Raw genomic sequence first — 144,179 nt, 5'->3', positions numbered from 1 at the left:
GTCACACTCTGCAAGCTACTGTAACCTATGCCTTCTCTTGCAGTGGGATCAACTTCGAGTGAACGTTTCAGGGATAATTGACTCTGGTGCTTCTGCCTCTTACATTGATGTGTGTTTTGCCACAAAAAATAAAATTCCACTTATAAAAAAAAAGGCTCCTGTACCTTTAAGGGGAATTGATGGGGAGGTTCTGTCCTCTGGACCGGTAATTTATGAAACAATACCATTACTTCTATCCACACCAGACCACCATAGGGAGTACATTTCCTTTGATGTCATTACATCCCCCGTCTTCCCTCTCATTTTAGGCCTACAATGGTTAAAATTACATAACCCTCTGATATCATGGTCAAATCTCACTGTAAAGCTTAATTCTGATTACTGCTTATCCACTTGCTACCCTACTCTGCTTTTACAACCACCTCAAATCTCCACTGATATAGAGATACCTAATGTTTATGCCGACTTTATTGATGTTTTCAGTAAAAAAGAATCCCAAAACCTACCGCCGCATCGTATCTATGACTGCCCTATTGATTTACTACCAGGTGCAGTCATACCTTGCGGTCATGTGTTCCCGTTGTCCAAACCTGAACTGGAACACTTAAAATCATATATTGAGGAGAATCTAGAGAAGGGATTCATCAGACCATCTACTTCCCCCGCTGCGGCCGGTATGTTTTTTGTAAAAAATAAAGATGGCAGTTTAAGACCCATAGTGGACTACCGGCAGCTGAACAAGGTTACTGTTAAAAACCGGTATCCTTTGCCCCTTATCCCAGAGCTAATTGAGCGTTTGGAAGGTGCCAAGGTCTTCACTAAACTTGACCTCCGAGGTGCCTATAATCTCGTTCGTATGAGGGCTGGAGACAAATGGCTGACGGCGTTCCGTACTCGCTATGGCTTGTACGAATACACCGTCATGCCATTCGGTCTCTGCAACGCCCCGGCAACCTTCCAACACTTTATTAATGATATCTTTAAAGATATTCTTGACACCTATATTGTAATCTATCTTGATGATATTTTGATCTATTCAAAAACACTAGAAGAACACACAAAACACGTCAGACAGGTATTATCACGCTTACGCTCACATTCTTTATATGCTAAAGCCGAGAAATGTATATTTCATACAAACCAGATCACCTTTCTTGGTTATCAGATTTCGGAATTTGGCATACAGATGGACGACTCTAAAATCACCACCATTCGACAGTGGCCAGAGCCAAGTAATAAGAAACAGGTACAAAGCTTTCTAGGCTTTGCAAATTTTTACCGAAAATTTATAAACAATTTCGCAGCAATTGCCAAACCACTTACCAACCTCACAAAATCAAACATTAAGTTCATCTGGACTGTTGAATCCCAAAAGGCTTTCGATCTCCTAAAACAAAAATTCACCTCTGCACCTATATTACGCTACCCTAATAACCAACTCCAATATGTATTGGAGGTCGATGCCTCCGATTACGCTATTGGAGCTGTTCTTTCACAAAGAGAACACCTAAAAAAAACTCTACATCCCGTAGCTTTTTATTCAAGATGTTTGACGGCTCCTGAGTTGCATTACCCTGTGGGTGATAAAGAGTTACTGGCTATCAAGGTTGCTTTTGAACAGTGGCGTCATCTCCTTGAAGGAGTGACATACCCAACCATAGTGTATACTGATCATAGGAATTTACAGTACCTTAAATGTACGAAAACCCTCACTGCACGACATGTTCGTTGGAATCTGTATTTCTCCAGATTTGATTTCCTTATCACTTACAGACCGGCTAGTAAGAACAAGAAGGCAGACGCCCTCTCACGCCTGCCTACTCCCTCGGATCTCTCTCTTCCAAAAGAATCTGTAATCCCAGAGAATAAATACCTGTTGTTTCTCATTGATTCTATTCCATTCCTAAGAGATGAACAACATAAAGATTAAACTAAGCCTCTTCAACAGTTACAAATGAAACAGGATTCCCTTTATTACTTTGATGAGAAGTTATATGTACCCCCTTCTATCAGAGATTTGATTTTACATTCAGCTCATGAATCCTTATTTGCTGGACACACCGGAATCCACAAAACACAAGAGCTTATTAAAAGGAGTTATTGGTGGCCTGATATGAATACCGACATAATGAAGTACATTAACACCTGTTCAGTATGTGCTACCACTAAAAGATCAAAACATAGGCCCTATGGGTTACTCATGCCTTTACCTACTCCAACACGACCTTGGGCCGACATAGCCTTGGATTATGTCGTTGATCTCCCCAGATCCTCCAATAATACTACTATCCTTGTCGTGGTGGACTTATTCAGTAAGATGATACATCTCATACCGTACCACAAGCTACCTACCGCTGCCGAAACTATACATTTGCTCTTACTACACGTCTTCAGACTTCACGGTCTCCCTCGACGGATCTTAACAGACCGTGGCTCGCAGTTTACTAGTTCTCTCTGGACTGAATTTTGCAAGATTTTCAGTATTGACAAAAGACTTTCAACCTCTTATCACCCTCAGACTAATGGTCAGACTGAAAGGTCTAACCAAAGCATTGAACAATTCCTAAGGTCTTATTGTCATTTCGACCAACACTCTTGGTCTCAACACCTGCCCTATGCTGAATTTACCTTCAACAACACAGTACATTCCACAACCAACCAGACTCCATTCTTCATTAACTATGGATTCCATCCAACATTTCAACTACTACCCCAAATCAGTTCACTACCATATATCGCTGATTTAACAAGTTCCATCACTTCTAATTTTACAAAAGTCAGGACCGCTATTGAACAAGCTAAAACCAAACAGAAACATTATTACGACTTAAGAAGGATGGCTCCACCACAGTACTCCCTTGGAGATCTAGTTTGGCTGTCAACCAAAAACTTACATCTTAATACTCCTAGCAAGAAACTTTCACCATTATTCATTGGTCCTTTTCAGATAATCAAAATCATAAATGAGAATGCAGTTCGTTTACAGTTACCTAGCACTCTGAAAATACACCCTACTTTCCATGTTTCCCTACTGAAACCCTACCGTTCTGTACGAGATGCCACTTCACGCCAAAGTTTACCTCCTATCTCCATTGATCCCAACATTGAATATGAGGTTAAATCCATACTTGACTCTAGAATGTATAGGGGTAACTTACAGTATCTGATAAGTTGGAAAGGCTACACTTCAGAACATGACTCTTGGGAGCCAGCTGTTAATATTTCTGCCCCCAGACTCATCTCGCGCTTCCATCAGCAGAATCCGGATCGTCCTCATCCCTGATCCACGGAGTGGATCATTTAGGGGAGCATCCTGTCACGATTACATATTGCCTAATAACAACCTGTTACTTTTACTGAGAATATGCCTTTAATTGTCTGATCTATCCACCTGCTATGCTATTTAAGCCTCCTCCCCCCTCTCCACTTTGCTTGTTATTGTTTTCCACTAACCATAGTGTGATTCAAACTGAGCTCTAGTATTTAGTTACCTCTTTGGATTTCATCCTAATATCTACCATTCTGGATTCACCAACTTCTCCTGCTGAAACCAGCCTACATCTCTTGTTACCGGATTGACACTTTTCCCAGCCGTTGCTGTCAGCTTACTCCATTCAGCCGAATCTTCCGCCCTGCATCGTGGAGCTGTGACGTCACACGCCAACTTCTTCGGCATCAGCGCTGCAACCGCTTCTCCGATTCAAGCTGTGAGATTTCTCTTCAACTTTCTAAAAACTTTGTTTTACCTTCCAGGTACAGTCTGTAACCGCTTACCTATTTTCAAGCTACTACCTTTGATACAATATCTGCTACGCATATTTACTCATATTTCCTGATATATTGTGGCAGAGCTCTATTTTGACATAGTAGCTATTTTTTGTGTTAACACTGTTTAATTTTTTCTCTGGTTATATACACGGTTTTTCTGTTGTTCCTCCAGTATTCATTTACTCGAGACAGCTATAGAAATATCTAATGCTATTTATCCATATAACAAATTGCAAAGTTTACACTCGGATTCTGACATTACTTCATTTAGTAATCCATGTTATTATCCAGTTTAAACCTTGCTACAAATCCTATGATCTCAGCAGTTGTGATTCATCTAAATTATTTCATACTACAACATAGTATCTTTGACATTACACAGTCAGGGATTTGATTTGGCATGTGACTGATAGAGGACTGTACAGTCAGGGGTTTGATGTGGCATGTGACTGATAGAGGACTGTACAGTCAGGGGTTTGATTTAGCATGTGGTTGATAGAGGACTGTAAAGTCAGGGGTTTGATGTGGCATGTGACTGATAGAGGACTGTACAGTCAGGGGTTTTATTTGGCATGTGACTGATAGCGGACTGTACAGTCAGGGGTTTGATGTGGCATGTGTCTGATAGAGGACTGTACAGTCAGGGGTTTGATTTGGCATGTGACTGATAGAGGACTGTACAGTCAGGGGTTTGATGTGGCATGTGACTGATAGAGGACTGTACAGTCAGGGGTTTGATTTAGCATGTAATTGATAGAGGACTGTACAGTCAGGGGTTTGATGTGGCATGTGACTGATAGAGGACTGTACAGTCAGGGGGTTTGATGTGGCCTGTGGCTGATAGAACACTGTACAGTCAGGGGGTTGATGTGGCATGTGACTGATAGAGGACTTTACAGACAGGGGTTTGATGTGGTCTGTGACTAATAGAGGTTTGTACAGTCAGGGGGTTTGATGTGGTCTGTGGCTGATAGAGGACTGTACAGTCAGGGGCTTGATGTGGTCTGTGACTAATAGAGGACTGTACAATCAGGGGTTTTATGTGGCATGTGACTGATAGAGGACTGTACAGTCACGGATTTGATGTGGCATGTGGCTGATAGAGGACTGTACAGTCAGGGGGTTTGATGTGGCCTGTGACTGATAGAGGACTGTACAGTCAGGGGTTTGATTTGGCATGTGACTGATAGAGGACTGTACAGTCAGGGTTATGATCTGGCATGTGACTTATAGAGGACTGTACAGTCAAGAGTTTGATGTGGCAAGTGATTGATAGAGGATTGTACAGTAAGGGGTTTGATGTGGCATGTGACTGATAGAGGACTGTTCAGTTAGGGGTTTAATGGGGCATGTGACTGATAGAGGACTGTACAGTCAGGTGGTTTGATGTGGCATGTGATCAATAGAGGACTGTACAGTCAAGGGTTTGATGCGGTCTGTGACTAATAGAGGACTGTACAATCAGGGGTTTCATGTGGCATTTGACTGATATATGACTGTACAGTCAGGGGTTTGATGTGGCATGTGACTGATAGAGGACTGTACAGTCAGGGGTTTTTACGTGGCATTTGACTTATAGAGGTTTGTACAGTCAGGGGGTTTGATGTGGCCTCTGGCTGACAGAGGACTGCACAGTCAGGGGTTTGATGTGGTCTGTCACTAATAGAGGACTGCACAGTCAGGGGTTTGATGTGGTATTTGACTGATAGAGGACTGTACAGTCAGGGGTTTGATGTGGCATGTGACTGATATATGACTGTACAGTCAGGGGTTTGATGTGGCATGTGACTGATAGAGGACTGTACAGTCATGGTTTTGATGTGGCATTTGACTGATAGAGGACTGTAATCAGGGGTTTGATGTAGCATGTGACTGATAGTGGACTGTACAGTCAGGGATTTGATTTGCCATTTGACTGATAGAGGACTGTACACACAGGGGTTTGATATGGCCTGTGACTGATAGAGGACTGTACAGTCAGGAGTTTGATGTGGTATGTGACTGATAGAGGACTGTACAGTCAGGGGGTTTGATGTGGCATGTGACTGATAGACGACTGTACAGTCAGGGGGTTGATGTGGCATGTGACTGATAGAGGACTTTACAGACAGGGGTTTGATGTGGTCTGTGACTAATAGAGGTTTGTACAGTCAGGGGGTTTGATGTGGCCTGTGGCTGATAGAGGACTGTACAGTCAGGGGCTTGATGTGGTCTGTGACTAATAGAGGACTGTACAGTCAGGGGTTTTATGTGGCATGTGACTGATAGAGGACTGTACAGTCATGGATTTGATGTGGCATGTGGCTGATAGAGGACTGTACAGTCAGGGGGTTTGATGTGGCCTGTGACTGATAGAGGACTGTACAGTCAGGGGTTTGATTTGGCATGTGACTGATAGAGGACTGTACAGTCAGGGTTATGATCTGGCATGTGACTTATAGAGGACTGTACAGTCAAGAGTTTGATGTGGCAAGTGATTGATAGAGGATTGTACAGTAAGGGGTTTGATGTGGCATGTGACTGATAGAGGACTGTTCAGTTAGGGGTTTAATGGGGCATGTGACTGATAGAGGACTGTACAGTCAGGTGGTTTGATGTGGCATGTGATCAATAGAGGACTGTACAGTCAGGGGGTTTGATTTGGTCTGTGGCTGACAGAGGACTGTACAGTCAAGGGTTTGATGCGGTCTGTGACTAATAGAGGACTGTACAATCAGGGGTTTCATGTGGCATTTGACTGATATATGACTGTACAGTCAGGGGTTTGATGTGGCATGTGACTGATAGAGGACTGTACAGTCAGGGGTTTTTACGTGGCATTTGACTTATAGAGGTTTGTACAGTCAGGGGGTTTGATGTGGCCTCTGGCTGACAGAGGACTGCACAGTCAGGGGTTTGATGTGGTCTGTCACTAATAGAGGACTGAACAGTCAGGGGTTTGATGTGGTATTTGACTGATAGAGGACTGTACAGTCAGGGGTTTGATGTGGCATGTGACTGATATATGACTGTACAGTCAGGGGTTTGATGTGGCATGTGACTGATAGAGGACTGTACAGTCATGGTTTTGATGTGGCATTTGACTGATAGAGGACTGTAATCAGGGGTTTGATGTAGCATGTGACTGATAGTGGACTGTACAGTCAGGGATTTGATTTGCCATTTGACTGATAGAGGACTGTACACACAGGGGTTTGATATGGCCTGTGACTGATAGAGGACTGTACAGTCAGGAGTTTGATGTGGTATGTGACTGATAGAGGACTGTACAGTCAGGGGGTTTGATGTGGCATGTGACTGATAGAGGACTGTACAGTCAGGGGTTTGATGTGGCATGTGACTGATAGAGGACTGTACAGTCAGGGGTTTCATGTGGCATGTGACTGATAAAGGACTGTACACTCAGGGGTTTGATTTGGCATTTGACTGATAGAGCACTGTACAGTCAGGGGTTTGATGTGGCCTGTGACTGATAGAGGACTGTACAGTCTTGGGGTTTGATGTGGCATGTGACTGATAGAGGACTGTACAGTCAGGGGTTTGATGTGGCATGTGAGTGATAGAGGACTGTACAGTCAGGGGTTTGATTTGGCATGTGACTCATAGAGGGCTGTACAGTATGGGGTTTGATGTGGCCTGTGGCTGATAGGGGACTGTACAGACAGGGGTTTGATGTGGTCTGTGACTAATAGAGGTTTGTACAGTCAAGGGGTTTGATGTGGCCTGTGGCTGATAGACGACTGTACAGTCAGGGGCTTGATGTGGTCTGTGACTAATAGAGGACTGTACAGTCAGGGGTATGATGTGGAATGTGACTCATAGAGGACTGTACAGTCAGGGGTTTGATGTGGCATGTGACTCTTAGAGGACTGTACTGTCAGGGGGTTTGATGTGGCATGTGACTGATAGAGGACTGTACAGTCAGGGGTTTGATGGGGCATGTGACTAATAGACGTTTGTACAGTCAGGGGGTTTGATGTGGCATTTGACTGATAGAGGACTGTACAGTAAGGGGTTTGATGTGGCATGTGACTGATAGAGGTCTGTACAGTCAGGGGTTTGATGTGGCATGTGACTGTTAGAGGACTGTACAGTAAGGGGTTTGATAAGGAATGTGAGTGATAGAGGACTGTAAAGCCAGGGGTTTGATGTGGCATGTGACTGATAGAGGACTGAACAGTCAGGGGTTTGATGTGAACATGTGACTGATAGAGGAGTGTACAGCCAGGGATTTGATGTTGCATGTAAATGATAAGAGGACTCTACAGAAAGGGGTTTGATGTGGCATGTGACCGATAGAGGACTGTACAGTAAAGGGTTTGATGTGGCATGTGATTGATAGAGGACTGTAGGGGTTTGATGTGGCATGAGACTGATGGAGGACTGTACAGTCAGGGGGTTTGATGTGTCATGTGACTGATAGAGGACTGTACAGTCAGGGGTTTGATGTGGCATGTGACTGATAGAGGATTATATAGTCAGTGGTTTGATTTGGCATGTGACTGATAGAGGACTGTACAGTCAGGGGTTTGATGTGGCATGTGACTGATAGAAGACTGTGCAGTCAGTAGGTTTGATTTGGCATGTGACTAATAGAGGACTGTACAGTCAGGGGTTTGATTTGGCATGTGACTCATAGAGGGCGGTACAGTCAGGGGTTTGATGTGGTCTGTGACTTATAGAGGTTTGTACAGTCAGGGGGTTTGATGTGGCCTGTGGCTGATAGAGGACTGTACAGTAAGGGGTTTTATGTGGCATGTGACTGATAGAGGACTGTACAGTCAGGGGGTTTGATGTGGCATGTGACTGATAGAGGACTGTACAGTCAGGGGTTTGATGTGGCATGTGACTGATAGAGGACTATACAGTCAGGGGTTTGATGTGGCATGTGACTGATAGAGGACTGTACAGTCAGGGGTTTGATGTGGCATGTGAGTGATAGAGGACTGTACAGTCAGGGGTTTGATTTGGCATGTGACTCATAGAGGGCTGTACAGTATGGGGTTTGATGTGGCCTGTGGCTGATAGGGGACTGTACAGACAGGGGTTTGATGTGGTCTGTGACTAATAGAGGTTTGTACAGTCAAGGGGTTTGATGTGGCCTGTGGCTGATAGAGGACTGTACAGTCAGGGGCTTGATGTGTTCTGTGACTAATAGAGGACTGTACAGTCAGGGGTATTTTGTGGAATGTGACTCATAGAGGACTGTACAGTCAGGGGTTTGATGTGGCATGTGACTCTTAGAGGACTGTACTTTCAGGGGGTTTGATGTGGCATGTGACTGATAGAGGACTGTACAGTCAGGGGTTTGATGGGGCATGTGACTAATAGACGTTTATACAGTCAGGGGGTTTGATGTGGCATTTGACTGATAGAGGACTGTACAGTAAGGGGTTTGATGTGGCATGTGACTGATAGAGGTCTGTACAGTCAGGGGTTTGATGTGGCATGTGACTGTTAGAGGACTGTACAGTAAGGGGTTTGATAAGGAATGTGAGTGATAGAGGACTGTAAAGCCAGGGGTTTGATGTGGCATGTGACTGATAGAGGACTGAACAGTCAGGGGTTTGATGTGAACATGTGACTGATAGAGGAGTGTACAGCCAGGGGTTTGATGTTGCATGTAAATGATAAGAGGACTCTACAGTAAGGGGTTTGATGTGGCATGTGACTGATAGAGGACTGTACAGTCAGGGGGTTTGATGTGACATGTGACTGATAGAGGACTGTACAGTCAGGGGTTTGATGTGGCAAGTGACTGATAGAGGACTATACAGTCAGTGGTTTGATTTGGCATGTGACTGATTGAGGACTGTACAGTCAGGGGTTTGATGTGGCATGTGACTGATAGAAGACTGTACAGTCAGTAGGTTTGATTTGGCATGTGACTAATAGAGGACTGTACAGCCAGGGGTTTGATTTGGCATGTGACTCATAGAGGGCGGTACAGTCAGGGGTTTGATGTGGTCTGTGACTTATAGAGGTTTGTACAGTCAGGGGGTTTGATGTGGCCTGTGGCTGATAGAGGACTGTACAGTCAGGGGCTTGATGTGGTCTGTGACTAATAGAGGACTGTACAGTCAGGGTTTTGATGTGGCATGTGACTCATAGAGGACTGTACAGTCAGGGGTTTGATGTGGCATGTGACTGATAGAAGACTGTACAGACAGGGGTTTGATGTGGCATGTGACTGATAGAGGACTATAAGTCAGGAGATTGATGTGGCATGTCACTGATAGAGGACTGTACAGACAGGGGTTGGATGTGGCATGTGACTGATAGAGGACTGTACAGTCAGGGGGTTTGATGTGGCATGTGACTGATAGCGGACTGTACAGTCAGGGGTTTAATGTGGTCTGTGACTAATAGAGGTTTGTAGAGTCAGGGGTTTGAAGTGGCATGTGATTGATAGAGGACTGTACAATCAGGGGTTTAATGTGGCATGTGATTAATAGAGGACTGTAAAGCCAAGGGTTTGATGTGGCATGTGACTGATAGAGGACTGTACAGTCAGGGGTTTGATATGAACATGTGACTGATAGAGGAGTGTACAGCCAGGGGTTTGATGTGGCATGTGAATGATAGAGGACTGTACAGTTAGTGGTTTGATGTGGCATGTGACTGATAGAGGACTGTACAGTCAGGGGGTTTGATGTGGCATGTGACTGTTAGAGGACTTTACAGTCAGAGGTTTGATGTGGCATGTGACTGATAGAAGACTGTACAGGCAGGGGGTTTGATGTGGCATGTGACTAATAGAGGACTATACAGTCAGGGGTTTGATTTAGCATGTGATTCATAGAGGGCTGTACATTCAGCGGTTTGATGCTGCCTGTGGCTGATAGGGGATTGTACAGTCCGAGGTTTGATGTGGCATGTGACTGACAGAAGACTGTAAAGACAGGGGTTTGATGTGGTGTGTGACTGATTGATGACTGTAAGTCAGGAGTTTGATGTGGCATGTGACTGATATAAGACTGCACAGACAGGGGTTTGATGTGGCATGTGACTGATGGAAGACTGTACAGTAAGGGGGTTTGATGTGGCATGTGAATGAAAGAGGACTGTACAGTCAGGGGTTTGATGTGGTCTGTGACTAATAGAGGTTTGTATAGTCAGGGGTTTGATGTGGCATGTGATTGACAGAGGACTGTACAATCAGGGGTTTAATGTGGCATGTGATTAATAGAGGACTGTACAGTCAGGGGGTTTGATGTGGCATGTGACTGATAGAGGACTGTAAAGTCAGGGATTTGATGTGGCATGTGACTGATAGAGGACTTTACAGTCAGGGGTTTGATGTGGCATGTGACTAATAGAGGTTTGTACAGTCAGGGGGTTTGATGTGGCATTTGACTGATAGAGGACTGTACAGTAAGGGGTTTGATGTGGCATGTGACTGATAGAGGGCTGTACATTCAGGGGTTTGATGTGGCATGTGACTAATAGAGGTTTGTACAGTCAGGGGGTTTGATGTGGCATTTGACTGATAGAGGACTGTACAGTAAGGGGTTTGATGTGGCATGTGACTGATAGAAGACTGTACAGTAAGGGGTTTGATGTGGCATGTGACTGATAGAGGACTATAGAGGACTGTAAAGCCAAGGGTTTGATGTGGCATGTGACTGATAAAGGACTGTACAGTCAGGGGTTTGATGTGAACATGTGACTGATAGAGGAGTGTACAGCCAGGGGTTTGATGTGGTCTTTGACTAATAGGGGTTTGTACAGTCAGGGGGTTTGATGTGGCCTGTGGCTGATAGAGGACTGTACAGTCAGGGGCTTGATGTGGTCTGTGACTAATAGAGGACTGTACAGTCAGGGGCTTGATGTGGCATGTGACTAATAGAAGACTGTAAAGATAGGGGTTTGATGTGGTGTGTGACTGATAGAGGACTGTACAGACAGGGGTTGGATGTGGCATGTGACTGTTAGAGGACTGTACAGTAAGGGGTTTGATGTGGCATGTGATTGATAGAGGACTGTACAGTCAGGGGGTTTGATGTGACATGTGGCTGATAGAGGATTGTACAGTCAGGGGTTTGATGTGGCATGTGACTGATAGAGAACTGTACAGTCAGGGGTTTAATGTGGCATGTGACTGATAGAGGACTGTACAGTCAGGGGTTTGATGTGGCATGTGACTGATAGAGGACTGTACAGACAGGGGTTTGATGTGGTTTGTGACTGATAGAGGACTGTACAGTCAGGGGTTTGATGTGGCATGTGACTGATAGAGGACTGTACAGTCAGGAGGTTTGATGTGACATGTGACTTATAGAGGACTGTACAGAGTCAGGGGGTTTGATGTGACATGTGACTGACAGAGGACTGTACAGCCAGGGGTTTGATGTGGCATGTGACTGACAGAGGACTGTACAGTCAGGGGGTTTGATGTGGTCTGTGACTGATAGAGGACTGTACAGTCGGGGGTTTGATGTGACATGTGGTTGACAGAGGACTGTACAGTTAGGGGTTTGATGTGGCATGTGACTGACAGAGGACTGTACAGCCAGGGGTTTGATGAGGCATGTGACTAATAGAGGACTATACAGTCAGGGGTTTGATTTGGCATGTGACTCATAGAGGGCTGTACATTCAGCGGTTTGATGTTGCCTGTGGCTGATAGGGGATTGTACAGTCAGAGGTTTGATGTGGTCTGTGACTAATAGAGGTTTGTAGAGTCAGGGGTTTGAAGTGGCATGTGATTGATAGAGGACTGTACAATCAGGGGTTTAATGTGGCATGTGATTAATAGAGGACTGTAAAGCCAAGGGTTTGATGTGGCATGTGACTGATAGAGGACTGTACAGTCAGGGGTTTGATATGAACATGTGACTGATAGAGGAGTGTACAGCCAGGGGTTTGATGTGGCATGTGAATGATAGAGGACTGTACAGTTAGTGGTTTGATGTGGCATGTGACTGATAGAGGACTGTACAGTCAGGGGGTTTGATGTGGCATGTGACTGTTAGAGGACTTTACAGTCAGAGGTTTGATGTGGCATGTGACTGATAGAAGACTGTACAGGCAGGGGGTTTGATGTGGCATGTGACTAATAGAGGACTATACAGTCAGGGGTTTGATTTAGCATGTGATTCATAGAGGGCTGTACATTCAGCGGTTTGATGCTGCCTGTGGCTGATAGGGGATTGTACAGTCCGAGGTTTGATGTGGCATGTGACTGACAGAAGACTGTAAAGACAGGGGTTTGATGTGGTGTGTGACTGATTGATGACTGTAAGTCAGGAGTTTGATGTGGCATGTGACTGATATAAGACTGCACAGACAGGGGTTTGATGTGGCATGTGACTGATGGAAGACTGTACAGTAAGGGGGTTTGATGTGGCATGTGAATGAAAGAGGACTGTACAGTCAGGGGTTTGATGTGGTCTGTGACTAATAGAGGTTTGTATAGTCAGGGGTTTGATGTGGCATGTGATTGACAGAGGACTGTACAATCAGGGGTTTAATGTGGCATGTGATTAATAGAGGACTGTACAGTCAGGGGGTTTGATGTGGCATGTGACTGATAGAGGACTGTAAAGTCAGGGATTTGATGTGGCATGTGACTGATAGAGGACTTTACAGTCAGGGGTTTGATGTGGCATGTGACTAATAGAGGTTTGTACAGTCAGGGGGTTTGATGTGGCATTTGACTGATAGAGGACTGTACAGTAAGGGGTTTGATGTGGCATGTGACTGATAGAGGGCTGTACATTCAGGGGTTTGATGTGGCATGTGACTAATAGAGGTTTGTACAGTCAGGGGGTTTGATGTGGCATTTGACTGATAGAGGACTGTACAGTAAGGGGTTTGATGTGGCATGTGACTGATAGAAGACTGTACAGTAAGGGGTTTGATGTGGCATGTGACTGATAGAGGACTATAGAGGACTGTAAAGCCAAGGGTTTGATGTGGCATGTGACTGATAAAGGACTGTACAGTTAGGGGTTTGATGTGAACATGTGACTGATAGAGGAGTGTACAGCCAGGGGTTTGATGTGGTCTTTGACTAATAGGGGTTTGTACAGTCAGGGGGTTTGATGTGGCCTGTGGCTGATAGAGGACTGTACAGTCAGGGGCTTGATGTGGTCTGTGACTAATAGAGGACTGTACAGTCAGGGGCTTGATGTGGCATGTGACTAATAGAAGACTGTAAAGATAGGGGTTTGATGTGGTGTGTGACTGATAGAGGACTGTACAGACAGGGGTTGGATGTGGCATGTGACTGTTAGAGGACTGTACAGTAAGGGGTTTGATGTGGCATGTGATTGATAGAGGACTGTACAGTCAGGGGGTTTGATGTGACATGTGGCTGATAGAGGATTGTACAGTCAGGGGTTTGATGTGGCATGTGACTGATAGAGAACTGTACAGTCAGGGGTTTAATGTGGCATGTGACTGATAGAGGACTGTACAGTCAGGGGTTTGATGTGGCATGTGACTGATAGAGGACTGTACAGACAGGGGTTTGATGTGGTTTGTGACTGATAGAGGACTGTACAGTCAGGGGTTTGATGTGGCATGTGACTGATAGAGGACTGTACAGTCAGGGGTTTGATGTGGCATGTGACTTATAGAGGACGGCACAGTCAGGAGTTTTGATGTGGCATGTGACTGATAGAGGACTGTACAGTCAGGAGGTTTGATGTGACATGTGACTTATAGAGGACTGTACAGAGTCAGGGGGTTTGATGTGACATGTGACTGACAGAGGACTGTACAGCCAGGGGTTTGATGTGGCATGTGACTGACAGAGGACTGTACAGTCAGGGGGTTTGATGTGGTCTGTGACTGATAGAGGACTGTACAGTCGGGGGTTTGATGTGACATGTGGTTGACAGAGGACTGTACAGTTAGGGGTTTGATGTGGCATGTGACTGACAGAGGACTGTACAGCCAGGGGTTTGATGAGGCATGTGACTAATAGAGGACTATACAGTCAGGGGTTTGATTTGGCATGTGACTCATAGAGGGCTGTACATTCAGCGGTTTGATGTTGCCTGTGGCTGATAGGGGATTGTACAGTCAGAGGTTTGATGTGGCATGTGACTGACAGAAGACTGTAAAGACAGGGGTTTGATGTGGTGTGTGACTGATTGAGGACTGTAAGTCAGGAGTTTGATGTGGCATGTGACTGATATAAGACTGTACAGACAGGGGTTTGATGTGGCATGTGACTGATGGAAGACTGTACAGTAAGGGGGTTTGATGTGGCATGTGACTGAAAGAGGACTGTACAGTCAGGGGTTTGATGTGGTCTGTGACTAATAGAGGTTTGTATAGTCAGGGGTTTGATGTGGCATGTGATTGACAGAGGACTGTACAATCAGTGGTTTAATGTGGCATGTGATTAATAGAGGACTGTACAGTCAGGGGGTTTGATGTGGCATGTGACTGATAGAGGACTGTACAGTCAGGGGTTTGATGTGGCATGTGACTAATAGAGGTTTGTACAGTCAGGGGGTTTGATGTGGCATTTGACTGATAGAGGACTGTACAGTAAGGGGTTTGATGTGGCATGTGACTGATGGAAGACTGTACAGTAAGGGGGTTTGATGTGGCATGTGACTGATAGAAGACTGTACAGTAAGGGGTTTGATGTGGCATGTGACTGATAGAGGACTATAGAGGACTGTAAAGCCAGGGGTTTGATGTGGCATGTGACTGATAAAGGACTGTACAGTCAGGGGTTTGATGTGAACATGTGACTGATAGAGGAGTGTACAGCCAGGGGTTTGATGTGGTCTGTGACTAATAGGGGTTTGTACAGTCAGGGGGTTTGATGTGGCTTGTGGCTGATAGAGGACTGTACAGTCAGGGGCTTGATGTGGTCTGTGTCTAATAGAGGACTGTACAGCCAGGGGCTTGATGTGGCATGTGACTAATAGAAGACTGTAAAGATAGGGGTTTGATGTGGTGTGTGACAGATAGAGGACTGTACAGACAGGGGTTGGATGTGGCATGTGACTGTTAGAGGACTGTACAGTAAGGAGTTTGATGTGGCATGTGATTGATAGAGGACTGTACAGTCAGGGGGTTTGATGTGAAATGTGGCTGATAGAGGATTGTACAGTCAGGGGTTTGATGTGGCATGTGACTGATAGAGGACTGTACTGTCAGGGGTTTGATGTGGCATGTGACTGATAGAGGACTGTACAGTCAGGGGTTTGATGTGGCATGTGACTGATAGAGGACTGTACAGACAGGGGTTTGATGTGGTTTGTGACTGATAGAGGACTGTACAGTCAGGGGTTTGATGTGGCATGTGACTGATAGAGGACTGTACAGTCAGGGGTTTGATGTGGCATGTGACTGATAGAGGACTGTACAGTCAGTTGTTTGATGTGGCATGTGACTGATAGAGGACTGTACAGCCAGGGGTTTGATGTGGCATGTGACTGACAGAGGACTGTACAGCCAGGGGTTTGATGTGGCATGTGACTGACAGAGGACTGTACAGTCAGGGAGTTTGATGTGGTCTGTGACTGATAGAGGACTGTACAGTCGGGGTTTTGATGTGACATGTGGTTGACAGAGGACTGTACAGTCAGGGGTTTGATGTGGCATGTGATTGACAGAGGACTGTACAGCCAGGGGTTTGATGTGGCACGTGACTGATAGAGAACTGTACAGTCAGGGGGTTTGATGTGGCATGTGACTGATAGAGGACTGTACAGTCAGGGGTTTGATGTGGCATGTGACTGATAGAGGACTGTAGAGTCAGGAGGTTTGATGTGACATGTGACTGATAGAGGACTGTACAGGGTAAGGGGGTTTGATGAGACATGTGGCTGACAGAGGACTGTACAGCCAAGGGTTTGATGTGGCATGTAACTGACAGAGGACTGTACAGTCAAGGGGTTTGATGTGGTATGTGACTGATAGAGGACTGTACAGTCGGGGGTTTGATGTGACATGTGGCTGACAGAGGACTGTACAGTCAGGGGGTTTGATGTGGTCTGTGACTGACAGAGGTCTGTACAGTCAGGGGGTTTGATGTGGTCTTTGACTGACAGAGGACTGTACAGTCAGGGGGTTTGATGTGACATGTGGCTGACAGAGGGATGCAAGGTCACAAAAAAGTAGCACACACAATAGCAGCCTCCTTATATACCCGATTAAAAGGGACTGCAAATGTTCTGCTTTGTCAGTGAGGGGGTGAGAGGGTTCTTTTGTAGGTCCATAGGCTGTTTCCTGCCAGCGCAAAGATGCTGCTGCTTTGTATATTAATTTATAGCAGAATTAAGAATCTTAAAAGGGACAGAAAATGCCTTGAGATTTTAACATAAAGGGCTAGATTATAATTGGAGAGCTAATTTATTGCACGCCCGCAAACGGGAAAATTCACCCGTTTATGGGTGCACGATAAATAACCAGCCATTACAAGTGGCTGACTATTGCTACCGCAAGCTCACGGTAGCAATTATCGCTTCAAACATTAACCTATGGTTAATTTTCTAAATGTCCCCCAAAATAAAGTGTTTGTTTTCCTTTTTGTTAAAAAAAAATATGAACAGCTTTCTTTTCTTTTCTTTAAAAAAACTTCACAAAGCAATTTTATGGGGTTAAAGTCAGCGGCTGGGGGGTTGTTAGAAAAGAAATGGCCCTAGAATGTCCCTTAACATAGCGATCTATGGGGACTGTGTGTTCCCTGTAAATATATATCATATACATATTTATTTAAGTGTTAATGTGTGTATACTTAGTATACTTAGTTGAAAGCATATCTACAGTAGGTAGGATCAAGAGCAGCAATGTATTACTTGGAACTAGCTGCTGATGGGTGGCTGCACACAAATGCCTCTTCTGATTGGCTCACCAGAAGGGTTCAGCTAGCTTCCAGTAGTGCATTGCCGCTGCTTCAGCAAAGGATACCAAGAGAATGAAGCAAATTAGATAATAGAAGTAAATTGGAAAGTTGTTTAACCCCTTAATGACCGAGGACGTGCAGGGTACGTCCTCAAAAAAAAGGCAGTTAACGCCTGAGGACGTACCCTGCACGTCCTCGGTGTGGAAAGCAGCTGGAAGCGATCCTGCTCGCTTCCAGCTGCTTTCCGGTTATTGCAGTGATGCCTCGATATGGAGGCATCCTGCAATAACCTCACATGGCCATCCGATGCAGAGAGAGCCACTCTGTGGCCCTCTCTGCACCGGACATCGATGGCCGGTATCGTTGGTGGGTGGGAGCCGAATTGGGAGGCGGGTGGGCGGCCATCGGTGTGCCACGTGATGTCACGGGGGCGGGATCGGGGGCGGGACCGTCGGGGGCGCGCACGGGCGCGCGCGCGTGCACGGAGGGTGTCGGGCGGGCGCGTGCACGGGGCGGGAGCGGGTGGGAACCGCTACACTACGGAAAATCATTTCATAAAACCTGCCTAATCTTGTTTGTGCAAAAGCACAAAAAGCGATCGTGGAGGGGTGGGGGGGTTGGTTTGTGTGTGGGGAAGCTACACTACAGAAAATTTCAACAAATTAAAAAAACAAACCATTTTTTTCTTCTAAACTGGGTACTGGTAGACAGCTGCCAGTACCCAAGATGGCGCCCATTAAGTTAGAGTGGGAGGGGATAGAGCTGTTTGGGGGGGGGGGATCAGTGAGGTTGGGGGCTAAGGGGGGATAGTACACAGCAGCATATGTAAATATGCTTTAAAAAAATCATTAAAAAAAAATATATATAGCTTTTATTTTAGTACTGGCAGACTTTCTGCCAGTACTTAAGATGGCGGGGACAATTGTGGGGTGGGGGAGGGAAGAGAGCTGTTTGGGAGGGATCAGGGGGTCTGATGTTTTAGGTGGGAGGCTGAGCTCTACACTAAATCTAATATTAACCTTGCAAGCTCCCTACAAGCTACCTAATTAACCCCTTCACTGCTAGCCATAATACACGAGTGATGCGCAGCGGCATTTAGCGGCCTTCTAAATACCAAAAAGCAACGCCAAAGCCATATATGTCTGCTATTTCTGAACAAAGGGGATCCCAGAGAAGCATTTACAACCATTTGTGCCATAACTGCACAAGCTGTTTGTAAATGATTTCAGTGAGAAACCTAAAATTGTGAAAAATTTTACGTTTTTTTTAATTTGATCGCATTTGGCGGTGAAATGGTGGCATGAAATATACCAAAATGGGCCTAGATCAATACTTGGGGTTGTCTACTACACTACACTAAAGCTAAAATTAACCCTACACACTACACTAAAGCTAAAATTAACCCTACAAGCTCCCTACATGCTCCCTAATTAACCCCTTCACTGCTGGGCATAATACACGTGTGGTGCGCAGTGGCATTTAGTGGCATTCTAATTACCAAAAAGCAACACCAAAGCCATATAAGTCTGCTATTTCTGAACAAAGGGGATCACAGAGAAGAATTTACAACCATTTGTGCCATAATTGCACAAACTATTTGTAAAGAATTTCAGTGAGAAACCTAAAGTTTGTGAAAAAAATTGTGAAAAAGTGAACGATTTTTTTTATTTGATCGCATTTGGCGGTGAAATGGTGGCATGAAATATACCAAAATTGGCCTAGATCAATACTTTGGGTTGTCTACTAAAAAAAAATATATACATGTCAATGGATATTCAGGGATTCCTGAAAGATATTAGTGTTTTAATGTAACTAGCGCTAATTTTGAAAAAAAAGTGGTTTGCAAATAGCAAAGTGCTACTTGTATTTATGGCCCTATAACTTACAAAAAAAGCAAAGAAGATGTAAACATTGGGTATTTCTAAACTCAGGACAAAATTTAGAAACTATTTAGCATAGGTGTTTTTTGGTGGTTGTAGATGTGTAACAGATTTTGGGGGTCAAAGTTAAAAAAAGTTTTTTTTTTTTCAATTTTTCCTCATATTTTATAATTTTTTTATAGTAAATTATAAGATATGATGAAAATAATGGTATCTTTTGAAAGTCCATTTAATGGCGAGAAAAACGCTATATAATATGTGTGGGTACAGTAAATGAGTAAGAGGAAAATTACAGCTAAACACAAACACCGCAAAAATGTAAAAATAGCCTTGGTCCCAAACGGACAGAAAATGGAAAAGTGCTGCGGTCATTAAGGGGTTAAAAGGACCTGTATCTGAATCATGAAAGAAAAACTTTTGTGAACGTTGCTCTGTGTCCCTTAGACTTTTGTTCCCTGTTTAAATGCCTTTATTTAGCTTTTTCTCCATAGAGTCACTTGTCCTTGCTTCTTAAAGCTGCTTAGCACAAACAGAAGCACAAGTGTCTGGAGTGCTTTAAGCAGATTTAACATTAGACTAAGCTGTCTGTGAAGAGATTTCATCTGATACTTTTCACTGTATTTCCCTTAATTACAAACACATATTAAAAATATAGCTGCAAGCAGCAATAGAGGTGGCCAGCGCTTTATTTTTGCAATGCCATATAAGTAGTTATGTCACAAAATAAAGCTATATAACTACTGTTTACAGTTCTAACATAAGCATTTGGAAAAAAAACACATTTTCAAAATGTTTGTGTTTTTTTAAAATGGCTGCCACACCATATGACCTATACTTTCAACATGAACAAATCTAACTAGGTGACAATATATGGTTATACAGCAAATTTCACAGTTTTAACATAAGCGGTTGGAAAGAAAACACAGTTTCAAAAGTTTTGCGTAAACCAATATGGCTGCCACAGCTTGTGACTAATTCCTTCAACATGAACAACTGTGATTCTAGGTCACAATATAAGACTGTACAGCAAATTTCACAGTTCTTACATAAGCGGTTGCAGAGAAAATAGACTTTTGAAATTTTCGCGTAAACCAAGATGGCTGCCCGATCGTAAGATATACAGCCTCTATATTATGCACAATAGTGCTCACTATAGATGTCAATAAACATGGCAAAAATAAAGCATTTTTGTAAAACGTTTTTGTTTTATTATTAATTTAAATATATTGTTAAGCAATTTTGAACAATTCAAATGGCTGCCAAACCACATGACGTATCAACTTCTCTTGAACAAATCTGAATGTTAGTCATAAGATAACTCTATAAACAAAATGTCAAGTCTGTCCCATAAGCGGTTTCTGAGAAGATTTTTATAGTTTTTAAAAATGGCGCATACGAAACAAAATGGCCACCAAGCTATGCAATGTATGGCTTTCAAATTGCACATACTAATGCTCACTATAGACCTCTACAATTTGCAGAAGTTTCATGAAAATTTGCAAATGTTTTATTTCACGAAGGCGATTGCGCAATGCGAATTTTAACTGCAATATTGTCTTTAAGGGTTATGACTATGTCTAATCATGTGTCTATTACACTGTAATAGTGTGAAATATTGTAAAACTAATGTATAAAGTGCAAAATTACGCAATTAAATGGCGATAAAAAGGTTAATGTCTCACAGCAGCCATGTTGATTATGGAAAAATCGCAGTTTGAACAAACTTGGTAGAGGACCTTGCAAGGAGCATATGTGCAAAATTGCGCGTCATTGCACTAAGCGGTTTAGGAGAAGAAGATGTTTGAATATTTTTGCAAAATGCAAGATGGCTGCCACATCATGTGACCAAGGCACTTCTCTTGAGCAATAGCAATTTCAGGTCATAGTAGCACTAAGCACAGCGAGTTTCAAAGTTGTAACATAAGCAGTTTCAGAGCTAAAGATTTTTAAGCGTTTGACGAAATTTGTCTAATGTCTCACAGCAGCCATGTTGATTATGGAAAAATCGCAATTTTACCAATCTTGGTAGAGGACCTTGCAAGGAGCATACGTGCAAAATTGCGCTTTATTGCACTAAGCTGTTTAAGAGAAGAAGATGTTTAAAGATTTTCGCAAAATGCAAGATGGTTGCTACATCATGTGACCAAGTTACTTCTGTTGAGCAATGGAAAATCTAGGTCATAGCATCACTAAGCACATCAAGTTTCAAAATTGCAACATAAGCAGTTCCAGAGCTAAAGATTATTAAGCAGTTCTCGAAATTTGTCGCAAAAAACAATATGGCTGCGTAACCTTATGACCTATGAGTTCAATATTGCATGAGATGTAGCATTGCAATAGGCTGTACCAGCATACCTGATTTCAAGAGTTTAGCATAAGTAATTTGTGTTTTGTGAGCAATTGACTCAAAAGAGGAAGTATTGAATTACAAATAATTACGATAAACATAAAACCGATATTGCTGCCGCATCATGTGACTGATTCTCTCCTAATGAGCAATTATGAATCTAGGTAACAATATAAGACTGTATAGCAAATTTCACAGTTCTTACATAAGCGGTTGCAGAGAAAATAGACTTTCGAAATTTTTGCGTAAACCAAGATGGCTGCCCGATCGTAAGATATACAGCCTCCATATTACGCACAATAATAATACATGACTATGTGTAATCATGTGTCTATTACATTGTAATATTGTTAAATATTGTAAAACTAATGTATAAAGTGCAAAATTACGCAATTAAATGGCGATAAAAAGGTTAATGTCTCACAGCAGCCATGTTGATTATGGAAAAATCGCAGTTTGAACAAACTTGGTAGAGGACCTTGCAAGGAGCATATGTGCAAAATTGCGCGTCATTGCACTAAGCGGTTTAGGAGAAGATGTTTGACTATTTTCGCAAAATGCAAGATGGCTGCCACATCATGTGACAAGGCACTTCTCTTGAGCAATAGCAATTTCAGGTCATAGTAGCACTAAGCACAGCGAGTTTCAAAGTTGTAACATAAAGTTTAAAGTTGTAACATAAGCAGTTTCAGAGCTAAAGATTTTTAAGCGTTTGACGAAATTTGTTGCAAAAAGCAATATGGCTGCCAGAGCATGTGACCTATGAGTTCAATTTTGCATGAGATGTAGCACAGCAATAGGCTGTACCAGCATACCTGATTTTAAGAGCTTTGCAAAAACAGTTAAGCAATTATGGGCAATTGAATACAAAGCTTGGCGGAATAAAAAGAATAATAATAAAACTAATAATAATAATAATAATCCGAACAATAACAATAGGTTGTCCTGCAACTTTGTTGCTGGCCAACTAAAAATAGCTGCGTCCCCAAATATAGTTATATGGCTACTTGTTCTGGTAGTAGTTTTTTTCAGCAGGAAAATCAGAGGCTTACAGGGACAGTAAATAATTAGCTACGACTCTGAGTTTATTTGGACTTTTCTTATATTTAATTTATTTTTATTGTGCCAAAAATATATATTTTATGCTTTAGGGATGTGTTATTGTCAATCAATAAAGTTGCGTGTGTAACTGATACGCTAATATGCACAAACATCCATATACTGTATGTTGGAATTTACATTTATACAGCTACAATTTAAACTTTATTCGTGCAAAAAAAAATCTATTTTTTTAATTGAATCTGTTTTATTGAGTTTTAAACAAACAATACAATCAGCAACAAATAGAGACAACAGTAAACATGGTTTGGCATCAAGTAATGCAATACTGCTGTGGGGTCAACAACATTCGGCAGAATAATTCAGACAAAAAGATACATAACTATGCCAGTCATTAGGGAGGATAGAGCAAAAAATACGTGGGTACACAAGAAAGAACAGGAAGGAAGAAAAGACATTTCTTTATAAGATGGTGAGAGTACACCAGCCATCATGCATGGGAATATTCCCCTCCTGACCACTAGGAGGTGGAAATAGACACCCCAACACACCAGAGCTTTAGATCTTTCCCACTTCCCATGATCCTCAGTCATTATCTTTTGCCTCCTTGATAAGGAGTGAGGTGCAAGATCAGATGAGTAAGGCAGCTACATGGTCTTCTTTGCACACTTTTTCTGAGATTTATTACTTAGATGTAAATGCTATTTCTGAGGCTGCCTTTGGCAGGAAAGTTCTGGGGGCCACAATGCCTGAATAGTGACAACCTGCCTTCACTATTTGCCCCCTACATTTACTGTGATCTCGAGGACTCCATGGTTTGGGTATTGATTCCCACACATGATGGCTCATGGACTCTGAAGAAATTAAGAGTCCTTACCTTTTTTTTTGTTCAGTTGGTGGCAGTACTTGTTTTGTACTTTTTTGCCCCACTTTATCTTTCCTGCTTTTCTTTTTCCTCATTTTCTTGGCTACATTTATGACTCAGTGTCAAGGAAAGTGGGGTGGGGGATTTAAAGCTCTGGTGTGTTGGGTGTCTTTTGCCTCCTTCCAATGGCCAGGATGGGAATATTACCACACGTGATGACTCCTGGACTCTCACCATCATGAGAGAAATTAATTTATCACGTAAGCTTAAATTTTGTTTTTGTATCCGTGACTCCACTACCTATAAAAGGAGAAAAAGGCTAATATTCCTAGCGTAGACTTAAAAATTAACTGAGAAAGAAAGAAAAAAAATAAAGTAAGTAGTGACAAAATAAACATCAAGCAGACTATCAGAAGAGACAGAGAGAACAAATGTTTGGGTGTGTGGGAATAATTAATTGTAAGAGGTCTCCCATGTCTATCCCCAGCACAATTGGCTATCTTGATGAATATATTCATACAAATAAAAGTGTAGCAATATGACCGGCTTATTCACTTCCATAAAGGAGTATTCCTCAAAAGTCAAACGTGTGGCTTAGTAAAATAATAAGTAAAACAAGTCAGTTTTAAAATAATATTAGAATCATATAAAATAACTATTTGGTATACTTTTGTGTTGCATTCAAATATTGTAGAATGCTGCATAATCAGCATCCCAATCAATCTACCAAATCCCTAACCCATGAAACAGAGGAGAGTGCTGCACCTTCAGATCCTTGTACAGGAAGCATGCGTATGCATTATCTAGTAGAGAAGCATGTTTGCTTTTAGTTATTGCGTATGTAGGATGTGTGTTTTGTTTACAGAACAGAAAAATACATGACAAAATGTAAAGTTTGCTTCTGTTATCTGTGTCAGTCCCACTAAATATTCCTTTTACACTTACAGTATCATGGAATAGAACATACACGAGCCTACTGTGGCAGACATGAAGTGCTGCTCTAAACTTATAGCAATGCTTCATTAAAAGTCAGTTTTCATAAGTAATTATATCCCTATCTATCTATATTTATCTATCTATATATCTCTATCTATCTATATATCTCTATCTATCCATCCATCTATCTATATGTATCTATCTATATACTGTATCTCTATCTATCTATGTATATATATCTATCTATATATCTATGTATATATCGCTAACTATGTATCTATCCATCCATCTATTTTTATTTATCTATCTATATACTGTATCTCTATCTATGTATATATCTCTATCTATCTATGTGTATATCTCTATCTATCTATCTATCTATCCATCTATATTTATCTATCTATATATCTCTATCTATCTATGTATATATCTCTATCTATGTATAAATCCATCTATCTATATGTATCTATCTATATACTGTATCTATATCTATCTATGTATGTATATATCTCTATCTATCCATCTATCTATATTTATCTATCTATATATCTCTATCTATCTATGTATATATCTCTATCTATCTCTCTATCTATATCTATCTATATTTATCTATGTATATATCTCTATCAATCTATCTATCTATCTATGTATACATCTCTATCTATGTATATATCTCTATCTATGTATATATCTCTATCTATCTATCTTTGTATATATATATATATATATATATATATATTTATATATATTTATCTATCTATGTATATATCTCTATCTATCTATCTATATATCTCTATCTATCTATCTATCTATCTAAATTTATCATTCTATATATCTCTATCTATCTATATTTATCTATCTATATATCTCTATCTCTATCTATGTATATATCTCTATCTATGTATATATCTCTATCTATCTATGTATATATCTCTATTTATCTATTTATATCTATCTATGTATATATCTCTATCATCTATCTATCTATCTATCTATATCTATATATGTATATATCTCTATCATATATCTATCTATCTATATCTATCTATGTATATATCTCTATCTATCATCTATCCATCTATCTATCTATCATCTATCTATCTATCTATCTCTCTATCTATGTATATATCTCTATCTATCATATATCTATCTATCTATCTATCTATCTATCTATCTATCTATCTATCTATCTATCTATCATGAATTGGACAGAAATAAAAAGAATCATTAGCAAACCATAAAAATGTAAAGCTAATTCATTCATTACTTTTGCTATAGTTCAAAGAGCATTAAAGTGCATTAAGGAAGTCATCTGATGCTTTATAGCAACAACATCTCATTTTATTGTCACATGTATCTCTTGCCTTTGGTGTCTTTTGTTCACAAAGAGAGCTTCAGACTGAGTGCCAACACACTTCCTCTCTTGACCTTGACATGGGCTAATGATTGGAGGCTATGTACATATGACACTTGTGATTGGTTTACTGGCTGTGTTACTCCATTAGTTATTTGAAACTAATTTTATGTGCAGGGGTCATGTCATACAGGACATTAAAGTCATTTTCAATTCCATTGCTAATGCACAGAGAATGTAAAGGCAAATATTTCTTCAATAAGCAACAATTTTCTGTTTTGTACAGTTTAATAGGTAATCATAGTATAAAATATACTAATTCCACTGCCCCACATAAAGAGTAATGATAATACTCTCCAATAAAACATAGAGTATGCAAGACTTACCTGTATTCCTACACACATGCACTTCAGCTAGCCCCCCCCCCCCACTCAGAAAGTGTGCACATTTCACTGTTCATGAACTTCCAATCAAACTGAGCCATCCTCTCTATGTGACTGCATGGCTCAGTGGTAGCTATGACAACCGGGAAAGCTTCTTTCCCATGCTGATAGCAGGCGATATATCAGCAACTGTACAATTAGAAGACTATTTGTATAAATAGTTATAGTAGTATTGCCTGCTCCAGAAATACACTGTAAATGTAAACTATTATTGGAATAGAGAGAGAGAGCGAGAGAGAGAATACATGGATATATCTATACTTATTTATTGTGTATCAGTATATTAAAAATGTATAATGCTGTGCGTAATTAATATTGTTAAATACTATTACTCCCCCATATAAACTGTACAGTGTGTACTACTGCAACTGTGCCCTAGAGGACAGATTAGCAGAGTTGGTATACTGGTTTCTATTGGATGCTTGGTTACCATGTCACAGCACTTCTAAATGGGAAATAGTTGGTGTGAAGCTTACTCTACTGTCTAAGCAGCAAGTCAATTCTGATTAGTCTAGGTAGTAAGAGGAATAAAACATAAAAATATGAATACAGAAAAGATAAATAGAGACTTTATAGCAGCACTCTTCCTTTAAACACTGACCACTTATCTATCAGTCCACATAGTAAGAAAGTCTAAGTACAGTAGAAAAGTAACTATCCTACTATGTGGACTGACAGATAAGTGTATTATAGAACAGTATAAAGTGCTGCTCATTAGTATCTAATATACTTTTTGTGTGTCTTTGCTATTTTGTAGTAAATATCAGTGCATTGTCATTTAAGATTACTTTCTCATTGGATATTTAATAAAAAGAGAACGCACAAAGTGTTAAACAACAATCTGGAGAAAAAGTAAACAATACCATTTTTTTCATATTACTTAATAAGTTTATTGTGTTCAGATTTCTTTTGCCTGTCTCTTTTGTGAACATTTATGTTCAGCACCTCACACATGGACAGTTCCCTAAACCTCCATCTTTCTGCTGTACAGTTGCTGTGGCTGTGCTGGTTTAGACCACACATTGTTGTTCAGAGCAACAGCTATTGACTGAGTGCCTTATTGCTTAACAGCAATGACTTATTACTGAGTTATAGGCTGTAGTGGTGCTGCAGACAGAGGAATGTATTAGTCCTTTTAGATAGAGCACAAATATTTGTTCTAAATTTGTTTAATTTGAAAACATATAGACAAATATATATATACATATTATGTGTCTATTAAATCCATTTTATTATATTGTGTATCTTATGTGTATACACATATTTCTGTTTCATAACTATAATTAAAATATTGTTTACTATCTCTGTTTAAACTCTGGAGAGAGATAGGTGAGAGGTATGAGACAATCTGGGGATGGGAAAAAGGTGATGATTGACACAACAAGATGCTGGAACCATAGATACAGGGTATTTCCATTGCTTTATTTTTCCCTCACTTCATCACTGCAAGTTCCTTATCTAAATAATACAAAAATGACATTTTTTTTACATTTATTCCACATCTGTTCATTGTACTCTGGGTTAACAAGTACATTCAATACATTTTTGTAATAAATATGTTATGATGAATACAATAGCACCTACTGCAGAAATACTATAAGAAAATACATCAACATTAATCCATAAATAAATGTAAGTAATACAAACGATGTCAAATTCAGACGGTATACAATATATACATCTGTTTGTTCCTACACAGACACACAATGAAGGTTTCTTTCATTTGTTTTTTTTGCTCAGAAATAAAAGCCTCACAATTTATTTGATAACATTGTTTTTGACGTTGGTGACTACTAATGAGCACTGGTAATGCCATCTTTGACGCTGATGTTTTTTTTCCATTTGGTTTGGGAAGAGATTACGAGTGATGATCACTGCCCCCTCCAACACCTGTGAGCATAAATAGCTGGTGCAGACAGCAGTGTGATCTTAAGCACCCAGCCTCTGTACAGTGGTGAAGCAAGTACCCATCAGGTCACAACACGATCAGCTAGACACACAGAGGCATGTACTCCAGCAGAGCTGATAGACCCAGAAGAGTGAAGTCATTTGACTCTGTGAATACAAATATTGATGAGAATCAGCTCAATAATGAGGTAAAACAATACCCTGTACTTGCTTGCCAGTACTTATTGCTGATATATAATGTAGTATGAAGAGTTTTCTCAATTTTGATAATAAAAAGGTAATTAAAATTATTATATATTCTTATTGAATTGAAATAAAAACACAATAGACAATAGATTAAATAGGTTTAATAAACGTGTTAGATTGGAAATCAAAAATCTCTCTCTCTCTTTGTCTCTCTCTCTTTCTCTCTCTCTTTCTCTCTCTCTCTTTCTCTCTCTCTTTCTCTCTCTCTTTCTCTCTCTCTCTCTTTCTCTCTCTCTTTCTCTCTCTCTCTTTCTCTCTCTCTGTTTCTCTCTCTCTCTTTCTCTCTCTCTCTCTTTCTCTCTCTCTCTTTCTCTCTCTCTTTTATTTTTATATATTCTTTCTTACCAGTCCAGCTAAGAAATGGTTTAATAAATCTACTATGTATTAAGCAGGACTTTAAACTTTTCTTGAAGGTTTGATATGAATGTTAAAAAAAAAAAAAAAAAAGTTGTGAAAAAACTACTGTACTTGTTTTTGCATTATTTATTCTCGTGCTATGTTTATATTCTGTATTTTGTTATTTATATATTATTATTTTCTAAATATAGTTCATTATACAAAGTGAGATTTTTTAATGTTGAAAACTAGTACATTTTTCAGGTAGAAATAAATATATTTAAGGAAATTAAAGTGAGGCTCTTAAGGTTATTTACCCCAAAAAAGTATAGTTTTATTACATTGGATACTTGTTCTGTGGAGCCAATAAAATACCAAATGTATCAGGTAATTTGTGGAATTGAATTGAATTGTATTGTGTAATTAGACTAGTTGCATTTAGTGACATGGAGCTGTCTAGTTGTTGTGTAGTGCTTTCCTGTTTATCATATTGCCTTTGCTGTGCCATTTACTCCGGCACCAATCATCTTTATTAATTTATTGTAGCATGTTGCAAGGTCATTGTTTAAGATCCTGTAAGATACACAACAGAATCTCTTAGGGCAGTAGAAATACACAATAGTTATAAATGGAAAAGTGGGCAAAATAATTAATAGAATTTCATTACAATTTTTAGCTGTGCATAGTTAAACATTTTATAGGAAATTCAATGTGAGTTTTATGTTCCTTTAAACCACAAACTACTTGCTTTCCTGTACTTTATTCTACCCATAGAATATATTACAGAAACTTCTGTTCCTTCATTGTTTTACAACAGCCCATTGTGCAGTGTTTTTAAGAGCTTTATTTCTTGCTCAGTAATATCAGTATAATTTAATTAGCCACTATGCACAGAGTATGTCTGGTATACAATACCTATCAAGTTACCAACATCAAACAGATCCGTAATGGCTTCATTGTAAATCTATCATATTTTTACGTCAATGTTTTTATCTTCTAAAAGACATGTTTTGTAGTGAAAGATAGATAGATTTATAGATAGATTGATTTATAGATAGATAGATTTATAGATATATAGATAGATATATAGATAGATAGTTTTATAGATAGAGATATATAGATAGATTTATAGATAGATATATAGATGTATAGATAGATGTATGTATAGATAGATAGATAGATTTATAGATAGATCGATTTATAGATAAATAGATAGATGTATAGGTAGATACATTTATAGATAGAAATAGATAGATTTATAGATTCACATACATTGAAAGATGAGATATAGATAGATAGATAGATAGACAGACAGACAGACAGACGCAGAGAAATTGATAGATTCACAGACATAGATAGAAACAAATACAGATAAATACAGAGAGATAGATTATACATATATATTTATATATAGAATTATATATATATATATAGATAGATAGACAGACATACAGAGATAGATACATTCAGAAACATAGATAGATACAGAGAAAGATAGATATGAAAATAGATAGGTAGACAATACAATAGATAGATGATACAATAGATATACAAATAAGTAAAGGATACAATAGATAGATAGATAGAAACATGATACAGTAGATAGATACAGAGATAGATAGATAGATAGATAGATAGATAGATACATAGATAGATACAGAGATACATAGATAAATAGATAGATACATACATAGATAGATAGATAGTTAGATAAATTATACAGTAGATAGGTAGGTAGATAGATAGTTAGAAAAATGATACAGAAAATAGATAGGTAGATAGATGATAGATAGACAGATAGATAGATAGTTATTTAGATAAATTATAGAGAGATAGATAGATAGATAGATAGATAGATAGATAGACAGGTAGATAGAAAACAAGTCACAATGGAGTCAATCACAATACTGTGGAAAATTATTTATCTACAAGACTCCCCAAAGACTTTCATAGAGATTTTTGTAAAATAACAATTAGATACACTTGTGTGATCAGCCCCAATATGAGTCATATTGTTAAATGCACCATGTGAGCTGTAATCCAGTGCTAGTTGTACAGAACTATACTAATCTTATGCTGTTATAGGTTTTAACATGAATAAGCATAAAGATTATTCTAGTGCCCAGTCATTTATATCACTGTTCCTACTCCTACAAAGGCTGCAATTATTATTATCGTTTATTTGTAGAGCGCCAACAGATTCTACAGCGCTAATCATTTTACACTATCTTATCTGTCTAGATTTGGGTATAATTCATCATCTTTATTAATTGCACTGCCCCAAATGGATCAATTAGTTTCAAAAACATTCTTGTATGATTGAATCATGATGATGAGAGAAACTAGCTCAGGATCTAGTAGGTGTCCTCTTCTCTATATATCTGTAACAAAAGGTATTCAGTACAAATACTGATAGCTTTGCCTCAACCTTAGCTTTATTTTCTCCTGTGAAACAGCAGTATTCTATTGTAATCCCATACAGTAACATAGCAGAACAGACTTTTATTAAACATCTTAAAAAGCAGCTGACAGACTGACCAGGATACAGGATATTTTGACAGAAATAAACATATAAAATATATTAAACCTATTTTTTCTTATTTACAATTACAGTAACAAGTGTATGTTTAGAATTGTATTTCTTTAGCACAATATATTATCTAATTACTATGGTTCAGGCTAAGAAATAGAACTCTTCATACGTTTGTTCCAGCCCACAATGTTTACAACAATGTTCCCAAACGTAAAGGGACAGTCAACTCCAAAATTGTTATTGTTTAAAAAAATAGATAACGCCAGGGCCGTCTTTAACACAGGGCAAAAGGGGCAGCTGCCCAGGGCCCAGTCTCTGTTGAGGGGCCCAAGAGTCCTAAAAAAAAAATTGGAACTGGGGAACACACACATTCAGTCCTAAAACTGTCACAGTCAAAAGTACTCTGCTTATATTTAAAAAAAAAAAAACTGTGCCAGACCGTGCCGGTGTCATGTGACATGCCAAGCTATTGCCATGTGCTGTTTTAGATGTGCACTGCGCAGCACTGAATGCAAAGCCCTAACTCGGCATCCAGCCATTCTCACTGCATCAGAAAATGTCCTACTGGGGTTACCACTGTTACCAGGTAACTGTTCTGGTGGTGGGGATTGTTTCTGGGTAGGGCTGACTGTAGGTGCCTGCGGCAGAAAGCTGGAGCGGCAGGCACATGAGGATTTGATCATCTGTGCAGCTGCATACACTGCTCTCTTCAGTCTTGAGGCTGTGTGACTCATCTCACACTGTATCCATGCAGCCTTGGGCAGACAGCATCCAGTCTGCTGGTCCCTTTAGCCCTGCTCTTTCTGCTGTGGCCCTAAGATCAACTAACAGAAGTTTGTTTGGGGAACAGTGCTTTGTAGAAAGGTGTCAGTGGGAAGAATAAGTGAGTGCCCACACGCCCCTCCCCATGCAGCATTGTCTAGTGCAGGGTGAGAGAGAACTTGTTCCTAGCAAAGAAAGTGTGCTACTGTGGTTGATGTATAGTGTCAGGCTGATACTTCACACATTAATGTAAGGTTTATTTTTTATAGCTTTTGTTTTCTCTCTGTCTCAGATTTTACAGCTTCCCATAGTAGTTCTGCTGTTCCAGTCAGTAAACATATATTTGTCTGCACCTCCATGCTTCCTCTTCAGTCTTTACCTTGCTTTGCTCCTGTTGGCTGCCCTAAATCTCTTTAACCAGCTAACCTCACACCAGAATCACATTCAAAAGAATATTAAATGAATCCACAGTGGAGGAATGTATATATTTATTTACTTATTAGTACTGCTTAGGTCCAGTTTCACAAATTGCAATTTATTTCATTTTTTTTTAAATGATTAGTCCAGCAGTGGATGATCCACTGCTGGGCTAATATTTTTTTTTTTTATATAAAATAAATTGATTTGGTTGTTTTCTGGGATGTTGGGGTGGAGAGCGAAATTGTATGGGGGCCAAGAACATTTTTGCCCAGGGTCCAGTCAATATTAAATATTAAAGACGGCCCTGGATAACGCCTTTACTACCCATTCCCCAGCTTTGCACAACCAACATTGTTATATTAATATACTTTTTTAACATTCAAACCTCTACATTTCTGCCTGTTTCTAAGCCACTATAGACAGCCTCTTATCACATGTTTTTTTTATTAGGTTTTCACAACAAGAGACTGACTGCTAATCCATGTGGGCCACATAGATAACATTGTGCTCACGTCCAGGAGTTGTGGCTAACACTGCACTAATTGGCTAAAATGCAAGTCAATAGATAATAAATAAAAATTCATGTGATAAGGGGGTTGTCAAAAGCGGCTTAGATACAAGGTAATCACAGAGGTAAAAAGTATATTAATATTACTGTGTTGTTTATGCAAAACTGGGGATTGGGTAATAAAGGGATTATCTATATTTTTAAACAATAACAATTTGGAGTTGACTGTCCCTTTTATACACAGCAATTGCCAGAAGCTTATATATACACATGCAATTGGCAGAAGCTTATATACACATGCAATTGGCAGAAGCTTATATATACACATGCAATTGGCAGAAGCTTATATATACATGCAATTGCCAGAAGCTCATATATACACATGCAATTGGCAGAAGCTTATATATACACATGCAATTGCCAGAATCTTATATACACATGCAATTGGCAGAAGCTTATATTTACACATGCAATTGGCAGAAGCTTATATATACAGGCAATTGGCAGAAGCTTATATATACACATGCAATTGCCAGAAGCTTATATATACACAGGCAATTCCCAGAAGCTCATATATACACATGCAATTGGCAGAAGCTTATATAGACATATGCAATTGCCAGAAGCTTATATATACACAGGCAATTCCCAGAAGCTCATATATACACATGCAATTGGCAGAAGCTTATATATACACATGCAATTGGCAGAAGCTTATATATACACATGCAATTAGCAGAAGCTCATATATACACATGCAATTGGCATAAGCTTATATATACACATACAATTGGCAGAAGCTTATATATACACATACAATTGCCTTTATTTCATTTTCTGCTGCATTTCTACTTCTCCAAACCATAACCCTCAACTGAACTAAAAGATGAGACGGACAAATAAAGTAAAAAACTGTAAAAACTTACGTAAAGGGACAATAAAGCCAAAATAAAGTTTCAAGGTTCAGATAGAGCAGCAGTTTTAAGACACTTTGCAATTTACATCCATTATAACATTTTGCACAGTCTTTTTATATTCACACTTTCTGGGGAACAAGATACTACTGAGCATGTGCACAAGCTCACAGGGTTTATGTATGCTAGTCTGTGATTGGCTGATGTATGTCACATGGTACAGGGGGCCAGAAAATGGAAGAAAAATAAATTTGTCAGAAAAAAATCTGCTGCTTATTTTAAATTCAGAGTAAGTGTAATTGTCTTGTTTTTTTATTATGCCCTTGTTAATTATGTAATTCTACTGCATTGAGTGGTCCTTTAATAAATGAAATTGACACATGCATGTCTCAATATACTGTCATGTAAAGGAGCTACTGTATCTTTCAACAAAAAATACAAAGAGAAGGAATAAATTTCACAATACAAGTAAATTGGAACATTTTCAATGTCCTGCTCTATCTGAATTGGGAAATTTTAATTGTCTTCCATGCCACAATTTTGTCATTCAAGTTTTAAACATAGACTTGCTTATTAAAATTGTGAGTCACTAAATGACAACTCTTTTTATATATTGTCAAATCATTTTAAAATTATGCAATGTACAAATTAATAACATCTAAACAATGTGATAAGAATTCTTTTTTTGCTTAACATAAAACAACATGAAGGGAAGTTTAAGTTAGAATCTACAGAAGTGGTTGTTGCAGTGCCTGGGATCTCTGCTGCGTCCCTCTGGGTGACCGGTTATTTGCATTACGTCTAGCAGTTGCAGTGCCTGGGATCTCTGCTGTGTCCCTCTGGGTGACCGGTTATTTGCATTACGTCTAGCAGTTGCAGTGCCTGGGATCTCTGCTGTGTCCCTCTGGGTGACCGGTTATTTGCATTACGTCTAGCAGTTGCAGTGCCTGGGATCTCTGCTGTGTCCCTCTGGGTTACCAGTTATTTGCATTATGTCTAGCGGTTGCAGTGCCTGGGATCTCTGCTGCGTCCCTCTGGGTGACCGGTTATTTGTATTACGTCTAGCGGTTGCAGTGCCTGGGATCTCTGCTGTGTCCCTCTGGGTGACCGGTTATTTGCATTATGTCTAGCGGTTGCAGTGCCTGGGATCTCTGCTGTGTCCCTCTGGGTGACCGGTTATTTGCATTAAGTCGAGCGGTCGCAGTGCCTGGGATCTCTGCTGTGTCCCTCTGGGTGACCGGTTATTTGCATTACATCTAGCGGTCGCAGTGCCTGGGATCTCTGCTGTGTCCCTCTGGGTGACCGGTTATTTGCATTATGTCTAGCGGTTGCAGTGCCTGGGATCTCTGCTGTGTCCCTCTGGGTGACCGGTTATTTCCATTATGTCTAGCGGTTGCAGTGCCTGGGATCTCTGCTGTGTCCCTCTGGGTGACCGGTTATTTGCATTACGCCTAGCAGTTGCAGTGCCTGGGATCTCTGCTGTGTCCCTCTGGGTGACCGGTTATTTGCATTATGTCTAGAGGTTGCAGTGCCTGGGATCTCTGCTGTGTCCCTCTGGGTGACCGGTTATTTGCATTATGTCTAGCGGTTGCAGTGCCTGAGATCTCTGCTGTGTCCCTCTAGGTGACCGGTTATTTGCATTATGTCTAGCGGTTGCAGTGCCTGGGATCTCTGCTGTGTCCCTCTGGGTGACCGGTTATTTGCATTATGTCTAGCGGTTGCAGTGCCTGGGATCTCTGCTGTGTCCCTCTGGGTGACCGGTTATTTGCATTATGTCTAGCGGTTGCAGTGCCTGGGATCTCTGCTGTGTCCCTCTGGGTGACCGGTTATTTGCATTACATCTAGCGGTCGCAGTGCCTGGGATCTCTGCTGTGTCCCTCTGGGTGACCGGTTATTTGCATTACGTCTAGCGGTCGCAGTGCCTGGGATCTCTGCGGTGTCCCTCTGGGTGACCGGTTATTTGCATTACGTCTAGCGGTTGCAGTGCCTGGGATCTCTGCTGTGTCCCTCTGGGTGACCGGTTATTTGCATTACGTCTAGCGGTTGCAGTGCCTGGGATCTCTGCTTTGTCCCTTTGGGTGACCGGTTATTTGCATCACGTCTAGCGGTTGCAGTGCCTGGGATCTCTGCTGTGTCCCTCTGGGTGACCGGTTATTTGCATTATATCTAGCGGTTGCAGTGCCTGGGATCTCTGCTGTGTCCCTCTGGGTGACCGGTTATTTGCATTATATCTAGCGGTTGCAGTGCCTGGGATCTTTGCTGTGTCCCTCTGGGTGACCGGTTATTTGCATTATGTCTAGCGGTTGCAGTGCCTGGGATCTCTGTTGTGTCCCTCTGGGTGACCGGTTATTTGCATTACGCGTAGCAGAGGGATTATTTGCGATCTCTTTGTAAGACAATGTAAGAAGGTCACCTATTACTGTATACACTTTACATGTTGTTTTTAATCACTCAATAACATTACAAAATTGACTTTGAAGGGATATGAAAACCACATTTTTCTTTCATGACTCAGACAGAGCAGCAATTTTAAACAACTCTCTAATTTGCTTCTATTATAAAATTTTCTTTGTACTCTTAATTTCCTTTGTTGAAAAGCAGGGATGTAAGCTCAGGAGTGTGTGTCTTGAGCACTATATGGCAGCAGTTTGTGAGAATTGTATCCATTTGCAAGAGCACTAGATGGCAGCACTCATTTTCCTGCTATATAGTGCTTCAGACACCTACCTAGGCATCTGTTCAACAAAAATCCCATAGGAACAAAGCAAATTTGATAACAGAAGTAAAATGGAAACTTTTTTTAAAATTGTCTTAATCACAAAAGAAACATTTTGAATTTCATATCCATTTAAATACCTCTTGTTTTTATGTAAAAATGTTCCACACTGTCTAGAGGAGCCAAAAAACTAAATGTGTTACCTATGTACTCAAAATGATGCAAATGACCTATACCAGTATTTAATGTGCAGTCTTTGCAGGTTACAGAATTTCTTTTTGGCTTGTCTAGCGAGTGTGAGATAAACACAATTTGTATTTGTTTGTGATCGGTCCCCAGAACTGCACTCCATACTCAAGGTGAGGTCTTACCAGGGATTTATATAGTGACAGAATGATACTTTCCTCCTTTGCACCTCTTTTAACCCCTTAAGGACCAGCGACGTACTCTGTATGTCACTGGCCATTTTTTTGGACTTGATTGTTTTATAGCGCGGTCTTGCCACCAGCGTTGAGACTGCTCTATTCCACAAAGCCTGCTGGAGGGAGTGCATTAATAGCATGTTCTTGTTAGACTTGTGCTATTATGTCCTGAAAAAAACCTTAATGACCAGTGACATACAGGGTACATTGTGGTCATTAAGGGGTTAATACATAGCTAGTACCTTATTAGCCTTAGAAGCCGCTGGCCTGTTTTTATACTGAGCACGTGTATGAGCAGGTCACACTGGCAAACTTTACAAAATGTATACTCCATCTCACTGAAGTATGAGCTCACCTTTGCTAGGATAATCTGTCAGTAAATATTAAATATGTTTAAATACACAAGTTAAATATTTTCAGATATTTCCCATACCTAATTTTTGCTTCTATAAAGATGTGTGTGAAATTAGAATTATACACTATAGCGCTGCGGAATCTGTTGGCGCTCTACAAATAACGGATAATAATAATAATAATACACTATAAAATAAAGAATAAAAAAATAATGATGATAATACTAATAATAAAGGAATTATTTTAACCATAACAGACTTCACTATCGTGTTCATTTTTCTTTGGAGATTTGTTTCTCAAAGACACTGCCCTATAGGTTAACCCTTTCCTATCTGGGGGCATATTTATCAAGCTCCGTATGGAGCTTGATGCCCCTTGTTTCCAGCAAACCTGAAGGCTTGCCAGAAACAGAAGTTATGAACTTGTCCGCCTGCTCTGAGTCCGCGAACAGAAATCAACCCGATCGAATACGATCGGGTTGATTGGCCGCGAATCAGCAGGGGCAGCATTGCACCAGCAGTTCACAAGAACTGCTGGTGCAATGATAAATGCCGACAGCTTATGCTGTCGGCATTTATCAATGTGCGGTGGACATGATACTATACTTTCGTATCATGTCCGCTCGCACATTGATAAATATACCCCCTACTTTGGACTATATCATTATTTTTATGCATTTACTGATTATTATTATTTTTCATTTAGTATATGTTTTAGCAGGTTTAACCAGCTTTTCTTTTGATTTTGTAAGTTTAGTATATGTAAGTCACGTAGTTTTACCGTTTCAAACAGGGGCACAATGGATTGGAATAGAATCCCTTATTTTTAAATAAATAGCTAATAAGCCTAGTCCTGCAATAGTATAAATAAAAACATTTTATATTTATCATCATGGTGAAAAAAACCATTATGGGTTAGATTTCAAGTGGAGCGCTAAATTATTGCGCTACCGCAAACGGGAAAATTTATAATTTTTTTAAATAAAAAAACAAACTGCACTAGGCAGTTATAAGGTGCTAAATTTGGCCGGTGGGGGGTGTTAGAAAAAAAAAACGACACTGAAAAGTGCCTTTACATTGTGGTCACTGGGAACTGTGTGTTCCCAGTAAATATATATGTATATATATATTCATGTGTTAATATGTCTATATACACATAATAACACATACATATATTTGTATATAAGCATATACATATATATTTACTAACTGCTGCCCATCGCTGTGCTACTTACCTCCTTCGCTGTGCGAGGAGCCTATGGAAGCGCACTCTCATGAGCGCAATGTGAACACGAGCTCGCATACGCATTGGTGTAAACTTATAATACCTGCGCACATTAGCATGCGCTGGTATTACAAAGTGGAGCGCAAACATTGCTTTAGCTAAAGCGATATTTTGCGCTCCACTTGTAATTTGACCCTCTATTTGATGCACTAATCAGCCCATACAGGGCTATACCTAGCTGATGATTTTTGTTTGAGCAGGTCATGTTTGCCTTATTTAATGGAGCCCTGTATCATTGTCTACATTTGCTCCTCTGTCATCAAACCAATCACAAATCTAATATTTATTTACTGATTCACCCCTGAACCGAAAAGATAGTGCAGAGCTGCAGAGCAATACAAAAACTGTATGTAGTTTAAATGCTTAAAAACATATTGCAAGTGTAATGTAGTGGACTGCGCCTGGTTGAGCATACACGCTCACTATAAAAGATACCCTAACAAGATGTAGGGCAGATAGTAAAATAAAAACACATAAAATAGGAGCGCCAAAGGCTGAAGTATGCGATCAGGAAATAAAAACAGTCTCAATAGACCTAAAGAATAGACTTACAAGTTGAATTTATTAAAACATATTGGTATATAACCTGATTAAAACATATTTATTAAACATAAAAAAACAAGTGTCTATGTAAGGACGTTGGGGAAGCCAAAATGCAGGTACAACTGGATGTGGCTAATCTTAATCAATGAAGTGCAAAAATAGTGCAAATGTTAAACTAAAAGAGTTATCCTCAAAAATAAATGTCTTTAATCCCCTAGGTGTGAAAAAATAACGCGTACACATGAAGGTTAAAAAATAGAAAAAGAATATACAGTATATATATGTGTGTGTCCAAATGAATAAAAAATATATATAAGCCAATCCTAGTGACCAGTGGGTTAAGAGAACTTTTCATTCAGAATCCACTGGTCACTAGGATTGGCTTATATATATTTTTTCTTCATTTGGACACACACACATATATATACTGTGGCCTCTAGTTATCAAGGTCTGTCGGACCTGATCCGACAGTGCGGATCAGGTCCGACAGACCTCGCTGAATACGGCGAGCAATACGCTCCCCGTATTCATCATTGCACCAGAAGCTCACAAGAGCTGCTGGTGCAACGCCGCTCCCTGCAGACTCGCGGCCGCCAGCAGGGGGTGTCAATCAACCCGATCGTACTCGATTGGGTTGATTTCCGGCGATGTCTGTCCGCCTGCTCAGAGCAGGCGGACAGGTTATGGAGCAGCGGTCTTTGTGACCGCTGCTTCATAATTGCTGTTTCTGGCTAGTCTTCACTTCACCTTACGGCGCTTGATAACTAGAGGCCTGTATATTCTTTTTCTATTTTTTAACCTTCACGTGTACGCGTTATTTTTTCACACCTAGGTGATTAAAGACATTTATTTTTGAGGATAACTCTTTTAGTTTAACATTTGCACTATTTTTGCACTCCATTGATTAAGATTAGCCACATCCAGTTGTACCTGCATTTTGGCTTCCCCAACGTCCTTACATAGATACTTGTTTTTTTATGTTTAATAAATATGTTTTAATCAGGTTATATACCAAAATGTTTTAATAAATTCAACTTGTAAGTCTATTCTTTAGGTCTATTCTTTAGGTCTATTTAGCTTAAAAGTGTATTGCACTAGTTGTTTGGTGAATGATGTTGTATATAAAGATCTCATGAAAGTTTGTTACTGATTTGCCTGTTTTATGTTATAAGATATTAAACAGGTTTAGCATAATGATAAATTGTTGCTAAGTGTTATTTGGTATAAGTTACCTACAGTATTTTTATTTCTACTTCCACCTGTAAGTACAGAAGAGAAGGGAAAAAAAAGATGTTGTAAGATTTCTTATTAAATGTAAAATACAAGTTATGTTGCTGTTTCTTTTCATAATAATAATAATTTACACTGAGAGATTTGTTTATCCATTGATCCAGGTCACTTTAAATTTCTCACATAAACAGAGACCACTGCAATCAATTTGAAATGAAAATATCTTCAAAGTATTTTTTAATTGTTATAGAAATTATTTTTTCAATGCATATAAATAAAAATAAATAAATAAAAAGAATAAAATATATGTGCAGGGGTTAAACAATTGTAGAGTAATAAATGTTCTAACATATTACAGCATTTACTTTTTACAATTTAATATCCTTTTAATGCTTTTAGACTCCACAAAGTGATTTTTACTAGTTTGTGACTTTCTGGGCAAAGCCCCCCACAAAGGATTGTTAAAGACTGAGAGTGAGTTAACAAAACTCCTATATTTAAATGGATACTCTCATGATTCAGATAGATCAGCAATTTTAAACAACTTTCTAATTTACTTCTATTATCAATTGTTCTTCATTCTCTTGGTATCTTTATTTGAAAAAGCAGAAATGTAAGCTTACGAGCCGGCCTATTTTTGGTTCAGCACCCTGGGTAGTGCTTGCTGATTGGTGGATACATTTAGCTCCTAAGCTTACATTCCTGAGAAAAATTGATAATAGGAGTAAATTAGAAAGTTACTTAAAATTGCTGATCTATCTGAATCATGAAAGAAAACATTTGGGTTCAGTGTCCCTCACTGCGTCTCTTTCAACTTCCATTGACATCTGAAAATAATGGTTTCATGTGCGTCATATAATTTAATGAGACAAGAGAGAAAGATGAGTACAGGTTACAAGGTGAAGCACAAACTCAGTACATCTCCTTTCTTTAACTTTTTAACTTAGGGAGCTAGGAAGTGAAAATAACTGGTGCCTTGGATTCAGCCAGTATGAAATTGTGATGAAGTTCACTAAAACATCCTTTATTATGTTTCTCAGAAATCAAAGAATAAAAAAAAAAAAAATCAAACCTTAATTTCTTATGTTTAATTTGCATGTTTTGAAAAAATAAATAAAAATAATGTATCTTATTATTATTATTATTATTATCGGTTATTTGTAGAGATTCTGCAGCGCTATAAACAAAGGCAGAGTACAACAAAACAAATTATATGGATCAAATGGATAGAGGGCCCTGCCAAGAGTCGCACTGTTGTAGTCAGCTCTAAAGAAGGTGATCTACAAACAGCTGTACTCTTAAGCTTGCATGCTAAGGGGGTTCAGGAGATAGCAATGGAGGACAGGAACTGGTATAAAGTAAGGTTAGCGTAGGTTGTATGCGTCCCTGAATAGCAGAGTCTTTAGGGAGCGCTTGAAGCTTTCAGAACTAGGGGAGAGTCTTGTGGAGCGAGGCAGAGAGTTCCACAAGATAGGAGCCAGTCTGGAGAAGTCCTGTAAACGGGAGTGTGAGGAGGTAACAAGAGAGGAGGAGAGTAGGAGGTCATGAGCAGAGCGAAGGGGACAGGAGGGAGAGTATCTGGAGACAAGGTCTGAGATATAAGGGGGAGCAGTGCAGTTGAGGGCTTTGTATGTTGAAATTTGTGTTTAAGCCTGAAGGCAAAAGGAAGACAATGAAGGGATTGGCAGAGAGGTGCAGCAGATGAAGAGCGACGTGTAAGGAAGATGAACCTGGCAGAGGCATTCATTATGGATTGTAAAGGAGCTAGGCGGCAGCTGGGGAGACCAGAGAGGACAGAGTTGCAGTAATTGAGGTGGGAAAGGATGAGAGAGTGGATTAAAATCTTAGCTGTGTCTTGTGTAAGGAAATGTCTAATTTTAGAGATGTTTTTAAGGTGGAAACGGCAGGATTTAGCCAAGGACTGAATGTGAGGCGTGAAAGAAAGATCTAATTCAAATGTGACCCCAAGACATTGGGCATGCGGGGTAGGAGTAATGATGGAGTTCTCGACAGTTATAGAGAGATTGGGGGTGGAGATTTTGGATGAAGGGGGTAAAATAAGGAGCTCAGTTTTGGAGAGATTTAGCTTGAGGTAGTGAGAGGACATCCAGGAAGATTTGTGAGAAAGACAGTTAGTGACACGGGTTAGCAAGGAAGGAGATAGGTCTGGTGCAGAGAAGTAGATCTGGGTGTCGTTGACATACAAATGATAATGGAAACCGTGGGACTTTATTAGGGAACCTAATGATGACGTGTAGATTGAGAAGAGAAGGGGACAGAGCCTTGCGGTACTCCTACAAAGTGGTGACTGGGCAGAGGAGGCCCCAGAGAAGGCTACACTAAAGTTACAGTTTGACAGGTAGGAAGAGAGCTACGAGAGGGCTGTGTCACAGATGCCGGAGGGTTTGGAGCAAAAGAGGGTGGTCAACAGTGTCAAAGGCTGCGGACAGATCAAGGAGGATAAGCAGAGAGAAGTGGCCTTTTGATTTTGCTGTAAGTAGGTTGTTGGTAACCTTAACAATTGCTGTCCCTGTGGAGTGATGGGGACGAAATCCAGATTGCAGTGGGTCAAGGAGGAAGTTTAATGTAAGGAAATGAAATAGGCATGCATATACTAGTTTTTCGAGAAGCTTTGAGGCAAGAGGGAGTAGGGAAATAGGGTGGTAGTTGGATGGGGAGGTTGGATCGAGGGAAGGTTTTTTGAGGATTGGTGTGACCAGTGCATGTTTCAGAGATGAGCGAAATATACCAGTGCTGAGGGAGAGGTTGAAAATATGTGTGAGTATAGGGGTAAGGGTAGATGAGAGGAAGGGGAGCAGCTGTGAGGGGATAGGGTCAAGGGGACAGGTAGTGAGGTGAGAGCGCAGTATAAGTGCCGAAACTTCTTCCTCAGTAACAGGGGAGAAAGAGCTAAGTTTAAGGTTATGTGGGTTGTGGTTGATTGCGAGCATTTGAGGGGGTGAGAGAATGGAAGTATGTTGAGAACTGATTTCGTTTCTGATGGAGTCGATTTTGTTATTGAAGTGGCTGGCAAAGTCTTGAGCTGACAGAGAAGTTGTATTAGGAGGTAGGGGAGGGCGGAGGAGAGTATTGAATGTGGAGAACAGACGTTTTGGGTTTAAAGAAAGAGTAGAAATAAGAGTAGAGAAGTAATGTTTCTTATAGAGATTAAGGGCAGAATAGTAGGAGCTCAAGATGAATTAGTAATGAAGAAAATCAGCTGAAGATTTTCTCCAGTGCCGCTCAGCAGTATGGAAACATCTGCGTAGGTACCGTGTCAGAGGAGTATGCCAGGGCTGAGGATGAGTATGTGATTTCTGAGCTATGGTAAGCTATCCTATTCTAATCTCTAAGATACTTTTCCAAAACACCCAAAAAGGACTAAAATGCTTCATTTTATTTTTAATTCTTCAGGATATTTTTTATTTACTTTAAGTAGCACAAACAAGAAACAAATTATGATGATAATAAACAAACAAGTGATGTTTTTTTTAATTAGTGCAAGGATCGTAGTTCTGTATTTGAAAGGGTCATAAAATACTTTGAGATTGCAATATAAAATGATTATGTGTAGTTAATAAAAAATATAATAAATACCATCATTTTTTTGTCCTCTTTTACGGTTATTAAAAAAAAAAAGTTGTGGGGTTTCCAAATCTGAGAACTGGAAGTTCACAAACCTAATCTTGCTACATATAGGTCCCTAACAGTAGGGGTGATAAGATATTAGAAAATAATACCAGGTTTGCTAACAAAATGACAGTGGGTAGCCTTGTCCTCTTCAGTAACAATCCTGGATTGGCTACTCTAAATAAGTGGGGGGAGGCTAAACAGTGCATAAAACAATGAGTAATGTATTCATAAAGTTTTCACACTCAGCATGTATGTTAATTTATTGCAAATCTACAGAAATGCTAATTATTACAAAGTGTTTATGTCCCTTTAATGAAAGGCAGGGTTTAAGTTATGTGAGGTGCTTGAGGAACCTTCTTAGTAATAATATATGTTTAAGGAATATCCAAAGATGTTTTATTTATTTTTTGCAAGATTTATTCCATCAACGCAAACACTGACATAGAGCAGATGGAATTTTTCACTACACGGCTTATGTTGCCCTCTAGTGGGAAAAAAAGCAAAACATTGCTTTAGATAATAGACAGTATTGAGAAAAAGGTAGTAATATAACATTTTGAACTTATGTATGAACTCAGCATATCTTTTTGCATGTGCACTTATCAGTCAGTAAAATGAACTGGACCACTATTTGCTTGTATATATTTATGCATTTAACTCCTGTAAAGGTGTGAAAAACATAGTCAAAGTTGGCTTTAAAAGAAGCAGAGCACTATTGTGAGCTAGCTGAAGACTGTGAGCAAATGATTAGAGGTATATTAGAGTAATGCACTACTGTGAGCATATCAGAGGCTCATAGTAGTGTATTACTGTTCCTGAACATACATAGGTATGCTTTTTCAACAAAGGATAACAAGTAGAACAAAGACAATTTGATAATAGAATTAAATTGAATAGTCTCTTAAAACTGCTATAGAAAAAAAGGAAAGTGGGGGTAGGGCGTAGTATAATGTACGCAGGAAGTCTGTAGTTATAGGCTGATAGCCAAATTTGAGTATTATAATCTCCTAACTACTTAGACTACATGCCACAGATAATGAGTTAGAGAACAGTGTACAACTAACAAGTAATTGTAAATAGACTTACAAGTTTGAATAGATAACTCAGATCTGTGAAAGAATTAGTCAACTTAGCCCATTCATGATCAGAAAATTATGGTTATTTATAAAATTTATTTACCAACATTCATACACTAAAGTTTATTAGATGGATAATATGTTAACCACACATACATCAGCATACGGTGAAAAAAAATAAAAACACTACACCCTGGTGTGACTGGCTTTCTAAATTATTTAGATTTTAATTGTTAAAGAAATCTAGGCAGCATAACTAAAAATATCAGCTAAGCCCGTACAATCCGAGGGCTAAATTACAGTTAATTTTTACAATTATATTATGCTGCTGCAAGTGTCAAGACACCAAGGGTGAGCAAATTAAAAAAGAGGGAAAGACAAAGCTTATCCCAGAGGACCCCTGAAGTACGTTTCACAAAAAACGCTTCCTCAGAGGGGCACTAATGACCCTCTGTGTGATCACAATATAAGTGACGACACAGCCCTACATCAGCGCTTGTCTGACTGCGCGTGCACTAATGACGCTCTGTGTGATCACAATATAAGTGACGACACAGCCCTACATCAGCGCTTGTCTGACTGCGCGTGCACTATTGACGCTCTGTGTGATCACAATATAAGTGACGACACAGCCCTACATCAGCGCTTGTCTGACTGCGCGTGCACTATTGACGCTCTGTGTGATCACAATATAAGTGACGACACAGTCCTACATCAGCGCTTGTCTGACTGCGCGTGCACTTAATGACGCTCTGTGTGATCACAATATAAGTGACGACACAGCCCTACATCAGCGCTTGTCTGACTGCGCGTGCACTAATGACGCTCTGTGTGATCACAATATAAGTGACGACACAGCCCTACATCAGCGCTTGTCTAACTGCGCGTGCACTAATGACGCTCTGCGTGATCACTATATAAGTGACGACACAGCCCTACATCAGCGCTTGTCTGACTGCGCGTGCACTAATGACGCTCTGTGTGATCACAATATAAGTGACAACACAGCCCTTCATCAGCGCTTGTCTAACTGCGCGTGCACTAATGACGCTCTGTGTGATCACAATATAAGTGACGACACAGCCCTACATCAGCGCTTGTCTGACTGCGCGTGCACTAATGACGCTCTGTGTAATCACAATATAAGTGACGACACAGCCCTACATCAGCGCTTGTCTGAATGCGCGTGCACTAATGACGCTCTGTGTGATCACAATATAAGTGACGTCACAGCCCTACATCAGCGCTTGTCTGACTGCGCGTGCACTAATGACGCTCTGTGTGATCACAATATAAGTGACGTCACAGCCCTACATCAGCGCTTGTCTGACTGCGCGTGCACTAATGACGCTCTGTGTGATCACAATATAAGTGACGTCACAGTCCTACATCAGCGCTTGTTTGACTGCGCGTGCACTAATGACGCTCTGCGTGATCACAATATAAGTGACGACACAGCCCTACATCAGCACTTGTCTGACTGCGCGTGCACTAATGATGCTCTGTGTGATCACAATATAAGTGACGACACAGCCCTACATCAGCGCTTGTCTGAATGCGCGTGCACTAATGACGCTCTGTGTGATCACAATATAAGTGACGACACAGCCCTACATCAGCGCTTGTCTGACTGCGTGTGCACTAATGATGCTCTGTGTGATCACAATATAAGTGACGACACAGCCCTACATCAGCGCTTGTCTGACTGCGCGTGCACTAATGACGCTCTGTGTGATCACAATATAAGTGACGACACAGCCCTACATCAGCGCTTGTCTGACTGCGCATGCACTAATGATGCTCTGTGTGATCACAATATAAGTGACAACACAGCCCTATATCAGCGCTTGTCTGACTGCGCGTGCACTAATGACGCTCTGTGTGATCACAATATAAGTGACGACACAGCCCTACATCAGCGCTTGTCTAACTGCCCGTGCACTAATGATGCTCTGTGTGATCACAATATAAGTGATGACACAGCCCTACATCAGCGCCTGTCTGACTGCGCGTGCACTAATGACGCTCTGTGTGATCACAATATAAGTGACGACACAGCCCTACATCAGCGCTTGTCTGACTGCGCGTGCACTTAATGACGCTCTGTGTGATCACAATATAAGTGACGACACAGCCCTACATCAGCGCTTGTCTGACTGCGCGTGCACTAATGATGCTCTGTGTGATCACAATATAAGTGACGACACAGCCCTACATCAGCGCTTGTCTGACTGCGCGTGCACTAATGACGCTCTGTGTGATCACAATATAAGTGACGACACAGCCCTACATCAGCGCTTGTCTGACTGCGCGTGCACTAATGATGCTCTGTGTGATCACAATATAAGTGACGACACAGCCCTACATCAGCGCTTGTCTGACTGCACCTAAGCGTTTTCTGTATCACATAAAGCTATTGTGTTACTAATTACTTACATGTATTTATCCTTTTGCAGTTTATTAAAGCAAGTTATATGAAGACGGAAGACAATAAAGAAAATAATGATAGTCTGTCAGAAAAAAACAGAGCTTCTGTCATTTTTTCATTAAAAGATGAAGTCGGTGGGCTTGTGAAGGCGTTAAAACTCTTTCAGGTATGTTAAGGACATTTCAGTGGGGTATTTAGTTTGTGTCAGGTATAAATGATTTATGGAGGTTTTCTCTGCAGCCTGTTGGTTTATAGTGCAATGAATACCTTTATGGTTTACTGCTGAAATGCCATTATGCACACTCTCTGAGCTACCTGCGCCTACACAGTATATACAATCTGTGATTGGCTAATGGCTGTCACATGAAACAGTTATATGCACACTCTCTGAGGTTCCTGCGCCTACACAGTATATACAGTCTGTGATTGGATAATGGCTGTCACATGATACAGTTATATGCACACTCTCTGAGCTACCAGCACCTACACAGTTTATACAGTTTGTGATTGGCTAATGGCTGTCACATGATACAGTTATATGCACACTCTCTGAGCTACCAGCGCCTACACAGTTTATACAGTTTGTGATTGGCTAATGGTTGTCACATGATACAGTTATATGCACACTCTCTGAGCTACCAGCGCCTACACAGTTTATACAGTTTGTGATTGGCTAATGGCTGTGACATGATACAGTTATATGGACACACTCTGAGGTACCAGCGCCTACTGAGCATGTGCAAGAGATCACAGTGTATACGTATATATGTCTGTGATTGGCTGATAGCTGTCACATGGTACAGTTATATGCACACTGTCTGAGGTACCAGTTACTACTGAGCATGTGCAAGACTACACAGTTTATACATTTTGTGATTGGCTAATGGCTGTCACGTGATGCAGGGAAAATAAAATGTAACTAATTTTGAAATTTGTCAGAAAAAACGACTCATTTTATTTGGTATTCCGTTGTCTTTTTATTATGCATTTGTTGGTTATGCAATTGTACTGCATTTAGTGGTCCTATAACATTCATACTGTTACCCTCACCTACACCTTTTACCTAACCCAATCCCAACACTAATTCCCATGACTAGTTCATCCTATAGTGATATATAAACAGATAGGCCTTTAGTCAATAGGTTGATTTGATTGTTAGAATTAGAGTAACAGATTTCTTTGATTTCATGTCTCTTCTTTGATATGGACCTATGACACATTAATAGAAACCTTTTTTTGACAGGAGAAACATGTAAATCTAATTCACATTGAATCTCGAAAGTCGAAGAGGAGGAATTCGGAGTTTGAGATATTTCTGGATTGTGACATTGATGGAGAACAGCTAAACGAGATCTTCCAGTTGTTGAAACCGCATGTCAATTTGATAACCATGAATCCACCAGACAATTTCAGTGTAGAAGAAGACGGTACGGATTCAAACTATGTAACGTTCATGACGCAAGTACTGAATTTAATCTAAAGTGAAACACACAGAAGCTGGGAACCCAGAACTTACTGCAGAGGAGCTTCCATTGTGTAGTTAAAGGGACATGAAACCCAAAATGTTTCTTTCATGGTTCAGATAAAGCATACAAACCCCTTTCCAATTCCCTTTTATTACCTAATTTGTTCTTTTTTCATTGTTGAAAAGCATGCTTAGGTAGGCTCAGGAGCTGAGAGCTAGCTGCTGATTGGTGTCTGCACATATATGCCTCTTGTGATTGGTTTACCAATGTGTCCTGCTTGTTCCCAGTAGTGCATTGCTGCACAGTCATCAAAGGATACAAAGAGAATGAAGCAAAGTTGATAATAGAAATAAATTAGAAATGTGTTTACAAATGTATGCTTCGTATGAATCATAAAATAACATTTTGGGTTTCATGTCCCTTTAAAGATACTACATGGTTTAATAAATGTTATCAGTTGCAGTATTGATCATATAACATTATCAATGATATACGTGGTGAAGAGCATCCCATTTTAACAACTTTCCAATTTACTTCTATCATCAAATTTGCTTTGTACTCATGATATCCTTTGTTGAAGAGCCTACCTGGGTAGGGTCAGAAGCAACAATGCACAGCTGGTGATTGGTGGCTTCACATATATATCTCTTGTCATTGACTCACCGGATGTGTTCAGCTAGGTCCTATAAGTGCAACCAGTAGTGCAATGCTGTTCCTTCAGCAAAAGGATAACAAGAGAATGAAGCAAATTTGATAATAGAAATAAATTGGAAAGTTGTTAAAATTGTATGTTCTATCAAAATCATGAAAGAAAATTTTGGGGTTTCTGGTCCCTTTTATTTAGAACATAATCCTAATATAAAAACATAATTTATGCTTACCTGATAAATGTATTTCTTTCCGGATATGGTGAGTCCACAGAATAATCAATTACTAGTGGGAATATCACCCCTGGCCAACAGGAGGAGGCAAAGAGCACCAAAGCAAAGCCTCTATATATGTCACTTCCCTTACCCATAACCTTCAGTCATTCAGCCGAAGGGAAAATGGAAAAAGAAGGTAACACAAAGGTGTAGAGGTGCCTGAGGTTTTAGTTAAAAATAACTGTCTTAAAATAAAGGGTGGGCCGTGGACTCACCATATCCGGAAATTAATAAATTTATCAGTTAAGCATAAATTATGTTTTCTTTCCTAAGATTTGGTGAGTCCACAGAATCATCAATTACTTGTGGGAACCAATACCCAAGCTAGAGGACACAGATGATTAGGGAGGGACAAGACAGGTAAACTAAACAGAAGGCACCACTGCATGAAGAACCTTTCTCCCAAAAGAAGCTTAAGCTGAGACAAAAATATCAAATTTGGAAAAAGTATGCAGAGAGGACCAAGCTGCAGCCTTGCAAATCTGTTCTACAGAAACTTCCTTACTGAAAGCCCAAGAAGAAGGGACAGCCCTAGTGAAATGAGCTGGAATTCTCTCAGAAGGCTGCTGTCCAGCAGTCTCATAAACCAAACGCATTATACTACTCAACCAAAGAGAAAGAGAAGTAGCTGAAGTTCTCTGAACTTTATGTTTCCCAGAGAAACAAACAGCAAACTGGTGACAATCCTTAGTCGCCTGTAGATAGAAAATAAAAGCACGCACAACATCAAAGTTGTGCAACAAATGTTCCTTATGAGAAGAAAGATAAGAACACAGAGAAGGAACAACAATTTTCTGATTAATATATCTATCCGAAACCACTTAGGAAGAAAACCTAACTAGTACGAATAACAGCCTTAACTGCATGAAAGATAAGATAAGGCGAATCACACTGCAAAACTGAGAGCTCCAAGACTCTCCAAGCAGAAAAGATAGTAATGAGAAACAAAACCTTCCAAAATAACTTAATATCTATGGAAAGTAAAAGCTCAAACAGAGCCTACTGCAAAACGTTAAGAACAAGAGCAAAACCCTAAGGGGGGGGGGGGGCAACCGACTTAAACACAGGCCTGATGTAAACCAGTGCCTGACAAAAAAATTGCACATCCACCAGATGCTTATGTAGCAAAAAAGACAATGCAGAAAACTGACCCTTCAGGGTACTGACTGACAAACCCTTCTCCAGACCACCCTGGAGAAAGGATAAAAAAATTCAGAAAACACCCCGCTTAGACAAAACTAAGCATCCAATCTTCAAGTAGTCAGCTTCAGAGATTTAGATGAAGGAAAAGACCAAGAATCAGAAGTCCTTCCTCAGAGGTAGTCTCCAAGGTGGAGAGACGACATTTCCACTAGGTCTGCAAACCAGATCCTGCGAGGCCACACACGGGCTATTAAAATCACTGTCGCTCTCATCTGAAAATACGAGTAGTGACTTGTGGAAAGAGAACAAACAGAGGAAAAAGGTATGCAAGACTGAAGTCCAAGAAAAACGTCAGAACATCTATCAGGACAGTCTGCGGATCATATGACCATAAACCGTACCTTTGAAACTTGGCGTTCTGTCAAAATGCCCACAGAAGCAAACTCCTGAAACCCCCCATGTGAGGGTCTACCTAGAGAACACTTCCGGATGGAAATGCTCACTCCCCGGGATGAATTATCAGTCAGTTTAGAAGTCTGACTCCCATTGTCCACCCCTGGAAAGTGGATGACAGCAAATGTGAGCTTCCTCCCACTGAACAATCCAAGTCACTTCCTACATGGCTAAGGAACCCCTATTTCCTCCCTAATGGTTGATATAAACCTTAGAGGTGATATTGTCTGACTGGAGCCAAGCTAGGGACAACTGAGGTCAAGTCATCAGAGCATTGTGAATTGCTCTCAACTCCAAGATGTTTAAAGAGGAGAGCAGACATTTCCGAGTCCCTAATCCTTAAAGACCCAGACAGCTTACCAGCCCAGCAGGTTGGCATCCGTGTTCACATCACCCAGGAGTATCTCCAGAAACACGCACCCAGAGATAGATACCCCTGAAAAAATACTAAGGAAGAAAGTCTATTGTCATCTGATCTAAATTTATCCTTTAAGACAGATTCGAAAGTTCTTCATGTCATGGAAAATAGCAAAAGGAATGATGTCCATGGAATACCATCAGACCAATTCCCTACATACACAGTGTCACAGAAAAGTAAAGAAAAATCAACTGCATCTAAATCTAAACTCCCAACCTCCTGGTTGCAAGATAACTAAGCTATCCACCGGCCACTAAAACTTACTGTTGGCCGGACAGAAGACTGCAGAGTGGGGAAAAGGAATAAATCCTTGATTTTCTGACCTCTAAAAGACATCTCCTAGATAAAGAATCAAATAAAGGTCCAAGCATACCGCACCTGGTGTTTCCAGACGGTCTCCCTTCCAGGTACTGACCAGACTTGACCCTGCATAACTTCCGAGATCAAACGAAATCGGGTGAATTCAGGGTATTGTGGCGGTAGTCCCAAATAAATTACCCTTGTGGATAGAACAAGGGAACTTTTCTCCAGATTCATTTCCCATCCCTGGAAAAGAAGATTGGACAAGATCTCTTAAAAGAGAGTTAGCTCGAAGTCAGGATGATACCTGAACTATATATTGTCCAGAAAAACACACTTGCAATATCCCAAGACCTAAAGGTCTGACTGGGAAGGCGCAAACTAAGAAAACTAGAGAAGATTCCGATTAAGGAAACAATAAATCTCTCAGGTCTAAGTGCGTTATGAACAGGCCCACTAGAACCAAAAGAGAAAGGATACTACTTTGAAGGACAGAATCTGAAATATATGAGGTAAATACCTATATCACGTTCCCAAACTGGGACTGGAACTGTCACTCCCAGAGATGAAGACCCTGAATCCAGTTCAAGGAATGCCTCTCATCCTACTTGGATTGCAGATACTCTAGAAAGAGAAACCTGCCCCTGGGAGGAAAACTTAGATTGGATTGAAAAGGCATGACCCAAACAAAGTCTCATCCTTAAAAGGAGACACTAGAAGCATGTAGTTGGAGTAAACAGAAATAATTGAATCTGCAACTGCAGAACTCTAAAGCCTAGTCTGTACCACTTAACCACAGGTAGGCTTCTCAGCTGACCATAAATTTCAGCCACAATGCCCGGCGGCTAGTACAGCAAGTCTAATAAGACAAGACATTGCTCTAAATGAACAATTAAACCTCCAGCTTCTTACCTATATCAGAAAGAACACTAGATGATCTCCGCAGAGATCTAAGTTCTCTGATAAAAAGTAGAAAGTTCCCTTCTACTAAAGACACCGTGCATTTCAAGAGAGATAGCGACAGGAATCCTAAAAAGGACGTGAGACAGGGAGAAATCTCCCCAGATTCTCTATAACAATCCTGTGACCATCTCACAGCACGTCTAGAACTCTTCCAGATGTCAAGGTTTTTTCCCTGTTGTGTTTGCCATGTGCTGCTGGCAGCCATTTTACTCACCTCACTTCCTGACTTTGGTGCATTGTGGGGGATGCTGCTCAATTCCTGCACTTCCTTTTATGGCCAGACTGGTGTGCATCATCCATGTGAGACAGGATGCAGTCTCAGAATTGTGATGTCATCACTAATTATTTAAAGGGCCTCTGTTCAGTATGCTTTGCCTTTGCGTTGTCTCAGACCTGTTTGTGAGAGTTCCTGTGCATTACCTAGCTGCCTGACGTCCTTCCTGGTTCCTGATCCCTGGCTTGTTCCTGACTCTGTTTTCCTTGTTCCTGATTCTGGCTCGTCTGACTATTCGCTTTGGCTCCTGACTCGGCTCGTCTGACTACCAGCTCTGGTTTTGATTCCTGGCTTGTTATTTGACTTGTGGACTTTTTATTATTTTTTGCTATTAATAAAGGTGTGATTATTTTTGCACTTCTCGTCTCAGTCTGATTCCTGGAACCCTGACACCAGAGAGGAAAGAAAAATAAAGATCTGATAAAGTTCACAAAACTCCAAAGGAAAGACAACAATAGGGATCAGTGTCATCCAGTCAGCCAAGACCTCCTGACAATATAAGAAGCTTTGAAGCAAACAACTGAAGGATTCCACTTCAGTAACAGATGAAGGAATTATACTGTCCAGATCTGAGATTTCAGCCTCAGAAACTACTGACGAATCCTCCTCACTAACTTGGAATAAGACAAACCTACATAGCAGCATGTGGAGCACAAACCCTCTTATCTGAGACTTAAAATGTCCTCTTGCCTTTTTCCTGAAGTAAACGAAAACAGACCAAGCCACAGATACCACAGAAAATACCTGAGCTTGCAACTTCTGTAAGCAAATACACTCCTCCAGGAGATTGAGAGAAACCACAGGGAATGCCGTATAGGCTTGGGACATACAAGGAGAAAGCTGTGGCAGTGCCTTAACAGCAACATCCTTGGAGACATAAAGTTTAAACCAATCTGTATATTTAATAGCATTTGCGAAATCAGAGGTACAGAAAAAAATAAATGTTTAAACCAACCTTAGTTGAGCAAGCCTTCCACACAACTTCAGCATCAGTAGAAGGAATTATACTTCCTGAATCCGAAAATTTCACCCTCAGATGCACCCGAAGAATCTTCATCCTCAGACTTCTGAGAGGAAATACTTTGATTAGCTACTTCAGGATCAGAAACCTTACTTACTGTTCCTTTAAATTTCCTTTTGCGTTTTCCCTGCAACATAGGAAAAAGCAGACAGCGCCTCAGATACCACAGAAGATACCTGGGCAGCAATATCTTACAAAATAACTCCAGACGGAGCATGAGAGGAAACGCAGGGCACTGCATGTGTAGATGAATAGGATTGGGACGCTTAAGAAGAAAGCTGCGGCACATCTGAAACAGGAGGCTCCTGAACAGCATCCACCTTAGCTAATGATGGCTCAGGGTCAAAAAGTCTATTCTATAAGCTAAAGATCTTTCAATATATGAACAAACAGGTACTGGGGGTTTCACCTGGGCATCAAAACATAAGCTACAGGTAACATCCTGCACAGCCTCCTGATCCATAATACAAAAGGAAGCAAATAATAAAAAAAAACCCTGAACTTTATTTTTTTAACAAAGGATATAATACAGAACCAAAAAAAATGTTCTTAAATAAATGTTCCCCTTAAATGTACCAAATCAAGAAAACATACCCCAGGCAACGCGCTACACCTCAGTAATTATGAGGTGCCCTACCTGTCCTGCAACCCGCAGCAAACTGAGGAAATAAACGATCCTGTTTACAATCCGGATTTCCAGAGAAGCAAAAACAGCAGAGCCATCTGAAATATGCACACCTCACTCTTACAGGAAGTGAAAAAAGTGCCCAAAATTACTGACATTACAGAATCAGAACCTCCTTAAAAGGGGCGGTCCTACAGCTGACAAAAAAGCTATTTTTTTTTTATATTTTTTTTTTTAAACAACTTTCTTGAAAACAGGCTTAAAAACAAACAATAAAACCCCCCCAAAAAGTACATAATATGTTACTAAAAACGGATCCTCACTGAGCCATCAATAAAATAAATAACTCCTCACACTAACAGTGCCTGCAAAAACTGCCATAAAAACCTGCACCCTGACAGGAATAATAAAAAACGTCCCCTGCAGCGTTTCAGCTGAATAAAGTGCCAAATTTTTCCCTGCTACATAGAAAAATAAAACTGGCACTTACCTTAACATTTATCTGTCCGGCAGCAGGATACATAGTTTGAGAGGATGCCATTCCTCACATGGACATGTGGAAATACAGAAAGACGAACGGCTAGATTACGAGTTGTGCGTTAAGGTAAAAAAGCAGCGTTAACAGGTCCTAACGCTGCTTTTTTATGCCCGCTGCTATTACGAGTCTTGCACATTTAGGGGCACCACACACTTCTTTGGCCTTACCGCAAAACGACTTACGTAAACGTTGTAAAATCTTTTTTCTATGGGACTTCCATAGCGCCGGTAAAATACAAACAACCCCCCCAACAGTACAACCCACCATCCACACAACCAACCCTCCAAATAAAATACTAACTAAAAAAAACCTAAGCTCCCCATTGCCCTGAAAAGGGCATTTGGATGGGCATTGCCCTTAAAAGGGCAGTTAGCTCTATTGCAGGCCCAAACCCTAACCTAAAAATAAAACCCACCCAATACACCCTTAAAAAACCCTAACACTAACCCCCTGAAGATCGACTTACTGTTCTGAAGACCGGACATCCATCCTCAAGGAAGCGGCAGAAGTCTTCATCTAAGACGGGTGAAGTGGTCCTCCAGACGGGCAGAAGTCTTCATCCAGACGGCTTCTTCTATCTTCATCCATCCGACGCGGAGTGGGTCCATCTTCAAGACATCCGACGCAGAGCATCCTCTTCATTCAGAGTCTTCTTACTGAACGAAGGTACCTTTAAGTGATGTCATCCAAGATGACTTCCCTTAGATTCCGATTGGCTGATAGAATTCTATCAGCCAATCGGAATTAAGGTAGAAAAATCCTATTGGCTAATGCAATCAATCTATTGATTGGAACAGGAAATATGATTGAACTTCAATCCTATTGGCTGATTGCATCAGCCAATAGGATTTTTTTCTACCGTAATTCCGATTGGCTGATAGAATTCTATCAGCCAATCGGAATCTAAGGGACACCATCTTGGATGACATCATTTAAAGGAACCGTCATTCAGTAAGAAGACTCCGGATGAAGAGGATGCTCTGCATCGGATGTCTTGAAGATGGACCCGCTCCGCGTCGGATGGATGAAGATAGAAGATGCCGTCTGGATGAAGACTTCTGCCCGTCTGGAGGACCACTTCACCCGGCTTAGATGAAGACTTCTCACGGCTTCGTTGAGGACTTCGGGCCGGTTGGATGAAGACTTCTGCCGCTTCCTTGAGGATGGATGTACGGGGTTAGTGTTAGGTTTTTTTAAGGGTGTATTGGGTGGGTTTTATTTTTAGGTTAGGGTTTGGGCCTGCAATAGAGCTAACTGCCCTTTTAAGGGCAATGCCCATCCAAATGCCCTTTTCAGGGCAATAAGGAGCTTAGGTTTTTTTAGTTAGTATTTTATTTGGGGGGTTGGTTGTGTGGGTGGTGGGTTTTACTGTTGGCGGGGGTTGTTTGTATTTTTTTTTTACAGGTAAAAGAGCTGATTACTTTGGGGCAATGCCCCGCAAAAGGCCCTTTTAAGGGCTATTGATAGTTTAGGCTATTTTTTTTTTATTTTGATAGGGCTATTAGATTAGGTGTAATTAGTTTAAATATCTTGTAATTTGTTTATTATTTTCTGTAATTTAGTGTTATTTTGTACTTTAGCTAATTGTATGTAATTTATTTAATTGTATTTAATTTAGGTAAGTTATTTAATTGTAGTGTAGTGTTAGGTGTTAGTGTAACTTAGGTAAGGTTTAATTTTACAGATACTTTTGTATTTATTTTAGCTAGGTAGTTATTAAATAGTTAATAACTATTTAGTAACTATTCTACCTAGTTAAAATAAATACAAACTTGCTTGTAAAATAAAAATAAACCCTAAGCTAGCTACAATGTAACTATTAGTTATATTGTAGCTAGCTAAGGGTTTATTTTACAGGTAAGTATTTAGTTTTAAATAGGAATTATTTAGGTAATAATATTATTTTTTATTTAGATTTATTATAATTATATTTAAGTTAGGGGGTGTTAGGGTTAGACTTAGGTTTAGGGGTTAATACATTTAGTATAGTGGTGGCGACGTTGGGGCGGCAGATTAGGGGTTAATAAATGTAGGTAGGTGGCGGCGATGTTAGGGACGGCAGAATAGGGGTTAATAATATTTAACTAATGTTTGCGAGGCGGGAGTGCGGCGGTTTAGGGGTTAATATGTTTATTATAGTGGATTAGGGGTTAATAAGTGTACTTAGGTTGCGGCAACATTGGGGGAGGGAGATTAGGGGTTAATAAATATAATGTAGGTGTCGGCGATGTTGGGGGCAGCAGATTAGGGGTTAATAAGTATAATATAGATGGCGGTGATGTCCGGAGAGGTAGATTAGGGGTTAATAAATATAATGTAGGTGGCGACGATGTCGGGTGCGGCAGATTAGGGGTTAATAAGTGTAAGATTAGGGGTGTTTAGTCTCGGGGTTCATGTTAGGTGTAAACATAACTTTTATTTCCCCATAGGAATCAATGGGGCTGCGTTACTGAGTTTTACGCTGCTTTTGGCACGTGTTAGACTTTTTCTCAGCCGGCTCTCCCTGTTGATTCCTATGGGGAAATCATACACGAGCATGTACGACCAGCTCACCGCTGACTTAAGCAGCACTGGTATTGGAGTGCGGTAAGGAGCTCAATTTTGCTCAACGCTCACTTCTTGCCTTTTAATGCCGGGTTTGTAAAAACCTGTAATACCAGCACTGCAGGTAAGTGAGCGGTGAGAGAAAACTGCACGTTAGTACCGCATAGCTCCTAACGCAAAACTCGTAATCTGGCCGTTAGTAAACTTACTCAGGCTATCTAAATAGGGCAGCAAAATGTTTTGGGAAAACACAGTGAGGATTGTACCCCACAAGTTCCCAATTGCTTAAAAGCCACCATTGCCCTACATGGGCTAAGGCTAGACCCTTTAGAAAGATCAGAGCAAACCTACTCTACTTTAAAATAAAAAAATCTTGATTGTAGATCAGACACCAAAACTTCACCTCCTCCTTGCACCGCAGGCAAAGAGAATGATTTGAGATTATGCGTAAGGGAAGTGACATATATAGCAGCTTTGCTGTAGTGCTCTTTGCCTCCTCCTTCTGGCCAGGAGTGATATTCCCACTAGTAATTGATGATTCCGTGGACTCACCATATCTTAGGAAAGAAATGTATGTTTATAACTATATTTCTTTCAATAGTGACGTATAAAGGTCTATATAGGTCAATACCAGTTTATATGTTAGTTGTCTGTCATTTTAATACAATCTATTGTATTATGCTTTTAGTTAAAAATCATAGAATATTAGATCTGCTGATATTAAATCAATTGTTTAAAGCATTTTGATATTACAGACAATTTATAAAAGTACATTCATAATGATGAGTAATTAAATGTATGTTTGTGTCATTGCCTTTAATTAGATATGGAAAGTGTCACATGGTTCCCGACAAAAATCTCAGAACTGGATAAATGTGCCAACCGCGTCCTTATGTATGGCTCTGATCTGGATGCTGATCACCCTGTAAGTAGCAGCGTATTAGTAAAATAAGCTAATGGCACATTTTGAGATAGACCATTTACCAGTAGATTGATTTCATTTAACACCACATATGGGTTTTTTTGTTGTTGGGGGGAGCTGTACAGAGAATACATTTCAGGTTTTTATTAAGATATTAAGTGAGAGCAGAAAATGGGAATTTACTTGCTAAAATAAACGTTTTTTGCGTTGGAATCTAACTAATCTTGAAATAAAAATGTTGTTCCAACCCAGTGTTTAAGGACATTTTTAAATATAATCATAATCTTGGCAGTCATAGGCATCTGGAAAGGGGGGGGGGCAAATGCCCCTTGAAATCTTGTTCTTTATATCCCAGCCTAAGCCTGAGTCACTGTGCTGATGCCAATGAGTTGTCATTAGTTTTCTTTGCACGTGTTGGCTACTTATGTATGAGATCTTATTCATGGGTATTAAAAACAACATATAAAACTACATTGACTGTGATTTGAATCTGTGAACATCAATATGCAATTTAGGTACCAGTCAATGCCATGAAGAATCTTGTCCTGTAGTCCTGTAATCAAGTCATGTAGTTAAAACCTTGTATTACCCCAAGGTAAGCACCTGCTAAATGTCTAAACCGATGTCTGTTCTTTAGCAGTTTTTAGAAATCTCAATCATATCACACAGAGAAGGCGACAGTCTATTACAGACACACGTTTATTATGGGGATTAGGTGTAATTAGTTTAAAAAAATTGTAATTATTTTATTATTTTTTGTAATTTAGTCTTTTTTTTTTTCTTCGTATTTTAGTTTATATAATTTAATTGTATCTAATTGTAGTTAGTTTAGGTAATTAATTTAATGATAGTGTAGTGTTAGGTGTAATTGTAAATTAGGTTAGGGTTTATTTTGCAGGTATATTTGTCTTTATTTTAACTAGGTAGTTATTAAATAGTTAATAACTATTTAATAACTATTGTACCTAGTTAAAATAAATACAAACTTGCCTGTAAAATAAAAATAAACCCTAAGATAGCTACACTGTAACTATTAGTTATATTGTAGCTAACTTAGGGTTTATTTTATAGGTATTTAGTTTTAAATAGGAATAATTTATTTAATTGTAGTTATTTTGTTTAGATTTATTTAAATTATATTTAAGTTAGGGGGGGTGTTAGGGTTAGACTTAGGTTTAGGGGTTAATAACTTTATTATAGTGGCGGCGACGTTTGCGGCGGCAGATTAGGGGTAAATACATTTAAAATAGTTGCGGCGACGTTGGGGGGGGGCAGATAAGGGGTTAATAACTATAATGTAGGTGGCGGCGATGTTGGGGGCAGCAGATTAGGGGTTCATAAGTATAATGTAGGTGGCGGCGGTGTCCGGAGCGGCAGATTAGGGGTTAATAATATAATGCAGGTGTCGGCGATGACGGGGACAGCAGATTAGGGGTTAATAAGTGTAAGATTAGGAGTGTTTAGACTCGGGTTCATGTTAGGGTGTTAGGTGTAGACATAAAATGTATTTTCCCATAGGAATCAATTGGGCTGCGTTAGGAGCAGAATGCTGCTTTTTTGCAGGTGTTAGGTTTTTTTTCCAGCTGAATCAGCCCCATTGTTTCCTATGGGGAAATCGTGCACAAGCACGTTTAGCCAGCTCACCGCTACCGTAAGCAGCGCTGGTATTGAGGTGAGATGTGGAGCTAAATTTTGCTCTTCGCTCACTTTTTAGAGGCTAACGCCAGGTTGAAAAAAACCTGTAATACCAGCGTTGTTTGTAGGTGAGCGGTGAGCTGAAACTGAGCGTTAGCCCCGCACGGCTTTACCGACAAAACTCGTAATCTAGGTGTTAATGTTTAAACTCCTGCAATCCTTATTTTAATATAATTGATTTTATTAAATAAACTCTGCTCTGCGTTCTCTAGAGTAAAATAATTCCATTAGGGACTAAATGCTGTCAGTCTTGACAGCCTAAGGTGCTAAGTTGTACTATCTGGTAAATACACAATTTGTTAATTGCTGACATGAGGCAAGCCCCACTGGTGCTCTGAGCAGCTGCAATAGTTAAAATGCTGATGCACTGAGAATATCTAGCTATGCTCCACATGCACGTGCAGAGAAAAATGTTAACACTAAAACAGCAATAACTTTAACTAGAAGCATTTTTGCTAATACATGTATATTGTAAATATGTTTCTATTCAAAGATGTAATTCATCTATGCGCATTTAAGTTTTGACCGTAATGACCCTTTAACAGTTAACACAGAACTTTTATTTCAATGTAATTTTGCCGTCTAATTTTGTATGTGGTCAGTGTTGTAATTGTGTTGCAGAGGTACTTAGAATATTATTATTTTTCCTCTTTCAGGGCTTTAAAGACAATGTTTATCGTAAGCGGAGGAAACATTTTGCAGATATTGCTATGAACTACAGATAGTAAGTAGGATCAAAATACATTACTTTGCTTCTTGCCTAACAATCTTTGGAAACTATATATCTACATTTAGCAATACTAATTAGTCACTGACGGCTAGATTTGGAGTTTGGCGGTAAAAGGGCTGTTAACGCTCCGCGGGTTTTTTTCTGGCCGCACCATAAATTTAACTCTGGTATCGAGAGTTCAAACAAATGCTGCGTTAGGCTCCAAAAAAGGAGCGTAGAGCATTTTTACCGCAAATGCAACTCTCGATACCAGAGTTGCTTACGGACGCGGCCGGCCTCAAAAACGTGCTCGTGCACGATTCTCCCATAGGAAACAATGGGGCTGTTTGAGCTGAAAAAAAACCTAACACCTGCAAAAAAGCAGCGTTCAGCTCCTAACGCAGCCCCATTGTTTCCTATGGGGAAACACTTCCTACGTCTGCACCTAACACTCTAACATGTACCCCGAGTCTAAACACCCCTAGCCTTACACTTATTAACCCCTAATCTGCCGCCCCCGCTATCGCTGACCCCTGCATTACACTTTTAACCCCTAATCTGCCGCTCCGTAAACCGCCGCCACCTACGTTATCCCTATGTACCCCTAATCTGCTGCCCTAACATCGCCGACCCCTATGTTATATTTATTAACCCCTAATCTGCCCCCCACAACGTCGCCGACACCTACCTACACTTATTAACCCCTAATCTGCCGAGCGGACCTGAGCGCTACTATAATAAAGTTATTAACCCCTAATCCGCCTCACTAACCCTATCATAAATAGTATTAACCCCTAATCTGCCCTCCCTAACATCGCCGACACCTACCTTCAATTATTAACCCCTAATCTGCCGACCGGAGCTCAAAGCTATTCTAATAAATGTATTAACCCCTAAAGCTAAGTCTAACCCTAACACTAACACCCCCCTAAGTTAAATATAATTTTTATCTAACGAAATAAATTAACTCTTATTAAATAAATGATTCCTATTTAAAGCTAAATACTTACCTGTAAAATAAATCCTAATATAGCTACAATATAAATTACATTTATATTATAGCTATTTTAGGATTAATATTTATTTTACAGGTAACTTTGTATTTATTTTAACCAGGTACAATAGCTATTAAATAGTTAAGAACTATTTAATAGTTACCTAGTTAAAATAATTACAAATTTACCTGTAAAATAAATCCTAACCTAAGATATAATTAAACCTAACACTACCCTATCAATAAAATAATTAAATAAACTACCTACAATTACCTACAATTAACCTAACACTACACTATCAATAAATTAATTAAACACAATTGCTACAAATAAATACAATTAAATAAACTAGCTAAAGTACAAAAAATAAAAAAGAACTAAGTTACAGAAAATAAAAAAATATTTACAAACATAAGAAAAATATTACAACAATTTTAAACTAATTACACCTACTCTAAGCCCCCTAATAAAATAACAAAGACCCCCAAAATAAAAAATTCCCTACCCTATTCTAAAATACAAAAATTACAAGCTCTTTTACCTTACCAGCCCTGAACAGGGCCCTTTGCGGGGCATGCCCCAAGAATTTCAGCTCTTTTGCCTGTAAAAAAAAACATACAATACCCCCCCCCCAACATTACAACCCACCACCCACATACCCCTAATCTAACCCAAACCCCCTTAAATAAACCTAACACTAATCCCCTGAAGATCTTCCTACCTTGTCTTCACCATCCAGGTATCACCGATCCGTCCTGGCTCCAAGATCTTCATCCAACCCAAGCGGGGGTTGGCGATCCATAATCCGGTGCTCCAAAGTCTTCCTCCTATCCGGCAAGAAGAGGACATCCGGACCGGCAAACATCTTCTCCAAGCGGCATCTTCTATGTTCTTCCATCCGATGACGACCGGCTCCATCTTGAAGACCTCCAGCGCGGATCCATCCTCTTCTTCCGACGACTAGACGACGAATGACGGTTCCTTTAAGGGACGTCATCCAAGATGGCGTCCCTCGAATTCCGATTGGCTGATAGGATTCTATCAGCCAATCGGAATTAAGGTAGGAATATTCTGATTGGCTGATGGAATCAGCCAATCAGAATCAAGTTCAATCCGATTGGCTGATCCAATCAGCCAATCAGATTGAGCTCGCATTCTATTGGCTGTTCCGGTTAATAAATATAACATAGGGGTCGGCGATGTTAGGGGCAGAAGATTAGGGGTACATAGGGATAACGTAGGTGGCGGCGATTTGCGGTCGGAAGATTAGGGGTTAATTATTTTAAGTAGCTTGCGGCGACGTTGTGGGGGGCAAGTTAGGGGTTAATAAATATAATATAGGGGTCGGCGGGGTTAGGGGCAGCAGATTAGGGGTACATAAGTATAACGTAGGTGGCGGTCGGCAGATTAGGGGTTAAAAATTTTAATCGAGTGGCGGCGATGTGGGGGGACCTCGGTTTAGGGGTACATAGGTAGTTTATGGGTGTTAGTGTACTTTAGGGCACAGTAGTTAAGAGCTTTATAAACCGGCGTTAGCCAGAAAGCTATTAACTCCTGCTTTTTTCAGGCGGCTGGAATCTTGTCGTTAGAGCTCTAACGCTCACTGCAGAAACGACTCTAAATACCGGCGTTAGAAAGATCCCATTGAAAAGATAGGCTACGCAAATGGCGTAGGGGGATCTGCGGTATGGAAAAGTCGCGGCTGTAAAGTGAGCGTTAGACCCTTTAATCACTGACTCCAAATACCAGCGGGCGGCCAAAACCAGCGTTAGGAGCCTCTAACGCTGGTTTTGACGGCTACCGCCGAACTCTAAATCTAGGCCTAAAAGTACTTGGCTAGTCCCCCTGGAATTAATTATAAAAGGGGGGTTGAACCATTAGTTCCTTGCAAGTGGCCAGATGCTTCCTATAGAAACTAATGGAATTCACTGGAAATAAATGATATACAAGCACTACTGCAATAACAACAGCACTTGTATATCTCTTTAATTAGCAAATCCTTGTAACTTGTGCTACAAAATAACAGTGTTTAAAAGGGAAAGTAAAGTAAAAAATGATTCAGACAGACTGCACGATATTAACCAACTTTTCAATTTACTTCTATTATCTAACTTGCTTGGTTCTATTGGTATCCTGTGTTGGAAAGCATATCTAGGTAGGCTTAAAGGGACAGTCTAGTCCAAAATAAACTTACATGATTCAGATAGGGCATGTCATTTTAAACAATTTTCCAATTTACTTTTATCACCAATTTTGCTTTGTTCTCGATATTCTTAGTTGAAAGCTTAACCTAGGAGGTTCATATGCTAATTTCTTAGACCTTGAAGGCCACCTCTTTTCTGAATGCATTTTAACAGTTTTTCACCACTAGAGGGTGTTAGTTCATGTTTTTCATATAGATAACACTGTGCTTATGCACGTGAAGTTATCTGGGAGCCAGCACTGATTGGCTAAACTGCAAGTCTGTCAAAAGAACTGAAATAAGGGGGCAGTTTGCAGAGGCTTAGATACAAAATAATCACAGAGGTAAAAAGTATACAAATATAACTGTGTTGGTTATGCAAAACTGGGGAATGGGTAATAAAGGGATTATCTATCTTTTAAAACAATAAAAATTCTGGTGTAGACTGTCCCTTTAAGAGCAGCAATGCACTGCTCACAGCTAGATGCGGGTTGGTGGCTGCATATATATATATATATACATACCTCTTGTAATTAGTTCTTACAATGTGGTTAACTGGCTACCATGCTGATCTTTCAACAATAACAGGAGAATGACGCAAATTTAATAATATAAGGAAATTAGAAAGTTGTTTACAATTGTATGCTCTACTTGAATCATGAATGGAAATCATTTTTATTTCATATCCCTTTAGCTGCTGTTTTTTTACCCAGAGATCTCTGTTATCTGTCAAAGTAATCAATGTTTGACTTGTTTATTGGATTTTGCATATGGACAGTAATATTGGTAATACTGAAGGTGTTTAAGTGTTTTGTGCATTTGTTCCTGGACTTCATGTGATATTAACCACAAATGATAACCTAAATAACAACATTTGCTTTTGCTTGTAGTGGAGATCCAATTCCTCGCATTGAATTCACAGAAGAAGAAATAAAGACCTGGGGAACTGTGTTCCGAGAGCTTAACAAGTTATACCCAACACACGCGTGTAAGGAGTATATGAAGAACCTGCCACTTCTGTCCAAATACTGTGGTTGCAGAGAGGACAACATCCCGCAGCTAGAAGATGTATCGCGCTTTCTCAAAGGTAACATACAGGGCGAGATAATATATGAGGCGTCACCCGCAAAAGCCGTTTTTTACACGGTTTTGGTGCCGCATATAAATGGAGAGTGTATATTTCACCTGTAAATGTTACTCTAATAAGCTTACATAGAACTGCGTTGCAAATCGGTATCACATATTAAGCGCAAGGACTTACGCGCGAAAATGGAGAAATTTTACTCCATTTTCACCTCGCCACACATAGGCAGGCGCAGCAAGCCTTACGTTAAAAATGTGAGTACAGTAACTCCTGTAACTGAGTGAAAATATTAACTAACACCTAACACATGTGCAATATCTATCTACCTGTCAACCCCCACCGCAATAACTAATAAACTATATTTACACATAATCTGCCATTAACCCATATCACAATAAACCTAATAAATGTATTGACCCATAATCCGCCATTAACCCACAACGCAATAAACCTAATAAAACTATTAACCCCTAATCCGCCAAACCCACACAATGCAATAATAGTAATAAATCTATTAACCCCTAATCCGCCAAGCCCCCACAACGCAAATAACTAATTCAATTACTAAGTCCCCTAACCTAACACCCCCTAAATTAAGCCCAATGACCTAAATTAAAAAATACTAAGTTACAATTAAAATAAAAAAGCTAACATTACTTAAAAATGAAAAAAAAAACTTAAAATTAAATTAATCTAAGATTACAAAAAATTTAAAAAAAGTCTAACATTACAGAAAATATTAAACCAAATTATCAAAAATAAAATAATAAAAAAGCCTCCCCAAAATAAAAATGCCCTCTAATCTAATACTAAACTTCCAACAGCCCTTATAATGGCTCTTTTACCTTAAAAAAAAGTCCCCCCTCTAAAAGTAAACTGCCCACCCACCAAACCCCCCAAAATAAATAGGTACTCACTGTTCCTGAAGTCCGGCAGAGAAGGTCCTGTTCCAGGCGGTGAAGTCTTCTTCCAAGTGGGAACCTCTTCCTTCTTCATCCAGGACCAAGACGTTGCGGAGCAGAGATGAGCGCGGAGCAGGACCGGCAACCGCAGAGACATGGAGGATCCTCTTCGTACGATTTCCGCAGTACACTAAGGATTGAATTCAAGGTACGCGTTTAAATATGGCTTCCCTTACATTCCTATTGGCTGATTTGAGTCTTCAAATTCAAATCAGCCAATAGGATTTCAGTAGCTCTCATCCTATTGGATAATTTGAATTTGAAGAATCAAATCAGCCAATAGGAATGCAAGGGACGCCATATTTAAATGCGTACCTTGAATTCACTATTCAGTGTATGGCGGTGATCGTACAAAGAAAATCCTCCACGCTCCATGGCTCCACAGTCAGCTGTCATGCTCCATGCTCATCTCCGCTCCAGCTTCGTCCTTGATGTGCAAGGAGAAATTACGGATGACGCGGATTTCAGCAGTTACGCTGAAGTCTGTGCTGCATATGTAATCTCTAAGGCCTAGATTTGGAGTTTGGCGTTAGCCGTGAAAACCAGCGTTAGAGGCTCCTAACGCTGGTTTTGGCCGCCCGCTGGTATTTGGAGTCAGTGATTAAAGGGTCTAACGCTCACTTTTCAGCCGCGACTTTTCCATACCGCAGATCCCCTTACGTCAATTGCGTATCCTATCTTTTCAATGGGATCTTCCTAACGCCGGTATTTAGAGTCGTTTCTGAAGTGAGCGTTAGAGCTCTAACGACAAAATTCCAGCCGCAGGAAAATAGCAGTAGTTAAGAGCTTTCTGGGCTAACGCCGGTTCATAAAGCTCTTAACTACTGTACCCTAAAGTACACTAACACCCATAAACTACCTATGTACCCCTAAACCGAGCTCCCCCCACATCGCCGCCACTCGATTAAAATTTTTTAACCCCTAATCTGCCGAACGCCACCTACGTTATACTTATGTACCCCTAATCTGCTGCCCCTAACCCCGCCGACCCCTGTATTATATTTATTAACCCCTAACCTGCCCCCCACAACGTCGCCGCCAGCTACTTAAAATAATTAACCCCTAATCTTCCGACCGCAAAGCGCCGCCACCTACGTTATCCCTATGTACACCTAATCTGCTGCCCCTAACACCGCCGACCCCTATATTATATTTATTAACCCCTAATCTGCCCCCCTCAACATCGCCGACACCTGCCTACACTTATTAACCCCTAATCTGCCGAGCGGACCTGAGCGCTACTATAATAAAGTTATTAACCCCTAATCCGCCTCACTAACCCTATAATAAATAGTATTAACCCCTAATCTGCCCTCCCTAACATCGTCGACACCTAACTTCAATTATTAACCCCTAATCTGACGACCGGAGCTCACCGCTACTATAATAAATGGATTAACCCCTAAAGCTAAGTCTAACCCTAACTCTAACACCCCCCTAAGTTAAATATAATTTAAATCTAACGAAATAAATTAACTCTTATTAAATAAATTATTCCTATTTAAAGCTAAATACTTACCTGTAAAATACATCCTAATATAGCTACAATATAAATTATAATTATATTATAGCTATTTTAGGATTTATATTTATTTTACAGGCAACTTGGTAATTATTTTAACCAGGTACAATAGCTATTTAATAGTTACCTAGTTAAAATAATAACAAATTTACCTGTAAAATAAATCCTAACCTAAGATATAATTAAACCTAACACTACCCTATCAATAAATTAATTAAATAAACTACCTACAATTACCTACAATTAACCTAACACTACACTATCAATAAATTAATTAAACACAATTCCTACAAATAAATACAATTAAATAAACTAGCTAAAGTACAAAAAATAAAAAAGAACTAAGTTACAAAAAATAAAAAAATATTTACAAACATAAGAAAAATATTACAACAATTTTAAACTAATTACACCTACTCTAAGCCCCCTAATAAAATAACAAAGCCCCCCAAAATAAAAAATTCCCTACCCTATTCTAAATTAAAAAAGGTAAAAGCTCTTTTACCTTACCAGCCCTGAACAGGGCCCTTTGCGGGGCATGCCCCAAGAATTTCAGCTCTTTTGCCTGTAAAAAAAACATACAATACCCCCCCCCAACATTACAACCCACCACCCACATACCCCTAATCTAACCCAAACCCCCCTTAAATAAACCTAACACTAAGCCCCTGAAGATCTTCCTACCTTGTCTTCACCATCCAGGTTCACCGATCCGTCCTGAAGAGCTCCTCCGATGTCCTGATCCAAGCCCAAGCGGGGGGCTGAAGAGGTCCATGATCCGGTCAAAGTCTTCATCCAAGCGGGGCAGAAGAGGATCTTCCATCCGATTGAAGTCTTCATCCAAGCAGCATCCATCCGGAGCGAAGCGGCAGGATCCTGAAGACCTCCAGCGCGGAACATCCATCCGGCCCGACGACTGAACGACGAATGACTGTTCCTTTAAGGGACGTCATCCAAGATGGCGTCCCTCGAATTCCGATTGGCTGATAGGATTCTATCAGCCAATCGGAATTAAGGTAGGAATTTTCTGATTGGCTGATGGAATCAGCCAATCAGAATCAAGTTCAATCCGATTGGCTGATCCAATCAGCCAATCAGATTGAGCTCGCATTCTATTGGCTGTTCCGATAAGCCAATAGAATGCGAGCTCAATCTGATTGGCTGATCGGATCAGCCAATCGGATTGAACTTGATTCTGATTGGCTGATTCCATCAGCCAATCAGAAAATTCCTACCTTAATTCCGATTGGCTGATAGAATCCTATCAGCCAATCGGAATTCGAGGGACGCCAACTTGGATGACGTCCCTTAAAGGAACAGTCATTCGTCGTTCAGTCGTCGGGCCGGATGGATGTTCCGCGCTGGAGGTCTTCAGGATCCTGCCGCTTCGCTCCGGATGGATGCTGCTTGGATGAAGACTTCAATCGGATGGAAGATCCTCTTCTGCCCCGCTTGGATGAAGACTTTGACCGGATCATGGACCTCTTCAGCCCCCCGCTTGGGCTTGGATCAGGACATCGGAGGAGCTCTTCAGGACGGATCGGTGAACCTGGATGGTGAAGACAAGGTAGGAAGATCTTCAGGGGCTTAGTGTTAGGTTTATTTAAGGGGGGTTTGGGTTAGATTAGGGGTATGTGGGTGGTGGGTTGTAATGTTGGGGGGGGGTATTGTATGTTTTTTTTTACAGGCAAAAGAGCTGAAATTCTTGGGGCATGCCCCGCAAAGGGCCCTGTTCAGGGCTGGTAAGGTAAAAGAGCTTTTACCTTTTTTAATTTAGAATAGGGTAGGGAATTTTTTATTTTGGGGGGCTTTGTTATTTTATTAGGGGGCTTAGAGTAGGTGTAATTAGTTTAAAATTGTTGTAATATTTTTCTTATGTTTGTAAATATTTTTTTATTTTTTGTAACTTTAGCTAGTTTATGTAATTGTATTTATTTGTAGCAATTGTGTTTAATTAATTTATTGATAGTGTAGTGTTAGGTTAATTGTAGGTAATTGTAGGTAGTTTATTTAATTAATTTATTGATAGGGTAGTGTTAGGTTTAATTATATCTTAGGTTAGGACTTATTTTACAGGTAAATTTGTTATTATTTTAACTAGGTAACTATTAAATAGCTATTGTACCTGGTTAAAATAATTACCAAGTTGCCTGTAAAATAAATATAAATCCTAAAATAGCTATAATATAATTATAATTTATATTGTAGCTATATTAGGATGTATTTTACAGGTAAGTATTTAGCTTTAAATAGGAATAATTTATTTAATAAGAGTTAATTAATTTCGTTAGATTTAAATTATATTTAACTTAGGGGGGTGTTAGTGTTAGGGTTAGACTTAGCTTTAGGGGTTAATCCATTTATTATAGTAGCGGTGAGCTCCGGTCGTCAGATTAAGGGTTAATAATTGAAGTTAGGTGTCGGCGATGTTAGGGAGGGCAGATTAGGGGTTAATACTATTTATGATAGGGTTAGTGAGGCGGATTAGGGGTTAATAACTTTATTATAGTAGCGCTCAGGTCCGCTCAGCAGATTAGGGGTTAATAAGTGTAGGCAGGTGTCGGCGACGTTGTGGGGGGCAGATTAGGGGTTAATAAATATAATATAGGGGTCGGCGATGTTAGGGCAGCAGATTAGGGGTACATAGGGATAACGTAGGTTAAGGCGGTTTACGGAGCGGCAGATTAGGGGTTAAAAATAATATGCAGGGGTCAGCGATAGCGGGGGCGGCAGATTAGGGGTTAATAAGTGTAAGGTTAGGGGTGTTTAGACTCGGGGTACATGTTAGAGTGTTAGGTGCAGACGTAGGAAGTGTTTCCCCATAGGAAACAATGGGGCTGCGTTAGGAGCTGAACGCTGCTTTTTTGCAGGTGTTAGGTTTTTTTTCAGCTCAAACAGCCCCATTGTTTCCTATGGGGATATCGTGCACGAGCACGTTTTTGAGGCTGGCCGCGTCCGTAAGCAACTCTGGTATCGAGAGTTGCATTTGCGGTAAAAATGCTCTACGCTCCTTTTTTGGAGCCTAACGCAGCATTTGTTTGAACTCTCGATACCAGAGTTAAATTTATGGTGCGGCCAGAAAAAAGCCAGCGGAGCGTTAACAGCCCTTCTACCGCCGAACTCCAAATCTAGGCCACAGTGTTTAATTGCTTCTAAAGCGCAATGTAAAATCATGTGTTGAATCGATAGAAAATATTCTGCTGCCTGTATCTTTCTCTATCCAAGGCAGCCCCTCATCTATTTGCCTAAGCCCGTCCCCCTGCGCTTACCCATCTCTTGCCAATACTGCACGCATTCAAGGGAGATAGGAGTAAAACTTGATTGTTCATGTGTATTGAGCAATAGACCACTATAAGTCAGTAGTGTTTGCAACATTATAAAACATATGACACGTGCACACTACTAAGCCTATCTAGGTAAGTTCCCATAGAAAGGAACTATCTTTCAATTTCAAATTGGGGTAACAAAATTGCAAATTGGAAAACATTTTTAATGGTACATTGTATCTAAATCAGAAAAGTGTCATTGTCCTTACCCAGGTCTCTATATTTTGTAGGCAGAACATTAGTGAGTATCTAAACACAGAAGAAAGCAGCGGCTTGCGGTGTTCGGCTCTTTTCCGATTTCTTTTTGTGAAAGTGCAAATTCAGATCTTAGTGTGTTGCATTCTCACAATGGTTCTTTCATGACTCAAATAGAACTTTCTGATTTACTTCTATTATCAAATTTCTCTTTTTGTTAAAGAGCAGGGATGTAAGCTCAGGAGTGTGCATGTGTTTGGAGCACTATATAGCAGCAGTTGTGCAATCATTTTGTCCATTTGCAAGAGCACAAGATGGCAGCACTATTTCCTGCTATATAGTGCTCCAGACACTTACCTAGGTATCTCTTCACCAAAAATATCATGGGAATTAAGTAAATTTGATAATAGAAGTAAATTGGAAAGTTTTTTTAAACGACTTGCCCTGCCTGATTCACAAAAGAAACGTTTTGGGTTTCATATCCCATTATATCATTTAATAATAATAAAAACAACCACTGTGCAAACTCATACCATCTGTCAGGTGAAACCTTTCAGCTGCATTGAAATATTTCCGGTGAGGGTATTTGATACATTTTCTGATGAATTGGAATGTTATTGAATTTGAAAGCATTGCCGAACATGTGATCAACTTCTTGATGCTTTTCAAACAGAAAGGGATAGACCCCCAAATGTTTATCTTTCCTTTCATTGGTGCGGTAGTGAGAGTAAAAATTCTAGTAAAAAAAGTCCTTGAATGATAGGCAGAAAACCTTCCAAAAAATAAAAACAAATATGCATTAAAAACCCTTGAACACATGCAGCCACCATTCAGAATGACACATTGGCCCCAAGTTATCAAGGTCTGTCGGACCTGATCCGACAGTGCGGATCAGGTCCGACAGACCTCGCTGAATACGGCGAGCAATACGCTCGCCGTATTCAGCATTGCACCAGCAGCTCACAAGAGCTGCTGGTGCAATGCCGCCCCTGCAGACTCGCGGCCAATGGGCCGCCAGCAGGGGGTGTCAATCAGTCCGATCGTACTCGATCGGGTTGATTTCCGGCGATGTCTGTCCGCCTGCTCAGAGCAGGCGGACAGGTTATGGAGCAGTGGTCTTTGTGACCGCTGCTTCATAACTGCTGTTTCTGGCGAGTCTGCAGGCTTGCCAGAAACACTGGGCATCAAGTTCCATTCAGAGCTTGATAAATATGCCCCATTATGTCTGGAATAACAAGAATATGGTGTCAGATGTGTTTCATTTTTGTGGAAAGTAATATGGATTTCAAATGTTTGACACCTCAAGCCATCATGTTGTCCAAATTGGGCTTGAAAGGAGGTTCTTCATCTGGTTGCTGGACCCGTATAAGGAAAGGACTGATGGAGTGTTTCATAAAAGCTCCAATAGGACTTTAGGTTTTTACATTTGATGTGTTTAATAAAACCCATTTTGTGTTTGTATCTTGTGTAGAGCGATCAGGATTTACAATCCGTCCTGTTGCTGGATATTTGTCCCCTAGAGACTTCCTTGCAGGATTGGCATTCCGGGTTTTCCACTGCACTCAGTATGTCAGACACAGCTCCGATCCACTTTACACTCCGGAACCGTAAGTACTTATATTAGCAAACGTACCTTATCCCTGTATGAGGGTTTGCAATTTATTATGTGCATAAGAAATAAGCAGCTTTTACTCTACACTGTATTTAATAAAAACACGTCTATAATGAACACTTGCTGCTAGAGTACATCAATATTTTACTCCTATTATCAATCGCCTAGATTTAGAGTCCTGCGTTAGCCTTAAAAAGCAGCGTTAAGGGGTCCTAACGCTGCTTTTTAATGCCCACTGGTATTACGAGTATGGCTGGTACAGGTGTACTGCTCACTTTTCTTCCGCGACTTTTGGCTACCGCAAATCCCCTTACGTCAATTGCGTATCCTATCTTTTTAATGGGATTTGAAGAAGTGAGCGATACAGCCTCTACCTCCAAGACTCCAACCGCATAAAAAAGTCAGTAGTTAAGAGTTTTATGGGCTAACGCCGGAACATAAGGCTCTTAACTACAGTGCTACAAAGTACACTAACACCCAATCGGATTGGATCAGCCAATAGAATTGACCTCGCATTCTATTGGCTGATCCAATCAGCCAATCGGATTGAACTTCAATCCGATTGGCAGATTACATTAGCCAATCAGATTTTTTCTACCTTAATTCCGATTGGCTGATAGAATCCTATCAGAATCCTATCAGCCAATCGGAGTTCGAGGGACGCCATCTTGCATGACGTCATTTAAAGGAACCTTCATTCGTCGTTAGTCGTCGGGAAGAAAAGGATGCTCCGCGTCGGATGTCTTGAAGATGGACCCGCTCCGCGCTGTATGGATGAAGATAGAAGATGCCGCTTGGATGAAGACTTCTGCTGGATGGAGGACCTCTTCTGCCCGATCGGATGAAGACTTCTGCCGCTCCGGATGTCCTATTCTGGCCCATCGGTGCCCGGCTGGGTAAATACGGCTCAAGGTAGGGGGATCTTCAATGGGGTAGTGTTAGGTTTTTTTAAGGGGGGATCGGGTGGGTTTTAGAGTAGGGGTGTGTGAGTAGTGGGTTGTAATGTTGGGGGGGTCTTGTATTTTATTTTACAGGTAAAAGAGCTGATTACTTTGGGGCAATGCCCCGCAAAAAGCCCTTTTAAGGGCTGGTAAAAGAGCTGATTACTTTTGTAATTTAGTATAGGGTAGGGAATTTTTTTATTTTGGGGGGCTTTTTTATTTTATTAGGGGGCTTAGATTAGGTGTAATTAGATTAAAATTCTTGTAATATTTTTTTATTTTTTGTAATTTAGTGGGTTTTTTTGTAATATAGTTTAGTTTATTTAATTGTATTGCAGTTTATATCATTGTAGTTTATTTAATTAATTTATTGATAGTGTAGTGTTAGGTGTATTTGTAACTTAGGTTGGGATTAATTTTACAGGTAATTTTGTAATTATTTTAACAAGGTAGCTATTAAATAGTTATTAACTATTTAATAGCTATTGTACCTAGTTAAAATAAACACAAAGTTGCCTGTAAAATAAATATAAATCCTAAAATAGCTACAATGTAACTAATAGTTATATTGTGCTATATTAGGGTTTATTGTATAGGTAAGTATTTATTTTTAAATAGGAATAATTTATTTAATTATAGTAAATTTATTTAGATGTATTTAAATTATATTTAATTTAGGGGGGGTGTTAGGGTTAGACTTAGGTTTAGGGGTTAATAAATTTATTATAGTAGCGGCGACGTTGGGGGCGGCAGGTTAGGGTGTTAATAATTGTAGGTAGGTGGCGGCGATGTTAGGGAGGGCAGATTAGGGGTTAATAAATATAATATAGGTGTCGGCGATGTTAGGGGCAGCAGATTAGGGGTTCATAGGGATAATGTAGGTGTCGGCGGTGTCCGGAGCGGCAGATTAGGGGTAAATAGTATAATGCAGGTGTCAGCAATAGTGGGGGTGGCAGATTAGGGGTTAATAAGTGTAAGATTAGGGGTGTTTAGGCTCGGGGTTCATGTTAGGGTGTTAGGTGTAGACTTAGAAAGTTTTTCCCCATAGGAAACAATGGGGCTGCGTTAGGAGCTGAACGCTGCTTTTTTCAAGGTGTTAGGTTTTTTTTCCGCCAGCTCAGCCCCATTGTATCCTATGGGGAAATTGTGCACGAGCACGTTTTTCCAGCTTACCGCTACCGTAAGCAACGCTGGTATTGAGGGTTGAAGTGGAGCTAAATTTGGCTCAACGCTCACTTTTCTGAGGCTAGCGCAGCCATTTAGAAAACTCGTAATAACAGCGTTGGCTAAAGGGTGCGCTAAAAAAAAAAGGAGCGTTAGCCCCGCAAGTTTTTACAGACAAAACTCTAAATCTAGGCGAAAGTTTCTTCATTCTCTTGCTATCTTTATTTATAAAAAAAAAGCAAGAATGCAAGTTTAGAAACCGCCCCATTTTTGCTTCACAACCTGGGTTGTTCTTGCTGATTGGTGGCTAAATGCACCCACCAATAAACAAGTGCTGTCCAGGGTCTGAACCAAAAATTGTCTGGCTCCTTAGCTTAGATGCCTTCTTTTTCAAATAAAGATAGCAACAGAATAAAGAAAAATTGATAATAGGAGTAAATTAGAAAGTTGCTTAAAATTGCTGCTCTATCTGAATCATGAAAGAAAAAATTTGGGTTCAGTGTCCCTTTAATTATATTCTGTTACCAGTTACAAATATTACATGCTCATTATTTCTCTCTAGGAAATGTATAACCAGTAATAACAATACTTATTTTTTTTTTACTGTCATTTTAGGGACACCTGTCATGAACTTTTAGGTCATGTTCCTCTCTTAGCGGAACCCAGTTTTGCGCAGTTTTCTCAGGAGATTGGACTTGCGTCACTTGGGGCATCTGATGAAGCTGTTCAGAAACTTGCTACAGTATGTACATTATTTGTTTTGTTATACTATGCAATATTAAAGGAATAGTAAATGTTGGATAAAAAAATATGTGCTATGCATTGGGGCCTATTTATTAAAGGTCTTGCGGATCTGATCCGATAGTGCAGATCAGGTCCGCAAGATCTCGCTGAATGAGCAATACGCTCTCCGCATTTAGCATTGCACCAGCAGCCCACAAGAGCTGCTGGTGCAATGCCGCCCCCTGCTGACTCGCTGCCAATGGGCCGCAAGCAGGGAGCCTTCAATCAACCCGATCGTACTTGATCGGGTTGATTTCTGGCGATTCCCGTCCGTCTGCTCAGAGCAGGCGGACAGGGTTATGGAGCAGCGCCAGAAACACGGGCCCAAAAGCTCTGTACGGAGCTTGATAAATGCGCCCCATTGTGTTAATAAAATGTTAAATATGTGTATAAGTTAACATAATTGCTGCATGACTGACATTAAATCAATGTCAACAACAACAATTTTCCATCACCTAGTAAGGATTACTAAATGTAGTTTGTAAGAACAGGTTGCTCAGTCTGTGAACTTTCTTACCCCAATCTTAACCGTGGTACCCAAAGAGCAACCTCTGGTCGTGGCACAGCTCAATAAACAGAGCCCGTCCGATCAGTGTGTTTAAAGTGGCTAAGCAGACCTCTACTATCATATAGCTGCATTGCTGTTCTGCTCTGGAGACCCGATGCAAGGGCAACACATCACCGCGCTCCTCCTCCTAGCTCCAAGGGTCAAGCAACAGAGACTTCTGGCGCACATGGTCTCTATCCTGGCCAATCACAATCCACAACAGGTTAAGCTTGAATCCATACCAGCAATAGCGGTAAAACCAAAGTAATATCCAGACATAGACCTGGTTCCGGGGGTAGAAAGGGAAGTATCTCAGGAAAGAAAGGGACTCCTTATGATCCCAATGATGAGATATCAGCAAAAAATGAAAGGAAATCCTGGAAACTTCCGTAGTGTATAAGTAAAACCAGCTTTATTTGATACAAGTTAAAACGGGCACACAGAGAACAGTGAGTGCTGACTGGCCTTACGCGTTTCGGCTAGTGCTGTAGTCATAGACCTGACAATGTGTTAGCCAGCTGTGTTTAAAAACCCTTTCAAGTGATTTCATTGGTTAATTGTAAAAAGAAGTAAAACACCTCCTACAATACGTTTAAACATACTTGTTCAATAACAGTGTCATTTGCAGCTGGTAACAACTTAGAACATTAGAAAGTTATAATAAATTTTAAGGGAATCAACATATAAGTGAATATCAGACTATTGTTTGTACAATGATACAAGGTTATAAATCATGATACTAGTAAATCAAAAAAGATTCTTAGATAGATCACACAACTTTAACCAATACCTATTAGCAATAGATTAAAGGTATACTGAATCACACAGGGTATATACAGTTATATAGAAAGGTAAGATATTTTATAACCATTATAGTACATATCAACCTACTTATGATAATTAGAAGTCTTATAATATATGCTATATGCGATAAATAGCGTGTGAATACATCGCCACGATTAATCTATTTCCAGTGATTTATTACGTCATACACAGAATTGAAGCCCCTAGGTACCTGGGTTTTCAACTTGAAAATCCAGAAAACTTCTATTCTGGCTAATAACTGTTCCCTGTCCCCACCTCTTTTGGGACACCTCACAACTTCAATAGCTTCTATTTAAAGTTATCAACACATTTATTGTGTTGATCCAAGAAATGTATGGATAACGCAGAGCTGCGCTTTTCATTGGTAATCTACCCCAGGTGTACACGTATATGTGATCTGACATTCCTAGTGGTCATGTCTACATATTGCATTTAATGTTGGGTACATTCAATCAAATTTACAACATAGGTAGGTGAACAATTGATGTAGCCTTTAACAGTTAAATGCTGTCCAGTAACACATTAATAAAAATCACTACCTGTAGTTAAAAAATCACACGATTTGCACCTAGAGCTGCCACATTTAAAATTACTATTGGAGCTAAGCCAAGAGCTTACAGGGGATGTCATTGGAAGTTGACTTGGGGAAAGTAGATTGCCAAAGTCAGGTTTTTGGGAAAAAAAATACACTTACAACCGCCCTCCACAACCTTCTTTAAATCCTTATCACCTTATAATAACAGGAAATATGTTTTCACAATTTTACATATAGTATAAAATTCTGTGGAGTATTTGGTGATGAAGAGTGGCTGTCGATCTTGTTCTTTCTTAGGTTTAGGTATAAAGGTAGCTGACCTATCCAGTGTGGAGACTTGTTTAGACACTTTGTTTAATAGATGTTTAGAGTACCTTCTATCCTTAAAACGTTGTTCAAGGACTTGGCTCTCCTCAAATTTTTTGTTGTCTGTACATATCCGTTTGACCCTAATGTACTGCCCTTTTACAACACCTTTACACACGTGGTTAGGGTGAGCACTTTTGGGGTGTACTATAGTGTTCCCTGATATGGGTTTGCAGAATAAGCAGCTACTGATCTTGTTTGATTCAACCATCACGGTCATTCAGACAGGGGTTCCAATAAGCAACCTATACCGGATACAATGGGTCTACCCCTAACCTGTTCTAGGCTCTTATGGACCTTCGGTAGATGATGGAATATGGGTAGGCTGACCATATTGCCGCTTTAAGAAGGAACACATATGAAAAATACATATGTCAGGGTTCTTATACAAATCATTTCTTTAAACAGCCCTGAAAACAGCCCTGACATATGTATTTTTCATATGTGTCCCTTTTTAAAGCGGCAATATGGTCAGCCTAAATATGGGAGTAACTGGATTATCAACTAAAAGATAGTGTGCTGTATCTATATCCATACTTCCAAGATATACTCCGTCATCTACCAAGGATCACAGTTCTTTCTAAAATTGGAGCGAGGACTACTATATGACAATGAGGTAAGATCCTCTACCACACGTTTATGATACAGTTCCAATGCTTTACTTCTATTATGAATGGGGTAAAAATTGGACTGTTTTTTAATTTTAGGGTAGTGTACATTTCCAACGTGATTCTCATTGTGAATAGAAGCCTGCTCTAATTCTTCTAAGGACCTAATGGCACATGCATCAAAATAGGTCAAATCAGGTTGTCCCTGAGGAGCGCCATTCTGCATCGAATCCTCAGTCACCAATGAATTGTTACTCCTGAAATGTTTCATGATAATGTTAAAACATATAATGTTAAACAGATTAAAGCTCCTAGTGTGGCAAAATCCTAAGCCATAGCCAAGTACCTTGAGTTCTATGTCTGTGAGCTGATATAAGGAAAGATTGATAACATTTGAACATTAGCCACCTTTTTTATGGGTTCTGTTACCTGGCTGGCTAACACATTGTCAGGTCTATAACTACGGGACAAGCCAAAACGCGTAAGACCAGTCAGCACTCACTGTTCTCTGTGTGCTCGTTTTAACTTCTATCATATAAAGCTAGTTTTACTTATACACTATGGAAGTTTCCAGGATTTCCTTTCCTATTTTGCTGATATTAAATCAATGTGTCAGCCCAGCTTCCCTGTCCAGACATCACGAGGCATGATCTCACTCACTGCACATGCATCAGAGGAAGTGGGTAGACACCATACAGTATGAAAACATGGAATAGGACAGGAAAGGGGCAGCATTCTTATTGGCTGTACTGCCCAATGCCAATTCTGAGTGGGGGGGGGGCTTGGCTGTGGGGGATGCCAGAGATGCCCTCAGTGGAAGAATTTTCAAATTCATAATTTAGATTACAACTTTCCAATTTACTTCTATTATTTAATTTGCTTCCTTTTCTTGTTATCCTTTGCTGAAAGATTTTTCTAGGAAAGCTCAGGAGCAGCAAAGAACCTAGGTTCTAGCTGCTGATTGATGGCTGCATACAGTGGTGTCACTAGGGTTGATGTCATCCTGTGCGGTAACTCATGGTGTCACCCCCCAGGTGTGTGTGTATATATATATATATATATATATATATATATATATAGCACATATATATATATATTTATATACAATTGTATGCAAAAGTTTAGGCACCCCTGACAATTACCATGATTTTCATTTATAAATAATTGGGTGTTTGGATTAGCAATATCATTTTGATCTATAAAATAACGGAAGGACACAGTAATATTTCAGTAGTGAAATGAAGTTTATTGAATTAACAAAAAATGTGCAATATGCATCAAAACGAAATTAGACAGGTGCATACCTTTGGGCACCCCAACAGAAATATTGCATCAATATTTAGTAGAGCCTTCTTTAGCAGAAATAACAGCCTCTAGAAGCTTCCAATAGCCTGTAATGAGTGTCTGGATTCTGGATGAAGGTATTTTGGACCATTCCTCCTTGCAAAACATCTCCAGTTCAGTTAGGTTTGATGGTTGCCGAGCTTGGACAACCCGCTTCAAATTAACCCACAGATTCTCAGTGATATTCAGGTCTGGGGACTGGGATGGCCATTCCAGAACATTGTACTTGTTCCTCTGCATAAATGCCAGAGTTTATTTTGAGCAGTTTTTTGGGTTGTTGTCTTGTTGAAGTATCCAGTCCCGGCGTAACTTCAATATTGTGACTGATTCCTCAAAATTATTCTCAAGTATCTGCTGATATTGAATGGAATCTATGCAACCCCCAACTTTAACAGGATTCCCAGTACCGGCACTGACAACACAGCCCCACAGCATGATGGGACATCCACCAAATTTTACTGTGGCTAGCAAGTGTTCTTTTGCCGCCATGCATAACACCCCTTGTTATGACAAAATAACTCAATCTTTGTTTCATCAGTCCACAGCACCTTCTTCCAAAATGAAACTGGCTTGTCAAAATGTGCGTTTGCATACCTGAAGCGACTCAGTTTGTGGCGTGTGTGCAGAAAAAGCTTCTTCCGCATCACTATCCCATACAGCTTCTCCTTGTGCAAAGTGTACTGAATTGTTGAACAATGCACAGTGACACCATCTGCACCAAGATTATGTTATAGGTCTTTGGAGGTGGTCTGTGGTCTGTTTTTGACCGTTCTCACCATCCTTTGCCTCTCCGATATTTTACTTGGCCTGCCGCTTCTGGCCTTAACAACAACTGTGCCTGTGGTCTTCCATTTCCTCACTATGTTCCTCACAGTGGACACTGACAGCTTAAATCTCTGTGATAGCGTTTTGTAGTCTTCCCCTTACCCATAATGTTGAACAATCTTTGTTTTCAGATCATTTGAGAGTTGTTTTGAGGCCCCGTGTTGCGACTCTTTAGAGGAGAGTCAAAGAGAACAACAACTTGCAATTGGCCTCCTCAAATACCTTTTCTCATGATTGGATGCACCTGTCTATGAAGTTCAAGGCAAAATGGGTTCACAAAACCAATTGTGTGTTCCAATTAATCAGTGCTAGGTAGTTACAGGTATTCAAATCAACAAAATGACAAGAGTGCCCAAATTTATGCACCTGTCTAATTTTGTTTTGATAAATAATGCACATTTTCTGTTAATCAAATAAACCTAATTTCACTACTGAAATATTACTGTGTCCATCAGCTATTTCCTAGATCAAAATGAAATTGCTGATCCAAACACCCAATTATTTATAAATGAAAATCATGGAAATTGTCCGGGGTGCCTAAACATTTGCATACAACTGTATATATCAGATGAGGATACTCATGTTTATGCATGTGTATAATGCTTACAACTTAATAGCATATATATATATATCATATCTATCTATATATTGCATATCTATACATATATCAAATAGTTTGTGCATATGTTTAATAACTTAATACCTCAGAGCCCTTAGACCAGCCTCTCCGCCATCCCCTGAACACAAAGCACCAGCTGGGTGCACGGACTAGGCAAGGTGTTTATCTCTAAGTGTTTTGTCCTTCAGAGTCTGGACTGTTAAAGCCCACACAGCACAGTGCTATAGCATGTACTGTTCGTGGGTTTATACAAGTTTAAAAAAAAAAAAAAGCGGCAGTGACGTCACTAAAGCTCCAGCGTGAAGCTTTAGTGTGCTGCAGTTGCTAAGATCAGGATAGGATCATACTATTAGAGCCCGCCCTGGACATTAACCAGTAACTGTACAGCGGATTGAAAGGGCAGCCCTGCTGATCCTGCCTCTGTTCCCTGGTGCACAGCAATAACCCCCTCCTGCCTCTGTTTAGCATGGACCCCTTGGCCCTTCTTACTAGGCTCCAGCACATAAAAAAACACCATTGTGTCATTGACCTGGAATTGCAGCTCTAACGTTAATCTACCACTGGTGGTGATGTCATCCCCTGAGGCGGTCCACACCCCCATAGTGACGCCACTGGCTGCATATATATACCGATTGTCATTGGCTCTCCCATGTGTTCCGTTAGCAACCAGTAGTGCACTGCTGCTCCTTCAACAAATGATACCAAGAGAATTAAACAAATTTGATAATAGAAGTAAACTGGAAAGTTGTTTAAAATTGTTTGTTATACCTAAATCATGAAAGCAAAATTTTGGGTTTCATGTCCCTTTAATTTTGCAGATAGTATGTTAATTTATTTAATTATCGAATTCAAAAGAGGGACCTGTACTCACTCCAAGGATATCCGTATATATGGAGGTGATCTGTGCTCTCTGGAGCTGTCTGAGGCAGAAACGTCACGTTTTAATAAATGTGTTATTTTGCAACACGTCCAGAGTACAGATACATTTCATACTTTGTATACTAAAGATTTGTCACAGTTCCTTTAATTAAAGGCTTCCAAAGTAAAGGAAGCTCTGTTGTGGAACTAAATGTAACATTTGTAATCCATTTGATTTGAAATTGGTTCTCTGAAACACAAGTGCATCAAACCTGTAGGAAAAAGACATGCACGTGTTTGGTAACGCACGGGATATAACAAATGTAGTGACTCTATCTGTAGGAAAAAGACATGCACGTGTTTGGTAACGCACGGGATATAACAAATGTAGTGACTCTATCTGTAGGAAAAAGACATGCACGTGTTTGGTAACGCACGTGACATAACAAATGTAGTGACTCTATCTGTAGGAAAAAGACATGCACGTGTTTGGTAACGCACGTGACTTAACAAATGTAGTGACGCTATCTGTAGGAAAAAGACATGCACGTGTTTGGTAACGCACGGGATATAACAAATGTAGTGACTCTATCTGTAGGAAAAAGACAAGCACGTGTTTGGTAACGCACGGGATATAACAAATGTAGTGACTCTATCTGTAGGAAAAAGACATGCACGTGTTTGGTAACGCACGGGATATAACAAATGTAGTGACTCTATCTGTAGGAAAAAGACAAGCACGTGTTTGGTAACGCACGGGATATAACAAATGTAGTGACGCTATCTGTAGGAAAAAGACATGCACATGTTTGGTAACGCACGGGATATAACAAATGTAGTGACGCTATCTGTAGGAAAAAGACATGCACGTGTTTGGTAACGCACGGGATATAACAAATGTAGTGACTCTATCTGTAGGAAAAAGACAAGCACGTGTTTGGTAACGCACGGGATATAACAAATGTAGTGACTCTATCTGTAGGAAAAAGACATGCACGTGTTTGGTAACGCACGTGACCTAACAAATGTAGTGACTCTATCTGTAGGAAAAAGACATGCACGTGTTTGGTAACGCACGGGATATAACAAATGTAGTGACTCTATCTGTAGGAAAAAGACATGCACGTGTTTGGCAACGCACGTGACCTAACAAATGTAGTGACTCTATCTGTAGGAAAAAGACATGCACGTGTTTGGTAACGCACGGGATATAACAAATGTAGTGACTCTATCTGTAGGAAAAAGACATGCACGTGTTTGGTAACGCACGTGACATAACAAATGTAGTGACGCTATCTGTAGGAAAAAGACATGCACGTGTTTGGTAACGCACGTGACCTAACAAATGTAGTGACTCTATCTGTAGGAAAAAGACATGCACGTGTTTGGTAACGCACGTGACATAACAAATGTAGTGACGCTATCTGTAGGAAAAAGACATGCACGTGTTTGGTAACGCACGTGACATAACAAATGTAGTGACGCTATCTGTAGGAAAAAGACATGCACGTGTTTGGTAACGCACGTGACATAACAAATGTAGTGACGCTATCTGTAGGAAAAAGACATGCACGTGTTTGGTAACGCACGTGACTTAACAAATGTAGTGACGCTATCTGTAGGAAAAAGACATGCACGTGTTTGGTAACGCACGTGACCTAACAAATGTAGTGACGCTATTTGTAGGAAAAAGACATGCACGTGTTTGGTAACGCACGTGACCTAACAAATGTAGTGACTCTATCTGTAGGAAAAAGACATGCACGTGTTTGGTAACGCACGTGACTTAACAAATGTAGTGACGCTATCTGTAGGAAAAAGACATGCACGTGTTTGGTAACGCACGTGACTTAACAAATGTAGTGACGCTATCTGTAGGAAAAAGACATGCACGTGTTTGGTAACGCACGTGACCTAACAAATGTAGTGACGCTATTTGTAGGAAAAAGACATGCACGTGTTTGGTAACGCACGTGACATAACAAATGTAGTGACTCTATCTGTAGGAAAAAGACATGCACGTGTTTGGTAACGCACGGGATATAACAAATGTAGTGACTCTATCTGTAGGAAAAAGACATGCACGTGATTGGTAACGCACGTGACCTAACAAATGTAGTGACTCTATCTGTAGGAAAAAGACATGCACGTGTTTGGTAACGCACGTGACCTAACAAATGTAGTGACTCTATCTGTAGGAAAAAGACATGCACGTGTTTGGTAACGCACGTGACATAACAAATGTAGTGACGCTATCTGTAGGAAAAAGACATGCACGTGTTTGGTAACGCACGTGACATAACAAATGTAGTGACTCTATCTGTAGGAAAAAGACATGCACGTGTTTGGTAACGCACGTGACTTAACAAATGTAGTGACGCTATCTGTAGGAAAAAGACATGCACGTGTTTGGTAACGCACGTGACATAACAAATGTAGTGACTCTATCTGTAGGAAAAAGACATGCACGTGTTTGGTAACGCACGTGACATAACAAATGTAGTGACGCTATCTGTAGGAAAAAGACATGCACGTGTTTGGTAACGCACGTGACATAACAAATGTAGTGACTCTATCTGTAGGAAAAAGACATGCACGTGTTTGGTAACGCACGTGACTTAACAAATGTAGTGACGCTATCTGTAGGAAAAAGATATGCACGTGTTTAGTAACGCATGGGACCTAACAAATGTAGTGACTCTATCTGTAGGAAAAAGACATGCACGTGTTTGGTAACGCATGGGACCTAACAAATGTAGTGACTCTATCTGTAGGAAAAAGACATGCACGTGTTTGGTAACGCACGTGACCTAACAAATGTAGTGACTCTATCTGTAGGAAAAAGACATGCACGTGTTTGGTAACGCACGTGACCTAACAAATGTAGTGACTCTATCTGTAGGAAAAAGACATGCACGTGTTTGGTAACGCACGTGACATAACAAATGTAGTGACGCTATCTGTAGGAAAAAGACATGCACGTGTTTGGTAACGCACGTGACATAACAAATGTAGTGACTCTATCTGTAGGAAAAAGACATGCACGAGTTTGGTAACGCACGGGATATAACAAATGTAGTGACTCTATCTGTAGGAAAAAGACATGCACGAGTTTGGTAACGCATGGGATATAACAAATGTAGTGACTCTATCTGTAGGAAAAAGACAAGCACGTGTTTAGTAACGCACGGGATATAACAAATGTAGTGACTCTATCTGTAGGAAAAAGATATGCACGTGTTTGGTAACGCACGGGATATAACAAATGCAGTGACTCTATCTGTAGAAAAAAGACATGCACGAGTTTGGTAACGCACGTGACTTAACAAATGCAGTGACTCTATCTGTAGGAAAAAGACATGCACGTGTTTGGTAACGCACGGGATATAACAAATGTAGTGACTCTATCTGTAGGAAAAAGACATGCACGAGTTTGGTAACGCACGGGATATAACAAATGTAGTGACTCTATCTGTAGGAAAAAGACATGCACGTGTTTGGTAACGCACGGGATATAACAAATGTAGTGACTCTATCTGTAGGAAAAAGACATGCACGTGTTTGGTAACGCACGGGATATAACAAATGTAGTGACTCTATCTGTAGGAAAAAGACATGCACGTGTTTGGTAACGCACGGGATATAACAAATGTAGTGACTCTATCTGTAGGAAAAAGACATGCACGTGTTTGGTAACGCACGGGATATAACAAATGTAGTGACTCTATCTGTAGGAAAAAGACATGCACGTGTTTGGTAACGCACGGGATATAACAAATGTAGTGACGCTATCTGTAGGAAAAAGACAAGCACGTGATTGGTAACGCACGGGATATAACAAATGTAGTGACTCTATCTGTAGAAAAAAGACATGCACGTGATTGGTAACGCACGGGATATAACAAATGTAGTGACTCTATCTGTAGGAAAAAGACATGCACGTGTTTGGTAACGCACGGGATATAACAAATGTAGTGACTCTATCTGTAGGAAAAAGACATGCACGTGTTTGGTAACGCACGTGACCTAACAAATGTAGTGACTCTATCTGTAGGAAAAAGACATGCACGTGTTTGGTAACGCACGTGACCTAACAAATGTAGTGACTCTATCTGTAGGAAAAAGACATGCACGTGTTTGGTAACGCACGTGACATAACAAATGTAGTGACTCTATCTGTAGGAAAAAGACATGCACGTGTTTGGTAACGCACGTGACATAACAAATGTAGTGACTCTATCTGTAGGAAAAAGACATGCACGAGTTTGGTAACGCACGGGATATAACAAATGTAGTGACTCTATCTGTAGGAAAAAGACATGCACGTGTTTAGTAACGCACGGGATATAACAAATGTAGTGACTCTATCTGTAGGAAAAAGACATGCACGAGTTTGGTAACGCACGGGATATAACAAATGTAGTGACGCTATCTGTAGGAAAAAGACATGCACGTGTTTAGTAACGCACGGGATATAACAAATGTAGTGACTCTATCTGTAGGAAAAAGACATGCACGAGTTTGGTAACGCACGGGATATAACAAATGTAGTGACTCTATCTGTAGGAAAAAGACAAGCACGTGTTTAGTAACGCACGGGATATAACAAATGTAGTGACTCTATCTGTAGGAAAAAGACATGCACGTGTTTAGTAACGCACGGGATATAACAAATGTAGTGACTCTATCTGTAGGAAAAAGATATGCACGTGTTTGGTAACGCACGGGATATAACAAATGCAGTGACTCTATCTGTAGAAAAAAGACATGCACGAGTTTGGTAACGCACGTGACTTAACAAATGTAGTGACTCTATCTGTAGGAAAAAGACATGCACGAGTTTGGTAACGCACGGGATATAACAAATGTAGTGACTCTATCTGTAGGAAAAAGACATGCACGTGTTTGGTAACGCACGGGATATAACAAATGTAGTGACTCTATCTGTAGGAAAAAGACATGCACGTGTTTGGTAACGCACGGGATATAACAAATGTAGTGACTCTATCTGTAGGAAAAAGACATGCACGTGTTTGGTAACGCACGTGACCTAACAAATGTAGTGACTCTATCTGTAGGAAAAAGACATGCACGTGTTTGGTAACGCACGGGATATAACAAATGTAGTGACTCTATCTGTAGGAAAAAGACATGCACGTGTTTGGTAACGCACGGGATATAACAAATGTAGTGACGCTATCTGTAGGAAAAAGACAAGCACGTGATTGGTAACGCACGGGATATAACAAATGTAGTGACTCTATCTGTAGAAAAAAGACATGCACGTGATTGGTAACGCACGGGATATAACAAATGTAGTGACTCTATCTGTAGGAAAAAGACATGCACGTGTTTGGTAACGCACGGGATATAACAAATGTAGTGACTCTATCTGTAGGAAAAAGACATGCACGTGTTTGGTAACGCACGTGACCTAACAAATGTAGTGACTCTATCTGTAGGAAAAAGACATGCACGTGTTTGGTAACGCACGTGACCTAACAAATGTAGTGACTCTATCTGTAGGAAAAAGACATGCACGTGTTTGGTAACGCACGTGACATAACAAATGTAGTGACGCTATCTGTAGGAAAAAGACATGCACGTGTTTGGTAACGCACGTGACATAACAAATGTAGTGACTCTATCTGTAGGAAAAAGACATGCACGAGTTTGGTAACGCACGGGATATAACAAATGTAGTGACTCTATCTGTAGGAAAAAGACATGCACGTGTTTAGTAACGCACGGGATATAACAAATGTAGTGACTCTATCTGTAGGAAAAAGACATGCACGAGTTTGGTAACGCACGGGATATAACAAATGTAGTGACGCTATCTGTAGGAAAAAGACATGCACGTGTTTAGTAACGCACGGGATATAACAAATGTAGTGACTCTATCTGTAGGAAAAAGACATGCACGTGTTTGGTAACGCACGGGATATAACAAATGTAGTGACTCTATCTGTAGGAAAAAGACATGCACGAGTTTGGTAACGCACGGGATATAACAAATGTAGTGACTCTATCTGTAGGAAAAAGACAAGCACGTGTTTAGTAACGCACGGGATATAACAAATGTAGTGACTCTATCTGTAGGAAAAAGACATGCACGTGTTTAGTAACGCACGGGATATAACAAATGTAGTGACTCTATCTGTAGGAAAAAGATATGCACGTGTTTGGTAACGCACGGGATATAACAAATGCAGTGACTCTATCTGTAGAAAAAAGACATGCACGAGTTTGGTAACGCACGTGACTTAACAAATGTAGTGACTCTATCTGTAGGAAAAAGACATGCACGAGTTTGGTAACGCACGGGATATAACAAATGTAGTGACTCTATCTGTAGGAAAAAGACATGCACGTGTTTGGTAACGCACGGGATATAACAAATGTAGTGACTCTATCTGTAGGAAAAAGACATGCACGTGTTTGGTAACGCACGGGATATAACAAATGTAGTGACTCTATCTGTAGGAAAAAGACATGCACGTGATTGGTAACGCACGGGATATAACAAATGTAGTGACTCTATCTGTAGAAAAAAGACATGCACGTGATTGGTAACGCACGGGATATAACAAATGTAGTGACTCTATCTGTAGGAAAAAGACATGCACGTGTTTGGTAACGCACGGGATATAACAAATGTAGTGACTCTATCTGTAGGAAAAAGACATGCACGTGTTTGGTAACGCACGTGACATAACAAATGTAGTGACTCTATCTGTAGGAAAAAGACATGCACGTGTTTGGTAACGCACGTGACATAACAAATGTAGTGACGCTATCTGTAGGAAAAAGACATGCACGTGTTTGGTAACGCACGTGACCTAACAAATGTAGTGACTCTATCTGTAGGAAAAAGACATGCACGTGTTTGGTAACGCACGTGACATAACAAATGTAGTGACGCTATCTGTAGGAAAAAGACATGCACGTGTTTGGTAACGCACGTGACATAACAAATGTAGTGACTCTATCTGTAGGAAAAAGACATGCACGTGTTTGGTAACGCACGTGACTTAACAAATGTAGTGACGCTATCTGTAGGAAAAAGATATGCACGTGTTTAGTAACGCATGGGACCTAACAAATGTAGTGACTCTATCTGTAGGAAAAAGACATGCACGTGTTTGGTAACGCACGTGACCTAACAAATGTAGTGACTCTATCTGTAGGAAAAAGACATGCACGTGTTTGGTAACGCACGTGACCTAACAAATGTAGTGACTCTATCTGTAGGAAAAAGACATGCACGTGTTTGGTAACGCACGTGACATAACAAATGTAGTGACGCTATCTGTAGGAAAAAGACATGCACGTGTTTGGTAACGCACGTGACATAACAAATGTAGTGACTCTATCTGTAGGAAAAAGACATGCACGAGTTTGGTAACGCACGGGATATAACAAATGTAGTGACTCTATCTGTAGGAAAAAGACATGCACGAGTTTGGTAACGCATGGGATATAACAAATGTAGTGACTCTATCTGTAGGAAAAAGACAAGCACGTGTTTAGTAACGCACGGGATATAACAAATGTAGTGACTCTATCTGTAGGAAAAAGATATGCACGTGTTTGGTAACGCACGGGATATAACAAATGCAGTGACTCTATCTGTAGAAAAAAGACATGCACGAGTTTGGTAACGCACGTGACTTAACAAATGTAGTGACTCTATCTGTAGGAAAAAGACATGCACGTGTTTGGTAACGCACGGGATATAACAAATGTAGTGACTCTATCTGTAGGAAAAAGACATGCACGAGTTTGGTAACGCACGGGATATAACAAATGTAGTGACTCTATCTGTAGGAAAAAGACATGCACGTGTTTGGTAACGCACGGGATATAACAAATGTAGTGACTCTATCTGTAGGAAAAAGACATGCACGTGTTTGGTAACGCACGGGATATAACAAATGTAGTGACTCTATCTGTAGGAAAAAGACATGCACGTGTTTGGTAACGCACGGGATATAACAAATGTAGTGACGCTATCTGTAGGAAAAAGACAAGCACGTGATTGGTAACGCACGGGATATAACAAATGTAGTGACTCTATCTGTAGGAAAAAGACATGCACGTGATTGGTAACGCACGGGATATAACAAATGTAGTGACTCTATCTGTAGGAAAAAGACATGCACGTGTTTGGTAACGCACGGGATATAACAAATGTAGTGACTCTATCTGTAGGAAAAAGACATGCACGTGTTTGGTAACGCACGTGACCTAACAAATGTAGTGACTCTATCTGTAGGAAAAAGACATGCACGTGTTTGGTAACGCACGTGACCTAACAAATGTAGTGACTCTATCTGTAGGAAAAAGACATGCACGTGTTTGGTAACGCACGTGACATAACAAATGTAGTGACGCTATCTGTAGGAAAAAGACATGCACGTGTTTGGTAACGCACGTGACATAACAAATGTAGTGACTCTATCTGTAGGAAAAAGACATGCACGAGTTTGGTAACGCACGGGATATAACAAATGTAGTGACTCTATCTGTAGGAAAAAGACATGCACGTGTTTAGTAACGCACGGGATATAACAAATGTAGTGACTCTATCTGTAGGAAAAAGACATGCACGAGTTTGGTAACGCACGGGATATAACAAATGTAGTGACGCTATCTGTAGGAAAAAGACATGCACGTGTTTAGTAACGCACGGGATATAACAAATGTAGTGACTCTATCTGTAGGAAAAAGACATGCACGAGTTTGGTAACGCACGGGATATAACAAATGTAGTGACTCTATCTGTAGGAAAAAGACAAGCACGTGTTTAGTAACGCACGGGATATAACAAATGTAGTGACTCTATCTGTAGGAAAAAGACATGCACGTGTTTAGTAACGCACGGGATATAACAAATGTAGTGACTCTATCTGTAGGAAAAAGATATGCACGTGTTTGGTAACGCACGGGATATAACAAATGCAGTGACTCTATCTGTAGAAAAAAGACATGCACGAGTTTGGTAACGCACGTGACTTAACAAATGTAGTGACTCTATCTGTAGGAAAAAGACATGCACGAGTTTGGTAACGCACGGGATATAACAAATGTAGTGACTCTATCTGTAGGAAAAAGACATGCACGTGTTTGGTAACGCACGGGATATAACAAATGTAGTGACTCTATCTGTAGGAAAAAGACATGCACGTGTTTGGTAACGCACGGGATATAACAAATGTAGTGACTCTATCTGTAGGAAAAAGACATGCACGTGATTGGTAACGCACGGGATATAACAAATGTAGTGACTCTATCTGTAGAAAAAAGACATGCACGTGATTGGTAACGCACGGGATATAACAAATGTAGTGACTCTATCTGTAGGAAAAAGACATGCACGTGTTTGGTAACGCACGGGATATAACAAATGTAGTGACTCTATCTGTAGGAAAAAGACATGCACGTGTTTGGTAACGCACGTGACCTAACAAATGTAGTGACTCTATCTGTAGGAAAAAGACATGCACGTGTTTGGTAACGCACGTGACCTAACAAATGTAGTGACTCTATCTGTAGGAAAAAGACATGCACGTGTTTGGTAACGCACGTGACATAACAAATGTAGTGACGCTATCTGTAGGAAAAAGACATGCACGTGTTTGGTAACGCACGTGACATAACAAATGTAGTGACTCTATCTGTAGGAAAAAGACATGCACGTGTTTGGTAACGCACGTGACTTAACAAATGTAGTGACGCTATCTGTAGGAAAAAGACATGCACGTGTTTGGTAACGCACGTGACCTAACAAATGTAGTGACTCTATCTGTAGGAAAAAGACATGCACGTGTTTCGTAACGCACGTGACATAACAAATGTAGTGACGCTATCTGTAGGAAAAAGACATGCACGTGTTTGGTAACGCACGTGACATAACAAATGTAGTGACTCTATCTGTAGGAAAAAGACATGCACGTGTTTGGTAACGCACGTGACTTAACAAATGTAGTGACGCTATCTGTAGGAAAAAGATATGCACGTGTTTAGTAACGCACGGGATATAACAAATGTAGTGACTCTATCTGTAGAAAAAAGACATGCACGTGTTTGGTAACGCATGTGATATAACAAATGTAGTGACTCTATCTTTAGGAAAAAGACATGCACGTGTTTGGTAACGCACGGGATATAACAAATGTAGTGACTCTATCTGTAGGAAAAAGACATGCACGTGTTTGGTAACGCACGGGATATAACAAATGTAGTGACTCTATCTGTAGGAAAAAGACATGCACGTGTTTGGTAACGCACGTGACCTAACAAATGTAGTGACTCTATCTGTAGGAAAAAGACATGCACGTGTTTGGTAACGCACGGGATATAACAAATGTAGTGACTCTATCTGTAGGAAAAAGACAAGCACGTGTTTGGTAACGCACGGGATATAACAAATGTAGTGACTCTATCTGTAGGAAAAAGATATGCACGTGTTTGGTAACGCACGGGATATAACAAATGTAGTGACTCTATCTGTAGGAAAAAGACAAGCACGTGTTTAGTAACGCACGGGATATAACAAATGTAGTGACTCTATCTGTAGGAAAAAGATATGCACGTGTTTGGTAACGCACGGGATATAACAAATGCAGTGACTCTATCTGTAGGAAAAAGACATGCACGTGTTTGGTAACGCACGGGATATAACAAATGTAGTGACTCTATCTGTAGGAAAAAGACATGCACGTGTTTGGTAACGCACGGGATATAACAAATGTAGTGACTCTATCTGTAGGAAAAAGACATGCACGTGTTTGGTAACGCACGTGACCTAACAAATGTAGTGACTCTATCTGTAGGAAAAAGACATGCACGTGTTTGGTAACGCACGGGATATAACAAATGTAGTGACTCTATCTGTAGGAAAAAGACATGCACGTGTTTGGTAACGCACGTGACCTAACAAATGTAGTGACTCTATCTGTAGGAAAAAGACATGCACGTGTTTGGTAACGCACGGGATATAACAAATGTAGTGACTCTATCTGTAGGAAAAAGACATGCACGTGATTGGTAACGCACGGGATATAACAAATGTAGTGACTCTATCTGTAGGAAAAAGACATGCACGTGTTTGGTAACGCATGGGACCTAACAAATGTAGTGACTCTATCTGTAGGAAAAAGACATGCACGTGTTTGGTAACGCACGTGACCTAACAAATGTAGTGACTCTATCTGTAGGAAAAAGACATGCACGTGTTTAATAACGCACGTGACCTAACAAATGTAGTGACTCTATCTGTAGGAAAAAGACAAGCATGTGTTTGGTAACGCACGTGACCTAACAAATGTAGTGACTCTATCTGTAGGAAAAAGACATGCACGTGTTTGGTAACGCAAGGGATATAACAAATGCAGTCACTCTATTTGTAGGAAAAAGACATGCACGAGTTTGGTAACGCACGGGATATAACAAATGTAGTGACTCTATCTGTAGGAAAAAGACATGCACGTGTTTGGTAACGCACCGGATATAACAAATGCAGTGACTCTATCTGTAGGAAAAAGACATGCACATGTTTGGTAACGCACGTGACCTAACAAATGTAGTGACTCTATCTGCAGGAAAAAGACATGCACGTGTTTGGTAACGCACGTGACCTAACAAATGTAGTGACGCTATTTGTAGGAAAAAGACATGCACGTGTTTGGTAACGCACGTGACCTAACAAATGTAGTGACTCTATCTGTAGGAAAAAGACATGCACGTGTTTGGTAACGCACGTGACATAACAAATGTAGTGACTCTATCTGTAGGAAAAAGACATGCACGTGTTTGGTAACGCACGTGACATAACAAATGTAGTGACGCTATCTGTAGGAAAAAGACATGCACGTGTTTGGTAACGCACGTGACATAACAAATGTAGTGACTCTATCTGTAGCAAAAAGACATGCACGTGTTTGGTAACGCACGTGACATAACAAATGTAGTGACGCTATCTGTAGGAAAAAGACATGCACGTGTTTGGTAACGCACGTGACATAACAAATGTAGTGACTCTATCTGTAGGAAAAAGACATGCACGAGTTTGGTAACGCACGGGATATAACAAATGTAGTGACTCTATCTGTAGGAAAAAGACATGCACGTGTTTGGTAACGCACGTGACTTAACAAATGTAGTGACGCTATCTGTAGGAAAAAGACATGCACGTGTTTAGTAACGCACGGGATATAACAAATGTAGTGACTCTATCTGTAGGAAAAAGATATGCACGTGTTTGGTAACGCACGGGATATAACAAATGCAGTGACTCTATCTGTAGGAAAAAGACATGCACGTGATTGGTAACGCACGGGATATAACAAATGTAGTGACTCTATCTGTAGGAAAAAGACATGCACGTGTTTGGTAACGCACGGGATATAACAAATGTAGTGACTCTATCTGTAGGAAAAAGACATGCACGTGATTGGTAACGCACGGGATATAACAAATGTAGTGACTCTATCTGCAGGAAAAAGACATGCACGTGTTTGGTAACGCACGTGACCTAACAAATGTAGTGACTCTATCTGTAGGAAAAAGACATGCACGTGTTTGGTAACGCACGTGACCTAACAAATGTAGTGACTCTATCTGTAGGAAAAAGACATGCACGTGTTTGGTAACGCACGTGACATAACAAATGTAGTGACGCTATCTGTAGGAAAAAGACATGCACGTGTTTGGTAACGCACGTGACATAACAAATGTAGTGACTCTATCTGTAGGAAAAAGACATGCACGTGTTTGGTAACGCACGTGACTTAACAAATGTAGTGACGCTATCTGTAGGAAAAAGACATGCACGTGTTTGGTAACGCACGTGACCTAACAAATGTAGTGACTCTATCTGTAGGAAAAAGACATGCACGTGTTTGGTAACGCACGTGACATAACAAATGTAGTGACGCTATCTGTAGGAAAAAGACATGCACGTGTTTGGTAACGCACGTGACATAACAAATGTAGTGACTCTATCTGTAGGAAAAAGACATGCACGTGTTTGGTAACGCACGTGACTTAACAAATGTAGTGACGCTATCTGTAGGAAAAAGACATGCACGTGTTTAGTAACGCACGGGATATAACAAATGTAGTGACTCTATCTGTAGAAAAAAGACATGCACGTGTTTGGTAACGCATGTGATATAACAAATGTAGTGACTCTATCTGTAGGAAAAAGACATGCACGTGTTTGGTAACGCACGGGATATAACAAATGTAGTGACTCTATCTGTAGGAAAAAGACATGCACGTGTTTGGTAACGCACGGGATATAACAAATGTAGTGACTCTATCTGTAGGAAAAAGACATGCACGTGTTTGGTAACGCACGTGACCTAACAAATGTAGTGACTCTATCTGTAGGAAAAAGACATGCACGTGTTTGGTAACGCACGGGATATAACAAATGTAGTGACTCTATCTGTAGGAAAAAGACAAGCACGTGTTTGGTAACGCACGGGATATAACAAATGTAGTGACTCTATCTGTAGGAAAAAGACATGCACGTGTTTGGTAACGCACGGGATATAACAAATGTAGTGACTCTATCTGTAGGAAAAAGACATGCACGTGTTTGGTAATGCACGGGATATAACAAATGTAGTGACTCTATCTGTAGGAAAAAGACATGCACGTGTTTGGTAACGCACGTGACCTAACAAATGTAGTGACTCTATCTGTAGGAAAAAGACATGCACGTGTTTGGTAACGCACGGGATATAACAAATGTAGTGACTCTATCTGTAGGAAAAAGACATGCACGTGTTTGGTAACGCACGTGACCTAACAAATGTAGTGACTCTATCTGTAGGAAAAAGACATGCACGTGTTTGGTAACGCACGGGATATAACAAATGTAGTGACTCTATCTGTAGGAAAAAGACATGCACGTGTTTGGTAACGCACGGGATATAACAAATGTAGTGACTCTATCTGTAGGAAAAAGACATGCACGTGATTGGTAACGCACGGGATATAACAAATGTAGTGACTCTATCTGTAGGAAAAAGACATGCACGTGTTTGGTAACGCATGGGACCTAACAAATGTAGTGACTCTATCTGTAGGAAAAAGACATGCACGTGTTTGGTAACGCACGTGACCTAACAAATGTAGTGACTCTATCTGTAGGAAAAAGACATGCACGTGTTTAATAACGCACGTGACCTAACAAATGTAGTGACTCTATCTGTAGGAAAAAGACAAGCATGTGTTTGGTAACGCACGTGACCTAACAAATGTAGTGACTCTATCTGTAGGAAAAAGACATGCACGTGTTTGGTAACGCAAGGGATATAACAAATGCAGTCACTCTATTTGTAGGAAAAAGACATGCACGAGTTTGGTAACGCACGGGATATAACAAATGTAGTGACTCTATCTGTAGGAAAAAGACATGCACGTGTTTGGTAACGCACCGGATATAACAAATGCAGTGACTCTATCTGTAGGAAAAAGACATGCACATGTTTGGTAACGCACGTGACCTAACAAATGTAGTGACTCTATCTGCAGGAAAAAGACATGCACGTGTTTGGTAACGCACGTGACCTAACAAATGTAGTGACTCTATCTGTAGGAAAAAGACATGCACGTGTTTGGTAACGCACGTGACCTAACAAATGTAGTGACTCTATCTGTAGGAAAAAGACATGCACGTGTTTGGTAACGCACGGGATATAACAAATGCAGTGACTCTATCTGTAGGAAAAAGACATGCACGTGTTTGGTAACGCACGGGATATAACAAATGTAGTGACTCTATCTGTAGGAAAAAGACATGCACGTGTTTGGTAACGCACGGGATATAACAAATGCAGTGACTCTATCTGTAGGAAAAAGACATGCACGTGTTTGGTAACGCACGGGATATAACAAATGTAGTGACTCTCTCTGTAGGAAAAAGATATGCACGTGTTTGGTAACGCACGGGATATAACAAATGCAGTCACTCTATTTGTAGGAAAAAGACATGCACGTGTTTGGTAACGAACGTGACCTAACAAATGTAGTGACTCTATCTGTAGGAAAAAGACATGCACGTGTTTGGTAACGCACGGGATATAACAAATGCAGTCACTCTATTTGTAGGAAAAAGACATGCACGAGTTTGGTAACGCAGGGATATAACAAATGTAGTGACTCTATCTGTAGGAAAAAGACATGCACGTGTTTGGTAACGCACGTGACCTAACAAATGCAGTGACTCTATCTTGTTTATATGGCAGTAAATCATTTTGTATTGTACTTGAATATCTTCTACATCAGTCATATAGGATGTGGTCACACTTAACGTGCACTGCTGTGTATTTAATACAGTTTTAAGTTAATTGGCTTTAGATCATAGGGAAACCCAAAATATTTCTTTCATTGTTCAGATAGAAAATACAATTTTAAAATAGTTTCCAATTAATTCTATTATAAGATTTGCTTTGTTCTCATGTTATTTTTTGTTAAAGAGACACCTAGGTCGGTAGCGTGCATGTGCCTGAAGCACTTCATGACAGGAAATAGTGCTGCCATCTAGTGCTCTTAATAATGTATAACATTGTTGCAAACTAATGCCTTAGTGCTGCAGACACGTGCACTCTCCTGAGCTTACATCCCTGCTTTCAACAAAGGATAACAAGAAAAAAAAATTGATAATAAAAGTAAATTGGAAAGTTATTTAAAATTGTCTGTTGTATCTGAATCATGAAAGGAAAAATGTGGGTTTCATGTCCCTTTAATTGTATGAAATGTGTCTGGATTGTGAGGAAATAACAGCTAATGCACAGAGTGAAAAAACTACACAACAAACAGAAAAGTCATTTAATATCTTATAGCTATAGAATTTATTATTTGTAAATGTTTTTTATTACTTAAACACTAAATAGTGTAAATTATTTTATTACTGAAACAAATAATATAAATGTTTTTTATTACTGAAACACTAAATAGTATAAATGTTTTTATTACTGAAACAATAAATAATATAAATGTTTTTATTACTGAAACACTAAATAGTATAAATGTTTTTATTACTGAAACAATAAATAATATAAATGTTTTTATTACTGAAACACTAAATAGTATAAATGTTTTTATTACTGAAACACTAAATAGTGTAAATGATTTTATTACTGAAACACTAAATAATATAAATGTTTTATTACTGAAACACTAAATAGTATAAATGTTTTTATTACTGAAACAATAAATAGTGTAAATGTTTTTATTACTGAAACACTAAATAGTATAATGTTTTTATTACTGAAACAATAAATAGTGTAAATGTTTTTATTACTGAAACACTAAATAGTATAATGTTTTTATTACTGAAACAATAAATAATATAAATGTTTTTTTATTACTGAAAAATCTAAATAGTGTAAATGATTTTATTACTGAAACACTAAATAGTATAAATGTTTTTATTACTGAAACACTAAATAGTATAAATGTTTTTATTATTGAAACACTAAATAATATAAATGTTTTTATTACTGAAACACTAAATAATATAAATGTTTTTATTACTGAAACACTAAATAGTATAAATGTTTTTTTTATTATTGAAACACTAAATAGTATGTTTTTATTACTGAAACACTAAATAGTGTAAATGTTTTTTATTATTGAAACACTAAATAGTGTAAATGTTTTTATTACTGAAAACACTAAATAGTGTAAATGTTTTTATTACTGAAACAATAAATGATATAAATGTTTTTTATTACTGAAACACTAAATAGTGTAAATGTTTTTATTACTGAAACACTAAATAGTATAAATGTTTTTATTACTGAAACACTAAATAGTATAAATGTTTTTATTACTGAAAACACTAAATAGTATAAATGTTTTTATTACTGAAACACTAAATAGTCAAAATGTTTTTATTACTGAAACACTAAATAGTATAAATGTTTTTATTACTGAAACACTAAATAGTGTAAATGTTTTTTATTATTGAAACACTAAATAGTGTAAATGTTTTTATTACTGAAAACACTAAATAGTGTAAATGTTTTTATTACTGAAACAATAAATGATATAAATGTTTTTTATTACTGAAACACTAAATAGTGTAAATGTTTTTATTACTGAAACACTAAATAGTATAAATGTTTTTATTACTGAAACACTAAATAGTATAAATGTTTTTTTTATTATTGAAACACTAAATAGTATGTTTTTATTACTGAAACACTAAATAGTATAAATGTTTTTATTACTGAAACACTAAATAGTGTAAATGTTTTTTATTATTGAAACACTAAATAGTGTAAATGTTTTTATTACTGAAAACACTAAATAGTGTAAATGTTTTTATTACTGAAACAATAAATGTTATAAATGTTTTTTATTACTGAAACACTAAATAGTGTAAATGTTTTTATTACTGAAACACTAAATAGTATAAATGTTTTTATTACTGAAACACTAAATAGTATAAATGTTTTTATTACTGAAACACTAAATAGTCTAAATGTTTTTATTACTGAAACACTAAATAGTATAAATGTTTTTATTACTGAAAACACTAAATAGTATAAATGTTTTTATTACTGAAACACTAAATAGTCAAAATGTTTTTATTACTGAAACACTAAATAGTATAAATGTTTTTATTACCGAAACAATAAATGATATAAATGTTTTTTATTACTGAAACACTAAATAGTATAAATGTTTTTATTACTGAAACACTAAATAGTATAAATGTTTTTATTACTGAAACACTAAATAATATAAATGTTTTTATTACTGAAACACTAAATAGTATAAATGTTTTTATTACTGAAACACTAAATAATATAAATGTTTTTTATTATTGAAAAATCTACATAGTGTAAATGTTTCTATTACTGAAACACTAAATAGTATAAATGTTTTTATTACTGAAAACACTAAATAGTGTAAATGTTTTTATTACTGAAACAATAAATAATTTAAATGTTTTTTATTACTGAAAACACTAAATAGTATAAAATGTTTTGTATTATTGAAAACACTAAACAGTGTAAATGTTTTTATTAGTGAAAACATTAAATAGTATAAAATGTTTTTTTTATTACTGAAAACACTAAATAGTGTAAATGTTTTTTATTACTGAAACACTAAATAGTATAAATGTTTTTTATTACTGAAACACTAAATAGTATAAATGTTTTTTATTACTGAAACACTAAATAGTATAATGTTTTTATTACTGAAACACTAAATAATATAAATGTTTTTATTACTGAAATACTAAATAGTATAAGTGTTTTTTATTACTGAAACAATAAATAGTATACATGTTTTTTATTACTGAAACAATATATATTATAATGTTTTTATTACTGAAACAATAAATAGTATAAATGTTTTTTTATTATTGAAAACACTAAATAGTAAATGTTTTTTTATTACTGAAAACACTAAATATTCTAAATGTTCTTTATTACTGAAAACACTAAATAGTACAAAAGTTTTTTATTACTGAACCACTAAATAGTATAAATGTTTTTTATTATTGAAACACCTAAATAGTATGTTTTTTATTACTGAAAACACTAAATAGTATAAATGTTTTTTATTATTGAAACACCTAAATAGTATGTTTTTTATTACTGAAAACACTAAATAGTAAATGTTTTTTATTACTGAAAATACTAAAAAGTATAAATGTATAGCACTTGCTGTTATACATAACTGGCTTATTTGTGTTCAATTCAGTTACTGTTAAAGGGACATTGTACTCAGATATGTATAAAAAAATAGCAGCTTAATGTGTTAAAATGTAAAGTTTAAATTTAAAGTGAAACTAAATTGACAGTGACAACTTCCCCAGAAGAAAATGTATTTATTAAGCACAGGAACATCCTCTTCTCAGAAAAAAGTTCTCTAAAATATTTTGAAATGTTCTCATTTTAATGCAACATATATGTTTGTGCATCACGTCCCATTAACCAAATCTAATAATATGGTGTGACGTGGTGTTTTTCTTCATTTTCAGTGCTACTTCTTTACAGTGGAGTTTGGTTTGTGCAAGCAAGAGGGGAAATTGAAGGTCTATGGAGCGGGTCTTCTGTCTTCTATCAGTGAGCTCAAAGTAAGTTAAGTTACATTTAAAGGGACACTCAAGTCAAAATTAAACTTTAATTTACTTCCATTAACAAAAAGTGTAAATATAAAAAGACTGTCCAATTTGAGTCACCAGCTCCTACTAAGCATGCACAATAATTCACATAATACACTTATATGCATATGTGATTGGCTGATGGCTGTCACATGATACAGGGCGAGTGGAAATAGCTATAACTTTGAAATATGTTAAAAAATCTACTGCTCATTTGAAGTTCAGAGTAAGTGCTATTGCATTGTCTTTTTATCATGCATGTGCTATTTATGCTTCTGTATTTACTGGTTAAAGGAAGAAAAAAACAGCAGCAATCCACAGTAAATGTAAGAGACATTTAAAAAACAGGATGCTCTTAAATGAAATACTAAATACATTTTATACATCTCCCTCTGAGTACGGGGGCTACCATATTGAAACCACTGGAATGTACTGAAAGATAGATTTCAACATGGCGGCACTTATGACTTAAGAGGGGAATAACCTCAATACTATTGCTTAGTGTTTAATATCCCTTTAAAAATGGAAGGTCAATTATTTAAACTCTGAGATCAGCAATATGTACATTTCTTGCTACTGAACTCAGAGCTAGTGTATCAACTGTCCCAGATTTCACAGGATAGCTGTAGTTTGTGGATCCTCCTGTACCTCTCTCTATGAAAGTCACAGTACAAACTGATAGAAGGCTGCCTATCAAGCCTTATAACTGGACTGTGCCGCCCACTAACACCGTCTCTGGACCACTCTGTCCTGTGTCTCTAACTTCTAGATATAGCACAGAAAGTGTTGGAAAGTCTGTCAGAGCAAAGCTATTCACTGTCCGGTGTATACGAACGTGATTGGCAGCTATATTTCAAAGTTTCTTACCAATATATATGTTATGTTACACAATAGTCTGTATTTAAACCATTGTTAAGTAAAGTATATATTTATTTCATCAAGATACTTTCGTTTATAAAGTTACTGATCCCTGGAGGTTGAAAACATTTTTCCTCCTTTGTAAATCACTTCCAATTGTTTGTGATTTCTGCTCCAATTCTGGAATGCAGCTCCTTATATTGCCAAATAGTTGCTGCAGACACTGCTGCCATATAGTGCTCAAAAAATTTGCACACTCCTGAGCCTACCTAGGTAGATTCTTTAACAAATGATTCCAAGAAAACAAAGTGATTTGAAAATGGTTTAACTAAATTGCATTATTTGTCTCATTCATGATAGTTTCATTTTGACGTTCATTTCTCTTTAATATGCGGTTTGTCTTTCACAGCACGCACTTTCTGGCAACTGCGCAGTGAAGCCTTTTGATCCCATGGTGACCTGCAAACAAGAGTGCATTATTACTAGTTTTCAAGAGGTCTACTTTGTCTCTGAAACCTTTGAAGAAGCCAAGGAAAAGATGAGGTAATAAACTGATTTCCCAGCTCCAATTTGTAAAGAAATATAATAAATTATGTAACAAATTATATTATGTAAATACAAAAAATGTGGCAGCGCAAAAATGAATTTATATAGGATACACTCTACCTATAAAATATCACAATTTAAAATTCCAAAATGAAAAAATTATTTTTTTAAAAAATTATTAAATCTCAAATGGTGAAATACCAATACTATTCTCCCACAAATGATTTAGTTATATTTCTTACTATATGTATATTATCCTATCCCAGTAGGCAATTCTATAGGCTAATATAAATCAATTATACATATACAAATGTTTAATACAATATTCAAGATATAAATACCGCAGTTCAACCACACAAGTCTGAATAGGTCCTAGAGTGGGTTAGAGTCCAGATGGAATTAGTATGGCTTAAATACTCCTTCACGATATATTTCCACCTGATATGTGTGATCTTTCCGTTGCTGCTTGTCTCAGGATCCTACTTGTGTCCAGATCCTCCTTACACACGAACTATAACAACAAAAAACACAAGCGCATCCGAGAATCACAGTATCTTTCTTTATTGTTATAAAAGTAAACCATAAAAATATATACTTTGATACAAAGCCCGTTGAGAAAGTTCACCCGAGAGTGAATGAAATGCGTTCGGGAGGAGAGTTAACCAACCTTGCCTATTGAGGGAGACATTCATACATTACCGGTGAAATAATACCGGATAAGCTGAGCCACTGAACTGGAGAGATAAAGACCATTGGCTGGAAGTGGAGATCAGCTTTAATTATTACGTGCACATTATTTGCACTTATCTTGTAAGTGTATATTTTTATGGCTTTACTTTTATAACAATAAAGAAAGATACAGTGATTCTCGTATGCGCTTGTGTTTTTTGTTGTTATAAATTATATTATGTCCCCTTGCTGTGGTGAACGTGTCCATTAGAAGTGGTAAAGTTGAATAAAGTTTTTTTTTAGGTTATCCTGAATATTAATTAAAGTAAAGCTGACAACTATTACAAAAAAAGGTTAAACCAATGTATAGATTACCTTTAGTTTGTGAAGCAGTCTCAATTACTTGACAGCATAATTCTGCTTAAAAATGTGCATATAAGGAAATTTGAAGAGCTAGGGGTTAAACTGAACCCTAGAGTAGCAATGCACTTATGATCCAAAGCTGATCAGATCAAATCAGGAGCTGCATATGTGGGTAGTTGCCAATGACCAGCTGTGCTCATCTCAGGATCAACAGTGCATTGCTGATGTGGAGCTGCTTTTAACTGAGGGGTTTAAACTCATACTTCTGTTCAAGCGATAAAACACTATAGCACATTAGAGCATTTTGTTGTTCCTTAAAGTGCCATAAAACATTTTGAGTTATGTGGATATTCTAAAAAGGTCAACTGAGGTAAAACAATATGTGAAAAAAGTATAAAAAAAAATATCTTATAAGTTTTTTAATAAGATATCTAAAAATCTGCAACATGACTTACACTTTAGTGTTGCCAAGTGTAGCCTGCTCCACCCCCTTATCAGTGTCCTACTCCAAACCTTATGGTATCATATAAAAAAGTGTGCATGTGAGGATAATTACTTATGCAAGCAAGGGTGGTTGAAGAGGGACAGCAGGTACTGCTATTGTTTGTTGCCAAGAGGCTTGCTCGTTTCCATGGGGATAATGTCACATGCTTTGTGAAAGCTTCAGCATTCTAATGTGCACTGCTTTAGTCAGGTGCCATGTGAATGTGCCCCCTACCATGCACAAGTGCATTCTGCAGAAGATAAGGCTTGGATAGCATTTTCCATAAATGGAAATGCCCAGGGGGGAGCTTGCTGCAAACAAAACTATGCCTGAATTAAAGGGGTTAATGAGGCTTAAAACAGAAACCATTTTGCAGGTAAGCTTTGGCTGCATTAAATATTTAGAAACTTATGTTAGTTTATACTGTTTTATGTCCCTTTAACATCCATTTAAATTTGTTTATATTTTGCAAAAATCTAAATTTAATTAGTATTTATGAAAAAACTGACACTAAATAATGTACTGGTAATAATAATATTTCTGTGACTGTCGGCTTTCCTATAAAGCAGGAGTGGGCAGACTTTTGTAAGGCAAGGGCTACCTCTAATTTTATTCCAAGTGACGTGGTCACCTAACTAAAAAAAAAAAAACACCAGTCGCTGGGTGAAAATTGTATTTTTGCCAGAAATAATACAGCTCTAAAAATCAGCCGTGCTCTTTAAAGGGACACTCAGGTCAAATTAAATTTTCATGATTCAGATACAGCATGTAATTTTAAACAACTTTCCAATTTGCTTCCATAAAAAAATGTGCAGTCTTTTATATTTACACTTTTTCAGCCACCAGCTCTTACTGAGCATGTGCAAGAATTCACAAACTATACGTATATGCATTTGTGATTGGCTGATTGCTATCACATGGTACAGGGGGAGTGGAAATATACATAACTTTGAAATTTGTTAGAAAAAAATCTACTACTCATTTGAAATTCAGACTAAGTGCTATTGCATTGTCTTGTTATCTTGCATTTGTTGATTATGCAAATCTACTGTGTTTACTGGTGCTTTAATAATAAATACAGCCGCGCTCTTTACTTATTGCGAGAACTCTCTCTTTACGTCATGCTGGGACCATCAAGCAAACTTATCTGTGTACCGCGCCTGCGTATGAATAAGTAGTCTCACAATCAAGACGGCTCGAGTCTAGGGCTAGCGGAGTAGTCAAACCTGGAACACATGGAAACCCATAGCTCAGGTACAATGATGACAACGAACTATTCTCAGCCAATCATAGACAGACTCATTCTACGAAGTAATTTTTTTGGCTGGACGCCATGTCAGGTTGATTAGGGGGCAGGTCCTGTTTGCTGCTCTCCATCCATCCGCTACTAGCTGAAGACTATTGCAAATATTTGGGACAGTGACCGCAGCAGGACTTGCAGGCTCTGTACCGCCTTACACAGCAACCAGAGACTGGTATAGCAGCAACAGCACTGACCTGTACAATTTGATGACAACAAATTCTGGGGACAGAAAGCTGCAGAAACTAGCACAAAGTATAGCTGATATTAGTTTTTTTTAGAGAAAGTATCAGAGAGCAGCATCAAAGGCCTGGTACAGAGTAAGTAAAAGCACCTGAGGGGGAGTAACAGATACTGTGAAAAAACAACACCAGGACATTCACCCAGCAGAGCCAGGTGACAAGTAACGGACGACAGAACTAGAAAGTGGCAGCAGAATATCAGACAGAGCAGGACCTGGAACTGCCAAACCCAGGGATACCGAGCAGCATCTCAGCCTAGATGTGTGAGAAATGTTTCTCTCATTATGCAGACTTTTGAAATCTTTCAGACGGTCACCTCAAAATTCCCTTGCGGTCCACTGGTAGACCGCGATCTACCTCTTGCTATAAAGGAACATTCAACACTTGCTTTTTCCTACGTTCCCTAGAAAGACCAAAACGAGCACAAAAATAGAAGTAGTATGGAGCGTAAAGAACGCTGAAGCTTGAGCAATTTTTAGCTAGTAATACAAGTTCATGGTTAATATTTATTATGCGCTACACTATTCGTGTAAGATAGCAGGAGTGCATAATACTGCTCAGATATGAGATTTCTGCTAATATGTATTTCGAATTATGCTCATGTGCAAATCTGATGGGGCTAAAAATTCTGCTCAAGAAGTGGATTTTTGTTTTTTTTTCCTTACTATAAATGTTTCCTGTTTATGAATGCACAATAGCAAGCAATAACAGTTAATACCTGGTTTTAAATTGTGAAAAGGGAAATTGCAAACTACATGATTATAAACCTTCATATATAAGAATCGTTTTGCAGCTTTATTTTGCCAATGAGTATATTGTTGTAGGTTTCTTCTTTTCACATATTTCCTGTCCCCCAGAACAAAAGAACCCTGCTAACCAATCACAAACTAATATTCAGATATAGCACACACCCTGCTTGCACATATGCCTTTTGTATTCCCGTAAGGAGGTTTAGCACTGATTTAGCTTAGTTACTATTGCACAGAATGATTTGCCTATCGCTGATGCAAAACGGATAATACACCTCCCTATAGAAGCTTAGGGAGGGAGGGAAACAACATTTTTAGATGTAGTTTACAGCAAAATAAATAAGGAAATATTTTATGAACATTGTTGAAATGTTAAGTTTAATGGTCCTTTAAAAAAGAAAGGGCTAATTCCAATTGTGTGTGAGCACAACGCTTAACCAATGACTTGTAATAGGAGCATAATTATCTCACTACTACTGCTCCCCTGCAAGTATAGGGTGCTTCATTTAAGTATCGGGCATGTTAAAAATGCTTAATGTTTAAACAGTGTAACTTACATCTAATTATTAATATATTATTGATTTTGCAAGGCTGAGCGCATAATAACACAACACGCAATAGCAATTTAGGACAAAATATGTCACCTGAGTTTCAAATTGCCTAAACCAGCTATTTGATATGTAGCTTTAGCAGGTTACAGAATTTGCTTTTTGGTCTCTCTAGAGAGCGTGGGACCAAAGCAAAAGGTGTTTAATGTCATTTTAACTACACTTAGATATAAATAAAGGAGAACAAAACACGTTTCCACCATATAGTAAATATTTATGAGTAATAATGCAACTAATATTATTGCTGTTATTTTAGTATATTACACTATGGGTAAAGTCCTAAAAGACAAAGGAGAGGCACCTCATGGTGCAGATCAAAGCGGTACAGAACATAGATAGGGAGAGAACAAAATGAACACTCACAATCGTAGGGGACGCATACAGCGCCCAACAGGCAAGTCGGAACTTCAGAGCTGTCCGACTGAATCACGCTTCTCACAAGAGTCTAGATCCAATACGAAGCCAGTCCCACTGGTATGTCACAGGCTCCTGGCAAAGTTCACTAGAAGGTGCAGGAGGGAATTCCCCAATACGCCATACGAACCAGCCAATGGATAGAGCTCCAAAGTCTGTGGAACCTGATGTATGATATTGTACACGGCAAGTTGAACACAGAGTGAGTAGTGTTAAAAGGTTTAATAAAACAAGTTTAAAACAATTGGTGCAATACAGCAACGCGTTTCTCAGCGGTTGGGCTGTTTTATCAGCCTGATGAAACGGCCTAACCACCGAGAAACGCGTTGCTGTATTGCACCAATTGTTTTAAACTTGTTTTATTAAACCTGTAACACTACTCGCTCTGTGTTCATCTTGCCGTATACAATATCACGCTCTATTCATTGGCTAGTTTGTACTATGATGTATTGGGGAATTCCCTCCTGCACCTTCCAGTGAACTTTTTTAGGAGCCTGTGACGCACCAGTGGGACTGGCTTCGTATCTAGACTCTTGTGAGGAGAGTCAGTCAGTCGGATGGCTCCGAAGTTCCAACTTGCCTGTTAGGCGCTGTATGCGCCCCCTACGATTGTGAGAATTAATTTTGTTCTCTCCCTATCTATGTTCTGTACCAATTTGATCTGCACCATAAGGCGCCTCTCATTTGTCTTTTAGTACTTTACTCTTTGATTGGGAGCACGGTCGACTGGATTTGGATTCTTACCTGCGTTATTGCATTATATTGTTATATTATGTTTTTATGTTATTTTTGCCTCTGTTGATCACTAATTATTATTTTAGCAAGTATCACTTTATTATTTCTTTATCTAGTACACCTTCATATATCTGCTTAGTCATTTATTTATTTTTATAGTACACTATTAAAGTCATGAAATAAAGATACGGTGTAGCAGAACTCTGCACTAAAGATGTCATATTTTGCTTTTATCAACAGGGAATTTGCAAAAACCATCAAGCGTCCCTTTGGACTGAAATATAACCCATACACACAAAGTGTGCAAGTCCTGAAGGACACCAAGAGTATCACCAATGTGGTGAGCGACCTACGCCATGAACTAGACATTGTTAGTGACGCACTCAGCAAGATGAACAAGCAGCTGGGTGTTTAAATGAACCCTCTCAGTGTCACTTAAGATTAAAATGTTTCATTACAAACCAGCGTTTGTTACGAGATGTAAGAAATACCGTACTTGTCTTATGTTGTTCATTTTCAACAAAATTATATTTTAGAACTTTAATGTTATATTAAACAACAGATTTTTATTTTTGTAAAGTGAAATAAATTGTAGCATTGTGTAGGAATATATTACATAGTGTATATGTATGTTTACCACAGGCATTATCAACATCTGTTTTCATCACACTGTTCTTTTCCAAAGATAGATTTCAATTCATCCTTTTTTTTTCCCCTTGCAAAATGAATTTTGTTTAATGTACACTAAACACACTGTCATCCTTTTGACTTAAGAGCTTATCAATATTTTGTGACGGTGGAATGATGTCTATGGAAATATTGCAAAACTCTGCCTCCTTGGCTAATTTACATCACTTGTCTAGATTCACTACGTATTCAGAAAGCTTCCCAGTGAAACAAAACTCTGTAAAACAGGTTATGAAGTGGGGTAAATTCACTAAAGTCTCAGCTCCTTTACATTTAATAAGTTATGAGAGTTTGGAACAAGTTCTTTAAATTATTTGTAAATATAGACAATTAACACAACTGGTCAGTCCACAACACAGGACAAACATGGTGCATATTGGCAGAAACCAATGGTAAATCTATAAATTATAAATGTAGTGGTCAGTTTTTGGTAAATCTATAAATTACAAATGTAGTGGTCAGTTTTTGGTAAATCTATCAATTACAAATGTAGTGGTTAGTTTTTTGGCTAATCTCCATAGTAGCAGCTAGATCCCCTTTGCCCTCTGAGCTACTAGAATTAAAATAAAAACATGTGGGTGTTGCTAGTGTATTATTTGACATGTGATTACAGTCTCTGCTGAAATTATATTTTATCCTTCTGAGATTTTCAGATTCGCAATTTTTTTTAAAGTGAAGGTCCATTTTGATGAATTAGTGCCCGTTTTTTTTATAAACCTATTAAAAACAAGGGCACTTTAATTAATCATAATTGACATTTCACTGTTTTCTTCAAAAACTTACCTTTTAATCCTAAATGCCGCTCCAGCAATTCCCCCGGCTGTCAGAAGCCTCTGCAGACGTCAGAAATGACGAATCAGGCTTCCTCCAATCACAGCTCCCCCCCCCCCCCCCCGGGGGAATCTTGGCCTGATGGAACGCTGTGATTGGAGGAAGCCGGATTCGTCATTTTGGACCCGCAAAGATGGCTTGCGACGGGCAGAGGAAGTGCTGGAGCGGCTGCCAGGATTAAAAGGTACGTTTTTGAAGAAAACAGTGAAATGTCAATTTTGATGAATTAAAGTGCCCTTGTTTTTAGCTGTTCCACTATCATTGAAGAGCAATACTTTTATCATAAAACACACAAGGTTTCCCCTTACAAAAGGGAAAGAACGTCACACACCATCATATAATCTCACGGCACTTCAGCTATCTGGTATGAGGGGTCCATTAGCTTGTGCCCGTTTTTTCTCGCCTACCATGGTCATGTAATGTGGGGAAAAGAGTAAATCTGGATTATCAGACAACATTGCATTCTTGATGCTGATGTAGATTTGTGTGGTCAACTAGCTAGGTTTCCACAACAACTGTCCACTCTTTTCAATCATCAGGGTTCTGCTCACTCTCTAGTAGTAGACCTCATCAACAAGCTATTGCTGACCACTGGACTGAGTTGTGCTTATTATCAGATTGATGTTCAATTCTCAGTACATTTAGTTGTATGTTTTGCAGTACAAATCTTTCTCTTTTTTATCATAAAATATATTCTTATTTATAATGATCGGTGGTGGTTGTAGTCCAAGTGTTATTGTAGCATCCCCAATTGGTAACGGTGTCGGTAGCCATAAATTTGCAAAGGTAGCCTTTTAATGCATGTCCTTCACCCTACCCAGGACAAAGAAGGACATAAATGCAAAAAAGTAGTTGACGTGTATCATGTCACACTCTTGTATTAATGAATAATTACATTAAACGTATTTTGTGAGCTGTTTGACAACATCATCAAAAAGAAAAAAGTAACATCTAATTTTTTTAAGACATTTATTTTGAGGTCCATTTTGTTCCTGAACAATAAGGTGCAGATTATTTGTTTTTTTTACATAGTGGCAACAACAGAAATTGACAAAGGATATTAAGTCTGCTGTGCTATACTCTATAAAGTCTGTATATACTTTTGCTGTAACGGCCATTAAAAGGACCCGCAAATTAAAAAGCCAGTTTAGATAATAAGCAGGTGACAGAGGTGTGTTAAATAACATCTATAACCACAATAGCATCTGTGGTTTGATGTTTTCAGCACGTGAGAGCTCAACGATGATACAATACAAAGCCTATGTGACCTCTGGGCGTCTGCATGTTTGTTGTATTCAGACATAGCAGGTACAATAATCTGATAATACCATAGTACAATAATCTTACTAATATGTACTTAATGAAGCTTCCTGCAACGTGCCAGCTAAATGCGTGACCCCAGCTTATCAACATCTGATATACTGAGCAGATCTCGTATCTTTACCAAAACAACAAAAAATGTATTGCTTTTTTATATATATTTAAATACTGGTCACAAGTTTTCTTTTACACATTTGAAATTGGACTTTAGTTTAACTTCTACTTTATTTTTTTAGCAGGGGAAGTAGCTTCAGTATAAAAGCAACATATCTACACTTTCTTTTTGCCCATTTTTGTAAAGATATTTATTGTAAGAGTTTAGTTAATATAGATAATGAGCAAGGAACCAATATACTGCAGCACTGAGAGATTATTAGAAAACAAACAAACATTCTAAAATAATATAATAATAAAAAAATAACCCATGAACTGCAGACTCTAATATATGAAAATATATTACTATATGAAAACTTAGTTGTGTTGCGAAAGAACAGTTAAAGAACACTAACGTCAAAATTTAACTTTCATGATTCAGATAAAGTATACCTATAAAAAGAAAAATCTTTTCCAGGGAACTTCTGCGATCAAATTTGCCTCATTCTCTTGGTATCCTTTGTTGAAATGCATACTTTGGTAGACTCAGGAGCAGCTATGTATTGGGAGCTAGCCGCTTATTGATGGATGCACAAATTAGCCCCTTGTCATTGGCTCACCCTATGTGTTTAGCTAGCCCCCATTAGTCTATTGTTGCTCCTTTAACAAAGGATACCAAAAGAATGAAGCAAATTGGATAATAAAAATAAATTGGAAAGTTGTGTTAAATTGTATGATGTGTTTGATGTCCCTTTAACCCCTTCACACCGTTGAGACCTTCCATGCTGTCCTAACAGCGCTGGGCTTTAATGCCGTTAGAAGGCATGAAATGTCCTACTATATATGGCACCCTGCAGCTTCCCTCTTTGACAATGGCAAGGATTGGCCTTGGGGGGAGTTCCCAGCAGTGTAGGCCGTCCCCCATGATCCAATCCCGGCCTTCAAATCACGCAATCGCATCAACGATTGCGTTATTTCAATTTTACTAATAGTGTTCCAATGTGAACACTATTGTTCGCCCACAAAGGGGTTAATGAACGAAAAAATAGTTTTGAATGACACTACGATTAGTAGAAACTAAACACATACCGAAGAGTATTGTCAGTTGCATGTGGTACTGTCTGTTTGATAACCAGATATTTAAGCTGTTAACTACGTTTACAATAATGTAATTTAAATGTAGAACAGTTACATTGTCAGCTTAGGGTTAATCCCTTAACTGCCTGAGGGGCTAATTTTGAGGGTGTCACATTTCAAATGTTAGCCTGTTAATTAAAAGGATATCTAAGAGGTTTTGTTGCTGTATTTCAACTGATTTGTCCGATGTTACCAGATAATTTACTTAAAGCAACATCAATATATTTTATATTTACAATGGTAGAAATCATAAGCTAAATGAATGAATATCATGTTGTAGTAAAACAATGTTATCTCTAGTTCTTGTTTCTCTTCACCTAAACTCTCAGTTTCACATGTGCCTGTGATTTGTAATGATTTTCATTGCCATTTTACTTGTAATGCTGTGTGCTGACCTATTTATAAAAATAAAATAAAAAAAGATAAATATTGCTTTGTGGAATTTGCATTTCAGTCATTTCAACCAGTAAAGTGAATGTATTAAGTGTTTAAAGAAGATCAAAATGATGTAATTTTTTTTTTATTTTTTTTTAATAAGTTTTTTTATTGAGGTTTTTAAAAAATACAATTGTGAACTAGTGTACAACAAATACAAAGAATGGCATATCGTTGAGAATTACAATGTAAGGATATCATAACAATAAGAAACTTTTAAGACCATAGGGAATTTGTAGTACATATGAGAATGTGAACCTCTTTTTATCCATTATGTTGCCCTCCACTACTGCAAATTGGTAATTATCAACTCAGTAGAGTGTGAATGCTGTAGCAAGGGGATGCTTTCTTATATATGTGTAATATGATGGACTATACTTGTATGTTGCGGTGAATTGAAAAGAAACTGAAATTTAACATGGGAAAAGAAAAGATGATAGATTATCTTGCAAGGCTGGAGAGGGAAAGCAGAGTCAATAATGAGGTGTACTGCAAGACTTGCTAATGAAAAGTATAAGTGAGGTGCGGCATAGGCTAGATAAGCCGCATATTTAACTCTCCTTGCTAAGGAGGTACATTATATGTGTGTGGGGGGGGGGGGGGGGAGGTGATAATAGAAATAGCATAGTGCACATAATACCTTAAAGTCAGGCAGAATATCTATGTGGAGGATCCTGCGGGCAAATCTGTTGCTAGGGTGTACATGGAGTTGGGTCAATTGTGTGGCGAATCATTGTTATACCTGACATAGGAAGGTCTAACGCTCTAAGATAAAAGATCTAATATGGATAATGAGGCTCAACTGTAGTAGTATGAGGAGAGGGGTTATATACGATGGCAAGAGTGTGGGTCCAGCTCACAATAAAATAACATACTGAATGCTGGAAGAGAGTTTGACATCTCATAAGGCAGGGATGGTCAGGATTACAAGTAGAGAGGTAAATGCACGTGCTGTCTGACCTGCAACTACATTCGCAGAGTTTCTGAAGTGTCATATCTAAGATTAATAGTCAACAAGTATTTGAATCTATCCGCCAGGGCAAAATCATATAGTAAAAGTAAATATTATTATTCCTAGTTTGCCCTGAGGTCCCCTATGAGCATACATGCTAACAAAATGTGGAAGGTTCAGACATCTGGGCCGCAGATATCTAAACTCCTAGTAACCTAAATTATAGTAGGGAACACATAGCAAGAATCATCTTAAAAAGGGTGTGTACAGCAGGCTGACACATACAGAGGAAAAGAAATAGGGCATTGGTAGGCAATTTAGTTGAACTATAGATAATGTTGTAGTACACCTCTCATTCAGCACAGCAAAAACTGCCTTCAAAGGGAACATTTATAACTTCCTAACATAATAAACTTCTCCAGCTGAACACAGGATGTGATAGGTATCATGTCTTTCGCTCAAGGTCCATATAGGCTCTACATACATTCCCATGGGCGCAAATCCCCACTGCTGTCGCCAGGTAGATCAAATGCACCCTAAAATTGCCATCCCCATAGTACTCTGCCATATTCAACAGTAAAATAGAATATTATAGTCACTCAGAGAACATAAGAGCAGTAGATTATAGTAGGAAACTGACAAGTTTATTTTATAATGTTAATGCAGGATGGTCATAGAAATACACCAACCTCCTGTCAAGGTGTAATGAGCTAGCGGGAGTCTTTTATCCTGCATCAAATTGCCAGGCTATATGCCTTCTCCAGGCTGCTGTGCTGTGGCGTTGTCCCGTGTTGTAAAAGAAGGGCTGTAAAAACCTGTCCATGAGTAGGAGTAGCTGTTCCTCTGTTAGCACTGGGCTGATACCATCTTCTGCTCCATGTTGTGCGCTACATAGCAGATACGGTGGGCACCAAAACCATGGCGTTGGTACAAAAGATAAGTCTAACGGTGTGGGTGAATAGAGGAGTTTGCCTTGCTGCTAATATGCTTGGGCTCATCCAATGTTTCTGCCCGGGTGTATGGACAAGTTACCTGCATGACATTCTTCGACTTAGATTCTGAAGCCATCCCCGGACCCCCACTGAAAGATGGTGATTCGGGAGCAAGACGTAAGTATATATTCTGTTGGGTTACCGCTCTCCATTCCTGTGCAGGGCTCTGCTGTCTTGACTTTGCGATCTGCTGCATTACTACTGCCTCGGTGTTAAGTTCGTCAGCGGTTATATCCAGAGAGTGTTCTCCCTCATGCAGTGTTCCACAATGTTGTATGGCTTGGTTAGTCTCCTTCTTTGTGCCAGCATCCCGCTCATCCACAGATATACTATAGGTAGGGGGTAAGCGCCGGGGCCCCATAGCACCACCCCCATCCCGTTCAAGCGAAATATACTCAGTGAGGTCGGGGTGCCGGGTCTGACAGCCGCCATTACTGCTTGGGGCTGCGTACAACTTGTCCGCCAAGCTGGCGTGGTGGGTTTCAAGTAAGTGCCTCAGTTCTTCTAAGAAGCAGGACGGAGTCTGCATATTGCAAGCTGGATAGGGAACTTTGAGGAGAAGTAAATTTTCAGCTCCCTCAGAGCTAAATAGGTAGCGGAAGGCCTGCAAATGAAATATATTGTCCTCAAGATGGCGGCTCTCTCTCCCTGTTCTATAGTGTTAGAGAGTTGCGGCGGGCTGGCACAGTCTCTCCGGGTCCCTTAAAGTTCATAGCAATAAGATACTAGCTCTTGGGTCTATCCACAACAGTTTTGGTTATAGAAGGATAGCTGCAGAATGTGGAGAAACCCCTAAATAAGGATCCTGGGCCCGGGAGCTGCACCAGAAAACGTCCGACCAGCTCTACAGTTGGCTCCGCCCCCCCAAAATGATGTAATTGATCTCCACAGTTTATATACTGAACAGAATCACTGTGAAGGTCTAGAAGTAACTGACTGTTGGTAGTTAAGCTGCCCAGCATACGTCCGTATCATCACTGATATAACATATTGTTTTTTTTTCCCAATTGCTATTAAACTACTGTCACTGTTCTGTATGTACTGTACGTGTGCAGACTTAATGCTGTCACTGTTCTGTATATACTGTACGTGTACAGACTTACTACTGTCACTGTTCTGTATATACTGTACATGTACAGACTTACTACTGTCACTGTTCTGTATATACTGTACGTGTACAGAATTACTGCTGTCACTGTTCTGTATATACTGTACGTGTACAGACTTACTACTGTCACTGTTCTGTATATACTGTACATGTACAGACTTACTACTGTCACTGTTCTGTATATACTGTACGTGTACAGACTTACTACTGTCACTGTTCTGTATATACTGTACGTGTACAGACTTACTACTGGCACTGTTCTGTATATACTGTTTGTGTACAGACTTACTGCTGTCACTGTTCTGTATATACTGTACGTGTGCAGACTTAATGCTGTCACTGTTCTGTATATAATGTACGTGTACAGACTTACTACTGGCACTGTTCTGTATATACTGTTTGTGTACAGACTTACTGCTGTCACTGTTCTGTATATACTGCACGTGTACAGACTTACTGTTGTCACTGTTCTGTATATACTGTACATGTACATACTTACTACTGTCACTGTTCTGTATATACTGTACATGTGCAAACTTACTACTGTCACAGTGTTTTTTTTGTTTTTTTTTTCTTCTTTCCTCCTTTTCTTCTCTCATTTTTTTAGCACTATCTATTTCTATTTTTCTCCACGGCTCCCCTCAGCCAGGTGCTGCGAGGAGTCAACTATAAAAATGCTGATGAAATACTGTTATATGTTGTTTTATGGTTTATGTTTTTCAGTATTGCCATGTTATTTGATCTTGTTACAGGCTATATATGACAACAAGAGAGATAATTGCATATTGTACTTTTTTTCGACAACCAATAAAGAGATATAAAAAATAAAAAAAAGAGAGATACCTAGGTACCATCTGTAGCACTACATGAAAGGTAATAGTGCTGTTATCTAGGACTCTTGCTAATGTATAATATTGTGTTATATAGAGGTACCTAGGTAGTATCTGTAGCACTACATGACAGGTATTAGTGTTGTTATCTAGTGCTCTTGCTAATGTATAATATTGTGTGTTATAGATATACCTAGGTAGTATCTGTAGCACTACATGACAGGTAATAGTGCTGTTATCCAGTGCTCTTGCTAATGTATAATATTGTGTTATATAGATGCCTAGGTAGTATCTGTAGCACTACATGACAGGTAATAGTGCTGTTATCTAGTGTTCTTGCTAATGTATAATATTATGTGTTATAGAGATACCTAGGTAGTATCTGTAGCACTAAATGACAGGTAATAGTGCTGTTATCTAGTGCTGTTGCTAAAGTATAATATTGTGTTATAGAGATACCTAGGTAGTATCTGTAGCACTACATGACAGGTAATAGTGCTGTTATCTAGTGCTGTTGCTAAAGTATAATATTGTGTTATAGAGATACCTAGGTAGTATCTGTAGCACTACATGACAGGTAATAGTGCTGTTATCTAGTGCTCTTGCTAATGTATAATATTGTGTTATAGAGATACCTAAGTAGTATCTGTAGCACTACATGACAGGTAATAGTGCTGTTATCTAGTGCTCTTGCTAATGTATAATATTGTGTGTTATAGAGATACCTAGGTAGTATCTGTAGCACTACATGACAGGTAATAGTGCTGTTATCTAGTGCTCTTGCTAATGTATAATACTGAGTGTTATAGAGATACCTAGGTAGTATCTGTAGTACTACATGACAGGTAATAGTGCTGTTATCTAGTGCTCTTGCTAATGTATAATATTGTGTTATAGAGATACCTAGGTAGTATCTGTAGTACTACATGACAGGTAATAGTGCTGTTATCTAGTGTTCTTGCTAATGTATAATATTATGTGTTATAGAGATACCTAGGTAGTATCTGTAGCACTAAATGACAGGTAATAGTGCTGTTATCTAGAGCTCTTGCTAATGTATAATATTATGTGTTATAGAGATGCCTAGGTAGTATCTGTAGCACTACATGACAGGTAATAGTGCTGTTATCTAGTGTTCTTGCTAATGTATAATATTATGTGTTATAGAGATGCCTAGGTAGTATCTGTAGCACTACATGACAGGTAATAGTGCTGTTATCTAGTGCTGTTGCTAAAGTATAATATTGTGTTATAGAGATACCTAGGTAGTATCTGTAGCACTACATGACAGGTAATAGTGCTGTTATCTAGTGCTCTTGCTAATGTATAATATTGTGTGTTATAGAGATACCTAGGTATTATCTGTAGCATTACATGACAGGTAATAGTGCTGTTATCTAGTGCCCTTGCTAATGTATAATATTATGTGTTATAGAGATACCTAGGTAGTATCTGTAGCACTACATGACAGGTAATAGTGCTGTTATCTAGTGCTCTTGCTAATGTTTAATATTGTGTTATAGAGATACCTAGGTAGTATCTGTAGTACTACATGACAGGTAATAGTGCTGTTATCTAGTGTTCTTGCTAATGTATAATATTATGTGTTATAGAGATACCTAGGTAGTATCTGTAGCACTACATGACAGGTAATAGAGATACCTAGGTGGTATCTGTAGCACTACATGACAGGTAATAGTGCTGTTATCTAATGCTCTTGCTAATGTATAATATTGTGTTATAGAGATACCTAGGTAGTATCTGTAGCACTACATGACAGGTAATAGTGCTGTTATCTAGTGCTCTTGCTAATGTATAATATTGTGTTATAGAGATACCTAGGTAGTATCTGTAGCACTACATGACAGGTAATAGTGCTGTTATCTAGTGCTCTTGCTAATGTATAATATTGTGTTATAGAGATACCTAGGTAGTATCTGTAGCACTACATAACAGGCAATAGTGCTGTTATCTAGTGCTCTTGCTAATGTATAATATTGTGTGTTATAGAGATACCTAGGTAGTATCTGTAGCACTACATGACAGGTAATAGTGCTGTTATCTAGAGCTCTTGCTAATGTATAATATTGTGTGTTATAGAGATACCTAGGTAGTATCTGTAGCACTACATGACAGGTAATAGTGCTGTTATCTAGTGCTCTTGCTAATGTATAATATTGTGTTATAGAGATACCTAGGTAGTATCTGTAGCACTACATGACAGGTAATAGTGCTGTTATCTAGTGCTCTTGCTAATGTATAATATTGTGTTATAGAGATACCTAGGTAGTATCTGTAGCACTACATGACAGGTAATAGTGCTGTTATCTAGAGCTCTTGCTAATGTATAATATTGTGTGTTATAGAGATACCTAGGTAGTATCTGTAGCACTACATGACAGGTAATAGTGCTGTTATCTAGTGCTCTTGCTAATGTATATTATTGTGTGTTATAGAGATACCTAGGTAGTATCTGTAGCACTACATGACAGGTAATAGTGCTGTTATCTAGTGCTCTTGCTGATGTATAATATTCTGTTATAGAGATACCTAGGTAGTATCTGTAGCACTACATGACAGGTAATAGTGCTGTTACATGTGTACACTCCTGAACTTACGTTCCTGCTTTTCAACAAAGGATAACAAAAACATTAGATAATAGAAGTAAATTGGAATGTTGTTTAAATTTGTATGTTCTATCTGAATCATGAATGACACATTTCTGGTTTTATGTCCCTTTAATAAGCCTGCCCAGGTGTTCTAGGTATGGACATTTGTATATATTTGTTTTACCTTCCCTAGTGCACATGGATGTGATACCTTTTCCTTCGGTCACACACTAAAGGGATAGTGAACAGTGTAATTCTGTTGTCTTGCTATAAAACAACATACCAGCCAAGTCTAATTTAACTTCTTGTTTACTGCAATTGTTTTTCAATAGCCAAACTTCAACATTGCCGTATTTGGGCTTAAGTCTGCAGCTGACATGGCTAACAACGAGCAATCTGTTAGTATTAAAGTTTTTATCGGCTGAAGCCAATTAGGGAATTAGGGAAATTTAGCTAAATAATGAACGTATAAAAGATGTTTTACTATACAAATTTTTATGTTTATATCTCAAGGTGTTTATGCTCTCTTTAGTCCTTGTAAGTCTGTACATGTACAATATATACAGAACAGTGACAGCAGTAAGTCTGTACACGTACAGTATATACAGAACAATGACAGCAGTAAGTCTGCACACGTACAGTATATACAGAACAGTGATAGCAGTAAGTCTGTACACGTACAGTATATACAGAACAGTGACAGCAGTAAGTCTGTACACGTACAGTATATACAGAACAGTGACAGTAGTAAGTCTGTACACGTACAGTATATACAGAACAGTGACAGCAGTAAGTCTGTACACGTACAGTATATACAGAACAGTGACAGCAGTAAGTCTGTACACGTACAGTATATACAGAACATTGACAGTAGTAAGTCTGTACACGTACAGTATATACAGAACAGTGACAGCAGTAAGTCTGTACATGTACAGTATATACAGAACAGTGACAGCAGTAAGTCTGCACACGTACAGTATATACAGAACAGTGACAGCAGTAAGTATGTACATGTACAGTATATACAGAACAGTGACAGCAGTAAGTCTGTACACGTACAGTATATACAGAACAGTGACAGCATTAAGTCTGTACACGTACAGTATATACAGAACAATGACAGCAGTAAGTCTGTACACGTACAGTATATACAGAACAATGACAGCAGTAAGTCTGTACACATACAGTATATACAGAACAGTGACAGCAGTAAGTCTGTACACGTACAGTATATACAGAACAATGACAGCAGTAAGTCTGTACACATACAGTATATACAGAACAGTGACAGCAGTAAGCCTTTACACATACAGTATATACAGAACAGTGACAGCAGTAAGTCTGCACACGTACAGTATATACAGAACAGTGACAGCAGTAAGTCTGTACATGTACAGTATATACAGAACAGTGACAGCAGTAAGTCTGCACACGTACAGTATATACAGAACAGTGACAGCAGTAAGTCTGTACACGTACAGTATATACAGAACAGTGACAGCAGTAAGTCTGCACACGTACAGTATATACAGAACAGTGACAGCAGTAAGTCTGTACATGTACAGTATATACAGAACAGTGACAGCAGTAAGTCTGCACACGTACAGTATATACAGAACAGTGACAGTAGTAAGTCTGCACACGTACAGTATATACAGAACAGTGACAGCAGTAAGTCTGTACATGTACAGTATATACAGAACAGTGACAGCAGTAAGTCTGCACACGTACAGTATATACAGAACAGTGACAGCAGTAAGTCTGTACACGTACAGTATATACAGAACAGTGACAGCAGTAAGTCTGCACACGTACAGTATATACAGAACAGTGACAGCAGTAAGTCTGTACACATACAGTATATACAGAACAGCGACAGCAGTAAGTCTGTACACATACAGTATATACAGAACAGTGACAGCAGTAAGTCTGCACACGTACAGTATATACAGAACAGTGACAGTAGTAAGTCTGCACACGTACAGTATATACAGAACAGTGACAGCAGTAAGTCTGTACATGTACAGTATATACAGAACAGTGACAGCAGTAAGTCTGCACACGTACAGTATATACAGAACAGTGACAGTAGTAAGTCTGCACACGTACAGTATATACAGAACAGTGACAGCAGTAAGTTTGTACACGTACAGTATATACAGAACAGTGACAGCAGTAAGTCTGTACACGTACAGTATATACAGAACAGTGACAGCAGTAAGCCTTTACACATACAGTATATACAGAACAGTGACAGCAGTAAGTCTGCACACGTACAGTATATATAGAACAGTAATAGCAGTAAGTCTGCACACATACAGTATATACAGAACAGTGACAGTAGTAAGTTTGTACATGTACAGTATATACAGAACAGTGACAGCAGTAAGTCTGCACACGTACGTATATACAGAACAGTGACAGCAGTAAGTCTGTACACGTACAGTATATACAGAACAGTGACAGCAGTAAGTCTGCACACGTACGTATATACAGAACAGTGACAGCAGTAAGTCTGCACACGTACGTATATACAGAACAGTGACAGCAGTAAGTCTGTACACGTACAGTATATACAGAACAGTGACAGCAGTAAGTTTGTACACGTACAGTATATACAGAACAGTGACAGTAGTAAGTCTGCACACGTACAGTATATACAGAACTACTGTCACTGTTCTGTATATACTGTACGTGTACAGACTTACTGCTGTCACTGTTCTGTATATACTGTACGTGTACAGACTTACTGCTGTCACTGTTCTGTATATACTGTACGTGTACAGACTTACTGCTGTCACTGTTCTGTATATACTGTATGTGTGCAGACGTACTGCTGTCACTGTTCTGTATATACTGTACGTGTACAGACTTACTGCTGTCACTGTTCTGTATATACTGTATGTGTACAGACGTACTGCTGTCACTGTTCTGTATATACTGTATGTGTGCAGACGTACTGCTGTCACTGTTCTGTATATACTGTACGTGTACAGACTTACTGCTGTCACTGTTCTGTATATACTGTATGTGTGCAGACGTACTGCTGTCACTGTTCTGTATATACTGTACGTGTACAGACTTACTGCTGTCACTGTTCTGTATATACTGTATGTGTACAGACGTACTGCTGTCACTGTTCTGTATATACTGTACGTGTACAGACTTACTGCTGTCACTGTTCTGTATATACTGTACGTGTACAGACTTACTGCTGTCACTGTACTGTGTATACTGTACGTGTACAGACTTACTGCTGTCACTGTTTTGTATATACTGTACGTGTGCAGACTTACTGCTGTCACTGTTCAGTATATACTGTACGTGTGCAGACTTACTACTGTCACTGTTCTGTATATACTGTACGTGTACAGACTTACTGCTGTCACTGTTCTGTATATACTGTACGTGTACAGACTTACTACTGTCACTGTTCTGTATATACTGTACGTGTACAGACTGCTGTCACTGTTCTGAATATACTGTACGTGTCAAGACTTACTGCTGTTACTGTTCTTTATATACTGTACGTGTACAGACTTACTACTGTCACTGTTCTGTATATACTGTACGTGTACAGACTTACTGCTATCACTGTTATGTATATACTGTACGTGTACAGACTTACTGCTGTCACTGTTCTGAATATACTGTACGTGTACAGACTTACTGCTATCACTGTTCTGTATATACTGTACGTGTCAAGACTTACTGCTGTTACTGTTCTTTATATACTGTACGTGTACAGACTTACTGCTGTCACTGTTCTGTATATACTGTACGTGTACAGACTTACTGCTATCACTGTTATGTATATACTGTACGTGTACAAACTTACTGCTGTCACTGTTCTGTATATACTGTACGTGTACAAACTTACTGCTATCACTGTTCTGTATATACTGTACGTGTACAAACTTACTGCTGTCACTGTTCTGTATACTGTACGTGTACAGACTTACTGCTGTCATTGTTCTGTATATACTGTACGTGTGCAGACTTACTGCTATCACTGTTCTGTATATACTGTACGTGTGCAGACTTACTGCTGTCACTGTTTTGTATATACTGTACGTGTACAGACTTACTGCTGTCATTGTTCTGTATATACTGTATGTGTACAAACTTACTGCTATCACTGTTCTGTATATACTGTACGTGTACAGACTTACTGCTGTCATTGTTCTGTATATACTGTACGTGTACATAATTACTGCTGTTACTGTTCTGTATATACTGTACGTGTACAAACTTACTGCTATCACTGTTCTGTATATACTGTACGAGTGCAGACTTACTACTGTCACTGTTCTGTATATACTGTACGTGTGCAGACTTACTGCTATCACTGTTCTGTATATACTGTACGTGTACAAACTTACTGCTGTCACTGTTCTGTATATACTGTACGTGTACAAACTTACTGCTATCACTGTTCTGTATATACTGTACGTGTACAAACTTACTGCTGTCACTGTTCTGTATATACTGTACGTGTACAGACTTACTGCTATCACTGTTCTGTATATACTGTACGTGTACAGACTTACTGCTATCACTGTTATGTATATACTGTACGTGTACAGACTTACTGCTATCACTGTTCTGTATATACTGTACGTGTGCAGACTTACTGCTGTCACTGTTCTGTATATACTGTACGTGTACAAACTTACTGCTATCACTGTTCTGTATATACTGTACGTGTACAAACTTACTGCTGTCACTGTTCTGTATATACTGTACGTGTACAAACTTACTGCTGTCACTGTTCTGTATATACTGTACGTGTACAGACTTACTGCTATCACTGTTATGTATATACTGTACGTGTACAAACTTACTGCTATCACTGTTCTGTATATACTGTACGTGTACAAACTTACTGCTGTCACTGTTCTGTATATACTGTACGTGTACAAACTTACTGCTATCACTGTTCTGTATATACTGTACGTGTACAAACTTACTGCTGTCACTGTTCTGTATATACTGTACGTGTACAGACTTACTGCTATCACTGTTCTGTATATACTGTACGTGTACAGACTTACTGCTATCACTGTTATGTATATACTGTACGTGTACAAACTTACTGCTATCACTGTTCTGTATATACTGTACGTGTACAAACTTACTGCTGTCACTGTTCTGTATATATTGTACATGTACAGACTTACAAGGACTGAAGAGAGCATAAACACCTTGAGATATTAACATAAAAAGTTTGTATAGTAAAACATCTTTTATACGTTCATTATTTAGCTAAATTTTCATGTAATTTAGCTCTAAAAAATGTGGCTTTTAATTCTCATAACTATACATATTTCCCTAATTGGCTTCAGCCGATAAGAACTTTAATACTAACAGATTGCTCGTTGTTAGCCATGTCAGCTGCAGACTTAAGCCCAAATACGGCAAAGGTGAAGTTTGCTATTGAAAAACAATTGCAGTAAACAAGAAGTTCAATTTGTATGTTATTTTATAGCAAGACAACAGAATTACACTGTTCATTATCCCTTTAGTGTGTGACAGAAGGAAAAGGTATCACATCCATGTGCACTAGGGACGGTAAAACAAATATATACAAATGTCCATACCTAGAACACCTGGGCAGGCTTCTTAAAGGGACATAAAACCAGAAATGTGTCTTTCATGATTCAGATAGAACATACAAATTTAAACAACATTCCAATTTACTTCTATTATCTAATGTTTTTGTTATCCTTTGTTGAAAAGCAGGAACGTAAGTTCAGGAGTGTACACATGTCTGCACAATATTATACATTAGCAAGAGCACTAGATAACAGCACTATTATCTGTCATGTAGTGTTACAGATACTACCTAGGTATCTCTATAACAGATAATATTATACATTAGCAAGAGCACTAGATAACAGCACTATTATCTGTCATGTAGTGCTACAGATGGTACCTAGGTATCTCTATAACACAATATTATACATTAGCAGGAGCACTAGATAACAGCACTATTACCTGTCATGTAGTGCTACAGATACTACCTAGGTATCTCTATAACACACAATATTATACATTAGCAAGAGCACTAGATAACAGCACTATTATCTGTCATGTAGTGTTACAGATACTACCTAGGTATCTCTATAACACAATATTATACATTAGCAAGATCACTAGATAACAGCACTATTACCTGTCATGTAGTGCTACAGATACTACCTAGGTATCTCTATAACACACGATATTATATATTAGCAAGAGTACTAGATAACAGCACTATTACCTGTCATGTAGTGCTACAGATACTACCTAGGTATCTCTATAACAGATAATATTATACATAAGCAAGAGCACTAGATAACAGCACTATTACCTGTCATGTAGTGCTACAGATGGTACCTAGGTATCTCTATAACACACAATATTATACATTAGCAAGAGCACTAGATAACAGCACTATTATCTGTCATGTAGTGTTACAGATACTACCTAGGTATCTCTATAACACACAATATTATACATTAGCAAGAGCACTAGATAACAGCACTATTATCTGTCATGTAGTGTTACAGATACTACCTAGGTATCTCTATAACACAATATTATACATTAGCAAGAGCACTAGATAACAGCACTATTATCTGTCATGTAGTGTTACAGATACTACCTAGGTATCTCTATAACACACAATATTATACATTAGCAAGAGCACTAGATAACAGCACTATTATCTGTCATGTAGTGTTACAGATACTACCTAGGTATCTCTATAACACACAATATTATACATTAGCAAGATCACTAGATAACAGCACTATTACCTGTCATGTAATGCTACAGATACTACCTAGGTATCTCTATAACACACAATATTATACATTAGCAAGAGCACTAGATAACAGCACTATTACCTGTCATGTAGTGTTAAAGATATTACCTAGGTATCTCTATAACACACAATATTATACATTAGCAAGAGCACTAGATAACAGCACTATTACCTGTCATGTAGTGCTACAGATACTACCTAGGTATCTCTATAACACACAATATTATACATTAGCAAGAGCACTAGATAACAGCACTATTACCTGTCATGTAGTGCTACAGATACTACCTAGGTATCTCTATAAAACACAATATTATACATTAGCAAGAGCACTAGTTAACAGCACTATTGCCTGTCATGTAGTGCTACAGATACTACCTAGATATCTCTATAACACAATATTATACATTAGCAAGAGAACTAGATAACAGCACTATTACCTGTCATGTAGTGATACAGATACTACCTAGGTATCTCTATAACATAATATTATAAATTAATTAGCAAGAGCACTAGATAACAGCACTATTTCCTGTCATGTGGTGCTACAGATACTACCTAGGTATCTCTATAATACAATATTATACATTAGCAAGAGCACTAGATAACAGCACTATTACCTGTCATTTAGTGCTACAGATACTACCTAGGTATCTCTTTAACACATAATATTATACATTAGCAAGAGCACTAGATAACAGAACTATTACCTGTCATGTAGTGCTACAGATACTACCTAGGTATCTCTATAACACAATATTATACATTAGCAATAGCACTAGATAAGAGCACTATTACCTGTCATGTAGTGCTACAGATACTACCTAGGTATCTCTATAACACAATATTATACATTAGCAAGAGCACTAGAAAACAACACTATTACCTGTCATGTAGTGTTACAGATACTACCTAGGTATCTCTATAACACACAATATTATATATTAGCAAGAGCACTAGATAGCAGCACTATTACCTTTTATGTAGTGCTACAGATGCTACCTAGGTATCTCTATAACACACAATATTATACATTAGCAAGAGCACTAGATAACAGCACTATTACCTGTCATGTAGTGCTACAGATACTACCTAGGTATCTCTATAACACAATATTATACATTAGCAAGAGCACTAGATAACAGCACTATAACCTGTCATGTAGTGCTACAGATACTACCTAGGTATCTCTATAACATACGATATTATACATTAGCTGTAGCACTAGATAACAGCACTACAGGGAGTGCAGAATTATTAGGCAAATGAGTATTTTGACCACATCATCCTCTTTATGCATGTTGTCTTACTCCAAGCTGTATAGGCTCGAAAGCCTACTACCAATTAAGCATATTAGGTGATGTGCATCTCTTTAATGAGAAGGGGTGTGGTCTAATGACATCAACACCCTATATCAAGTGTGCATAATTATTAGGCAACTTCCTTTCCTTTGGCAAAATGGGTCAAAAGAAGGACTTGACAGGCTCAGAAAAGTCAAAAATAGTGAGATATCTTGCAGAGGGATGCAGCACTCTTAAAATTGCAAAGCTTCTGAAGCGTGATCATCGAACAATCAAGCGCTTCATTCAAAATAGTCAACAGGGTCGCAAGAAGCGTGTGGAAAAACCAAGGCGCAAAATAACTGCCCATGAACTGAGAAAAGTCAAGCGTGCAGCTGCCAAGATGCCACTTGCCACCAGTTTGGCCATATTTCAGAGCTGCAACATCACTGGAGTGCCCAAAAGCACAAGGTGTGCAATACTCAGAGACATGGCCAAGGTAAGAAAGGCTGAAAGACGACCACCACTGAACAAGACACACAAGCTGAAACGTCAAGACTGGGCCAAGAAATATCTCAAGACTGATTTTTCTAAGGTTTTATGGACTGATGAAATGAGAGTGAGTCTTGATGGGCCAGATGGATGGGCCCGTGGCTGGATTGGTAAAGGGCAGAGAGCTCCAGTCCGACTCAGACGCCAGCAAGGTGGAGGTGGAGTACTGGTTTGGGCTGGTATCATCAAAGATGAGCTTGTGGGGCCTTTTCGGGTTGAGGATGGAGTCAAGCTCAACTCCCAGTCCTACTGCCAGTTTCTGGAAGACACCTTCTTCAAGCAGTGGTACAGGAAGAAGTCTGCATCCTTCAAGAAAAACATGATTTTCATGCAGGACAATGCTCCATCACACGCGTCCAAGTACTCCACAGCGTGGCTGGCAAGAAAGGGTATAAAAGAAGAAAATCTAATGACATGGCCTCCTTGTTCACCTGATCTGAACCCCATTGAGAACCTGTGGTCCATCATCAAATGTGAGATTTACAAGGAGGGAAAACAGTACACCTCTCTGAACAGTGTCTGGGAGGCTGTGGTTGCTGCTGCACGCAATGTTGATGGTGAACAGATCAAAACACTGACAGAATCCATGGATGGCAGGCTTTTGAGTGTCCTTGCAAAGAAAGGTGGCTATATTGGTCACTGATTTGTTTTTGTTTTGTTTTTGAATGTCAGAAATGTATATTTGTGAATGTTGAGATGTTATATTGGTTTCACTGGTAAAAATAAATAATTGAAATGGGTATATATTTGTTTTTTGTTAAGTTGCCTAATAATTATGCACAGTAATAGTCACCTGCACACACAGATATCCCCCTTAAATAGCTATAACTAAAAACAAACTAAAAACTACTTCCAAAACTATTCAGCTTTGATATTAATGAGTTTTTTGGGTTCATTGAGAACATGGTTGTTGTTCAATAATAAAATTAATCCTCAAAAATACAACTTGCCTAATAATTCTGCACTCCCTGTATTACGTGTCATGTAGTGCTACAGATACTACATAGGTATCTCTATAACACAATATTATACATTAGCAAGATCACGAGATAACAGCACTATTACCTGTCATGTAGTGCTACAGATACTACCTAGGTATCTCTATAACACACAATATTATACATTAGCAAGAGCACTATATAACAGCACTATTACCTGTCATGTAGTGCTACAGATACTACCTAGGTATCTCTATAACACACAATATTATACATTAGCAAGAGCACTAGATAACAGCACTATTATCTGTCATGTAGTGCTACAGATACAACCTAGGTATCTCTATAACACACAATATTATACATTAGCAAGAGCACTATATAACATCACTATTACCTGTCATGCAGTGCTACAGATACTACCTAGGTATCTCTATAACACACAATATTATACATTAGCAAGAGCACTAGATAACAGCACTATTACCTGTCATGTAGTGCTACAGATACTACCTAGGTATCTCTATAACACACAATATTATACATTAGCAAGAGCACTAGATAACAGCACTATTATCTGTCATGTAGTGCTACAGATACAACCTAGGTATCTCTATAACAGATAATATTATACATTAGCAAGAGCACTATATAACAGCACTATTACCTGTCATGTAGTGCTACAGATACTACCTAGGTATCTCTATAACATACGATATTATACATTAGCAAGAGCACTAGATAACAGCACTATTACCTGTCATGTAGTGCTACAGATACTACCTAGGTATCTCTATAACACACAATATTATACATTAGCAAGAGCACTAGATAACAGCACTATTACCTGTCATGTAGTGGTACAGATACTACCTAGGTATCTCTATAACACAAAATATTATACATTAGCAAGAGCACTAGATAACAGCACTATTACCTGTCATGTAGTGCTACAGATACTACCTAGGTATCTCTATAACACACAATATTATACATTAGCAAGAGCACTAGATAACAGCACTATTACCTGTCATGTAGTGCTACAGATACTACCTAGGTATCTCTATAATACAATATTATAAATTAGCAAGAGCACTAGATAACAGCACTATTACCTGTCATTTAGTGCTACAGATACTACCTAGGTATCTCTTTAACACATAATATTATACATAAGCAAGAGCACTAGATAACAGCACTATTACCTGTCATGTAGTGCTACAGATGGTACCTAGGTATCTCTATAACACACAATATTATACATTAGCAAGAGCACTAGATAACAGCACTATTACCTGTCATGTAGTGCTACAGATACTACCTAGGTATCTCTATAACACAATATTATACATTAGCAAGAGCACTAGATAACAGCACTATTACCTGTCATGTAGTGCTACAGATACTACCTAGGTATCTCTATAACATACAATATTATACATTAGCTGTAGCACTAGATAACAGCACTATTACCTGTCATGTAGTGCTACAGATACTACCTAGGTATCTCTATAACACAATATTATACATTAGCAAGAGCACTAGATAACAGCACTATTACCTGTCATGTAGTGCTACAGTTACTACCTAGGTATCTCTATAACATACAATATTATACATTAGCTGTAGCACTAGATAACAGCACTATTACCTGTCATGTAGTGCTACAGATACTACCTAGGTATCTCTATAACACACAATATTATACATTAGCAAGAGCACTATATAACATCACTATTACATGTCATGTAGTGCTACAGATACTACTTAGGTATCTCTATAACATACAATATTATACATTAGCAAGAGCACTAGATAACAGCACTATTACCTGTCATGTAGTGCTACAGATACTACCTAGGTATCTCTATAACACACAATAATATACATTAGCAAGAGCACTAGATAACAGCACTATTACCTGTCATGTAGTGCTACAGATACTACCTAGGTATCTCTATACCACACACTATTATACATTAGCAAGATCACTAGATAACAGCACTATTACCTGTCATGTAGTGATACAGATACTACCTAGGTATCTCTATAACACACAATATTATACATTAGCAAGAGCACTAGATAACAGCATTATTACCTGTCATATATACCTTGTTCACAAGTCTTGAAAAAGTCAGCACAAGCCGGACGAATTGCGTAGACGAACGGCACAAGGCAGCAGTCACTAACAGCACCGCTACAAAGAGAAAGTGATAAGAAAAACGCCTACCTTTGAGACGATCGGTAACGGAGCTTGTATACCTGAGAAAGTTAACAACAAGGAGCTGCAAATAACCGCTACATCTTGCAAAAGAAAACAAAATGTATGCTTACCTGATAAATTTCTTTCTTTTGCGATGTACCGAGTCCACGGCCCGCCCTGTCTATTCAAGACAGATAGTATTTTTTTATGTAAACTTCAGTCACCTCCGCACCTTATAGTTTCTCCTTTTCTTCCTTGGCCTTCGGTCGAATGACTGGGGGGTGGAGTTAAGGGGGAGCTATATAGACAGCTCTGCTGTGGTTCTCTCTTTGCTACTTCCTGTCAGGAAGGACAATATCCCACAAGTTAGGATGAATCCGTGGACTCGGTACATCACAAAAGAAAGAAATTTATCAGGTAAGCATACATTTTGTTTTCTTTTGCAAGATGTACTGAGTCCACGGATTCATCCTAACTTGTGGGATACCAATACCAAAGCTTTAGGACATGGATGAAAGGAGGGACAAGACAGGAACCTAAACGGAAGGCACCACTGCTTGCAAAACCTTTCTCCCAAATATAGCCTCCGGAGAAGCAAAAGTATCAAATTTGTAAAATTTGGAAAAGGTATGAAGCGAAGACCAAGTCGAAGCCTTACATATCTGTTCAACAGAAGCATCATTTTTAAAAGCCCATGTAGAAGCCGCCTCTCTAGTGGAGTGAGCTGTAATTCTTTCAGGAGGCTGCTGTCCAGCAGTCTCATAAGCCAAACGGATGATGCTTTTCAGCCAAAAGGAAAGAGAGGTAGCCATAGCCTTTTGACCTCTTCGCTTTCCAGCATAGACAACAAACAAAGAAGATGATTGGCGAAAATCTTTGGTTGCCTGCAAATAAAACTTCAAGGCACGAACCACGTCCAAGTTGTGCAACAGACGTCCCTTCTTAGAAGAAGGATTAGGGCACAGAGAAGGAACAACAATTTCCTGATTTATATTCCTGTTAGAAACAACCTTAGGGAGGAACCCAGGTTTGGTACGCAAACCCACCTTATCAGCATGGAAAACAAGATAAGGCGAGTCGAATTGTAATGCAGATAGTTCAGAAACTCTTCGAGCTGAAAAGATAGCAACTAGAAACAGAACTTTCCAAGATAGAAGCTTAATATCTATGGAATGCATGGGTTCAAACAGAACCCCTTGAAGAACATTAAGAACTAAATTTAGACTCCATGGGGGAGCTACAGGTTTAAACACAGGCTTGAGTCTAACTAAAGCCTGACAAAAAGCCCGAACTTCTGGGACATCAGCCAGACGCTTGTGCAATAGGATAGACAAAGCAGATATCTGTCCCTTTAGGGAACTAGCTGACAATACTTTTTCCAATCCTTCTTGAAGAAAGGACAAAATCCTAGGAATCCTGATCTTACTCCATGAGTAGCCTTTGGATTCGCACCAAAAAAGATATTTAAGCCATATCTTATGATAGATTTTCCTGGTGACAGGCTTTCGATCCGGAATCAAGGTATCTATGACCGACTCAGAGAAACCCTGCTTTGATAAAATCAAGCGTTCAATCTGCAAGCAGTCAGTTGCAGAGAAAGAAGATTTGGATGCTTGAAAGGACCTTGAATTAGAAGGTCCCGTCGCAGTGGCAGAGTCCATGTTGGTAGAGATGACATGTCCACCAGGTCTGCATACCAAGTCCTGCGTGGCCACACAGGTGCTATCAAAATCACTGAAGCTCTCTCCTGTTTCATTCTGGCAATCAAACGGGGAAGGAGAGGAAATGGTGGAAACACATAAGCCAGATTGAACGACCAGGGTACTGCTAGAACATCTATCAGTACTGCCTGAGGATCCCTGGACCTGGATCCGTAACAAAGAAGTTTGGCGTTCTGACGAGACGCTATCAAATCCAATTCTGGTGTGCCCCATAGCTGAACCAGTTGAGCAAACACCTCCAGGATGGAGCTCCCACTCCCCCGGATGAAAAGTCTGACGACTTAGAAAATCTGCCTCCCAGTTCTATACCCCTGGGATATAGATCGCTGATAGATGGCAAGAGTGAGTCTCTGCCCATCGGATTGTCCGGGAAACTATCATCACCAAGGAACTCCTTGTTCCCCCCTGATGATTGATATAAGCTACAGTCGTGATGTTGTCCGACTGAAACCTGATGAATCTGGCCGAAGCCAGCTGAGGCCACGCCTGAAGAGCATCGAATATCGCTCTTAATTCCAGAATATTTATCGGTAGGAGGGCCTCCTCCTGAGTCCACAAACCCTGTGCTTTCAGGAAATTCAAGACTGCACCCCAGCCCAGTAGGCTGGCGTCCGTCGTCACAATAACCCATGCTGGTCTGCAGAAACATATTCTCCTGGACAGGTAATCCTGTGACAACCACCAAAGAAGAGAGTCTCTGGTCTCTTGATCCAGATTTATCTGAGGAGACAAATCTGCATAATCCCCATTCCACTGTTTGAGCATGCATAGTTGCAGTGGTCTGAGATGCAAGTGAGCAAACGGAACTATGTCCATTGCCGCTACCATAAGTCCGATTACCTCCATACACTGAGCCACTGATGGCCGAGGAATGGAATGAAGAGCTCGGCAGGTGGTTAAAATCTTTGATTTCCTGACCTCTGTCATAAATATTTTTCATGTCCACCAAATCTATCAGAGTTCCCAGGAATGGAACTCTTGTGAGAGGAATAAGAGAACTCTTTTTCACGTTCACCTTCCACCCATGAGATCTTAGAAAGGCCAACACTAAGTCCATGTGAGACTTGGCTAGTTGGAAAGTCGACGCTTGAATTAGGATGTCGTTTAGATAAGGCGCCACTGCAATGCCCCGCGGCCTTAGGACCGCCAGCAGGGACCCTAGCACTTTTGTGAAGATTCTTGGCGCCGTGGCCAACCCGAAGGGAAGAGCCACAAACTGGTAATGCCTGTCCAGAAAGGCAAACCTGAGGAACTGGTGATGATCTTTGTGGATAGGAATGTGTAGATATGCATCCTTTAAATCCACTGTGGTCATATATTGATATATATATATATATATACATACACACACACACACATACATATACACACACACACACACACAATGAGGTACAACACTGTATTGCCAAAAACTTTTTTCAAGTGCACATAGATTTACAGGGTCCTGCTAACCCCATTCTTTATCCAATCCAATAAAATAGAAGTAGTCTCAGCACAGCTTAATCAAAGTGAATCCTTTATTGAGGTGTAGATAATAAAACACAGCGATGTTTCGGGCCTACATAGCCCATAGCATGAGAAAGGGCTATGTAGGCCAGAAACGTTGCTGTATTTTTAGTGCTGAGACTACTTATATATATATATATATATATATATATATATACACACATACATACACACACACATATACATACACACACACACACACACATACATACATACATACAGGGCTTGAAATTCCCAATGGTCCAGGATGACTTAGAAATTTGACTTTTTCCTATCTTTAACATTGAGTGGACTACTAGCTTTTCCCATCTAGGATAGTAGCTTTTAACCCCTGACTAGTAAACCATAGAGATATTTTACCACCCCTATATATGTATATCTATATATTTACACACACAGAGTGTGTGTGTGTGTGTGTGTATATATATATATATATATATATATATATATATATACACACATACACACAGTATATATAAATCAATATACACCAACAAGTTCAGGTTTTAATAGCAAAGTGACTCTCACCCATTTAATTCTTATCCCCGTAACTCCTCATAAGGAAATATCTCCATCTAGTGGCTAATCTTGAGTATGCAATTTTGCTTTTAATCTTTCACTTGAATTTCTTGGTAAAGGGAAAATAAATCACAGTTATTAAAAACTGGTAAAAATTCCGAAATTAATACAAAAACAGTTAAGCTTAATAAAAATAGAAATAAATAGAAAATAAATAAAATGGCCATAAGGGGAAGAGTGTAAACTTCTATAGGAAAGAAAAACACTAAGGCGCCAATATGGCCTAGTAACATCTGTAGAAAGATTATACAGGATATAGCAAAATAGGTACTCACAAAGGTGAAGCACCCAATGGTGCAAGTGGAGCAGACTGGATCAATAGCAGTGGCCCAGTTCACTGTGTGCCAAAAGTCCAGGCAACCAAAGGGATGGTCAGAAGGCAAGTCTGTAGAACCTGTCAGTCATAAAGCACAGCTACCATAGCCTAGTACAGTGGGGACAGGTGATGCAATCTTACTTAATGATTGTACTTACAAGATGAAGCGCACCTCCAGGTGCAATACCAGCAAGCTGGGATCTCTCAGTCGCCCAGCAAACTGCACGCAGGCAAAGTGAAAGTCCTCTCAAAAATTCCACAATAAAAAAGTCCCAGAGAGAAGCAAGTGTATCATAAAAGCATATTTTTATTAAAAACAAAGCGACATGTTTCTCAGCCCCTCAATGGTTGCTTCCTCAGGCTATATATTGTATAATTGTATAGCCTGAGGAAACAGCCATTGAGGGGCTGAGAAACGCATCGCTTTGTTTTTAATAAAAATATGCTTTTATGATACACTTGCTTCTCTCTGGGACTTTTGTATCATGGAATTTGAGATGACCTTCACTTTGCCTGCGTGCAGTTTGCTGGGCGACTGAGAGATCCCAGCTTGCTGGTATTGCACTTGGAGGTGCGCTTCATCTTGTAAGTACAATCATTAAGTAAGATTTAATCACCTGTCCCCACTGTACTAGGCTATGGTAGCTGTGCTTTATCACTGACAGGTTCTACAGACTTGCCTTCTGACCATCCCTTTGGTTGCCTGGACATATGGCACACAGTGAACTGGGCCACTGCTATTGATTCAGTCTGCTCCACTTGCACCATTGGGTGCTTCACCTTTGTGAGTACCTATTTTGCTATATCCTGTATAATCTTTCTACAGATGTTACTAGGCCATATTGGCGCCTTTGTGTTTTTCTTTTCTTCAGATTTACTATTTCCAGGGACTGACCATCCTTTAGACAGAGAGCTGCCTACTTATTGGAACATAAGGACTTGTTTTCTGTTATTCATGTTTGTGTTTTTTTGAGCCTTGGCTTTTTTGTTATTATTGATCAATACTTATATTGTATATTTATACAGATAAACTTTGCCATATATTTTGTCTGATTAACTTCTATAGGAAGCAAGATAGAGATAAATAAGTATTACACTATGTCTAATTCAAATATCCATTTAGCTTCTCTTTGCAATAATAGTTTGTTCCTGTCCCCGCCCTCTCTTTAACACTTTTGTGCCGGGTTAATTTTGACTATATCGAAACAACATGCATGCACGATCGCGAGATTTCAATGATGGGATCAGGTCTCCATGACCTGATCCCATGCAGTAAGTGCTTTTGGCTTCAGGACAGCCAAGCGGCTAGGACGTTCCATGCCGTCCTAACGGTGCTAAAGCCCAGTGCAGGTAGGACGACATGGAACGTCCTAACGTGTTTAAAAGGTTAACAATGGAATATCCAATATAAGGCAACATTTTAAGCTAGAAACTGAATGTTTTTGCTCCAAAATATGCTTGGCCACTGGTTGGTCAGTCTTTCTACTGTCTAATAGATGATGCATGGCTATTTGCTCTTTTAGCTTGCATTCTGTTTTCCCTATATACATCTCCCCACACTGGCATTTAATCATATAAATGACACATTTTGACTCCCAATTCAGAACATGTTAAACTCCATATTTTTTTCTGGTATGGCTGTGGTATATATATATATATATATATATATATATATATATATATATATATATATATATATAAGTTCAAATAGAATAAGCACTCACTGGTCTTCAGTCAACAGTGACAATTCTTTATTTCAAACTTGTGACGTTTCGGGACTAGCAGCGTCCCTTCCTCTGACAAACAACATGTGTAAAATGGTGACTTATAAGGCCTGAGACCCCTTCCCTTCCTCTCAGGGCAACCAATGATTGGTGGCAGTGAAGTGCTCATTGAAACAATATATTTCTCATAAACGTAATGTGTCTCTTAAAAAGTGATCCTTAGTCAAACATCATTATTTCTTTGTGACTCAATATGATAGTTTAAAGTGGTGTGATCTGTACAAGTGCAGGGAAAAGAAACATAAGTGGCGCCGTGGTGGAGGTGTGTAAGTTCAGAACAAACCCGTAATGAACCGGAACCAAAATAAAGCATCACAACCATCTGATGCTCATTCAGAGCTATTGTGCAGTTGATAGGTTATCGCAGGCAACACCTCTCTATGTGATAGGCTTACACTGTAAACCAAAACAAAACATACAATGTGGTCTAACAGATCGCCATAAGATCGTAATGGGTAAACATGCCATAATTGCCTAATAATTATGGTGCTATGTGTCTCACATTAATCTCAATAAACATCACAAGCCTATCAGTCAGTAAATACCCAGGCGATCGCGATCGCAATATAGCCACGCCTCCCATGACACGCAACTGTGACCAGCATCCCATCACAGCCCCGTGTCAGTGACACAGTCAGACACCGCTGCCAAATAAAGTATAAACCACGGCACCTGCGCCTATGTCGCCACGAACAAACCTCACTGTGTATAATCAAACTATTTGCTTACCATGTTGCAGAAAGGGAGTAAAGTCTCTCATCATAAGCCTGAAATCTATCTTCGTGCATCAGTGTTATATGACGCCTATCCATAGGCATATTCTCACACCTAACGATGTGGCCAAAGCAATCATATGTTCGAAACATCACTCCGTTAATAAAAGCAGCCAAAACAATGGTACTAACTAAGATCCACAGCTAGATCCTAAAAATCTGCAAAGTGTCAGTGTCCTATGGCTACGTGTGTGAAATGTAAATAAACATCCCCTGTCAAAATTAAACCAATGAAAGCATAGGCTAGACAGAGCCTAACAAACTATCCAAAAACAAGTTCAACTTAGGATAACATATGTGTGCATCATGATAACCCACCATTATAAGGTCAAAAAGCAAGCAAACTGAAGATGTCTCTCCAAAAACAATATTAAGGGACCAACCTTCATAATAACCCAATTTTAGTGGACCACAGATATCATCCATATTTTAAGATGTGTCCCACACCATCTAAATGGATGAATATGATAACACTGTACCATACCGTCCTAACAAGGGGAACATTAACCATCTTCCCAAAAGAAATATCCACACACCAAAAATAAAAACAAAAAATTAGAATGGGGGAGACCTAATGGCAAATAGTGGAATCGAAAAAGATCTCACAATGTGTGATTAAAAAAAATAAAATAAAAGTTAAAATCAAAAGACAGCAAGCCCAGCAATACAACAACATATAGCCAAACACATTAGGGTCTCACTATTAAAGATCATTCCCTTGCCCTAATGTTACTAGTTGATAGAAATATAGGAGAGAATACCTGTGCCAATAGCTGTGTAGTCTTGTAACCGTCCTAGCCACCCGACCCTATATGGGGAAGGAGCCAGGACCACAGAGTGGTCTGTATGAATGTCTGGGGAGCAGGTGGTGCCGGGGTATTTGTGGGAGTGTTGGTTGTGCCTGGTTCACATGTGAACCTGACCCATTTTTTGGCAACAGGAAGCTTTCAGCTGTATTACAAGGTAATGTGGTTTGATCTTTTTCGATTCCACTATTTGCCATTAGGTCTCCCCCATTCTTATTTTTTGTTTTTATTTTTGGTGTGTGGATATTTCTTTTGGGAAGATGGTTAATGTTCCCCTTGTTAGGACGGTATGGTACAGTGTTATCATAATGATCCATTTAGATGGTGTGGGACACATCTTAAAATATGGATGATATCTGTGGTCCACTAAAATTGGGTTATTATGAAGGTTGGTCCCTTAATATTATTTTTGGAGAGACATCTTCAGTTTGCTTGCTTTTTGACCTTATAATGGTGGGTTATCATGATGCACACATATGTCATCCTAAGTTGAACTTGTTTTTGGATAGTTTGTTAGGCTCTGTCTAGCCTATGCTTTCATTGGTTTCATTTTGACAGGGGGCGTTTATTTACATTTCACACACGTAGCCATAGGACACTGACACTTTGCAGATTTTTAGGCTGTGGATCTTGGTTAGTACCATTGTTTTGGCTGCTTTTATTAACGGAGTGATGTTTCGAACATATGATTGCTTTGGCCACATCGTTAGGTGTGAGAATACGCCTATGGATAGGCGTCATATAACATTGATGCACGAAGATAGATTTCAGGCTTATGATGAGAGACTTTACTCCCTTTCTGCAACATGGTAAGCAAATAGTTTGATTATACACAGTGAGGTTTGTTCGTGGCGACATAGGCGCAGGTGCCGTGGTTTATACTTTATTTGGCAGCGGTGTCTGACTGTGTCACTGACACGGGGCTGTGATGGGATGCTGGTGACAGTTGCGTGTCATGGGAGGCGTGGCTATATTGCGATCGCGATCGCCTGGGTATTTACTGACTGATAGGCTTGTCAAGTTCATTGAGATTAATGTGAGACACATAGCACCATAATTACTAGGCAATTATGGCATGTTTACCCATTACGATCTTATGGCGATCTGTTAGACCACATTGTATGTTTTGTTTTGTTTTACAGTGTAAGCCTATCATATCAACTGCACAATAGCTCTGAATGAGCCACTTATGTTTCTTTTCCCTGCATTTGTACAGATCACACCACTTTAAACTATCATATTGAGTCACTAAGAAATAATGATGTTTGACTAAGGATTACTTTTTAAAAGATACACATTACTTTTATGAGAAATATATTGTTTCAATGAGCACTTCACTGCCAACAATCATTGGTTGCCCTGAGAGGAAGGGGAGGGTTCTCAGGCTTTATAAGTCACCATTTTTACACATGTTGTTTGTCAGAGGAAGGGACGCTGCTAGTCCCGAAACGTCACAAGTTTGAAATAAAGAATTGTCACTGTTGACTGAAGATCAGTGAGTGCTTATTCTATTTGAACTTTTATACACCACGCTATAGCACCCTGGCAGATGACACTGATGGTGAGAGTGCATACACACTTCTACGTTTATGTATTAATATCTCCAGTGCAGTGCACCCACAAACTACAGTTGGTCCTACTACACCATCTCCTCTACATTGTGCTCTGCAGACCCAGCAAGGGACAACATGACTGATAGCGAAACAACAGAGTTGGATATACCTAGTACCCTTTATGGGACTGGTAGCGATGAGAAGTATGAGGATATTTTTACCTTTACGGATGAAGATGCCGAAAACATTAGGTTCGGCTCCGTAGAAGAACAACAGATTGAAGAATCGCACCAGTCGCTGTACAACACTTTGGCTAAACTCAAACAACGCGAGATTGACCTAACCTTGCATGGTACCTACTTAACAGACTACCACAGAAGAAGGATGATACCGAGGGGTTTCAGGGTGAGGAATACCCCTACGATTGGTCTCTCTAGCAACAAATTTTGTATTAATTGGAGTAAGATCTTGAAAAAATGTTCCTTCGATCTGATGCTATTAGTCATCAGAGAAGCGGGACGCTTATTAAAGGAAGTGAGACAAGAAATACAACTGTTTGAACGTGAAAAATTATGTATCCTAGAGGCTGATACTGGCACCGACTGGTTAAATAAATTAGCCACACAAGTCAAACTTTACAAACAGGAGCTAATTGCCTTCAAAAATAGGAAGCTACAGACGGTGACCCAAGATTATACAGGTGGATGATGTCACCTGAGGAAAGGAGGACTCTAAGACCTAGAAGAGACAGAAGACATACCAAAAGGGCCTTAAATACAGTTGATACCAGTTCCGGTGACAGTACTGATTCCGATATCCCCACTGTATCCAATGAAACTCTAAGTCAAGGCATTACTACTAGATCTAGCGGCAATAGGGCACATTGGGAGCCCGCAGAGGGTGGCGATACGAGATTGACCACCCTTCCACCATTGGCACCATTCTCCACCACCTCTCATTTTTTAGGCCGAGGCACCGGCCACATACAAGGAGGGGGGGGGGCACTGCCCGCCGCCCTCCCCGACGAAGGAGGTAGAGATGAACGTGATAAACATCAGCTCTCGTCTTTTGACAAAAGCCGAAGAAAGCTTACTAAACAAGGGACTTTCTTTTGTTCCAACCACTAAATTTAGTGGCTTTGATACATATATTGATATTCAAAAGTATGCTAGAACATTAAGATTGAAAGAATTCTTCAAGTCAGACACTGATATTGATTCTAAGCCAGGACTTAGACACAAAGGGTCCTTTGATCCAGGATCTAATAACTCTACAATCAATATCATCACAAACTATCTGGTGCACCAGATTCCACAATCTGTGACAGGACATCATCGTGATAATTTGAACAGAGAAGAAAGAAGAGCCATTAAAACGCTACAAAGTGATACTAACATTATAATTCGCCCCGCCGACAAGGGTGGTGCCATTGTCATCATGGACCTGGCTTACTACCAAGCAGAGATTTTGCAACAATTATCTGACAGTGCTACATATCGATCTCTACCAAGTGATCCTTCCTTTCAATTGAAGAAAAGAATCAACAACTTACTACATGAGTGGGTGACGAGGGCAATGATCAGTACAGCAGATGCCAAGTTTTTACGACAGTATTCCCCTGTGATACCGATACTGTACACGCTGCCGAAGATCCATAAGAATCTAAACAAACCCCCAGAGAGGCCTATTGTCTCCACCAGGGGATCGCTGCTACAACCCCTGGCACAGTATGTCGATTACTATCTACAACCGATGGTGAAGATGATGAAATCTTATGTTCAGGACTCTACGGACTTTATCACGAGAATCATAAGGCTAGATGCGATGTGTCCAACTGATCTTCTGGAAAAACACTAGACGTATCTAGCTTATATACTGTCATCCCGCACTCCACTGGGATAGCAGCTGTCACTAAAAGTCTCAGGCATGCAGCTTACATCGGACCATCTGAGGAGGTGCTCATTACGTTACTCACCCTATGTTTAACTGAGAACTATTTTAGGTTCAACAAGACCTTTTATTTACAATTATCAGGGACGGCAATGGGGTCAAATGTGGCCCCAGCATTTGCAAATCTCTACATGGCTGATTACGAGATTGAACAGATGAAGATCTATGAAACTGCACAAATCATCTTTTACTGTCGGTACATAGATGATCTGTTTCTGATATGGCGTGGTGACGAGCACTCACTATCAAATTGGGTGAAACAACTAAATGACATTGAGAGCACTATTCGTTTCACATATACATACAGCTTGGAGACAGTTGACTATCTAGACGTACGTATATTCAAAGTTGGTGAGCGATTGGGCACTACGCTTTTTAGGAAAGTTACTGACCGTAACTCAATGTTACATGCTAACAGCTGCCATCCCCCATCCTTGATTAGAAATATACCAAAGGCACAGTACCAAAGGGTCATGAGGAACAACACCAACAAGGAGACACGTGATGTACAATTAGATGAGATGACACAGCGATTTCTCCACAGAGGTTACAGGAAGAAGAATCTTGGTGAGATGTTGACATCTGCCCTACAATCTGGGGGTGAGAGTACTCAGAAAGAATCTCGACAACTAACATTTGTCACTACTTATACACCTGACAGCCATCTGATCACTAGAGCTGTGAAAGACGAATGGAAACTCTTGGAGATAGATTCCACACTGCCATTTAAGGGTTGGGATTCACCTCGAATGCCTACAGAAGGGGTAAGAGTCTGAGAGATATGCTAATGATCACTGATGTTTTACCTGACACCCCACAACAGTCTTGGTTGAAAAGGAAGCGAGGATGCTATAGATGCCAAAGCTGCGTGACCTGTAACAGTATGTTAACTGGCACATATTTTCATCACCCTGAGCGAAGGAAGAGATATGAATTGAAGTACTTTCTTACTTGTACCACTCAATACATTGTATATCTACTTAACTGTCCATGTGGGAAGTTCTATACCGGCATGACCACAGATGATGCTAGGACACGGATGGCTAATCACCGATGTAGCATACGTACTTCCATCTCCAAGGGAAAGACTGATCAACCTGTGGCTCGCCATTTTTTAGAAGCGGGCCACACTGTATACAATCTTAGGTTCCACATCATAGATCACGTGCCCAGTCCCAGGAGGGGAGGCAACAGATCCAACATGCTATTACGCAAGGAGGCCCGTTGGATATA

At 39.2% G+C, this 144,179-nt stretch overlaps 1 protein-coding gene and 1 pseudogene across 1 annotated transcript; one reads left to right on the top strand and one right to left on the bottom strand.

Moving 5' to 3' along the window:
- The first annotated feature begins 28,474 nt into the window (after positions 1-28,474).
- On the top strand, positions 28,475-109,592 carry TPH1 (tryptophan hydroxylase 1). The gene is made up of 11 exons (XM_053688946.1): positions 28,475-28,564; positions 47,810-47,947; positions 49,025-49,208; positions 59,274-59,374; positions 61,723-61,790; positions 65,843-66,039; positions 73,513-73,648; positions 76,374-76,500; positions 102,087-102,182; positions 103,477-103,610; positions 109,418-109,592. Exons 1-11 carry the CDS (start codon positions 28,475-28,477, stop codon positions 109,590-109,592), a joined length of 1,446 nt encoding a protein of 481 aa, XP_053544921.1.
- LOC128636894 (uncharacterized) lies at positions 52,551-52,669 on the bottom strand (annotated as a pseudogene).
- Positions 109,593-144,179: the final 34,587 nt, after the last annotated feature.

This window comes from Bombina bombina, chromosome 7, assembly GCF_027579735.1.
Source record: "Bombina bombina isolate aBomBom1 chromosome 7, aBomBom1.pri, whole genome shotgun sequence".
In the NCBI taxonomy this organism is placed as follows: domain Eukaryota; kingdom Metazoa; phylum Chordata; class Amphibia; order Anura; family Bombinatoridae; genus Bombina; species Bombina bombina.
Note: the sequence above shows the minus strand (reverse complement) of the source record. Positions and strands in the feature narration are given on the sequence as shown.

What these genes read in the sequence shown, in the direction of transcription:
- TPH1 (XM_053688946.1), top strand. Translation starts at nt 28,475, where the DNA reads ATGTACTCCAGCAGAGCTGATAGACCCAGAAGAGTGAAGTCATTTGAC. An exon ending in AGGCGTTAAAACTCTTTCAG is followed by an intron (nt 47,948 to 49,024) that starts GTATGTTAAGGA and finishes TTTTTTTGACAG; the next exon opens with GAGAAACATGTAAATCTAAT. An exon ending in ATTGCTATGAACTACAGATA is followed by an intron (nt 61,791 to 65,842) that starts GTAAGTAGGATC and finishes TTTTGCTTGTAG; the next exon opens with TGGAGATCCAATTCCTCGCA.